At 37.3% G+C, this 140000-nt stretch overlaps 2 protein-coding genes across 2 annotated transcripts in view; one reads left to right on the forward strand and one right to left on the reverse strand.

Moving 5' to 3' along the window:
* The first annotated feature begins 24172 nt into the window (after positions 1-24172).
* Positions 24173-92895, forward strand: LOC115215061. The gene is made up of 17 exons (XM_029784208.2): positions 24173-24989; positions 37885-37956; positions 40963-41063; positions 43881-43946; positions 46035-46098; positions 52890-52957; positions 56326-56401; positions 57941-58046; positions 59116-59206; positions 65085-65229; positions 71582-71656; positions 74798-74968; positions 78069-78134; positions 80117-80182; positions 81092-81157; positions 84740-84787; positions 90563-92895. The coding sequence occupies exons 1-17, from the start codon at positions 24417-24419 to the stop codon at positions 90992-90994; spliced, it is 2286 nt and encodes a 761-aa protein (XP_029640068.1). The 5' UTR covers positions 24173-24416; the 3' UTR covers positions 90995-92895.
* A 15070-nt stretch (positions 92896-107965) lies between these two features.
* Positions 107966-140000, reverse strand: part of LOC115215006 — a 48286-nt gene continuing 16251 nt past the window's right edge. The window contains exons 2-16 of the mRNA XM_029784119.2: positions 136985-137056; positions 135963-136063; positions 135385-135450; positions 134144-134207; positions 132589-132656; positions 130538-130613; positions 128522-128627; positions 127851-127941; positions 125183-125327; positions 121249-121323; positions 118787-118957; positions 117727-117792; positions 115111-115155; positions 113296-113355; positions 107966-109178 (exon numbers count right to left, since the gene is read on the reverse strand). Coding sequence (XP_029639979.1) covers positions 108792-109178; positions 113296-113355; positions 115111-115155; positions 117727-117792; positions 118787-118957; positions 121249-121323; positions 125183-125327; positions 127851-127941; positions 128522-128627; positions 130538-130613; positions 132589-132656; positions 134144-134207; positions 135385-135450; positions 135963-136063; positions 136985-137056 — 1593 coding nt within the window. The 3' untranslated portion in view covers positions 107966-108791. The remainder of the gene's footprint in view (positions 109179-113295; positions 113356-115110; positions 115156-117726; positions 117793-118786; positions 118958-121248; positions 121324-125182; positions 125328-127850; positions 127942-128521; positions 128628-130537; positions 130614-132588; positions 132657-134143; positions 134208-135384; positions 135451-135962; positions 136064-136984; positions 137057-140000) is intronic.

The raw sequence follows: 140000 nt of genomic DNA on the forward strand, positions 1-140000 counted from the left end.
GCTGTGTGGTAAGTAGCTTGCTAACCAACCACATGGTTCCGGATTCAGTCCCACTGCGTGGCATCTTGGGCAAGTGTCCTCTGCTATAGCCCCGGCCGACCAATGCCTTGTGAGTGGATTTGGTAGACGGAAACTGAACGAAGCCTGTCGTATATATAATATATATATATATATATATATATATATATATATATATATATATATATATACATGTGTATGTGGGTGTTTGTGTGTCTGTGTTTGTCCCCCTTGCATTGCTTGACAACCGGTGCTGGTGTGTTTACGTCCCCGTAAGTTAGCGGTTCGGCAAAAAAAACCGATAGAATAAGTACTGGGCTCACAAAGAATGAGTCCCGGGGTCTCGATTTGCTCGACTAAAGGCGGTGCTCCAACATGGCCGCAGTCAAATGACTGAAACAAGTAAAAGAGTAAAAGACTAGCTGGACCCGTGAAAAATTCATGGAAAACCTAAAAAATGTAAGCATCTATAAACAATGTGCCGGTGCTATGAGAAATGTTTGCATGTTATGACCGTCTGTCTTTACGTTCTGAGTTCAAATTCTTCGTAGGTCGACTTTAACTTTCGTCCTTTCGGGGTCGATAAATTAAGTACCAGTTGTGTACTGGGGTCGATCTAATCAACTCAAAAATTTCAGTCCTAGAAAAGTATATTGTGACAGGTACAGAATATAGAAAGTAATGTAACATATTATTTTTTTATTTATGCGCCCTTTTTTAAGCCTAGCCAGGCTCATGGGCCCGGTTTCCCGGTTTCTGTGGCGTATGTGTCCCCCCCCCCCAGCTGGACGGGACGCCAGTCCATCGCAGCGTTACTCAAGAAACAGGAAGAAAGAGTGAGAGAAAGTTGTGGCGAAAGAGTACAACAGGGGTCTCCACCACCCCCAGCCGGAGCCTCGTGGAGCTTTTAGGTGTTTTCGCTCAATAAACACACACACACAACGCCCGATCTGGGAATCGAAACCGCGATCCTCCGACCGCGAGTCCGTTGCCCTAACCACTAGTCCATTGCACCTCCACCAATGTTCCAGCTAAAATATCTGTTACACGAACGTAAGCAGGATAACTATTTAACCTTAAAATACATCGTACATATTCAAAGAACCTTCTTGCTTTGGTGGTACGGAACGTTTTTCTGGTATTCTTTTATTTTTTTACTTGTTTCAGTCATTTGACGGTGGCCATGATGGAGCACCACCCTTTTGTCGAAGAAATTGACTCCTGGACTTATTCTCTGTAAGCCTGGTGCTTATTCTATCAGTCTCTTCTGCTGAACAGCTAAATCACAGTGACGCAAACATCGGAGGGGGAGGAAGGACTTCTTGGAAAAGTCCTAGGAGGAAGTAAGTGGGACTTCCTTGGAAAATTCTGAGGATGGGAAGAAGGACTTCCTGGAAAACTCTGAGGAAGGGGATGAGTGGGAGAAAGGGATTCTTTGAAAAGTCCGAGGAGTGGATAGGACTTCCTGGAAAAGTCGGAGGTAGTAAGGAGGGGATGAAGAAGAGAAGGGGAGAAAGGAATTTCTGCAAAAGTCCGAGGAGGGAGAGGTAAGGGAGGAAGGACTTCCTGGAAAAGTCCGCGGAGAGGTAAAATGGACTTCTGGAAAAGTCCTAGGAAGGGGAGGAAGGGGAATAAGGTGGAAAAACTTGCTGGAATAGTCCGGGTGGGGTAGTGGGGCCTCCTGGAAAAGTCCTAGGAGGGGGACTTCGTGGAAAAGTCCGAGGATGGGTGAGTACTTCCTGGAAAATTCAAAGTAGGGGAGGAAATTGAGAAAGGGGGGAAGTGTTTTTCTGGTATTCTCTTATTCTTTTACTTGTGTCAGTCATTTGACGGTGGCCATGCTGGATCACTACCCTTTAGTCGAAGAAATTGACTCTGGACTTATTCCCTGTAAGCTTGGTGTTTATCTATCAGTCTCTTCTACTGAACAACTAAATTACAGGGACGCAACTTCGGTGAGACATACATTCATACACACATACATACATACATACATACATACATACATACATACATACATACATACATACATACATACATACATACATACATACATATGACGGACTTGATGGTAGTGGTGATGCTGGCTTGTGCGATTTTGTGGTTTGCTGGTATGCCGAGAGATCCAGGTTCCTCGATCTTAAAGGTGTAATGTGGACGTGTAATGATGGAGCGGCTGGTATGCTCGTATGGCAGGTACTAGCATAACGAAAACAGCCGAAATGTTTGGTGTATCAAGAAGTACTGTTTTGAAAGCGAAAGTAATGACAGCCTTTGAGAAAAAGGGAAAATCCTCCGCGTTGAAAAAAACTCCGGAAGAAAACCAAAACTTTCAGATAGAAACTGTCGGATTCTTATGCGAATTGTAAGAAAGAATCATAAAAGTACAGCTCCCAAAATTACAGCAGAACTTAATCACCACTTCGAAAACCCAGTTTCCACAAAAACTGTTCGCGAGGAGCTATACAAGGCTGGATTTCACGGGAGGGCTGCAATCAGAAAACCACTACTTTCAAAAACAAACATTGCAAGGCATTTAGAGTGGCGTAAAAGCCTACAGAATTGGTACCTAGAGCAGAAGAGTGTTATTTTTTCGGGGGAGTCATCCTTTAAGTTATTTCCGACCACCGGCCGAGTATAAGTGTGGAGACAGCCAAAAGAAGGATTTGACCCAGACAGTCTTCTTCCAGCTATTAAACATGGAGGAGGATCTGTAATGATCAGGGAGGGGCTATATCTTGGAAATCCGCTGACCCAATGGTTTCCCTTCATGGCAGAATTAACAGTCAAGACTATTTAAACATTTTATCTGATTAAATTCATCCTGTAGTTGCAGAACTGTTTCCGGAGGGAAACGCAATCTTTCAGGATGATAATGCACCAATTCACACAGCTAAAGATGATACTGAATGGCACGAGGAACATTCTAGTGAAGTTGAACATCTTATCTGGCCACCACAGACCCCCAATCTCAATATTATTGAACATTTATGGTGCATTTTAGAAAAACAAGTAAGGAGTCAATATCTTCCACCATCGTTACTACAAAAACTGGAGACAGTTTTAGCTGAAGAATGGATAAAAATTCCTTCAGAAACAATTGAAACTTTGTACAAGTCCATACCTTGTAGAATTCAAGCCGTAATTACTGCCAAAGGCGGTCCTACCCCATATTAAAATAAATTTGTTTGAAATTTTAAGGTGTTTCCATTATTTTGTCCACCTCTGTATATATATATATATATTCTTTTCTTCTTTTATTTGTAAGCCTATTCACTTATGTTGAACCGCTAAGTTACAGGGACGTAAACATACCAGCATCGGTTGTCAAGCGATGTTGGGGAGGACCAAACACAGACACACAAACATATGCATACACACATCCACACACACACATTGATATATATATATATATATATATATATGTATATATATATATACATGTGTCTGTGTGTAAAATACACACACATACGTGCACGCACACACACATACGTACACATATTATACAATATATATATATTGGTGTGTATGTTTTCTCCTGTTTTTAATTATTTAAATTCTTCCTTTGAGGAAGGTGCTACCTCAGATTGTAGCACTATACATTGCTCTTTCGATGCGTCACACGATTCACTAGTTCCCATTCTTTCATCATCCCAGCTTTCCTTTTGTTTTGGCGCCAATATTTTCCTTTCTTGTCATTCTCAATCAAAGCAATATGGTGCAACGTGCTGTTCATTTTCATTGCAGTGATGCAGCTGTGCGTTAATGTTTTAGCGTATCAGGATAATTAGGACTTGCATATTGTCAGAACACACTCCAACATCATGGCCCTCTCACAATCGGAAATTGACTGGGGATGGAAACAAACCTACGCCGTTCTGAGAAAGGATCACATCCTGATTGGTTCCATTTCTCACGATAGTTTCATTTGTTAATAGTTTCCTACGTCACCCATGAGAATTGGATTTCAAACTTTAATACTTCAACATGAATTTCTCTTGTCTAAATGTACTTCCCAGTATTGTTTCCTTGCAAAGGGGAAGAAAAGTCAAAATTATGTGGTTTCGAAGTGAACTTCTTAATCAAACAGACATACTTCCGCATTTGTGGGTGGATGGATGGATGGATGGATGGATGGACGGAAAGATGGCTGGATGGATGGATGGATGGATGGATGGATGGATGGATGGATGGATGGATGGATGAGTGGATGGATGGGTGGGTGGGTGGATGGATGGATGGATGGATGGATGGATGGATGGATGGACGGATGGACGGATGGACGGACGGATGGACGGATAGACGGATGGATGGATGGATGGATGGATGGATGGATGGATGGATGGATGGATGGACGGATGGATGGACGGATGGACGGATGGATGGATGGACGGATGGACGGATGGATGGACGGATGGATGGATGGATGGACGGATGGATGGATGGATAGGTGGAGAGATGGATAAATGTCTGTGTGTATGTGTATTAGGTGGCTAAGTGCAGGAATTCATGAGCGAGGTAATAGAAGGAGGAGGAGGAGAAGAAGAAGGGGAGGGGGAGGGGGAGGGGGAGGGGGAGGGGGAGGAGGAGAAGGAGGAGAAGAAGAAGAAGAAGAAGGAGAAGAAGAAGAAGAAGAAGAAGAAGAAGAAGAAGAAGAAGAAGAAAAAGAAGTTGGTGGTGGTGGTCGTTGCGGGAAAATATAATAGGGGAAAGCACGAAATGAGAAATAATGCAAAAAAAACGACAAGAAAAGAAAGTGAACGGGATTGTGTGTGTGCGTGGGTGCGTGTTTGTGTGTGTGCGTGTGTGTGTAATAGAAAGAGAGATGAAAACTAAGGAAAGACAAATGATATTATCTTAAGTGTAGCTTGCTTATCGTCAACAAGAGTTACTTCCCTTCATATAAATTTCTAATCCGCGTGTGTGTACGCACTGCCACGCACATAATAACGGGCAAAGAAATCGAACTTGACGATTATGAAGTAGTTACCGACAGATGTGGTATAACTTTTTAAGATTATTATTTCGAAATCTGAAGATTATACCTACTAAAGGAACCTCTAAGCAGTCACTCGACGCCCTAAATATACAGCCGCCAAATTTTCCCTCAAATTACAATCTATTTTGAAAAGAGAGGGACATTAGACAAAGTTGTCCTAGATGTACACTATCCGAGGGAAGAAAGGAATGCTCAAAGATAGAATACCTTTGACTACAAGACTGCTCGATCACGACTCACAGATGAATCAACAACGTTAACTCAATATTTAAATCCTAATTGTTCATGAGGTCTCTATTCATGTTAGAGACAAATCTATCGCAGTATAAGATAGTGACTGTAATATATTGAGTTTTTCCTGGAGAGATTTTTAGTTTGGCTAAAATTACATAACTTAAATTGCTTGTAATTTTTTTTAGAAAAATGAATGCGACTTTCGTCATCAGCATGAAAACAATTTTTCTCTTGGATCTTTTCGGTTTGACCGGCAGTTTTTTTCCAGCAGTGTCATATGAAATTGTCACCCATAATTATGACCCTAGTATCGATCTATTGCATTTCAATCTGTTTTAGGATTAGGGTTAGAGTTAGGGTTAGTTAGGGTGAGGGATGAGGGGAAGGGTATCTTTTTTTTCTTCAGAAATGTAAATAAACCCAATCTGTTTCTTAAACGAAGGACATATTCATACGGCACAGAATGTTTTTTTTCCTCAATAGACGTCATTGATTGGTTGAAATTGAAGAAATTGAAGAAAAAACAACAAATATCTTACAAACTATAGGATTTTCTCAATAAAGCCAAGAGAAAAAGATGTTTTATAAACACATTCTACCAGTGTACGAAGTCTAAAAGTGTTTAGTTACGTGGAAATTATTTTTAAAAACTGCTGGTCAAACCTAAAAGATCCTTTCTCTTTAAATAATCTAGTGAAAATTAGAAAAGTTTCTGGTCAGAAGAAATTTAAAATCCAAATAATTTAACTCGGCCTTACAAAAGGAAACCTCGCAGAGTCATACGAGCGTCAGTCAGGGCTGTTTACATCAAGGGAGGTGACTCCATTCGTTGGCGTTGAGCAAACAGCATTACAGCATCATAGTTAAACATCGTTTGTCTTCCCTTGTCTTCAGTTCAAGGGGCGAGTTTGTTGTAGCTCTCTCTCTTTCTTTCTCTCTCTCTCTCTCTCTCTCTCTCTCACACACGCACTCATACACAGACACACACGCACGCACACACACACAAGAGCTAGAATATCATATAAAGGGAAGCAACTCACCCACACTGATGTTGGGCAAGCTGCATTTAAGTTACATATCATTTATCTTCCTTTGTTTTTGTTTTTTTATTTTTTCAGCGCTTTCTTCCTCTCTTTCCCTCCCATTTTCTCTGATTTTCTTATTATCTATCTTTCACTTTCTCTTTGCCGTCACATTCATCGCTTTGCTCTCGGAAATTCTACGGTGCTGTTGTACTGCACTGATTACCCCTATGCAAACATCCCGAACCTTACACGTCAGAATTAGTCCCCTGTGGCCATACACATACAACCACGACCTAGCACGTATGTATGTATGTATGTATGTATGTATGTATGTATGTATGTATGTATGTATGTATGTATGTATGTGTGTGTGTGTGTGTGTATGTATGTATGTATGTATGTATGTATACTAATATATACATATATATATATATACATATATATATATACATGTATGTATATATATCTATCTATCTATATATATATAAATATGTATATATATATGCATATATATATATGCATATATGTGTATGTGTGTGTATGTATGTATGTATGTATGTATATAATATAAATAATAAACGATATACAATGCATTCGGAAAAAATATTGTCCTAGAATGAATATAAAGAATCCCCTTGTTATTGAAAACATACACAAATATCAGCGCAAAGAATGTATGTATACAACGGGCTTCTTTCAGTTTCTGTGTACCAATCTACTCACAAGACTTTAGTCGGCCCAACGCTATAATAGAAGACACTTGCCCAAGATGTCACATACGAGACTAGAAAAAAAGCCAACAACTGATGAAGGGTCGTTCTTTATATTGTTTGTTTTGTTTTCCATTTGTGTTTTTTGTTGTTTGAAAGAATAGTTCATGTTCCATGTACTTGTGCTTCATACTTTCTTGTTGTACACATTTCATGACGTCCTCTACCCACATATGCATCATCATCATCATCATCATCATCATCGTTTAACGTCCGTTCTCCATGCTAGCATGGGTTGGATGGTTCGACCGGGGATCTGGGAAGCCAGAAGGCTGCACCAGGCTCCGGGCTTATCTGGCAATGTTTCTACAGCTGGATGTCCTTCGTAACGCCAACCACTCCGTGAGTGTAGTGGGTGCTTCTTACGTGCCACCTGCACTGGAGCTAGGGGAGGCTGGCATCGGCCACGGTCGGATTGGTGCATTTTACGTGCCACCTGCACGGAAGCCAGTCGAGGCGGCACTGGCTTCGGCCACGATTCAGATGGTGCTTTTTACGTGCCACCGACACGGAAGCCAGTCGAGGCGGCACTGGCTTCGGCCACGATTCAGATGGTGCTTTTTACGTGCCACCGACACAGAAGCCAGTCGAGGCGGCACTGGCTTCGGCCACGATTCAGATGGTGCTTTTTACGTGCCACCGACACGGAAGCCAGTCGAGGCGGCACTGGCTTCGGCCACGATTCAGATGGTGCTTTTTACGTGCCACCGACACGGAAGCCAGTCGAGGTGGCGCTGGCATCGCATATATATATATATATATATAACTGATAATATAGCTTTCATGTGCGGCAGATGCTCAGGGACAATAGACACCACAGATACTCAGAAAACAGATTCCATCACACTCCAGGGGGAGAAACTAGTAGTAGTTGATAGTTTCCGCTACCTGGGTGACCAAGTTAGTAGTGGAGGTGGATGCTCAGAGAGTGTCGGCACTAGAATACGAATAGCCTGGGCAAAGTTTAGAAAGCTCCTACCCCTACTGGCGACAAAGGGTCTCTTGCTCAGAGAGAAAGGTAGATTCTATGATGCATGTGTGCGAACTGCCATGCTTCACGGTAGTAAAACATGGGCCGTGACTGCAGAGGACATGCGTAGACTTGAAAGAAATGAAGCTAGCATGATCCGCTGGATGTGTAATGTCAGTGTGCGTGCACGACAGAGTGTAAGCACCCTGAGAGAAATGCTGGACATAAGAAGCATCAGATGTGGTGGCGAGAGTGACGCTTGCGATGGTATGGTCATGTACTGCGGATGGATGAAGAGAGATGTGTGAAGAAGTGCCGCAGTTGAAGGTATCAGGGGGAGAGGTAGACCCAGAAAGACATGGGATGAGGTAGTCAAGCATGACCTCAGAGCGTTAGGCCTCACAGAGGCAATGGCGAAGGACCGAGATCTCTGGAGATATGCTGTGACTGCAAAGACCCGGGCTGCTTCCTGCACTAGTTCCACATAGACCCTGCCCATTCAAAGTACTTTGGATTCCAGAACATCCCGCTGTGCTTGAGGAGACCTATTGAGTCAAGTACATGAACATGAACATCGAAATAAATATCAATGGAAATAGTAGCTGTGATACTTGTGCCGGTGGCATATAAAAATCACCATCTGAACGTGGCCGATGCCAGCGCTGCCTTGACTGGCTTCCGTGCCGGTGGCACGTTAAAAGCGCCAACTGATCGTGGCCGATTCCAGACTCCCCTGGCACCTGTGCCGGTGACACGTAAAAAGCACCCACTACACTCGCGGAGTGGTTGGTGTTAGGAAGGGCATCCAGCTGTAGAAACACTGCCAGATCAGACTGGAGCCTGGTGCAGCCCCTGGCTTCCCAGACCCCAGTAGAACCGTCCAACCCGTGCTAGCATGGAAAACGGACGCTAAACGATGATGATGATGATGATGACGATGAATGCCACGCATCCTCTTCCAAATAAGTTTTATCTTATATGATGATGATATATATATATATATATATATATAAGGATTTTTCAACTTATCTCTTTGCATATGTTAGAAGCTTTACTTTTTGTTTATTATTATACTCGCATGCACGCATGCAAACACACATACACACATATATATAATATACATGGATGGAATGGAAGCACTCCGTCGGTTACGACGACGAGGGTTCCGGTTGATCCAAATCAACGGAACAGCCTGCTCGTGAAATTAACGTGTAAGTGGCTGAGCACTCCACAGACACGTGTACCCTTAACGTAGTTCTCGGGGATATTCAGCGTGACACAGAGAGTGACAAGGCCGACCCTTTGAAATACAGGTACAACAGAAACAGGAAGTAAGAGTGAGAGAAAGTTGTGGTGAAAGAGTACAGCAGGGATCACCACCATCCCTGCCGGAGCCTCGTGGAGCTTTAGGTGTTTTTGCTCAATAAACACTCACAACGCCCGATCTGAGAATCGAAACCGCGATCCTATGACCGCGAGTCCGCTGCCCTAACCACTGGGCCATTGCGCCTCCACATAATATACATACATACATGCCCACATACATACGTACATAATGCATTTTTTATATACTTTTATTTTTCAAAATTAATATAAACAAAGTTGTTTTTAATCTAAAATGTGCTCTCCATCATTTTCTACAATGCTCTTCCATCTACCTGATAGACTTGCAAGGCCCCTCCTCCAAAATTCACTTGTCCATGACGAGTCCACACTTCTCTTAACAAAGTGAAAGGTCCTGCCAGAGGACCCTGGTCAACCTGGACGAGATGATGTAGACTTCTCTCTAGTGAATTGCACAATCACTCTATTAATTGTACAAAGTGAGATCCCAAGGTTGTCTACTATTTTACCCTGACTAAGACCACCATCAAATTGACCCACAATAAGGCCTCTTTGAAATTAGGACAGTTCCAATGGTTCTTTTGTATGTGGCATGATTAAACAGTCACATATAGAATGTGAAACATAGAAATGTCAATTAATAAAAAATAGAAACCTCTCTTCAAGTTAAAATAAACATAAAACGATGTTTTATGTGGTGTCTTTTTAATTCTGTCATATCTGTGTGTGTGTATGCATATATGTATATATGTATGTATGTATGTATGTATGTATGTATGTATGTATGTATGCATATATATATATACATATATGTATATATATACATATACTGTATGTATATATATGCATGTATGTATATATATACATATACTTACCCTCGTGCCGGTGGCACGTAAAAGCACCCACTACACTCAGAGTGGTTGGCATTAGGAAGGGCATCCAACTGTAGAAACTCTGCCAGATCAGATTGGAGTCTGGTTCGCCAGACCTCAGTCAAATCGTCCAACCTATGCTAGTATGGAAAGCTGACATTAAATGATGATGATGATGATGATGATGATGATGTATATAATATAAATAATAAATAATATACAATGTATTCGGAAAAAATATTGTCCTGGAATGAATATAAAGAATCCCCTTGTTATTGAAAACATACACAAACATCAGCACAAAGAATACCGGTGGAACACTCCCATCAAGACATCTGTCAAGTGTAAACATAACAAATTGAATTTTGATTTTTGGAAGGGCAGCTGTCCGACAGATGTGAGTATCTCTTTGAAGATCAAGGAGGAAGAAGATATCCATAGACAACTACTATATCCAGATTGTAAACTCACATTTATGCCAACAATGATTGGTGCACTTGGTGACAATCTGGATAAGCTAAGGTTTTCAGAAAAAGCAATCAATTAACTAATTCATACATTAAAAATATCATCTATAAGTGGAAGAGTAAAACTATAAAAGACTTTTCTCAAGTTTAAAATATGGCAATGTATTTGTTATCTATATTCTAATGATAAATTTTGTATCTTTGCTAGAAAATCAGAGGAAGAATTTAAATAATTAAATACAGAACAGAACATACATACATACATGTAGGCATGCGCATTTGCAATCCAGGGACAGGAAATATCAACCAAGTATCTGATGCACAAAAGGGATAGAGATGCAGAAAAAGCCGTAAAATGTAACAACCAATGCAGACTTTGTAGAGTTCACACTGAAGATGTCACCAACATCATAAGCAGGTGTCTGAAAATATCATCACAGTATTATCTACGATGAGACATGACACTGTAGCTAGGACACTCTATAATGAAATCTGTCAGAAGAATAATCCCGAGGACAAAGAAATAAGAACTCACAATATGGTAAAAGCCGTAGCCCCTCATAGTAAAAAGGAATACTGGTGGAATGTACCAGTGAAGACCTCAATAAAATGCAAGTACAACAGACCTGATATGATGATTTGAGACAAAGAACAGAAACTGTGTACAGTTATGGAAATTAGCTGTCCAGCAAATGTTAACATAAAGCTGAAGATCAGTGAAAAAGGGAGCACCTATGCTGAACTGTTGAGAAATCTGCAGTTACTCTATCCAGATTACAAGTTCAGGTTTATACCTGTAATTATTGGGGCCCTGGGATATGTAACTCACTGCCTAAATCTTGAGAAATTAGGCTTCTCAAAACCAGAAAGAAAGCTAATTCGAAGACTACAGATCCAATCCGTCATTGGAACTCAAAAAATCTGTAAAACTTTCCAGAAGTTTATAATTTAAATATATATGACCATGTCTAAATATGCAAGTATATGCATGGGAATACATACATAAAGCAAAACATACAGGAGTGGTTGTGTGGTAAGTAACTTGCTAACCAACCACATGGTTCCAGGTTCAGTCCCACTGCGTGGCATCTTGGGCAAGTGTCTTCTGCTATAGCCCCGGGCCGACCAATGCCTTGTGAGTGGATTTGGTAGACGGAAACTGAAAGAAGCCTATCGTATATACGTATATATATATATATTATATATATATGTGTGTGTGTGTGTGTGTGTGTATGTGTTTGTGTGTCTGTGTTTGTCCCCCTAGCATTGCTTGACAACCGATGCTGGTGTGTTTACGTCCCCGTCACTTAGCGGTTCGGCAAAAGAGACCTATAGAATAAGTACTGGGCTTACAAAGAATAAGTCCTGTGGTCGATTTGCTCGACTAAAGGCGGTGCTCCAGCATGGCCACAGTCAAATGACTGAAACAAGTAAAGAGTATACAAATCTGCATATATACATACAAACAAAAATACCCTATTTTTGATAAAGAAATTCCAATGGACGAGTCTTGAATCTAGGTTAGAAACCGACTTCCTCTGTTGGCAAGTAGTCATGAAATAAAACTAAACAATGACATACATACATACATACACACATACATACATACATACATACATTCATACATACATACATGCATACATACATTCATACATACATACATACACACACACACACATATATACATACATACATACATATATAATACATACATACATACATACATACATACATATATACTTGCATACATACATACATAAATACATACATACATACATACACACACACATACATACATACATACATACACACACACACATACATACATACATACACACATACATACATACATACATACTTACATACAAACATACATACATACACATATACATGCATACATTCATACATACATACATACATACATACAAACATACATACATACATACATACACACATACATACATACATACACACATACATGCATTCATACATACATTCATACATACATACATACATACATACATACATATCTACATACATACATACATACAAACATGCATACATACATACATACATACATACATACATACATACATGCATACATAAATAAACTGCAACCGGAAGCGACAAGTCATGTCTTTCGCGTGGGAAACTATTTATTATCAATACAATGAATACTATTTCCAACTTTGAAGCCACAATTGTCAGCTTTGTTAAATAACTGGTGATACAAGCAAATCAAGTGAAGGAGCTGGTTATATAAGACCAACTGAAACTTGAATTTACCAGGCAGAGAGTTACTGGGAAAAGCACTCCGTCGGTTACAACGATGAGGGTTCCGGTTGATCCGAATCAACAGAACAGCCTGCTCCTGAAATTAACGTGTAAGTGGCTGAGCACTCCACAGACATGTGCACCCTTAACGTAGTTCTCGGGGATATTCAGCGTGACACAGAGAGTGACAAGGCCGGCCCCTTGAAATACAGGTACGACAGAAACAGGAAGTAAGAGTGAGAGAAAGTTGTGGTGAAAGAGTACAGCAGGAATCACCACCATCCCCTGCCGGAGCCTTGTGGAGCTTTTAGGTGTTTTCGCTCAATAAACACTCACAACGCCTGGTCTGGGAATCGAAAACGCGATCCTATGACCGCGAGTCCACTGTCCTAACCACTGGGCCATTGCACCTCCTAGAGAGTTACTACATACAACATGGTTGGACACAATATCAACAACACAACTGAAGAACAAACTGAAAACAACAGTTCAACAGGAAAAACAGATTCTTTCTATCTGCAGTTATAGAAGAAACCATAACTACATTATCCTTTAAGTATATATGAGCATGTCTAGACATGCAACTATATGCATGGGAATACATGCATAAAACAAAACATACAAATAGGCGCAGGGGTGGCTGTGTGGTAAGTAGCTTGTTTACCAGCCACATGGTTCCGGGTTCAGTCCCACTGCGTGGCACCTTGGGCAAGTGTCTTCTACTACAGCCTCGGGCCAACCAAAACCTTGTGAGTGGATTTGGTAGACGGAAACTGAAAGAAGCCCGTCGTATATATATATATATATATATATATGTGTGTGTGTGTGTTTGTGTGTCTGTGTTTGTCTCCCTAGCATTGCTTGACAACCGATGCTAGTGTCTTTATGTCCCCGTTACTTAGCGGTTCGGCAAAAGAGACCGATAGAATAAGTACTGGGCTTACAAAAGAATAAGTCCCGAGGTCAAGTTGCTCGATTAAAGGCGGTGCTCCAGTATGGCCACAGTCAGATGACTGAAACAAGTAAAAGAGTAAATCTGCATACATACATACATACATACTTAAAACTTTATGCAAAGAAAATGCATGAAATGAAAAAGAGCCTTGACCTAGTTACAACATTCTCAAAGGATGTAGAGTTAGAGTTTGGTCAGAATAAATGTTATATGGTTGTGAAAAGGGGTAAAACTATAAACCAGACTGGTAACATCTCTATCAATTATTTGACTGTCTCCCCTATATTTGACGAAGAATGTTACAGGTATCTAGGAGTAGATGAAAATATATCTTACAATGACACCTGTAACAAAACATGTGCCACTAAAGAATATTACATCTGAATAAAGAAAATTTGGACCTCAGAACTCTCTGTATTCAATAAAACAGTGGCCCAGAATGTGTTAGCAGTGCCAGTACTCATACCAACATTTGGACTGCTTGATTGAATGCTTGATGAGATCTGAGCCATTGATGTGAAAACCCAAAAATACTAACAAGCACACATATATTTTCCACATATACAGTGACATAGACTGCTCCATATTTCTAAGAAGCTCGCTTCCCAACCACATGATTCCAGGATCAGTTCCACTGCATGGCACCTTGGGCAATTGTCTTCTACTATAGCCTCAAGTTGACCAAAGGCTTCTGAGTGGATTTAATAGACAGAAACTACTTATTACTGAAACAAATAATAGATAACAGATATACATGTGCATGTGTGTGTCATATGTATATATACTCTGTGTGTGTATGTGTACACACACACTAACACATTCACATATATGCATACAGACTGGTTGCTCCCCATAATCTACATAATTCGAAAATTCCTCTCTAAACACAGTAAGTTTCACATTTACTTAAATTCACTATACTGAAGTGGAGGCGCAATGGCCCAGTGGTTAGGGCAGCAGACTCGCAATCATAGGATCACAGTTTCGATTACAAGACCGGGCATTGTGAGTGTTTATTGAGCAAAAACACCTAAAGCTCCACGAGGCTGCGACAAGGGGTAGTGGTGAACCCTGCTGTACTCTTTCACCACCACTTTCTCTCATTCTTTCTTCCTGTTTCTGTTAAACCTGTGTTTCAAAGGGCCAGACTTGTCACACTCTGTGTCATGCTGAATCTCCCCGAGAACTACATTAAGGGCACACGTGTCTGTGGAGTGCTCAACCACTTGCACATTAATTTCATAAGCAGGCTGTTCTATTGATTGGATCAACTGGAACCCTCATCGTCGTAACCGATGGAGTGCCACGACTATGCTGAAAGAAATCGACAATACTGAGTAGTATTAACACAACACAACAGAAAGTGTTCAGTCAAGAGCTTATTTTTTGTATCACACATTTTTTACGCAATGTGCGGGTGGCACATAGAAAGCACCCACTACACTCACGGAGTGGTTGGCGTTAGGAAGGGCATCCAGGTGTAGAAACATTGCCAGATAAGACCGGAGCCTGGTGCAGCCTCCTGGCTTCCCAGATCCCCGGGAGAACCGTCCAACCCATGCTAGCATGGAAAACAGACGTTAAACGATGATGATGATGATGTTATAAAGTAATGAACTACAGTTTATACATATACAACATACATAAACAGATGGGCACACACACACACACACACACACACAGACACACATACACAGACACACACACACCTCATGAATCTAGGTGAATTATTTGGAATGGGTGTGTCTTTTTATAATTATTAACATGAGTAAACTAGTACATGCACATGCGTGCTCACACACACACACACACAGTTGTAAATACAACTGATTAACAATTAATTTGTAGTATAAATCAATTAATTAGCTGTGTATTTAACATGACCAACATTAAACAAAATCTCTTACAATGTTTCATTATAGCATTTTTCATTTCTGTATCAGTAAAATCAATAAACTTCGTGTCATGCCTTATGTCCCAGTCAATTTACTTTGGGGGTGTTTTTAAGGATTCTTTGAAAACTGAAATGTCATCACGTAAAAGGTAAAGATCTTGTACTTTTTATTTTTTAGGGCCTAGTCAGATGAAGGGCAATGCATCCAGGGTCCTTTCCTGGTCTCCTGTGACTGGTATGATGGAAGAAGGAAGTAAAGAATCCTCAGGTTGGAGAGGTGCCTCCAAATGATTGCAACAGATTAGAGGCTGCTAAAAATATCCCAGAGTCAAACGGTGGTGTCAGATAAGGTGCTAGATAAAGTCTACCCCTTGAGATTAGAAATATTCTACTCAAGGCACTTCCACATTATTTCTATGGACCCCATTTCACTCAAAAGGCTTTAATCAGCTCAAGGCTATGGTAAGAGACACTTGCCCACAGTTCCACACAGTGGGACAGAACCCAGATCCTGGAGCCATGTGGTTAGGGAACAAGCTGCTTACCACATAGCTATTAGACCAGAAATTTGTGGGGTCAAAACAGTCAAGTTTATTAACCTCAGAACTTAATTGGTACTTTATTTTATTGACTCTGGAAGGATGAAAGGCAAAAGTTGAATTCAACAGATTTGAAGCATCAACATCAATAGTAGAAATAAACACTGCATGGCATATTGTTTAATGTTCAGTTGATTCTGTTCCTAACATTGACACAAGGCCACAGATTTGAGTACAGATGTGCAATCGATTGAATCAGTACTGGTATTTTGTCTTTGTAGCAGAACACTTTATTCTACACTGCATTAGTTCCCCTAACTGTAGATATGACTAGGTACTCCTGAACATTTTTGAATATGCTTGTTTGTGCAGTTCAGATGATGGTTTATATCTCTTCATCTTTGTTACTGTTATATTTTGTGGACAAGACACTTTAATCAATATTATTTCACTCCACATACATGACAAGGTACCAGATCACTGGGTATTGTTACCTGTGATATCAAGAAAAGATTTAGCTCCCATTTTAGCATATCTAGGACAAATCACCTTAAGCTGCCTTACCTCAGTTCACCTAGCCATTGACAAGAATCGGTAGGTACCACCTGATCATCAAGGATATGTCATCTGTCATAGATTGGCTTTATATCCAGGCTGAGATTAACATCTTACTTCAGTGTTCTGTGGCAGAACACTATATTGTACATTACCTCAGTTCACGCTGTCAGTAGAAATAGACTGGTATCAGATCATCTCAGAAATGTTTTATTTGTGGTAACTTGGCATTTTGCCCAGAGGGGAGAATTATCAATCATCTTTATTCTGTTTCTATTGAGAAAAACAAGTACCACTACAGATATCACATGTATATCATCATCAGCAGCAGCATTTAACATCCATTTTCCAATCTGGCATAGGTTGGATGATTCCGGTTGAAACTGGCAAGGCAAGGGGCTGAACCAGATTCCATTGTCTCTTTGGTTTTGGTTTCTATGAATGGATGCCCTTCCTAACACCAAGCACTCCACAGTGGGTGCTTTTTAAGTGGCATCAGTACCAGTGTTTTTACATGGCGCCAGCATGCAAACCACTGCTTTTTACATGGCACTTTGGTTTTAGGATCTCAAATCTGTTGTGGTGGGCAGCTCTTCTCAAGTACAGCAATGTGCCGCATATCTTGGTCCTCTGTCGTCTCCTTCATAAAGTTCAGCATTTTGAGATCAACCTTCAATATGCCCCATGTCTTCCTGGGTCCCCCACTTCCACAACTTACCTCCACTTAAAGTGATCAACACTTCTTTGTGCAACTGTCCTCATCTTGGTAATGATATACATGTGATAGATTGACATCTTATCCAGGGAAGGAGATTTATGTCTCATCAACTCTTCAACTTTATTTGGCAATGCCTCATTTCAACCTATCTGAAAGGAATTGACAATACTGGGCAGTATTAATACAACACAACAGGAAATGTTCAATCAAGACCTTGTTTTCTGTATCAAATATTTCTACATAATGTTATAAAGTAATGGACTACAATGTATGTATATAACACACATATGCACACACCTCATGAATGTAGGTGAATGATTTTGAATAGGTGTGCCAGGCATCATAGGTTACAAGTGAAAGACCAGCATTATATCATGAAGTAAGTGGGGTAGAAGCAATGGCAGCTCATAGATATAATTAGTAGGGGTGCTGCTTAAGAAAATTTTTAGCCGTTGTTTTAATATTGTGTAAAAAGAAACAAACATATAAAAAGAAAATTTATACATAAACTTGATCAGTTTACATTTTAGTCACTGCCAAGTAGTGCATTTAATTTGTTCACTGAACACCGGCATGAAATCCCCCTTGTTTTTCAAAAATCCTCCCTAAATAACAAAATAAGGGAGGTGAAATGTGTCCTGGCAGCAACACTGAAGTTGGAAGCAGGATAATAATCTAATTCTACACTTTATCTCATTCAAGAATATAAACACTTTTTAAGCACAACACACACAGAGCCAAAAAGAAACACAACCTTTCACCCAGCACAGTCGTTCATGCAATGCTCTCTCTCCCTAACGTGAAGATTCCTATCTTGGACATGTGAGTATGCACACAACAGCCAAACACCGCATCAATGGAACTGTGAAGTGCATAGTTCTATACAAGGATTTTTGTATTTTTTTTCATAAACTAGGGGATGGTTACTAACATTAATATATAACATATAATGTACAAGTATAAAGAAAGAATTAAAGAAAAAAGGACTCATTGTATTGAATGTTATCGATAATATTGAGTGGAAATAGTGGGTGCTGCAGTTCCACAGTTGCTATACTTGAGCTGCCACTGGGTGGAAGTATATCTGTCATTTTTCTATGAAGAGTTGGAGATACATTCATCCTATATCTTCCTAATGTTGTCAAAGCAAAGCTAAATATCAACATTTTAAAGTTCCTCATGGCTCAGATATCAGTTATATATTATTGGAAATTACAAAAGATTTATACATCCTGCTAAGAGAGTTGATGAGGGGCAAAAAAACGATTGTGTCACACAAGGCTCAAACCTGTTGTGACCTGTAAAACATGTAGCATGAGGCTGAAATAGTTTGTGGAATGGAGGTACATGTGGCTGAAATTATCATCCATACATGAATGACAAGGGAATATTTTATTGAAGTCACAAAAAGCTTCTTGTGGGAATGTGGGAATGAAGAAGTAGAAAATATATGGATTGAGCCTAATTACTGGGGTGCCTAATCCACTAATAGTTTCCATGACAACAGCAAGAAGCAGCAGGGGCCTATGTCATCACTTATGTTAAATGTTCTTTTGTGTATTATTTTCTCTATGTTGAAAATGAAGCTTTACAATCTATGCTCGTTTCATTGAGGTTAATTATAGCATGTCACAACTAAATGGATTTATCAATTTGTAGAGAATGTGAATAAAATTATCTTAATTGTTATCATAGGCGTAAGAGTGGCTGTGTGGTAAGTATAGGCGCAGGGGTGGCTATGTGGTAAGTAGCTTGCTAACCAAGTAGATTGCTTACCAGCCACATGGTTCCGGGTTCAGTCCCACTGCGTGGCACCTTGGGCAAGTGTGTCTTCTACTATAGCCTCGGGCCAACCAAAGCCTTGTGAGTAGATTTGGTAGAGGGAAACTGAAAAGAAGCCCATCGTATATATGTATATATATATATGTATGTGTTTGTGTGTCTGTGTTTGTCCCCCCAACATCGCTTGATAACCAATGCTGGTGTGTTTACATCCCCCTAACTTAGCGGTTCGGCAAAAGAGACCGATAGAATAAGTACTGGGCTTACAAAGAATAAGTCCTGGGGTCGATTTGCTCGACTAAAAGGCAGTGCTCCAGCATGGCCACAGTCAAAATGACTGAAACAAGTAAAAGAGATGTGGTATTGTTTATTTTGGTCAAATTCACAATTCCATATATTGGTGATCCTAATGTGATTCCAACTCGTACATTTCTGACAGGAGAATTTCTTGTTATAATTCAGTTTTTCAGAACCCCTTCTCTTTGTTTTACTCAATCTTGCTTCTCACAATATTGAAACATTTCTCATGGCACCAGCAGACAAAATGGAAAAGGCATTGCACCAGATGATAACGAGGGAGATGCACTGGAACAGCCACTCTGATTCATGGGGCTTGCACTTGTGGACAGCAGTCTCTGCCTGACAGAAGTGAGCAGGGATATGGTCCAGGGACCAAACAAGCAACATTCTACTCTTCACTACTTTAAATATCAGTTGCTAGGAACTAATGTAGCAAATATCTCATGTTGTTATATTTGTAGAGCATCAGAGATGTGACTGCAAATCTGCAAATCCACAGATTTGCAGTTCACTATAGTTAATGACCCTGGCAGAAACGTTAGCACACCGGGCGAAATGCGTAGCTGTATTTTGTCTGCCATTACGTTCTGAGTTCAAATTCCACCGAGGTCGACTTTGCCTTTCATCCTTTCGGGGTCAATAAATTAAGTACCAGTTACGCACTGGGGTCGATATAATCAACTTAATCCGTCTGTCTGTCCTTGTTTGTCTCCTCTGTGTTTAGCTCCTTGTAGGTTAGTAAAGAAATAGGTATTTCGTCTGCCATTACGTTCTGAGTTCAAATTCCGCCAAGGTCAACTTTGCCTTTCATCCTTTCGGGGTCGATAAATTAAGTACCAGTTACACACTGGGGTTGATATAATCGACTTAATCCGTCTGTCTGTCCTTGTTTGTCTCCTCTGTGTTTAGCCCCTTGTAGGTTAGTAAAGAAATAGGTATTTCGTCTATCTTCACGTTCTGAGTTCAAATCCCGCCGAGGTTGACTTTGCCTTTCATCCTTTCAGGGTTGATAAATTAAGTACCAGTTATGCACTGGGGTCGATATAATCAACTTAATCCATCTGTCTGTCCTTGTTTGTCTCCTCTGTGGTAGTAAAGAAATAAGTTAATTGTGGGTAGTAAAGAAATAAGTTAATGACCAACATCACTTTCTGGAGAATTTACTATCAGCAACTTCTATGAGAACAGCAAGCAGGAGAACAAACCTGCATCATCAAATTTCAGACTACTCAGTCTGAAATTTGATGATGCAGGTTGGTTCAGTGCCATCTTCATCATCTACACAAAATAAAACTGCAAATTAGCTTATGTCAGCACTTTTCTAACCAGTCAGTGACTAAGACTGATGTTACATTAAAAAGTGTTGCTGTTAAGAGAAACTATGAAAGAGGAAATGTTAGCAATACTTGTCTGCCCGGTATGCAGCCCATCCTAGAGTGGTGGGGCCAATGAAAATAAATAACCTAGAGACCAAGTTACAGTGTATATGTAATCATAGAGTTTTTGCTAGTCGTCATAGTAAAGATAGTCACGGCAAATACAGCTGCACACAACTAAAGTACACGTAGTCCTAAAGTTTTTGTCAGTCATCATAGCAAAGGTGGTCACAGGTAGATATAGCAACAATGGACAGCAAATCAACCATGATATTTTAGAATTATAGCAATGGGCAGCAGCTCAGTTATGAAGTATGAAAACATTGAAGGGATGACAAGCAGACCCAATAAAGAGGACAGCAGACTAGCTATGAAATAATCAATTTATGTAAATCTTTTCTTAGCAACTTAAATACTGCTATATAGAACATCAGCTAGCTGAATTATCTTACATCCAACTAGTATAGCCACAGCTGAGCTCACACAAAAACTACAGAGTTTGCCAGACACCCTTTTTATAAACAACTTAGACACTCAGCCTGTCCAAGGTCAATTGTTCATATGAATGGTGATAAACTTTCCTATCAGTATGCTTACTTTCTTCCCTACTTAATACAGTTACATTACACACACATACATATATGTATGAACTACACACACATGCATATGTGTATGTGTTGTATATATACATTCATCTATATATATATATAACAATCACCTGTATGTATAGCATTCGGCATTTCAGGTATATCTGTAAAATACTTCTCTTTTGATTATTATTAACTTTGATATCAATAATGAAATTTTAAATCAAATGTACATTTTATTGTCAGAGCTACTTTGACTTATTGACCAGTAGAGAAAAAAAAAACATGATATTTTCGTGGCCATTGCCAGTACCGCCTGACTGGCCCTCATGCCGGTGGCACATAAAAGCACCCACTACACTCTCGGAGTGTTAGCGTTAGGAAGGGCATCCAGCTGTAGAAACTCTGCCAGACCAAGATTGGAGCCTGGTGCAGCCATCTGGTTCACCAGTCCTCAGTCAAATCGTCCAACCCATGCTAGCATGGAAAGCGGATGTTAAACGATGATGATGATGATGATGATGACAATTATAACAATTACCACATGTATTTTTGCTTTTCTTCAAATCTATATTTCACAACATGACTATATGTATATATCAAAGAAACAGAATTAAACACCTGTCCTTTAAAGACGTAAGACTTAAGAGGCATTTTATATCTATATTTTCACATTTCCTTCTAACACACGCTAACATGGAAAAGCAAATATAAAAAAAAAAGCTCCTACAATAATGACGATGATAGTGACGATGTTAATGATATGAAGTGGATGAGAAATGAATATCCTCCTGGATAGTATGTTATTCTCTAACAGGTAACATTCCCCCAGAAAATCTAGCTCCTATCTATTCCTGCCAACAGTTGAGTTAAGTGAGGTGATGTCCTGGCCAGAAAATTGTAAAATTATTATAAATCATCTTTGTTTTTATAGACTCGGGTCAGCCCTGATCCAACAAAAGTGGCTCAAAAACATCCAGTCTTAACAACTCTTTTGGGTGAGGGACTTCTTTTTTTCTTGGAGGCAGAGGGTTAAGGTTTTAGGGTTAGGATTAGGGTTTTAGTGTTAGGGTTAGGATTTTAGTGTTAGGGTTAGAGTTTTAGGGTTAGGGTTAGTGTTGGGGAAAAAAGTCAAAATTAAAGAATTTTTTTCTGGCAATTTTCCGGAACCTCCGTATCCGAAATTTGGGAGAAAATGGTGGGAGGAAACGTAAGTCATTCGGAGGCGGGTTCTGTTACAGAAATACTTTATCTCTGAAGGCGGCGAGCTGGCAGAAAGATTAGCACGCCGGGCGAAATTCTTAGCGGTATTTCGTCTGCCGCAACGTTCTGAGTTCAAATTCTGCCGAGGTCCACTTTGCCTTTCGTCCTTTCCGGGTCGATAAATTAAGTACCAGTTACGCACTGGGGTCGATATAATCGACTTAATCCGTTTGTCCTTGTTTGTCCCCTCTCTGTGTAGCCCCTTGTGGTCAGTGAAGAAATAAATACTTTATCTCTCACTGTATTATCAAAAGTATCTTTTCCTTTATAAGACTGTAAGGTATGACTTGAGGACGGTTAACTGTTATTTCTAGCAAGCCAAGCGACTATTTAAAGACTCATAGTGATTTTGTTTTATAGATTGTGACTGTTTTTCATCTGAAACTCCTAAGCTGTTTTAATCCTCTAATTTGTGTTTATGTCACTAAAAAATCCACTTAGAAAAAATAAGTCTTTCTGTAGGTTGAGATTGTTTAGCAACAAATCTACATTGCATCGGTTAAGCCTTTTAGCCTCGATTATCTTGTCTCTTTCTTCTTTTTCTTTTCTTTTCTTATATAGTTTAATGCATTCTTCCCTCTCTTAAGATAGTAAATATGTGATTTGCGGGAGATTTACCTGCTATTTTTAACAGGTCAGCAACTAATTCTAGATTCTCCAGTCGTCTTTTCATAGACCATTGTTGTTGTTCTTTCTTAGCCCGAGGTCGGCCCTGTCAGGGTACTTTTATGAACAACGGAATTCCTTTTTTAGGACGGAATATTTGTGGGATATATTGCGGATATATGGTTTACAAATCTGAAAAACAGTTGTTTTTCTCGACTCGGAATATATTTCGATCTACATTTTATAGTAGCAATATAGGCCTTGAAGAAACAGGCCTTGAAAGTGAAAAGATCCCCATATATCCTACTTCGTATGGATTAATGTCTCCCATATATTTATTTTATTTCACTAAGTAAACGTTTCCATGAGAGAAAAAGAAAAAGAGACAAAGACAGAGAGGTCAAGTATGAAAGAGAAAGAGCATCTGTGTATGTGTATGTGTGACAGAGAGAGGAAGTCATATATGTGGGCGAGAGAGGAAAGAGAGAGATAGGATATATGTGATGAGAGTGCGTTTACATATGAGAACGGAGAGATAAAAAGCATCTGTGTAAAAGAGAAAGAGGGAGAGGGAGAGAGAGAGAGAAAAAGCAGCCGCGCACGCGTGTGTAAATGAAAAGAAAAGAAAAGAAAAGAAAGAAAAGTGAGGGTGATAGAGAATGGATGAGAGAGAAAGAGAGAGAGTGAGAGAGAGCGCGGTAGAGTGGGTGAGTGCGTGCGTTGATGAAATGTACACAGTAAGATCTCGTAACAGTATTATATGATACTCGACCTGTCGATCGCTTTTATTTTTTAGAATATATTTACAAACAACAGGGCTCGGTTTTTTAGATTCTAAAGAGGAGAAATAAAGCACAGTTTTCTCATAATGGCAGCTACACTGTTCATTATTAAATTGCCGAAGCAAAAATCATGTTTGTCAAAACTCGAACGGAATAATTCAAGTTCCGAGCTGTTGTTAGAAACCGCACCTAACTCCGATGTATTATTAGGGGATGACCAAAACACCAATTGTTCCTTTAATGATAATATTTCTTCTGCTAAGATTTGCGAAACATCCGAAGCTGTCTCTCCAAAATCAAGCAATGACAACACTGTTTCATCTACGGTTTCCAGCAACGTTAATTACAAAAGTGTTGGTAGTGACAGCAATAATATTAGTAATAAAAATGATAAGCCTGGTGCAAACAATATTGATGTTTTGGATCAAGAAAACAGTGGATCGACAGGAAAGGATGGTTCGGACGTTAAAGGTCAGGGTAACAATAAAACACTGGCTTCGGCAAATTCCGCATCGAGTGGCTTGAATGAAGTATCACCTCAGCTGGGCGCAGATTCACGAGATCGAATAGTGAAACCGGAGTGTAGATTCCAAGTGACACCTATAGAAGAGCCTGGACATGAAATGCTGGATTTTATCCCTAAGGAAACCCCTGAAACGGTAAGAAAATTTATTATTTTTCTTTTTGGCAGACACCACACTCCAACAGGTGCATGACGATATGCCCATATTTGCTGACATAAATATACATACATAAATTCATACATTCATATAGTGGAGGTGCGTGGCGTAGTGATTAGGGAACTGCACTTTCGATCGTAAAATTGTGGTTTCGATTCCTGGACCGGAGAATCTTTTTCTGATTGAAACAAAATTGAAAAGTGAAAAAAATCCTTGTGTTCTTGAGCAAAGCACTTCATATCCCGTTGGTAAGAATAGGTATATATGTCACAGAATACGGGGAAACCGGATACATGAGCCTATATGACTCAGGAAGGACCTTCATACATCCATATAAATGATTCTTGAGGATAAGTACTCCAATCAGGATTAACTGTCCACTCAATGAATATCTAACTTAATCCTATAATAAAGTCAGCGTAACACAATGTATCAGTTGCAAGAACAGTCTAACCGATGGTACACCAGTATATCTATAGGCTTGCAACAGTTACACACTAATATGTTCATACACATTTATAATTTAATATGTGTGTATATATATATATCATTTGTAGAGACAAATCCGGAGGAGAAGCACACTCTTAGCACTCTAAGATGTAGAGCAGTGTATATTTTTAAATGGGGAAGGCCGGTTCATGGGAGAGGGGAAAAAAGCCTCGGTATTGAGGCTTTTCTCCCTCCATATTTTGAAGAGGTCTTAGACCAACAGGTTTTGGGGTCTGACGATACACCTAAACCCTTTATGGACGGGAAACCTAGGGTAATCCCATAAACCGGCCTTCCCTATTTCAATATATATATATATATATATCATCATCATCATCGTTTAACGTCCTCTTTCCATGCTAGCATGGGTTGGACGATTTGACTGGGAACTGGCGAACCAAATGGCTGCACCAGACCCCAATCTGATCTGGCAAAGTTTCTACAGCTGGATGCCCTTCCTAAATCCAACCACTCCGAGAGTGTAGTGGGTGCTTTTGCATGCCACCTGCACGAGGGCCAGTCAGGTGATACTGGCAATGGCCACACTCAAATGGTGGTTTTTATGTGCCACCTGCACAGGAGCCAGTCCTGCGTCACTGGCAACGACCACGCTCGAATGTTTTTTTCACGTGCCAGTAAGGCAACGCAGGTTATGATCACACTCGAATGGTGCTTTTTACATGCTACTGGCAAGGAAGCCAGTCAGCTGCTCTGGCAATGATCACGCTCGGATGGTGCTCTTAGCACTCCACTAGCATGGATGCCAGTCATCGAATTTGATTTCAATTTCAATTTCACTTGCCTCAACAGGTCTTCACAAGCAGAGTTTAGTGTCCAATGAAGGAAAGTTACGCATAAGCAGGCTGGTTACACCCCTGGCATAGGCCACAAGGTTATGGTCTCACTTGGCTTGCCGGGTCTTCTCAAGCACAGTATATTTCCAAAAGTCTCGGTCACTAGTCATTGCCTCAGTGAGGCCTAATGTTTGAAGGTCATGCTTCACCACCTCATCCCAAGTTTTTCTGGGTCTACCTCTTCCACAGGTTCCCTCAGCTGCTAGAGTGTGGAACTTTTTCATACAGCTATCTTCATCCATTCTCACCACATGACCATGCCAGCGCAGTCATCTCTCTTGCACATCACATCTGATGCTTCTTAGGTCCAACTTTACTCTCAAGGTACTTACACTTTGTTGAGTATGCACACTGCCAAATTTGAGACAGATTGATCCAGCAGTTTGGCCGTGCATAGAGGAGATACACACACACACACACACACACACACACACACACAAATAAAAGTGAAACTATAGCTTTATGGAAAGTGAAACTATTATACTACTCAAAATGAAAATTGGAAGGGACATATGGGGGGTGGCTACAGTTCCCTATATGTGCAAGGGCCGAAATTTGACTCCCTCCCTACAACCCTCCCCGAGTAATGAAAAACATTCATGCCAAATTTGGTGACCCTATATGGGCAAGGGCTAAAATTTGAAACCCACCCCCCTAGAACCTTCCCTGAAGAATGAAAGACCTTCGTGCCAAATTTGGTACAGATTGATCCAGCAGTTTGGCTGTGCATAGAGGAAACACACACACACAGGATTTTATATATATATAGCTATGTTTCTTTATTCATTTACTTGTTTCGGTCATTTGACAGTGGCCATGCTGGAGCACCACCTTTAGTCAAGCAAATCGACCCCCAGGTCTTATTCTTTGTAAGTCTAGTACTTATTCTATCGGGCTCTTTTGCCGAACCGCTAATTTACGGGGACGTAAACACACCAGCATCAGTTGTCAAGTAATGTTGGGTGGGAAAAACACAGACACACAAACATATACACACATGTACATATCTATCTATATATATATATATATTTCAACAATTGAGGGTAAAATTAATTAATTATTAATCAATTTCACCAAGTATTCAGTATGTAAAGGGACCATTTAAGGCGAATTCAAAATATTACATTATATATAAGGGCTTAGTAAAATAAATTACTTTGCCACATACTGAACTCATTAGAAATAGCAGCTAAAGAAATTTCTTTAGCTATTTCTAATACTTAAAGAAGATCTCTCTCAGATAGTGTTTGCTCAAACCAACTCACGAAGGTATGGGGGTAAAAACATTAAAAAATCAAGTGCAAAGGTTATTTGAGAACGTACGTTTCTAGATTAGTCAAATCGACATTTCTTTCGTCAGCTCAGAACTCCTTGATTCGGATTTGGGAACACTGAAAGTGGGAGCATACCCTTTTGGCTTCTTATCACCTCCGGAATTCCGCTCGAACTAACAGTGCTAACAAATTCAAAATATGCAAGCGAAGAATTTCTGCTCTCCCCTTTCGACCAGCGTGGGTTAAAATTGGCAAACACTATGTTTTATCGGTGAAAACCGAAGCATTAAACAGAGAGAAATGAATTATAATTTCAACTTATATATATATATATATAATTTCAACTTTATATATATATATATATATATATATATATATATATACATATATACGATGAGCTTCTTTCAGTTTCCGTCTACCAAATCCATTCACAAGGCTTTGGTTGGCCCGAGGCTATAGTAGAAGACACTTGCCCAAAGTGCCACACAGTGTGACTGAACCCGGAATCATATGGTTGGTAAGCAAGCTACTTACCACACAGCCACTCCTATGCCTATGATGATTTGTTTATAATGATCAAATGTTCATACTGCACACTAGCTCACTTCCTCCATCGAATCAACAAAATCTGCACAGGCGCAGAGTGAGTTGTCATACAACAAACGTTGAAGTGATCGCAGAGCAATGAGTGATGAAGTGTTTTGTTCAAGAATACAATACACTGCCCAGTCCAGGAATCAAGCCTACAATCTCATGATTCTAAGTTCAACACCCTAACCACTATGTCATGTGCCTCGACACAGCATACACTCACATATATTCACAAATCCTTGGAATTGTCTTGAGTCAAAACCAAAAAACTTTGCCATTTATCTCAAACAATAATACAGGAGTGGCTGTGTGGTAAGTAGCTTGCTAACCAACCACATGGTTCTGGGTTCAGTCCCACTGCGCGGCATCTTGGGCAAGTGTCTTCTGCTATAGCCTCGGGCCGACCAATGCCTTGTGAGTGGATTTGGTAGACGGAAACTGAAAGAAGCCTGTCGTATATATGTATATATATATATGTTTGTGTCTCTGTGTTTGTCCCCCTAGCATTGCTTGACAACCAATGCTGTTGAGTTTACGTCTCCGTCACTTAGGGGTTCGGCAAAAGAGACCGATAGAATAAGTACTGGGCTTACAAAGAATAAGTCCCAGAGTCGATTTGCTCGACTAAAGGCGGTGCTCCAGCATGGCCGCAGTCAAATGACTGAAACAAGTAAAAGAGTAAGAGTATACATTTACATACATATTAACTAGTTTTTAGTTGTTATTGCTTATGCTCCACATTCAGCCTGATGGAAGACATTCTAGACATGAGCTCCTCCTTTTTTTATACATCGTATATAGGACTACATTATTTTGTGTGCCTTTTTTTAATGTTTTAGATTTTAGAGTGTGATTTCAGAGTGATTTACTTGCTCTTCTCACCATCTCAAGGGTCCACTCAGCTAACCTTTAGTATGTAAAAATAGCTAAATTTAAAAATCTACTCCCTGGTCAAATTTAGATTGTCACTTCTTCAGCAAACATAATAGAGCTGATTCGGCTTTGTTTTAATGTACAAGAAAGCACTTAAAATAAGCATTACATTTATTTCTCACTGTGGAAGTAAGAAAAGACATTTGTTAAAAACAGAGCTTTTACTACAAAAAATATCATGTGATTTGTGCTTTGTGCTACATTGAAATATGAGATTATGTAGAATCCATGCAATTCAATGAGACTACGATTACTAGTTTTTTCACTAGATCAGTCCTGACCATTTAGGAGTGTGGTTCTCAACCAGAGTCCATATAAGATTTTGTGGGGTCCAAACAAGTAAACTAGCAATTTGGGGATCCACAGCAGTATTTCAAGGGTTCATGGAAAAAATTTCACTTTAGATGTATTAATTGCAAGAAACAACTAGGTTTCTTTCTCTAACACTTAACATACTTCAACATGTCTCTGGCCACTTAACCCTTTAGCATTCAAACCAGCCATATCCGGCCAAAATATTTAACCTGTTTTATATTGAAACTGACCAGATCTCGCCTCTCACCTCAGCCCTACCATGTCGTTCTAAAACTAAAAAATCACATCACTGAAATCTCTAAACAATAAAGATAATGCAGGATTAATTCAAACCATTTTAAATAACCAAACATCACATTTGACAGAATAATCTGAACAGTAAAGGGTTAAACATGTTCTCTCGGGGAGTCCTGTTCCAAACCTTCACAAGTGAATGGGTGAAAAACAAAAGAAAGAAGTCTCTATAAAACTAGTTTTTAAGCATCGAATGGCAACAGCCAGGGGCCACCAGCATAAAATACTAATGAAAGGGATCTTGAAGTAAAATGGTTGAGAACCACAGATCTAGGCAGACTTATATGATGAAAGATTTTCCGACTATCACAGGTACTTTTTTTACTCTCTCACATATTTTTCTCTTCTTTTTTTAAATTTTTTTATGGCATATTCAGAGCTACATTATCCAATGATCCCTTCCCTTTTTTTAAAGATGGTGGAACATGATTTCACTGAGATTTTACTATTTATAGAGGGTCAGGTGATCACTTAAAAGCTAGCTCCCTCATTGGCTTATATGTCTGGTAGATAAAATGCTTGTCTAGCATGCAGAATGGATGTAGTGTGTATAATATCTATTACGTAGGGAGTTATGTGGGCATGTATGTACACACACACACACATGTAAGCGAGAGAGAGATCTGAGGGAGATTCAGTTGCTATTGTTAGTGGGTCAATAGAACACACTAAGACCCCTTGTGACTAGCTGTGGTCTACTTTTGTTAAAATGCAATACAGGTTTGCTATGATGTGGTGTTTTCCACATCTATAATGTGTGGCCACTGTTTTGACTAGCTGTTGTATCTACTCTAGAAGCCACGATATTTTCTTGTTATCGGATACAGTGTATCTCTTCTATACCGGAATGGTAATACACCGCTTCGTCTATCATGCTATTGCTGATAGCTCTGAAAGACACCAACTTTGAGCCATCTACCTTGACTGTGACTAAAAGTCAACTATAACGCATAACTGACACTTAACTCCAACTGAGAACTCATACAATGACTTTACAATGACTGACACATGATTCCTCTTACTGGTTGACACCATCTCACTTTACAGTGGCTGGGAGAGGTATACCATTTCCACTACAAAGTTAAAACAACTAACAGCAAAAAAACATGATATACAAGTGAGAGCTAAGGGAAAAAGTATTGTCTCTTCTCTTCATTTTAAAGTTAATTTAAGAATTATAAGTATGTTAGTTTAAGAATTATAAGTATGTTAGTTTTCGCTCAAGAATCTCTAGATAATTTCACTTCTGTCATATGTAAATGATTAGTTTACAGTTTAGATGTGATATAAAAATATGCAATGTAAACAAATATTATTAACAGGTAATGTTATCAAACATCATTGTTATCAAAATTAGTGGTTCCCCGAACATGCTCCAGCTATTGTCATATTTGTGTGGTAATATCAGCTTGTTATCTAAAAAGTTTTGCCCAAAAGTGATCATAGTAAAAGGCCTCATATATATATACATTTGTTAATCTTCGGCAGAAGCAACAGTGATTCAAAGGCCATGAGTTTTGTGTATTGGTACACTTATCAAGCTAGTTACAGATCAAAGAGTGATGGGTTTATATTGCTGGTTGAAAATTGTATTTCTCTGGAATGTTCTTGAATGAAATTTAAAAACAAATATCATGTGGACAATTTATATTGTTCAAATTCTCATAGCTGTGTGTGTGTGTATAATGGAACACACCTTTGTGTGTGGCAGGTAAGCAGGTATGATAAAAGCTAAGAATGTACAGGAAATAGACTCACTCAAATGTTCAAAGAGTAGTTGACAGCTTCCAGTACCTAGGCAACTAAGTTAGCAAGGAGGAGGATACTCTGAAAGCATAGTTGCAAGAATAAGAACAGGCTGGGCAAAGGTCGGGGAGCTACTACCTTTGTTGATAAGAAAGAGCCTCTTCTTCAGGTTTTTGTATCACAAGTTGCTTGGCAACATCACTGATGTTGGTGCCACATAGAAAGCACCTAATACATTCTGTAAAGAGATTGGCATCCAGCTGTAGAAGCCATGCCAAAGCAGACAATAAAGTCTGATGCAGCTCTCTGGCTTGCCAGCTCCTGTCAAGCCATAGAATCCATGCCAACATGGAAGATAGATGTTAAATGATGGTGATGATGGTGACAATATACACACACACACACATATATATATACTCAGGATGTCCCAAAATTAAGGTAACTAACTTTTTACAATTTTGCCAAAGCAAAATATTGTTATATTTTGGATCTGAGCAGTGCAGTGCAATGGTAAAGGAAACACAATTATGACACTACCACATGTATTTGATATGACCTGTTTCGAATCACAGCCTAGATGCAAATGCTTTACATGAAGCATACAGCTGTTCTTGTGGAATCGAAGCCCCTTCCTTGCACAGTTTTACCTTCAGAGCATCAAGCGAAGCATGAGGAGTGAGCAAGACCCTCATCTCCAAAATGGACCAAACAGAAAAACCCAACAGGTTGAGATTGTGGCTTCTTGATGGCCATACATCCTTGCCTATCAATGACAGAATATTTTTCTGAATCCAGTGTTATGTCTGTTTGAAGCTGAGATGGTTTACTGTCTGTCTGATGTCAAATTTATTTTCATCAGTAAACACCAAGTTGGACAGCGTGCCTTGAGCAATCTGACACAGAGTAAGACAACTTCTCTCCAGTCTCATGGCCTTATAAACTTGTGTGAGATCATGACAGTGGATCATCTTGTATTGGTGGGTCCTGAAACCCTCCTTCAGCACTCTATACATTGATGTTCAGTATATTTTTGCTGTAGCAGCCAGTTTTCTGATGGAACAATGAGGTTTTGCTGTATCTTTTCTCTGGTATTTTGATAATCTGAGGGGTCCACACACTTCTTTTTCAGCTATGTCCAAGTTGATCAGCGATAGAACCAGTCTCTTGAAATTTCTTGACAATTTTCCAGACTGTTGTTCAGTTAATTATAAGCTTTTTTGCTATAGCTGTATTACTTTTGCCTCCTTTGTGGAGGGTTATGATTGTATTTCAGGCTATAGCCATTATCTAATTTATAAATCTGCATTTATTTAGTCTGAAACAAAAAGAAGACTCACTAAGCTTTTACAATGATGTATAATTTTCATATCTTATCATATTTATTGATAATTACTAAAGTCCTAAACTTCAGTTGTCAAGATATGTCTGAATGTTACAATTTTACAGTGTTAAAAGAACTCGTTTATTCTTGAAAGTCTATTAAAATTAGTATTTATTATTTTTGTTTTTACTGAATATACTGAACTCGGAATATAAAAGGCCGAAGGAAATGCCACTAAGCATATAATTGGCAGCATTTTCAAATTAACTTAACCCTTTAGTGTTCTGATTATTCTATCAAACATAATGCTAATTGATTCACATTGATTTGAATTAATCATGCATTATCTCATATCTTCAAGATTTTGATGGTGTAATTACCTAATGTAGAATAACATTGTAGGGTAGGTGTGAGAGCCTGGATCTGGTCAGTTTGAACATAAAGCAGATTAAATATTTTGGCCGGATATGGCCAGTTTAAATACTTAAGGGTTAAAGGGATTAGAGTATCATTAATAAGTTTCATGTGCAAAACTCTTGGCCCTTGAGTCACAAACACATATGCACACACACAGACACACATACACATACACACACACATATGTATATGACAAACTTCTTTCAGTTTCCATCTATCAAATCCACCCACAAGGCTTTTGTCAACCAAGACTACAGTAGAAGACACTTGCCCAACATGCTATGCAGTGGGACTGCACCCAAAACCACATGCCTGGGAAACAAGCATCTTAACTGCACAGATACACCTGCATCTATTCTTAATCATGCAACTACACCTGTACCCATTCTTAATCACACAGCCACACCTGTACTATTCTTAGCCTTACAGCCATGTCTGCACTAAGATATATATATATATATATATATATATATATATATGTATAATAAGTTAATCCAAACAAGAAAGCACAAAAAAACACAACAACGCGAGGACATGGAACAAATATAGTATTATTGGACGCTCATATATATGTATATATGTATATATACACTACCTGAATTACCTGGTAATACCCAGAAAAGCGTTGGTTATTTCCAGTTCCCATTCCCATAACATTGTTTCATGTCCTATCCCATTCCCTGTTCAGTTCCCATTTTAGTTCCGCTCCCATTCCTATCTGCAATCCTATATCAATATATAAATCTTAGAATCAGTTAGGTGTAATTAAGCCATTAAATATTTTTTAACCTTTATGGTTATAGTTTATTGCTAAAAATAGATATTAACAACTATTAATACGATTAGTGGGGGAATAAGGATTGTTCCTATATTATTTTAACAAATGAATATGCATTTGAGTAAGATAAATGAGTTGACCGGTAATACCTGGAAAGCAGGGGTTATTCCCAGTCCTCGTTTACCTTTACAGTTCCTTGTCCAATCTTGTTTCCTGATCAGCTCCTGCTTTTATGCTCAACCCATTGTTTAGGGTAATAGTTTATTACTAAGAATATGTATTACAAACTATTAATTCAATTAGTGGGTGAGTAAGAAATGTCCCTGTGTTATTTTAACTAACGAATATGCATCTGAGTAAAATGAAGTAGATAAACAGATTTACCAATATATTGACAAATAGTCTGTGTATTGTAGCTTGCATTGTCATGTGTCACAGCTTATTGTAGTGTGGCCATATCTTGCATTGCATGATAAAAATGTTTAAGATATCATGGTGATTTAGATTTAATTCATCAAATTAATCTCATGATGAACCAACTTCCAGGTCATTGGTCATTACATTGTTCCATGTCCTATCCATGAATCCTGCAATTGTCCATGTCCTTATTTTACTTCATGTACCGTTGGCGATTTTTTTTCCTCTGTCTTCCCTTCTCTGGATCTTTCCTTCTCCTATGTTTCCGATGAAGAGCTCCGCTCGAAACGTTAAACCCTCCTTCTTTCCTTCTTTCCTGAGTGTCCAATAATACTATATTTGTTCCACGTCCTCGCGTTGTTGTGTTCTTTTGTGCTTTCTTGTTTGGATTAACTATATATATATATATATATAGTGTGATAAATAAAAATATATGCATACATACAAACATATATGTACGTACCTACATCTACATGTATATATACATGCATATATAAATAATTATACATGAGTACAGGACATATATATATATAGTGGTGGAGAAGAATGAGTTTTTATTGCAATTTTGAATTTGAGACAAAATATATTTTTTTCAAATGTTCACCGCCTAAAAAATAATATAATGGCCTTTCCTAGATGCATTAAAGCATTATAACATAATCTGGTTACTATTTCAGAAAATTATTGTTGTTTTCTTTGTGCATAAAACAAGACAAATTTAGCAGGGACAAAATGAGTAAGCCAAAATAAGGTAAATTTACCACTTTAGTTCTCCGAAAACAGACTCATACATGTCAGTATCCATCCCTAGATATTTGAAGGATCAGAAATGCAAAAACATTTAAATGTCTGGAAGAGGATAGGGAGAAAGTGGCATGATATGAAATTAACAAAATTGAACTAAATAAAACAGCCCCAGCATAAAATGCTCTCTTTAGCTTCTTCTTAATCTGCTTGTGTGTCATGGGAATTATTGAAATTAGTCACTTCCCATTTTACCCCATTTTAGACATCCTTTTCTGAAACTTGAAAATTATCCAATTAGACATTAGTGTGGGAAAAAATTGACTTAGAATCCAACAGAGAAAAGAATATTGATTGTTAAACACCAAAATTTATTCAGATATTTTATCAGCAACATCAATTACTATCGCATTAAAGTTGAGGAAAAATTTCTTGAAAAAAAAGGCAACTATCACCTGACTATGTTTTGGACTCTCTCAACTTCAACGAAAACTATGCTGACCAATTTTTACTCCTAAGCATAGTACAATGGTACAAAACGATGATGCCATAATTGCAATGTAATGATTTCAGACAGGTAGGGAGAAAATTGCAAGAAATCAGAGATTACTAATTTTGCCCCATATATGTATGTATGTATGTATGTATGTGTGTGTGTGTGTGTGTGTGCGTGTGTGTGTGTGTGTGTGTGTGTGTGTGTGTATGTACTTGTAAAGTGAAAACTCATAAAGCAAAGCAATAATTTCCCATAGTAGCAATGTTATAAATTGTAATTTGTTCCTAGAAAAATATTTTACTTATAAAATTTTTAAAACTCATAAATAAATGGCAATAAAGCAATAGTAGGATGTAAAGAATATTTTATGTAAAGTAAAAAGGACAAGATTATTTATAATAAAAATATTATCATAATCATTTTCTAAATCACTTTTACTTGCGCTAGACTTGCTTACACAATCACTTGTAGATGCAATCACTGATTCACAAGCACTCCTAGATGGACTTACTTTTTTACTCTTTTATTTGTTTCGGTCAATTGGCTGTGGCCATGCTGGAGCACCGCCTTTAGTCGAGCAAGTCAACCCCAGGACTTATTCTTTGTAAGCCTAGTACTTATTCTATCGGTCTCTTTTGCCGCACCACTAAGTTACAGAGACCTAAGCACACCACTATCGGTTGTCAAGCGATGTTGGGGGGGGGGACAAACACACACATATATATATATACATATATATGATGGGATTCTTTCAGTTTCCGTTTACAAAATCCACTCACAAGGCTTTGGTCGGCCCAAGGCTATAGTAGAAGACACTTGCCCAAGGTGCCATGCAGTGGGACTGAACCCAGAACCATGTGGTTCGTAAGCAAGTTACTTACCACACAGCCACTCCTATGCCTATGATTTCTTTTTAAAAAACAAGTCCAGAGTTGTATTCTTAGAAGAAGCTTCTTTTTGCTTTCTACAAATTTCTTGGTAACATGCAAAAGCATTTGTTATGGTAGTAGAAACCTTTGCACTTCATTCAAAATTTGGATCTCATGCTTGAAAAATTTCAGCTCATCATACAGAAGTAAGCTGAAAAATTAAGCTTTTAAACTTGAGGTCTCGTAAAGTGGGTCTTCATAAAGTGAGGTATTACTGTATATATATATTAATTGAAATGTACAGTATTATATATCCATTACAGCCAATCTTACTTATCAGTTTCACACTTGGGGTTCAGAGGAGTGTTAGGTAACAGTCCAGTTATGTAACCTTGTGCTTTTCAGAGATGGCAGTTATGGAATGAAATATGACACCATGTTTTATTCCATAATTGTCATCTCTGAAGAGTACAGAGTTACATTATCGGACTATTACTTAACACTCCATTGAACCCCTAGTTTGAAACTGATTGGTAAGATTGGCTGTAATGGATATATAATGCTTTACACTTCAATTGATATACCCACTCTACTGACAGACATACAAGTGCATTTTTTCCTGACTTAGGAATTCTTAAACAGCTTACACACAATATACATATATATGTGTGTGTGTGTATGTATAATATGTATGTATATGTGTGTGTGTATATATATATAAAGTTAATCCAAACAAGAAAGCACAAAAAAACACAATAACGTGAGGACATGGAACAAATATAGTATTATTGGACGCTCAGGAAAGAAGGAGGGTTTAACGTTTTGAGCGGAGCTCTTCGTTGGAAACATAGGAGAAGGAAAGATCCAGAGAAGGGAAGACAGAGGGTGTATATAGATATATATGTATGCATATATATATGAGTGTATGAGTTTTTGGTGATGCATTGGAACTTATCAAACTTTTGCTAGGTGCCAATGCATGAAACTCTCAGCTCTTGACACCTTTTGTAACTTTTGCTGAGTATTAATAATAATAATATATATATATTCACACACATGTACATATCAATATAATATATATATGTGTGTGTGTGTGTGTTCATATCATCATCAAGCTTCTGCACATTTTATTTTTTTTATCATATTTCATTCCTAAGGCTTTGATACATCTACAATTGCACCAAATTGTCTTTTATTTAGATGGAATCCAGATCCGTGTGATTGCAAAATGAACTTCTTAACCATAATGCCATAAATGATATTTCTGTACCATATCATACATTTTGTTTTTTTATTGAAATGTTTAAAGTTTCTATATAATGATTTTCTGTTTCAGATGGTGAAGAATATTCTGGAAGAATTTTCAGTGAAAAATGATATATGGACAGACTCTGATTCCTATAAGCAAGTTAATATCTATTTAATATCATAATATTAACAATGTGTTACAAAAAACAATTGTAAGAATGTTCTGAATTTCCAGCATTTTTATCTACATTGAAATGCCATCTACACATTACATACCTATAAATGTGTGTGTGTGTGTGTGTGTGTGTGTGTGTTTTCACCTGAAAAATTAATATTGTTTTTGTTGTGTCTTTTTAATATCCTGTAATTTAACAGTTTGACAAAGGATTAAAAAAAAGGTACAAGCCTGAAAGTCCAGAGGTTGATGCAATCAACAAAACTCTTTTTGGCAGTGCTGCAGCATGGCCACAATCCGATGACTTTATTTATTTTATTTTACTTTTTTATTTTTATCTAGTTTCAGCTCACGAGCTGTGGCCATGCTGGGGCACCGCCATTTGGTGTTGCTACATGATTTTACTTCACGAATGCTTTTTAGCAATTGCCATTTGGTGCATTAGAGAGTTCGATGCAGCTGCCCTCATCTGCACCTCCTGCTGTGAAGTTGGTTCATCTGGGACACCTGACAAGAAGAGATCCAGTTTTATTTTAAAGATATCTGCATCCACCCCATGCAGGTCTCTTAGGTTCTTCGGGGGGATATTGAAGAGCTGTGGGCCTCGGAAGCCCAGGCTATCACAGTATCTTGTCCTACATCTTGATGGCAAATTTGGAGTCTTAAGACATTTAAATAATTAGTGAGCATTTGGACACATGCACAAGGACCAAATCTTCCAAATTTCTAGTCTTCCCATTCTATAAAAGTGCAGACAATACTCCAAACCAAACAAGAATTAATAAGGAAAGTTCATTTATTAGAAATAAAAAAATACAAGCCACTGCTGAACAGGCTATGAAAAACATCAGTAGTACACAATTCTCTTTTTCCTATGAACTCATTATTGTAAAATGTATACTTGGGCTTGTTCTTGAGAAAACCAAAATTCATGTACTTGCTATCATCTATCTTATTTACTCTACACTTTGTTATCTTACTTGCCCTACACCTTGTTAACAAAGAAGGGATATATTTTAACATGTTCAATGGGAAGAAAGTAGCCTTAATTGATGACATTATTCTTTGACAAAATAATTGTTCCGAATTTTAGTATTGAAAGTTACCCCAACAGCAGAACAGGGCACCACTGCATGGTGCCAAAGATCCCAACATCACCATCAAAATACAGGACCAGATATTGCAACAGCTTGGGTTTCAAGGGACCACAGATCTTCAATATCCTTCCTAAATGCCTGAGGGACCTGCATGGTGTGGATGTGGGTTTGTTTAGAACTAAACAGGATCTCTTCTTGTCAGGGGTTCCAGATGAACCTACCTCTCGGCAGGAAACACAGATGCGGGCAGCGGCATCGAACTCCCTTGTTGACCAAGTGCCACATATCAGAGGTGGTTTCACATACTAGTGTAGCTCATTCAATGGTGGTGCCCCAGCATGGCCACGGCTTTTTAAGGATTTAAGGATTTAATCAATTATGGTTACGAGTTTTAAAATTTTTATAAGTAAAATATTTTTCCAGGAACGAATTACAATTTATAACATTGCTACTATGGGAGATTATTGCTTTGCTTTATGAGTTTTCACTTTACAAGTAATCTCCAGAAACAAAGTAACTTATAAATTAAGGCATTACTATACATATATGTACACATACACACACACATATATACTAGCTGAATAGCCTGTTGTTGTCATGCAATTTTTACAACAGTATGTCTTATATAAAAAAGTATTGCTTATGTCCACTCTTTAACGTATATTTTATCACTTATTCATCTCATTGTTTTCTAATTTTCACAAGAAATATTCAACACATTCAGTAGAGAAAAGCTTTTATGTGGCCTTCTCACATGTCTGTCACATAAGCATGATACATGAATGTTGACCAATCAATTTGTATGATAATAGATAGCATTCTAAGTCACATTCTTACTTTAAAAACAAACTATTTTTATAACAATGCTCAGAATAGATATATAATTTGTGACACAACTCCATGCATTAAACAGTTTTGGAAACCTAATGTGAAACCAGTCAATTGTATTCCTATATTTTAAAATATAATTAAATTCTAATTAGTACTAATATATTCTCTGTTCATTTTCAATTTCATTTCTTCTATTCTGCCATTTGTTTTGGATTAATAACAATTGATATATATATATATATATATATATATATCTGTGAGAGTTTTCAGTTCGAATCACACGTATCTCGAGGTGTGCTGGAGAATTTCTATTTTAGGATTTCCCTTGTTGTCTCATATATATATATATATATATATATATATATATATATATATGTATGTATGTATATGTATATATATATATACACATATATACATATATATATATATATATACACATGCACACAGACACACACACATATATATATACATATATATATATATATATACATACATATACATATATATATATATATATATATTATATATATATATATATATATATATATATATATAACTAATGTAGGATAAAAAAATTTTCAGGAAAAAAATTTTATCAATGGCCAGCATATCAAAAAATACCTTTAAAGGTCAAATTTACAAATAATTTACAAAATAAGGGCAAAAGAAAAATTCTATTGCCAAATATTAAAAAAAAATGACGAAATTATCAATAACCATTATAATTTATGCGTCTCGAAACAAACCGATAGAAATCTCTAAAAAATTCATTATTACCGTATTGGTCCCAATTTCGGGGTTAATTCATAAGAATTTTCCCTCTTCAGCGATAAATACATGAGATATAAATGAAATACTTACTCAAACCCATGGAAAAAGCAAGCACTAAGTCCTGTAAATTATTTATATATATATATATATATATGTATGTATGCATACACACACACACACACATATGTATATATATATATATATATATATATATATATACATTTATGAATAATGAGTGTGTGTGTGTAAAGGTGAAACTAAATCATTTATTTGTTCTCTAATTGCAACCCAGATTACATTTATTGACTGTGGTGCTCCTGCCAGAATTGAAGACATATTGAAGAGACTAATGGCAATTGGAATTGGTCAGAAACTCAGAAATTCTTCCATCAGGTCAGTACAAATTAAGCACTTCATTGACCTTTCTGAAATTTCATTAAGTTTGTCATCTAAAGCAATCCTAAGTTTTGACTAACATGGATCAGATAGAAATATTTAGTTTATCCAGCCAGTCACTCCCCTCTTGAGGTTATAAACTGAAAATTGTGATAGAACTTGGATAGACATTTTCTTAATTCATGTACCACATAGTTGGCTATATAATTTCCCTAGTTTCTTGATATCCAAACTGACTTCTGTACATGAGCTGTTCTGGGTATTGATTGATATATAAGCAGTCTGGCTGAGAGTGTGTGTAGGGTTCAAAGTATTTTGAAGCTGATAAGAAATGAGCAACTTGTTTGGACGTTCTTTTTGGGGGTTTTAACCTTCAAACCCCCATATTATTTTAGTGCAAGTTTAGAAAAATTTTCTGATATAAATTAATATTTCTGTATGTATATATATCCATACTCTACTGAAAAAGTGTTAAAACCAGTCCCCCTATTGGTGAGAATTAACCTGCAAGAGTTCTGGGTTGATGCCACATAAAAAGCACTCATGGCAGTGTCATGAAAAGCACCCATGCAGCACCACTTAAAAGCACCTGTGCAGTTCCATGTAAAAGTGTCCATGTGGTGCCACGTAAAAGCACCCAGCACATTCTGTTAAGTGGTTGACATTAGGAAGGGCATCCGACCATAGAAACCATGCCAAATCAGACTGGAGTCTGATGCAGTTCCCCAGCTTGCCAACTCTGGTCAGACCATCCAACTCATGCCAGCATAGACAACAGATGTTAAATGATGATATATATACATATATATGTGTGTATATGTGTATCCCTGTATCATTGTATTATCCAGAGTATCAAATGTTATACACAATGAACTTCCTCACATTATTATAGCATTCAAATGATACCTCCCTGCTGGCCAGGCCAGATGGGTAGACTTATGGCATATAAGTTACCAAGAGGACAATATACCCACTAAACAGGATGCCAGTCCATCACAAGCTTATTCATTTACAGCTGAGTGGACTGGAGTAACAAGAAATAAAGTGCACACACATACACACATAAAAATATGCACACATGCACATTTATACACACTTAGATCCCAAATTTACTACACTAATAAAAAAAAAAGCTCCCAGTCTTGCTCCTGTCAAACTGTCCTGGCCAGCTCCTGTCAAACCCATGCCAGCATGGAAGGAGGGCATTAGACAATGATGATGAATAAGTATGTCATCTACTGCCCTGTTTCACTTCCATATATTGTTTTAATGTTTTGGCCTTTTACACTCTGTGTTCAAATTGTGTTGAGATCCATTTTGCATTTCATCCTTCTAGGGATTGATGAAATAGGTACCACTTAATTTGAGGGTTCATATAATCAACTGTTTTCCCTACAAATTTGTGGCTAGTACTTCTCTTAGAAACCACTTCCATATAGGTGCAGGAGTGGCTGTGTGGTAAGTAGCTTGCTAACCAACCACATGGTTCCGGGTTCAGTCCCACTACGTGGCATCTTGGGCAAGTGTCTTCTGCTATAGCCCTGGGCCGACCAATGCCTTGTGAGTGGATTTGGTAGACGGAAACTGAAAGAAGCCTGTCATATATATGTATATATATATATATATATATATATATACATGTATGTGTGTCTGTGTTTGTCCCCCTAGCATTGCTTGACAACCGATGCTGGTGCGTTTACGTCCCCGTCACTTAGCGGTTCGGCAAAAGAGACCGATAGAATAAGTACTGGGCTTACAAAGAATAAGTCCCGGGGACGATTTGCTCGACTAAATGCGGTGCTCCAGCATGACCTCTGTCAAATGACTGAAACAAGTAAAAGAGTATAGATATATGGATTGCTTCTTCACCTAACACAAGATCCAAATCTCAGCATACTATTTATACTTACTCCATCAATCCTAAGATGATCTGGAATTAAACTTGATCAAATGTTTTCATTTATTCATTTTATTCCATATTGTTGTTTATATATCATCATTTGACAGTAAATCTACCTAGTATGATACTTGTCTTTATTTTCACTACTTCTATCATCTCAACAAATTTTTCTATAGATTTATTCTCTACATTTTACCTGTTACTTTCCTTTAAACTTTTGGGGGTTTTTTCTCTACATATTCTTTTCTACAATATTTTCTACTGTTTACACTGTGTTCCTATATTAATTACTAGCAGTATCGCCCAGCGTTGCTCGGGTTTGTAAGAGAAATAACTATATAAGCATTTTTAGAGATGTAAAGTATAATAGCCATCTCAATATGGCTAACCACAAAGGCGGGTGTTACTGTAGCTTTTTACGTTCTGAGATTTAATAATACATGTTTAGAGAGTTACTTCCCTTATATAATAGCAAAAAAATGCATTAATAATGGGAAAAAATTGTGGTAAATTTTTTTTTTACTCGTGGACTCATCGTGGACGCGCGCTAATACCCAGAAGGGCTCGATATGAATCACGACTATAAGATACCGGCTTTTGGTTACACTGCACCGCAAAATGTGGGAGTAGTTAGGAATCTAAATCGTAGGAGACAGACATGCAACTTCACTTTTATATATAAAGATATATCAGTATTTCATAACAAATCCATCCTGCATCATATTTATTCTTATTTTCTCTATTTTTCCTCTTCAAAATTTTACATTTATTTTTCTTTACATTTTTCTATTTTTCATCTATATTTTTCTAGTATTTTTTCTCTACAAATATTTTGTACTACTTTTCTTTCTTTTTCAATGTTTTTTCTCTCTACATTTTTGTTAAATATTATTTTTTCTCTACATCCTACCAAGTGTTTTTCCAGCATCAATGCATGTTGAGACTTTTGACCAAAAAAATTCTGAAGAAAACAGTAACAGGTATGTAGATTTTATCACATTATCACTGATTTTCTTATTCTCCATTTTCTTTCATTCCTTTTTTTTCATTATTGTTGTATTTTTATTTATGCACCTTTTTGAAGCCTAGCCAGGCTCATGGGCCCATTTTCCCGATTTCTATGGCGTATGTGTTCCCCCCCAAGCTGGACGGGATGCCAGTCCATCGCAGTATTACTCAAGAAACAAGAAGAAAGAGTGAGAGAAGTCGGAGACAAGAAACAGGAAGAAAGAGTGAGAGAAAGTTGGGGCAAAAGATTACAACAAGGGTTGCCACCACCCCCCTGCCGGAGCCTCGTGGAGCTTTGGGTGTTTTCGCTCACCCAGCTGGATGGGACGCCAGTCCATCGCAGCATTACTCAAGAAACAAGAAGAAAGAGTGAGAGAAAGTTGGGGCAAAAGATTACAACAGGGGTTGCCACCACCCTCTGCCGGAGCCTCATGGAGCTTTGGGTGTTTTCGCTCACGCAGCTGGATGGGACGCCAGTCCATCGCAGCATTGCTCAAGAAACAAGAAGAAAGAGTGAGAGAAAGTTGGGGCGAAAGATTACAACAGGGGTTGCCACCACCCCCTGCCGGAACATCATGGAGCTTTGGGTGTTTTCACTCAATAAACACACACACAACGCCTGGTCTGGAATCGAAACCACGATCGTCCGATTGCGAGTCCGCTGCCCTAACCACTGGGCCATTGCGCCTTCACATTATTGTCTTACCTTTTGTTTTATTTGTATTTTTTCACCTTTTCTTATTTCATTTATTTCATCTAAGTTAGTTGTCTGGAAACCAAAACATGCATGGCTAGGAAGAGGAACAGGAGAAAGCTGTTCTTTTATCTCTTCTTTTTTAATTGCTTTGTTCAGGAGGAAAACACTCTACCCTTGGCCTTTGTAGGCCCTCTAAGACTGGGTTCTTAGTAGAGAAGACTCAGCAAAGTGTTTCGTTCTGTTCTGAGATGTGGGACACAGTAAGGATGACATGAAAGAGAGGAGAGATAGTTCTAGCAGTTGGGCCTGGGTGGAACTTACTGGTTCAGTGGAGCAGAGGCTGGTGTAGTAGCAGTGCAACAGACTGTAAGAATAAACATTTTACATGTGTGCTAGTAGTTGTAATGTATTAGTGAGGGATTTTTTTTGACAATTAGCTGAATGAACTTCTTTTGGATGTTGTCAGGGATGTTAGTGTGTGTAGCAGCAGCAGCACCATTCCATATATGTGATAAAAAGTCTAATGTAATCAACTATATTCCTTGTCTGAATCCGAGTAATCTTGAATGCGCTTGAAGTAGTCAAAAAGGTCTCACTTTCAAACTACTGAATATGCATCACCATTATCATCATCATTGTCATCATCATCGTCATCATTATTATTAAGGCAGCAAGCTGGCTGAATCGTTAGAATGCCAGGTGAAATGCTTAGTGGTATTTCACCTGTCTTTACATTCTGAGTTCAAATTCCACCAAAATCGACTTTGATTTCATCCTTTTGGGGTCGATAAATTAAATATCAGTTGTGTACTGGGGTCCATCTAATTGGCTGCCCCCCTCCCCCCAAAATTTCAGGCCTATAGTAGAAAGGATAATTATTATTATTATTATTATTATTATTATTATTGAGTGAGATAGCAGTGCATGCCATCAAAGTGACACTGAGGTATAAATATACAAAGCCCAATATAACCATCATGGCTACCCGTCTGATAAGGGTACACCAGGAACATTCCTCACAAACATGTGCATGACATGGTGATCTCTTATCAAGATAAACAGCACATGACCTTGCAGGTGGGGCCCAGTTAGAATTTTCTTTGGGTCAAGTACCTCATCCAGCTCAAAAGGTTGTTGAACAAAATTTCCATATTTTCAGAGATAAATTATTCAAACTCCAAAGAATTCCTCTCAACACATGGCTATGATGTTCCTCAACAACTTCTGCTACTTATTATTATAATTATTATTATTATTATTATTATTATTATTATTATTATTATTATCCTCCATCATTGTCATCATCATCATCATCATCATTTAATGTCCATTTTCCATGCTTTCATTGTTGTTTTTGTTGCAGTATAAATAAAGAAAATGAAGGCAAGTTCAAGAAATCTGTGAAGTCCCGTCTTGTTGTGGCACAGGTCAGTCCTTACATTATTTTGTTATTATTATAAAATGTGGGGCGCGGGGGGGGGGGGTCAATAAAGACAATATTACTGATTCCACTGCTAAACTGGTATTTATTTTTATTAAAACTAAAAGAATGAAAGGTTTATCATCCCTTTCTAGAAGTGATAAAATAAAGTGCCACTGTTTAAAGTACTGGGTTCATGATAATAATAATAATAATAATAATAATAATAATAATAATAATAATGAAATTATTGTATACAGTGCTCAGGTGCACCACAACTTGTCAGAAAGTGCATATAAAGCACATGCAGTAATGTAGAAATGTCTGGAAAGCAAACAATGTATGAGTCAGATACATGCTTGCATGTGTATGGAGGGGAGAAAATCAGGTGTAGTGTTGGCGAATCTCAGGAAGCATGGAAGTTTTGAAGGATGCAGTGCTCCGACAACTAACAACTGATGCCGGCAGTTTGTTCCATGCTTCAGCAACTCTCAGTGTGAAAAAATGTTTCCTGAAGTCATGGGAGCTGTGCTGTTTTCTGACTTTGTAAATATGTCCACGGGTGTTAGATGGGTGGAGTTTGAAAAGGTGCTCAGAGTTATTGTTTGTACGATGGTTGATAATCATTTATATTCCTCCCCAAATTTGAAACCTTGTACTGAATTTCAAATAGCTGACAGAATCTTAATTATTCATGGTTTGAGGAATGCCTCAAGAGTTGCCTTTCTTCAAAAAGAATTAGGCACACATTGAAAAACACATACATAAATGTTCGACATTAATAAATGCTGTGTGAGAATACCATTACAAAATTTACAAGCTCTAGTATTGCTATTTTCTGGTACATGCCTTATAAGTAATTTTTCAACCTTTATGTATTATTATCTTTGTATCACTTACAAATGAGATGATAAATGCATTCTATAATTATTGTCATGATGTTTTTAGTTCTGAAGTAATTTTCAAAGTCTTTACAGAAGTATTTATGCATTATTTTAGTTATATCAATCAGAAATGGGATGGTAGATACATTCCTTACTTATTGCCTTGCTGTTTTTAATTCAGTTGTAGGTCAGTGTAATTACTTAGTACTTTTCAGATCATTTTTTGCAAGTCATGGTCTGCTGTGTCGATTATTAATAATACTATTGTCATTTTTGTCATAGAAAATGATGTCAGTCTTAATATGTTCCATTTGGTGGTATTTCTGCAAGGCGGCGAGCTGGCAGAAACGTTAGCACGCTGGGCGAAATGTTTAGCGGTATTTCGTATGCCGCTACGTTCTGAGTTCAAATTCCGCCGAGGTTGACTTTGCCTTTCATCCTTTCGGGGTCGATAAATTAAGTACCAGTTACGCACTGGGGTCCATGTAATCGACTTAATCCGTTTGTTTGTCCCCTCTGTGTTTAGCCCCTTGTGGGTAGTAAAGAAATAGGTATTTCTGCAAAAATACATTTATACTGTCATTTTCTAAGACTAATCCAAGTTCATTTGATTATCACATAACTTTTTTTCTAGAAGATGATAAAACTGGATGAGCAGATATATATGTAGAGTAGCTTTACTACATTGCATCTGCAAAAGTATTTTATGTGTATTTGTGTAGAATATCCTGATACAACATGGTGTGTTGTTTCTGAAAATTTCCTCATAAAATGTGGTGTATTTTCCACAAATGATATCTGTCACTTCTTTTGTTGGAATTGTAGATATTCCTTCTAACATATCTCATTGTGATGGCCTGTCTTTGTATGGTGGCATCTGATTTTTCTGCTACCGACATCCCACCAGGACTTGTTAACACAAGCCAAGGATAGGTTTTTTTTTTTTTTTTTCTTCTTTTACTTTTATATGTGGAGTATTCAGTCCAGAAATTTATTAGCCATACAAAGACATGCTTTATAATTGTTCATCAAGATTGTCTTATGTACTGTCAATGTGTCCAATTTTTCCTGCTGCCTTAGGTTTTGATTTTAGCAGTCCGAAATCTAATTCAGTTTCATGAGAGAATTTTGTTGTGATAATCATAGTCACCAAGGGCATATAGCAGCAGCAGCCTGTCTTATTAGGCAGCAAGATGGTAAAAACAATTAATACCTGTCTTCTTAATCTATTCCTTGACACTCAGTAGTCTCCCACAATCTCTTTTTAGGATATAAAATCACTGGATGTTGTATTATTATGTAGCATATAACAAGGCGGCGAGCTGGCAGAAACGTTAGCACGCCGGGCGAAATGCATAGCCGTATTTCGTCTGCCGTTACGTTCTGAGTTCAAATTCCACCGAGGTCGACTTTACCTTTCATCCTTTCGGGGTTGATAAATTAAGTACCAGTTACGCACTGGGGTTGATGTAATCGTCTTAATCCGTTTGTCTGTCCTTGTTTGTCCCCTCTATATTTAGCCCCTTGTGGGTAGTAAAAAAAAAAAAAATAAATAAATTTAAAAAAATATGTAGCATATAACTTATGACTTATTATGGTGTATATAATGTTTTCTTCTAAAATTCTTAGTGTTATAGTCTATATGATGTAGAATTGCCATTTACTGCTATTGCAAATGTGTTAATGACACAAATTATATTTTATTAATCCTTTTAAAACAATTTTTATTTTATTTTGACGAACAAAATAATCATTTTTCATTTGCATTCACAAATCTTTCACTCACAGTTTTACTCATCAATACCCATGTATTAATATGGATCAGAGATGTCCAGTTTCTTTCCCTTCCATGGAATCATCATCATCATCATCATCATTTAACGTCTGCTTTCCATGCTAGCATGGGTTGGACGGTTCAACTGGGGTCTGGGGAGCCCGAAAGCTGCACCAGTCCAGTCAGATCTGGCAGTGTTTCTACAGCTGGATGCCCTTCCTAACGCCAACCACTCCGAGAGTGTAGTGGGTGATTTTATGTGCCACCGACACAGGTGCCAGACGAGGCTGGCAAACGGCCACGCTCGGATGGTGTTTTTTATGTGCCACCGACACAGGTGCCAGACGAGGCTGGCAGACGGCCACGCTCGGATGGTGTTTTTATGTGCCACCGACACAGGTGCCAGATGAGGCTGGCAAACGGCCACGATCGGATGGTGTTTGTTACGTGCCCACAGCACAGAGGCCAGTCGATGCGGTACTGGCTACGGCCATGTTTGGATGGTTTTCTTGTGTGCCACGTGCCACCGGCACTGGTACCACAAAGATACAAATTCCATTGATGTTCATATATATATATATATATATATATATATATATATATATATATATATATATATATATATATATTTTGCCAATTCATGGAACACAGAGTTGAAACTCCTTTTATACATATATATATAAGGAACTTCCACTCTCTGATATATATATATATATATACATACATATATATATCAGAGAGCAGAAATTCCTTATATATATATATATAAAAGGAATTTCAACTCTCTGATATATATATATATACATATATATATATATATATATATATATATATATATATATATATATATATATATCAGAGAGCAGAAACTCCTTATATACACATATAAAAGGAACTTCAACCCCGTGTTCCATGAATTAGCAAAATATATTTAGCTTGTCCAACAGTTCATACTTGGCGAATTAAGAAAATCCCACCTGATTCCAGTATAAATGAATGTAGAATTCAATGTCAATCATTCTACTTTCAGTTAGATTGAGGTAAAACTCATTCTGAAGAACGCTGAAGTTTATGTAATCATATGGATGAGAGTTCTAATTCAGTACATCCCATATGCTTTCTTCGGAAAACTAATGACCTACTTGTCAGCAAATCTTGATCTCCATCCACAACATACAAGAAGACCAAACAATTTGAAAGTCTCAACAACAGCTACCGGATATTGATAAAGCTGATTACAACATTTTCTTTCCATGCTGACATTTTAGGATGTGTCTAAATTGTTTCCTCTTTCTTCAATTCTCTCCCACCACCACCACCACCACTACCACTACCACCGCCGCCTCATGTAATATTCAATGTCTCACCATTTCTCATCACTTTATTCCAATTCTGTCTTCACCATCTGATTCTTCATCCAAGATAATAAGTAGTTCTATACTAAAACTTGTGTCAATCTTCTGCCTCAACGTATAGAAACAACACCTGTTAATACCTAACTGCTTCTTCAGGTTATCGGCACCTAGTATCTGTAATTAGCATTGGAAAACCTCTTTCATTTACTCAGTTACAATGTCAATTACACACCAAAAACTTTATATAGTCTAAAAGTAATAGTCTCAACATAAATACAGTGAAGTTTGTGAATTTGTATAAGTTATGGTCAAAAGGTCATTCAAAAAACATCAATGTTGTCTTTCCTGTGTGATATCTTTATCATTTACATGTTTCAGTCATTACACTGCAGCCATTCTGGGGCACCACCTTGAAGAATTTATTGACCCCAGTACTTATTTTTTATATTTTGTTTTGTAAAGCCAGGTACTTATTCTATTGGGGTCAGTTGTCAGGTGGTGGTGGGTAACAAAGACACACACACACACACACACACTTATAGACCCTTAGTATCTGTAATTAGCATTGGAAAATCTCTTTCACTTACTCAGTTACAATGTCAGTTACACACCAAAAACTTTATATAGTCTAAAAGTAATACAGTCACAACATAAATACGGTGAAGTTTGTGAATTTGTATAAGTTACAGACAAAAGGTGAAGATTGTTTTTGTGTGGAGGAATAATTAATTCTAATTCAAATTTATTCTTTCTGTACAGCCTAGTACTAAATGATTTATGGCCCTGTACCGGCCTGTGACCCTGTGGTAGGAGATCACTAACGTAAGACTTATGATTCCACCAATCTACTGTCATAAACTACCCGCATGGTTCTTGGTCTCAAGCATTTGTCTTATGAAGAAAGGCTGAAGATGCTCGACCTTTATTCTCTAAAAAAAAACGCAGCCACCGTGGTGATCTCATTCTTGCTCACAACATCATAAGTGGAAAGTGTAACTTCTCGAAAGAGCTGTTCTTCACTCCTGCTCCAGAGCATCGGCTGCGGGGTCACTCCAAAAAGCTCTATCTGCGACGATTTCATCTCAATCGAAGGAGAGGGGCTTTCTCCATCCAGGTTGCGGATCTGTGGAATAAGCTGCCGGACGAGATAGTGAAGATGCCGACGACCGCTCGGTTCAAAGTCTCCCTTGACCACAAGTGGCCTGAACTCTTTACATGAACACTACCCTGTACATAACTCCATGTCCCCCTACATGGCCTTGCGTTTTGCTTTTTGAGCCAAAAAATTAACTAACTAACTAACTAACTGAGAAAAGACGAAAGAGTGAAGATGTTCTAGGTAGGATTTGAACTCAGAGCATAAAGCATCAGAACAAACAGTGTGAGGCATTCTATACAAAACATTTAACAATTGCCAATTCACTGCCTTCTAACATAAATACAATCTAACATAACAGAATGTATAATTCTAAGGGCAATATACAGTATAATAGGAAGTCAGTAGTAATACTATCACTAGATATGCTGGAGGTGTGAGTGTATTTTCAATAAACTGATAGTGAATCAATATGCGCAGATTTAATTAATACAGGTGTGAATGTCTGGGTAGATGATGTGAAGAACCTAGCAGAATAACTTGCTGAAGGCATAAATTTATTTAAAGGAGAAGTGCTGTGGGTGAGTTAAAAATAACAAAACAACTTGAGGCTTACATTGTCTAATATGTTTAATGAAATAGAATGGTGCGTATGTGTCATAACAATGGAGTTGTGTGTGCATATGATAAAATGGGTGATGAGAATATGATAATGGAGAATGGAGATGTGCACATATGGAATAAAATGAAGTGGTATGTATAGGTATACAATAAAATAAGGAGTGTGTGTGTTAATATCTATCTATGTATGTATTATCTATCTATCTATCTATCTATCTATCTATCTATCTATCTATCTATCTATCTCTCTCTCTCTATATATATATATATCAGAGAGAGGGGGGATACATATCTATGGATACCTACATGCATGCATAGAGATAATGCATATTCATACATGGCTATAATAAAATGGTATATGTGTATGACATAATGAGCTGAACTACATTATATTTCTAACTTAACAATCTGCCTTGTCGTAATGTCACCTTTATGCATTTTTCCTGTCCAAGGAACATTTTAAAGCATTTAATAAACTACTTAGACAATAATGAAGAGACTCTCAAGCTGAAGGCCATTTGCAGTATATAATTTTAGGTTATTTTTGAAAATGTTATGGTAGTTGAGCTTGGTGCTCCCTCTTCCTATGTATTCCCTCAAATTGACTATTTTTAACACCAACCCAGTAGCAATAAGTGTAGAATGAATCATACAATTACTTTAGAATCATTGTGAATCTGGAGCTTACAATCAAAATTTTTTCTCGAGATGGTAAGAACACTTTTTCATTTATCTTTTAAAGAAGTTCATCATGTTATGAAATTTGTGTACCTCTTACATTTTCATGTATCTGTCACATGATATTGAATCAATTGCATTCTTGTTTATCAATCAAAGCACATGACTGGTTCATTTTTTAATATTTTTGCATCATCAAGAGACTGGGGTTTTTTTTCCTGTTTTTTTTTTAGTTAGAAACCTTAGATATTCTAATAAATCTGCCTCAAGTATTCCCTGGTATTTAGACCCAAATTCAGGCTTAATTGCATTCATATTAATATTATTATTATTATTATTATTATTATTATTATTATTATTATTATCTTCAAAACTTTTATTCTCTTCCAGGTGGTAGATTCCGTCCGTGCCGGTGCTGTTTTTACATTTGACTATTGTATGCTCATAATTTTAGCAAGGTTAGTATATAAATACACTTGAGTCACTAGTTATGTAAATCCTTATAGATCCTCAACTGATTTCTAAGTAGAATATCTGTGATCAGGACATATATGTACAACAAAGAAAAACTATGGTTATATACGTACACACACACATACACAGACACACACACACACCACACACACACATATACACACACACACACACACACACACACACACACACACACACACACACACATGCGAGTATCATAAAATTATGACCATCATTTTCATTCTCTTTTACAATCTACTTTTCCATGCTTGCATGGGTTGGACGAAAAATTATTGAAACAGATTTTTCACCAGCTGGGTATTCTTTCTGTTGCCAATCCTCACTTGCTTGTAAGCGAGGTAATATTTCCTATAATCTATTGAACATTTAACAACCTGGACATGTTTTCACAGAAGATTGTAAACAAATGACACTGTCTGCACGAGTAGTGGTTCCTGGTTTACAACCAGAGTGCACACAAGAAAAATAAGCATTTAGTCGGGCATATGCTTACACACATATATACATGCACACACACACACACACACTACAAAATTTTGTTCTTGAAGTGTTGGTCAACCCTTGGCCATTGTAGAGGGCTCCAGCCAGCAATGTCTTTGTCGTGGGAGTAAACCAAAGTGAAATTCTTCATTATGTATGCATACCTGTTGCAAAATTACTATAGATATGTATATATTCTGAAGGTAGCACCCCGGGCAAAATGCTTATCGGTATTTCGTCTGCCGCTACGTTCTGAGTTCAAATTCTGCCGAGGTCAACTTTGCCTTTCATCCTTTCGGGATCGATTAAATAAGTACCAGTCACGCACTGGGGTCGATATAATCGACTTAATCCCTTTGCCTGTCCTTGTTTGTCCTCTCTGTGTTTAGCCCCTTGTGGGTAGTAAAGAAATAGGTATTTCGTCTGCTGCTATGTTCTGAGTTCAAATTCCGCCGAGGTCGACTTTGCCTTTCATCCTTTCGAGGTCGATTAAATAAGTACCAGTCACGCACTGGGGGCGATATAATCGACTTAATCCCTTTGTCTGTCCTTGTTTGTCCTCTCTGTGTTTAGCCCCTTGTGGGTAGTAAAGAAATAGGTATCTACTTTATTTGCTTTGTTTGGAAAATTCTTTTATATATTTATTTTTTTTTTATCCAATTCACTCCATTTCTCAGACAATGATTATAGCTTTAAAAGTGTTTTAATTCACTTTAGATATCTTAATGAGCTCTTCCCTATAAATTAGCTTCAGTTCTCAGTGAATGAAGATGTTCTCTCTAAAACACATCTGTGTTTTTATATAAAATACTCTTAGTTTTGTGTAGATTTATTGAACTATTGCTCTTTACGCTCTCTCTCTCTCTTTTACTCTTTTACTTATTTCAGTCATTTGACTTTGGCCATGCTGGAGCACCGCCTTTAGTCGAGCAAATCGACCCCAGGACTTATTCTTTGTAAGCCCAGTACTTATTCTATTGGTCTCTTCTGCCGAACCGCTAAGTTACAGGGGCATAAACACACCACCATCGGTTGTCAAGTGATGTTGGGGTGGTGGACAAACACACACACATGCATATATACATATATATATACATATATACGACGGACTTCTTTCAGTTTCCGTCTACCAAATCCACTCACAAGGCTTTGGTCGGCCTAGGGCTATAATAGAAGACACTTGCCCAAGGTGGGACTGAACCCGGAACCATGTGGTTCGTAAGCAAGCTACTTACCACACAGCCACTCCTATGCCTATATCAGTTCATAAGTTTCTATTTACACCAATTGACCTCATTAAATATTCAACAATCTGTGAAAGGAAATGGCTTGTTATTGATGCCAATCTTGTTTGATTCATCCTCAAGTTTTTTGATGTTTCTTTACTGTCATTTTACCTTTTCATTACCATATTTCTGTTACAATACACTGCCTTTATTTCAATCAGTTTTGAAAAGAATGAAGAATTTAGTAAAATAAATTTGTCATTATTAAGCTTGTATTTGGAACATAAATTAACAGGAAATGTTAATGGAAGGTTTTAATCTAGACCACTTTGAAACAGGAAATTTGTATAGCAGAACCTGGAATAGTCTCTGGCAAGTTAGTATTAAAAGGGTTAAGGTTGCTCGCAGTCAGCCTAAACTAATTATTTTCATTCTTGAATAAAGAAGCAAGTCATTCTCCCCTTCAGAAACAATACATATATGGTCCCAGATTCTGAACATACTATATGGAATAATCATAGTTTTCTGATCATTTTCATTTATATCACTTGTACAATAATCATAGCTTTAAAACTCTTTTAATTCATCATCATCATTTTCATTCAATGTCCGGTTTCCAGACTGGCATGGGTTGGACACTTTGACAGTAAATGGTAAGCCAGTAGACTATGCCAAGCTCTACTGTCTGCTTTGGCATGATTTCTATAGCTGGGTGCACTTTATAGAGTGTACTGGGTATTTTTCGTGTGGCACCAGCACCAACAATATTATCAAGTAACTTGCAAGACAAGAAAGAGGGCAAGTTGTATTGAGCGATGTGGCTTTGTGCCAGATGATGAGAGGTTAAAAAGTATGAAAGAGAGATAGGGGTCAGTGTCTTTTTATTGAGTACTTTGCAATAGATTTGCCTCATTTTGGGATGAATTGAGATGAGATATGTAGCACATATATGTCTTCACTTCTCTCTCTCTCTCTCTCTCTCTATATATATATATATATATATAGATAGATAGATAGATAGATAGATATATATATATATATATTATATATATATATATATATATATATATATATATATATTATATATATATATATTGTTATTGTTGCTGTTGGAAAACTTCTTAGTGATGCTTTCTACACAGAGAACATATAGTTAAGTGCAGACTATTATTGTATATGTAATAAGTATTTAATCAATTAAAATTATACCTAAAATGAACAAAATCGTAATTAGTGCTAATGATTGATAATTCACTTCAAGAAAGGCAAGCAAGACAACTCTGAAACTCAAATTGTTTAAATATTGAATGGGAAATAGACATCTAGTGGAGAATGAGTGATCTTTTTTTAGGAAGTACAAGGACAACTCTTAACATTATTCAGTTTTATTAAACCTCCTCAGAAAAGCTAACCTTAGAATGACTACAATGATAAGAATCTTAAATGGACAAAACATTTAGTGATCAGGCAATTTATAAGAACATAGGAATGCATGTATTTTAAATTGTTAATATGATTAAATTAAAGCCAATTATTTTTAGTTTGAACAGTGAATCTCAGATCTTTTCTCTTGCCAAATAAGTTTAACTAAAGAATTTAAGTTATTTCTGTTTCCATTCTTGCAGTATGATTTCTGTTCTTGGTTTGGTAGAAAACAGTTCAGTTGTTTTAGTAGCCAGTATGTTGATATCACCATTGATGGTAAGTAAACCTTGATATATAACTGGTATTTGAACAGCTTGTTAGGTTTACTAAAATAAAATATCTGTAGTTGTTATTATCATAATACAGTAATAGCCAAATATTGAAGCATTTAATTGATGGTTCTCACTTTGTCTATCCTAACTTTATTTTGTTTGCAGCTGTTGAAAGATTTTAAATTCACATGTTATGGTCAGGAAAGCAGGACTAAAAGGTCATTTTATGAAAATTTGTAAAGAGAAATTTGAATATCTTCAGCAGTAGATATATTAAAAAATCCATATCATCACAGTAAGATAAGATAGATATCACAAAAACATAACAGTTTATCAGTTCTATGATTAATCAAAAACTGATGTTAACTTTATGTTATGGTCGCAAGCTTATCACATATATAATTGGATGCTTTGCAATATTTGTAGCTAGAAATAATAAGATACCTTTTCAAAAATTTACATATCTCATAAAATGACCTTTCACTTAGAGTTCAGATTTTAGGTGGTAGACCTATCATATCTGAGTGTATAAAAGATGCATATTAGATGATCCCAGGTTTTAGCATATTTAGGAAAATAAGTTTTTAGTGCATCAAAGTATGTAATATAGCCACAACTTCACATATAGGATGTAGGGTGATATTTTTTTGAGACTTTTTTTGATAAAAATGTGCATTTTATATGCCATCAAATATAGTAATCTATCCTCCAGTTTAAAATTACCAAATGACCTTTGGGTGCCATTAGTGGAGGTTATTTGTGTTACAATCGCTCTTGGTCAGATCGTCAGTGTAAGAATAACTTTCTTACCAATCTTGGAGACCTTGAGAATGGACAAAAGTCATAAGGCACCACATTCACTATTCTCACTAAACATTTATAACGAAAATGAAAATGTAAAAATGGCAGTGATAGATGTATAATGACAAAATATACATATATATATATACATATATATAGATGTATAATGACAAAATATTTGGTTGGTTGACAGAAGAAAAATCTGCATGAAGTCCAAATATAAAAGTAGTTAATTGTTAACTAAAAAAGTGTTGTCATTGCAATAACAACAGAAAAAAAGAGAGATAATCAGTTTGTTTGTGTCTGTATAACAATAGGTTGTAGTAGTCATTGAATTCTTTAGCTGAGTGATGGGGTGTAAGTTCCTGCTACTAGTTAGCTTCTGTTGTATTACAACAACTGGTCAGTTATCAAGCAAGCCATCCCTATGTACCCAATGGTCTGTCAAAGAAAAACCTGGAGAGAAAGGAGACAAGCAGAGTCTCATGAATGTCTAATGCTAATTTGCATAGAAAGCAGAGCACAAAATAGTTAGAGAGAGCAGCTGGCTATGAGCTGATTTATGTGGAGAGAGAGAGAGAGAGAGAGATGTGATGCAAATTCACACTGAGTGTTGGATAGAAAGACTCTGTGTGCAGGTTCTACTTAATTCTTGTATTTGCTAGACTTTTCTACCTTTATGCTTTGTGTATTGTAGTTTTATGTGTATTTTAAAATTGTTTTTCTCCTGTTCTTTTGTCAGGGCCCAATATTGGCAGGGACTTTTGGTATTGTGATCCAAAATTATTCTTTACGAAATCTTGGTCTGAGGTCGGAATCAATTGGTCTTGCATTGTGCATTATCTGTGGTCAGTTGGATACTTTCTTGCATTGTTTGAGTTGGATATGTACAGACTGTGTGAAACATGTGGAAGAAGTGTGATTCTACATGATTGTGAGATATTGATGTTTGATGTGGAAAATCTCTGGAGAATCTGAAGAGAAATATGTGTCAAGTATATGATGCATGTGTACCTGACCCACAAATACCTTTATTGGGATATACACTCTTGCAAGTGTGAAGGCACATGGCTTATTGGTTCAGGTATTCGGCTCACGATCATAAGATCAAGGGTTCGATTCCCAGTGATGTATTGTGTCCTTGAGTGAGACACTTTATTTCACATTGCTCCAATCCACTCAGCTGACAAAAATGTGCAGTACCTGTAATTCAAAGAGGCAGCTTTGTCACATTCTGTGTCATGCTGAATCTCCCTGAGAACTACATTAAGGGTATGCTTGTTTGTGGAGTGCTCAGCCACTTGCACATTAATTTCATGAGCAGACTGTTCTGTTGATCAAATCAACTGGAATGCTTGTCATCATAACCAAAAGAGTGCCAAACTCTCTTGTGAATATTCATTAAGACAAGAAGGTCTCCAAGTGTGTGAGTGAATGCATGTGTGTGTGTGTATATGCATGTGAGTATGTAAGTGTATATATATATATATATTAATGTTTATTTTTATGTAGCTATGTATAAAAATATTGTAACATTAAACTGAAAACATGCTTAATACTTTTTTAGTAGAGTACATGTCTGTTAAAGAATTAAATTTTTAAAAGCAGTGAGGTGACAGTTCAAAATGTTATGAAAACAATTGGTATGTGTTCACAAAGTCCAAATGATTAATAGGAAAAACCCTCCAGGCCACATCCCAAAAATTCATTTCTTTGCTGAATTTCTACAATGTTTACGGCAATTCGTTTTTATATCTTGATTTTTTATTTTTCATGCAATTTACGCATGCTTGCACGAATGGCTAGGAGGAGATGTGCCGGGAAGTTAAACACACAGACACACACACACAGATACACATGCAGACACACAAGTTGAGTTTTATATATATATATATATATATTTTTATATTCATCTAGGGTTTATCTTTGGCCTAATCATTGGTGCCATCCAACTCCAAGGACTGCCTGGATATATTGATGAGTGGCCCACTATGGAAATGAAATCCAGGTAAGGGTTGTTTTATTATTATTTTTTTTTCCATCTGTTGAAACAGTTCTGCAACTCTCACTTGCAATGTCTTTTAAACATTATGGCATTTTAAAAAAATATCACCCCTACTCCAGCTCTGTGTGTGTAGGGGACCTGCATGTCAAATAATAGACCCAATGTTTCCTATGCATGTTGTAAAAAGTGGCTAAAAGAGGTTGAGGTAGGAGCTGTACTCTGCCCTTGTAAAACCCTTGACAGCAACAACTACTCAAACAGACCCACAGTTTGGAGAGTTGTTCCCTGACTGATGCAAAGGTGTCCTCCACCAGGAATAGTAAGGAATCACCAAGAAATGGTGAATGCAGCGACATGTTGTTACAGCACATACCCCCATACTACTACTACTACTACTACTGCCACCACCTTTTATTTTGTGACTCCTCAAGAAAATACTGAAAGTTAGAAATGTAGATAGACCTACATCTAATCTTCATATATGCAATGTTCAAGAAAATAATAATAATAATAATAATTTCACATTTTGAGAGAAGGCCAGCAATTTATCGCAGGAGGGGATTAATTGATTCCATGAACCCCAGTACTCAACTGGTACTTATCTTATTGACCCTAGAAGGATAAAAAGTAAAGTCAACTTTGGCAGGATTTGAACTCAAAATGTAAAAGAGTCTTAAAAAATGCTGCTAAGCGTTCCATCTGACATGCTAACAATTCTTCCGGCTCACCATCTTTCTTACGGTTTCAAATTTTAGCACAAGGCCTACAGTTTTAAGGGGAAAGAGTAAGTCAATTTACATCAACCCCAGTGTTTGATTAGTAATTATTTTACCAACCACAGAAAGAAGAAAAGCTATGTTGATCTTAGCAGGGTTTGAACTGAGAATGTAAAGAGTCAGAAAAAATACTACCAAGCATTTTGTCCGACATGCTTACAATATTGCCAATTCACCACCTTAATAATCCATTCCAGTGGAAACACAAGGGGAAGAAATTATGTCGATTACATATGCCCCAGTGTGTAACTGGTACTTTTTTGATCGATCCTGAAAGGATGAAAAGCACCTGTCGACCTTGGCAGAATTTGAACTCAGAATGTAGCGATAGACAAAATGCCACTGAGGCAATGACAAGCGATTGAGACACACACACTAACATATGACAATTGATTGAGACCTTTGGTGGCATGCCATGCTTGAGAAGACCCGTCAAACCAAATGTGATCAAAGACGTGGCTGATGCCTGTGTTGTGTAACTGGCCCTTCATTTATTGGACTATATGCTGTGTTTGTGAAGACCTATCGAGCCGAGTGAAATCGTAGTCGTGGCTGATGCCACAGGTGTCTGACTAGGATCCATGCCGGTGGCATGTAAACTATAGAATTCTGGGTTCAGACCAATTCTAGACACCGTCAGTAAATACCTTATTCCATATGCTTGAATGAAATTTGCTGTGTGGAATCTGTATGGTAGCCAAAAAAGGGATTGGGGCTTCAATCTTTGTCCAGTTTAAAACCACCTCCTGACCCTTGGTTGCCTTGTGTTGTGCAAAGGCCATGAAGATGCTCTTGAGTGTTATTTTACCTCCTTTGATTAAGCTATAAAAGAAAAGTTAAAATTCACTGTCTTTCAGTTTATTATTTCTCTGTCTCTGTCTTTCTCTTTCTCTCTCACTACATATATATATATATATATATATATATGTGTGTGTGTGTGTGTGCGACCGCGTGTGTATTGTTGGCGAGTTTTTTCCTCCGTCTTCCCTTCCTTGGATCTTTCCTTTTCCTATGTTTCTGACGAAGAGCTCCGCTCGAAACATTAAATCCTCCTTCTTTCTTTCCTTTCCTGAGCATCTAATAACACTATACTTGTTCCACATCCTCGCGTTGTTGTGTTTTCATGTTTGGATTAACTATATATATGTATGTATGTATATATAATAATAATATGTATATATATAATAATGTATGTATGTATATATATAAATTTTTTGTAAAGCACTGAAACAAGGAGTCATTTTATACCTTTGTTGTTGTTGTTGTTGTTTACATTGAAGGCATTCCAGTCATGACCATCTTATCTTTTTGTATATCTAGGTTCAGAAATTTGCTTGTGCACAAAATTTGTTTTGCACTGCAATGTAATACGCACATCCATGCGAGTGACCATCTCTCTAACTTTTTCAATTAAGAAAATTCAATATCATCTTGAAAACTGTGTATACACATTTTTTCCTTTGTTCAGTAGCTGTAAAATGTATGCACACACACTATTTTGGGACTATATTGTTTAAACAATCCTTCTTTTTAAGACACTAAGATAAAATTTGAAGGGAATTTCACTACTATTTCCAGCTAGTCAGATGACTACTCAGAGGCCTTTGTTTACTCAAACTAACTCCTTAAAGTTCGGTGATGGCAAAACTTCACCTGGTAATGGTCTGTTGACTATGGTAATATGATATGTGTTTATAATGAAGCACTCGGGTCCCACTTTATGGCACCTACTTACAACAAAATGAATTGGGCCAGTTAAATATATCGGCTTGTGCTAGTGAGTGATTATGTACCAATTATGTACCGGGGGGGATCATTATTATTTTCTTATAATAGGACTGTGTATGAGCTAATTAATTGAATGTCAGTGAAAATGCCTTGTGTTGTTCAGTTAGATATGGCTAAAATAACAGAGTCATGACAAACACCCTCTAATGAAAATAGCAATATGATCTTCTGGTAAGTAATACACATATCTTAAGCCTTGTTACTGAATGTGTGGTTCTTATAATGTCTTATAATATTTACATTAAAATCTTGGATGTTATTTAAGATTATTCATATTCTCAGAGTTACTTCATGTCATAAACATCCAATCAAAATGTGATAATTCATTTTGTTATACTGTTGTACATTAAATAACAACTGCTGGGAATTGAGTAAACTGTGAATTATCTGAGAAGCATGTGAAATTTACCAGAGTTAGAAGTGTTATTTTATATCATTATATCAATAGTCGTAACCTAATTTCTGGAAATGGAGTGGGAGGAAACCTTTATCGAACTAAGTAACCTGGTTACTTTGCATGCAATAAATGTATAGTTGAAGTCCCACCAGTCAGCCTGTTGCATTTTGCTATTTCAAATTGGGGATTAGAATACCAATACATCTTTGGGGAAAAGAAAACCCCAACAAATAACAGTACAAAGTATATGATAATGTTGTGAAGAAGAAATAAAGGAGAAATCAGTTTTATAAACACTGGTCCTTCATCAGGAAAATTAAGAGGTTACAGAAAAGTAGCATTATTGTAAAAGCAACATTATGAATGAAGAAATCAGAAATGGGTATAATAAAAGTATCATCATCATCATCATTATCATCATCATCATTTCATGTCCACTTTCTATGTTGGCATATGCTGAATGGATCATTTCCAGAACAACCAACTCCACTGCAGATTATATCTATTTCTTTACTACCCCCAAGGGGCTAAACACAGAGAGGACAAACAAGGACAGACAAGCGGATGAAGTCGATTATATCGACTCCAGTGCATAACTGGTACTTATTTAATCGACCCCGAAAGGATGAAAGGCAAAGTCGGCCTCAGCGGAATTTGAACTCAGAACGTAACGGCAGACAAAATACAGCTATGCATTTCGCCCGGAGTGCTAACGTTTCTGCCAGCACCTTAGTAACAGAAGCTATGAACTACTTCTAGTACTGAGCTAGCCAGGATTCAAGAGAATCCATATCTTTTGCACTCTTAGTGCTTATTGCTCCAGTGCATCTGCCATAAACAGAGCCTGTTAGTTTACCTGTAGTTCCACTATATCTCTTGCATGTCCACAGTTTACTCTGGATACAGTATATGAGATCGTTACCTACCCCTTTTCAGCCTACCTGCATGGCCAATTCCCTGATGATACTAATCTCCTATCTTCTTTCCTACTTACTAATTGCTTAGTCTTTGCTAAGTTGACCATGAGACCACTAGATTCTAGATTTTTGCTCTCATATCTGGAATTTCTTCTCTAAATTTATTATAGATTCATCTAAAAGAGTTCAGATCATCAGCATATAGAAGTTCTTATGGACAGCCAGTCCTAAACTCCTTTGTGATAGCCTGTGTGATGTACCATGATAAATAGGAAGAGCCAAGGATTGAACCTTGATAGACTGCTTACTTTCACTTTACTGACTGTGCATATGTATGCAGCTTATACAGCCTTCACAAGCCATTTATCTACATCTTATTTCTTTAATGACCACCACATCATTGGCCATGATACCCTTTCAAAAAGGCCTTCTCCAAATCAACTTATGCTAGATAAAATAGCTTGCTCTTAGCTAAGTACTTTTGAAATTACCTCACTAATAAGATGGCATCTGTGGTACCTCTTCCAGGCATAAAGCCAAACTACATCTTATATAGGCTAATTCTATTCCTAATCAATTGTGCTATGATTTTTTTTCTTTGACCTTCATAGCCTGCTCCAACCATTTGATGTTTCTGTAATTTCCTCATCCTAATGCTTCTTCTTTACTCTTCTAGCAGTTTGCAATGTTACTACTACACCAGCCATTTTTATGATGGTTTCCTGATTAGCAATTTAGCCCATCAGGCATAATTGCTGATGAGCAAACAACTTTCCTTACCTTCAGACCTGTAATTGCTTTATGTATCATACTGCTCTCAACTTGAATTGTCAGTTCCTCTGTTGGGTCAGCATGAGGTTAGACTTTCTTTATTCTATGCATTCCCCTTGTTCAACAACTTCTCATAAAAGCACTCCTAAGCTTCATTTTTGTCATCAGCAATGAAGACAAGTGTGCCTCTATTATCCTTTCAAAATTCTCTTCTCTCCTATGAGATCTTGGTTTTTTGTGGTACACTACCTTACAGTCTGGTAAGTTTATACTTCAAATCTTCACACTGCAGAACATATTCAACCCTTTTCTTTTCTGCTTTCCTTGATGCTAAGAATACTTAATACCTGTTTCTTTACTACCCACAAGGGGCCAAACACAGAGGGGACAAACAAGGACAGACAAACGGATTAAGTCGATTACATTGACCCAGTGCGTAACTGGTACTTAATTTATCGAGGATGAAAGGCAAAGTCGAACCTCGGTGGAATTTGAACTCAGAACATAGCGGCAGACGAAATACTGCTAAGCATTTCGCCCGGCGTGCTAACGTTTCTGCCAGCTCGCCATCTTAATACCTAACCTCCTTTCTAGTTACTTCTTAATGCTCTTTGCATTCAACTTCCTTCCAGACTTGCCCAGAATTTCTATTACCTTTTATTGTTCTATTTACTGTGACATTTCACTAGCACAGCAAGTTACCTAACAAGAATTCCCAATTGTTGTCTCTCTCCCTATTTTCATGTTATGTCAACTAGAATTTATTTAAACTTATAATCAAGATCAACTGCAGGGTTGTTTGTTTCTTGTTTTCTGTCACTGTATAGCTCTGACTCAAAAGTCACTACTCACTAATCTGATTTAAATAGAGCATCCTTCACAGGAAAAGGTTCCAGTTTTTACAATAGCCTACCCCGTCTCATTTCCTGGTGAAAATGAAATCTGATTTATATGTTGAATGATTATTATACTTAATGTTATTTGCTACCACCTGGTCCATGGGTACCTTTAGCAAAGCTCACTCTGATGTAAGCATTCTGTCTGACAATAACTGTTTCTGCCCGTCAGTTTCTGTGACCCTGAAATGGGTCAAGGATGAGACCCTTCCTCCTCTGACTAAACAGTGTTAAAAAAAATTTTAATTAAAATCTCAGCAATTAATTTCTAAGAAGCAGTTTATTGTTTAATTGCTTGCTTGTTTGTTTATTTCTTTCTTTCTCTCCTCCCACTAGAGGCATGAGTCGTAGTCTGTGGATTGGTATCTTAATAGCACTCCCATCCGGTGCTGGAGTGTCTCTGTCTGTTCTGGGTGGTAACTCTGGGCCATTGGTTGGAGTTGCCATATCCGCCTCACTGCTGCCACCTGCTGTCAATGCTGTGAGTAGACTTCAACCTCTTTGGTCTTCTCTCTTTGTCTGTCTGTTAGTGTGCCAATTATAATTTGCCTTCTCTTCCTTCATTTACCATTCTTCGAATGTCTGCTCTTTTAATTAGTTAACCACTACATTATCTTGTGTAATTGTTATCATAATTAACAACACTATTGCTGTCATTATAATCATCATTATCAAAATTATCTTATCCCCCATCATTATTGTGAACAGCATCATGATTACAAACATACTCTCATCATCTTTTCAACATCAGCAGCAACAATTATCATATTAATTAACCAACTTATTGTCAACAAATTCTGGGCAAGTCTGGAAGGAAGTTGAATGCAAAGAGCATTATCACATTATCATCACAATTAGTCTCATTCTCATTATTTTTTTTCCTTGAGTTTAAAATTCCAAATTAGCAAAAGTAAGATAATATTTACTGCTTCTTAATTATGGTTGTTCTGTAGGAACTGACATTACTGCTATTTTTAACTCCAGGAGGATGCCTCCTCCAACTGGTCATCACTTACAAAGATTTTTTAACTAGCTAAATTTAAGATATTCTCATTTTAATAAATCATTATTGTACACAAATAGAGAAATTAAGAAATATCTTATTTCAAATATATGCTACTATTTTAAAATTATGTAAAATATGTTATTTCATAACTTAAAATATACTGTTTCATAATAACTGAAAATATAGTAAAATAAACAAATATTTAGTTAATTCAAAAACATTTGGAGTATATTTTCAACTTACAAAGGCTATTTAACTACAGTTTACAGTGGAAAAAAAATTTTCCTTTAGATATCTGAGATACAAGCTGTAAACAAACAATGTGATCAAAAATCGAAAATGGGTAATGGCTATATGTGCCATATTTCGGGATTTTTTTGTTCCTTCATTAGCACCCATCCAACCCATTGATCATCCATGAACATATTGCTTAACTAGCCACAAAACAGAGCTGTGTAATATTATTGGATATACCAATTTTATAAATTAAACACATTTCTGGAAGCTGGTATGTAAACATTAATGACGTGTAGGAACATGGTATTTTGTTACGCAACATTACCAGTTATTTCATAACTTAATTTATATTACAATATCTTCTTATATTTCAACATATGTTAAAATATATAAAAAAATATTTCCAAATAATTTTAAATAAATCTAAATGTTTTTTAATATTTCGATTTATATTAGAATGTTTTGATTTATTTTAAAATACTTTATGATAGTATTTAAATATTTTATAGTACTTTAAAATATATAATATATTTTACATTGTATAATAATATGAAATTTATTAGAATATTTTCCAATAAGTTATTAATATTTTAAAAAATGAAATTCATTGTTAAACATGAAATTCAAAATCAACGCTCCAAATATTTTTATAAATTTGAATTCAGATTCTGGGTTTTATTATTTTTTTTTTTTTCAATTAAATGTGAATTCAAACTAAACTCTTGCTTTCATTTTATTGTTGTTATTTGGCAGACTCATTAGCTCACCAGACAAAATGCTTTGCAGTATTTTGTTCATCTTTATGTTCTGGGGTGAAATGCCAGTGCGGTTGTGTTGTTTTTCATCCTTTCAGGGTCGATAAAATAAGTACCAGTTGAACACTGGAGTCAATGTAATCAACTTACCACCTCCTCGAAATTGCTGGCCTTGTGCTAAAATTTGAAACCATTATTATTATCATTATTATTATTAGAGTGTGAGAGCAGTGCCTGTTACCAAAGTGACACTTGGGTAAAATATACAAAGCCCAGTGTAACCATCATAACTACCCATACGATAAGGGTACACCAGGCACATGCATCACAACCCTATGTGCGCGACATGGTGAACGCATATCAAGATAAACAGCACATGACCTTGCAGGTGGGACCCAGTTAGAATTTTCTTCAGGTTGAGTAGCTCATTCCATGCAAAAGGTCTCTGAATAAGAGTCATTTAAGGATGTTGAGTGAAACACCCATGTTTCCAGAGGTAAATTATCCAAACTCCAAAGAATTCCTCTCAACACATGGCTATGATACTCCCCCACTACTCCTGCTTGTGATCAGTGATGCACATATCGTCAGCTACTAAGGGACATGCTCAACTGGTTATGGTCAAACAACTGACAAGCAAATCTGTGGTATGGAGCAGAATATTTGCTGTAGCCCATCTTTTTTACCAAGACAAAACAATGTACATGATAACACTTCCAATCAGTTAAGATCAGAAGCCATGTAAACAACTGTCTTGTATTGCATCAGGGCATTTATTATTATTGTTGTTGTTGTTATTTTTACTTTTAATTTGCATATTTGTTACAATCACTTGCCAAGACACACCCAGCATCCTGGGGCAAGTGAAGGATAAGAAATGTTACAGTATGACTGAAAGTTTGGGGAGAGGAGATAGTGAAATATTTTCATGTAATACAACACAGACATTTAAATGGACAGGGTTTCACTAAGGATGTACCCAGTACTTGTGAGCACAATCTTTTGGATTTCTCTGAGACATGGTTCTCCTGGGATATTATCTAGATGTTTCTGACATCCCTTTTTTTTACCATACCTAGAGCAGCTACAATAACAGGAACAGTTCTCATTTTAAGATGCTACATCTTTTGTATTTCAATTTCCAGGTCCTTATATTTACTTAGTTTGTCACATTCCTTGACAGATATATTTTTATCAGTGGGAACACATACGTCTATTAGTGTGCAAATATTTTCTTCCCTGTCTTTAATAATTATGCCTGGTTGATTAGTCTAAATTGTTCTGTCAGTGTTGACTGGAAAATCCCAGAAGATAGTGACATTTTTGCCTTCAGCAACTGGCTCAGGATGATGTTCGTACCAGTAAGCAGTAAGAGTGCTTGATTTTGTAGTGTTTACATATTTTCCAATATAAATACTGTCCTACATTATTGTGGCGATTTTTATATTTGTTTGGTATCAGCACAGGACATCCTAAGACGAGATGGTCTATTGTTTCGTCAAATGTGTCGCAGAATCTGCATTTAGGGTCAGAACCGTTTCGAAGAACATTAGCCTGGTATTTTTTTGTGAGCAAGCTTCAGTCTTGTACTGCCAGTATGAAACCTTCAGTCTCTGCTTATTGACCTGAACTTTTCAGCCACTGATGGGTTATTGCTTGATCTACATTAACTTTTCATGCAGAGGCTTCTGGCTCCATTGCTCCTCAATTTTTTTCCGCCTGTTCTTTTTTGCAGTCTGCTTGATCTATTTTGCTTGTTTTGTGGCAGTGGTTTCAGGTTTTGCAACTATTTCAGGGTTAATGTCAAGTTCCTTTGCGAATTTGCAAGTTTCCTTGATAATCGAATGTGATTTTTTGCACCTTTTGTGTTTGCACACAAGTCACAGCATCCCATCATCTGTACTAGATAAGTACCTGTTCATTGCTATTGTGGAGGTCTTATAGCACAGTTCTACCTGCATTACTCCTCTTCCCCCATTATTTCTAGGTAGGTACAGATAATCAACATCTGCTCTTGAGTGGTGCATGTTCTTAGAAGTTAGTATTTTTCTTGTCTTCCTGTCCAGGCATTGGAGCTCTGTAAGATTCCAGTTAATGATGTTTAAACTATATTGGCCTGCTGGAAGTGCCAGGGTGTTTCGATGCAATTTTTAGAGTTGAGTTCAGATTTTAGTATGAGTCTTATTCTCCTGTAATATTCTTTTCTTATTTTTTCCTTCATAGTAGCATGTTGTATACCATCTCTTTCATTTTTCCGCAGGTATTTGTAATTTTCTTTGGGGTCAAGTTCCTTGATGGTGATGTCAGTATCTAATTTAATGGAAACTGTTTGCCTCTTACAAAAGTGCTTTAGCACACTTATCAAGGCCAAAGTTCATCCCGATGTCATGGCTAAATTCTTTAGCAGTCCTACTAACGCTTCGTCATAATTATTATTATTATCATCATCATTGTCATCATCATCGTTATAAAGGCAGAATTGTTAGTGCACTGGAGAAAATACTTACCAGTATGTCATCCATCTTTACATTCTGAGCTCAAATTCTGCCAAGGTCAACCTTTGCCTTCAGTCCTTTTGGGACCATTCAAGCACTGGGGTCAATATAATCAACAAATCCCCTCCCGCAAAATTTCAGGCCTTGAGCATATAGTAGAAAGGATTATTATTCTTATAGAGTCATTAGCATGGCAGACAAAATGCTTAGCTGCAGTTTGTCCATCTTTACGTTCCAAGTTCAAATTCTGCCATGGTCAACTTTGACTTTCATTCTTTTGGCTTGATAAAATAAGTATCAGTTAAATACTCTTCGAGGTAATCAGCCAGCCCCTTCCAACCAAATTTCATGCCTTTTGCCTGTAGTAAAAAGTATTATTATTATCATTGTCATCATCATCATCATCATTGTCATCATCATCGTTATAAAGGCAGAATTGTTAGTGCACTGGAGAAAATACTTACCAGTATGTCATCCATCTTTACATTCTGAGCTCAAATTCTGCCAAGGTTAACCTTTGCCTTCAGTCCTTTTGGAACCATTCAAGCACTGGGGTCAATATAATCAACAAGTCCCCCCCAAAAAAACAATTTCAGGCCTTGAGCATATAGTAGAAAGGATTATTATTCTTATAGAGTCATTAGCATGGCAGACAAAATGCTTAGCTGCAGTTTGTCCATCTTTATGTTCCAAGTTCAAATTCTGCTATGGTCAACTTTGACTTTCATTCTTTTGGCTTGATAAAATAAGTAACAGTTAAATACTCTTTGAGGTAATCAGCCAGCCCCTTCCAACCAAATTTTATGCCTTTTGCCTGTAGTAAAAAGTATTATTATTATTATTATTATTATTATTATTATTATTATTATTAAGATGACGTCAAAATTAGAAGCAATAGCTGCCAAACTAGGATTGAAAGTCAACCGCGACAAATCAAAAATTCTGTGCATTAATGAAGAAAACAGCAAACATTAAACTAGAAACCAGTGAACTAGAGGATGTAGCCAAGTTTACATATTTAGGTAGTAAGATAACATTTTCAGGCGGCACCGACAAAGATATTAAGACGAGAATAAGTAAGGCAAGGACTGCTTTTCAACCTATTAACAAAAGTATGGAGTGCAAGTGTAATTTCAACAAAGAACAAAATAAGAATTTTTAACACTAACGTAAAAGCGGTGTTATTGTATGGGGCTGAGACATGGCGAACAACAGTTAAGTCAAATAAGCAAATACAATCATTCATCAACAGATGCTTGCATAGTATACTTAAAATTAGATGGCCCGAACACATAAGTAATATGGAGCTATGGCAAAGAACAAATCGAGTTTCGATTAGGGAGCAAATATTTAAGAAAAAGTGGAAGTGGATTGGTAGCACAATTAGAAAAGACACACCAAATGTAGTGAAAAGTGCTTTAACAGTGGAAACCGGATGGATATAGAAAGAAAGGTAGGCCTAAGAACTCGTGGCGTAGATCAACACAAAAGGAACTAGAGAAAGAGGGACATTCATGGCAGAGTATAAGTACAGAAGCGAAAAATTATGAGACATGGAATTCAATTATAAGTGGCCTATACTCCGCGTTGGAGGGTTAAAGGCAGAAAACAAAGAAAGATGGCAAGCTGGCAGAATTGTTACCACACTGGACATGCTCAAGTGGTTATGGTCAAGGAACTGACAAGCAAATCTATGGTAATGAGCAGAACATTTGCTTTAATGATATTTCTACTTTAGCAACTCAATGCTGAATCTGTCTGAAATGTAATGGAAAATGAGTCAGTTTCAAAACATTGATGTTCAAGTCACAAGAGCAAAGTTTGCAGGGTATAATAGTCATATCCTTTCATTTCTAGATAGAAGCAAGTAGGAAATAACACTTACTGACCAAAGACATAAAAATAAAAAATTTGTTACACAGTGTAAGGCTTGTTTCTCTAATACTATATCTTAGCAGGTGAGGTTCTGAAGATTCTACCAGTTTTTACCATTTCTAATATCACCCAAACACCACTTGAAGGTCTATACCAAGTGGTCAAGCTGTCATTGTTTAACCTCAGATCAGTTCTGATTCTTCAGCAAATCTTTAATCAAAGGAATTCCAACAATAACCATTCTACTGTTTTATTTTTCATACATAGTCTATCTTGAGTTATATTATCTAACGTATCTTACCTTATTTTTTTTTTTTTAAGGTGGTAGTATGTGTTTCATGGAGATTTGTCTGTTATTTTTAGCAGATCAAGACATTTCATCTGATTGTCGTTGTGTTGCTGTTCTAAGTTTTCTGAAATATAACAACCACCTAAATCTGTACACTTTTCCAAATCTCTCTTCAGGGAATGCTGTGGTCATTTGCTTTACTTTCGGTCATCAGTCCACCAAAAACAACTCCACGTGGCAATACCACTGCTGTAAGTACTTTATCCCCTTGACTTTCTCTAGTTACCTACCCATCACATGATGTCCCCCAGCCTACCTAAAAAATAAAAGTATAAAAAGGATCTCTCTTCTCTCTCTCTCTCTCTTCTCTCTCTCTCTCTCTATCTATCTATCTATCTATCTATCTATCTATATATATATATATATATATATATATATAAGTTTAACAATTAAGGATAACTTCTTAATAAGGGATCTTAACAAGAAAATTATCAGGTAGTTAGTGTGAAAACCTCATAAAAGAAAAGAATTCGAAAATAATTTTTTTCTTTTGAACAAATTAATTATATCTATATTGTATAGAGGGCATTAATACACATAAATGCCTTACACTAAGAGGGACAAAGTCATTACTACCAAAATTACACTAATCATACCCAAATGCAGTTCCTCAAAGCAAGACATTTAAAAAATGAATTTAGTTCTGTATCACCGTGATTTCACATTTAACTTACGTCTTATGATCCTCAGCAGAACTGATTCTGAACACATCATAAATAAACCACCAACCTTACCTAGCGAAGACGAACAGACATCTATTCACTCCGGCCAAGCACATGGAATGTTTATAAATCATTCGGTAAATGGCGGGCTTTTTCCAACTGCATGTCGGGTAGGAAAAGTATTTCGGAATAAGTTTAACAATTAAGGATAACTTCTTAATAAGGGATCTTAACAAGAAATTATCAGGTAGTTAGCGTGAAAACCTCATAAAAGAAAAGAATTCGAAAATAATTTTTTTCTTTTGAACAAATTAATTATATCTATATTGTATGTTTTCACGCTAACTACCTGATAATTTCTTGTTAAGATCCCTTATTAAGAAGTTATCCTTAATTGTTAAACTTATTCCGAAATACTTTTCCTACCCGACATGCAGTTGGAAAAAGCCCGCCATTTACCGAATATATGATTTATAAACATTCCATGTGCTTGGCCGGAGTGAATAGATGTCTGTTCGTCTTCGCTAGGTAAGGTTGGTGGTTTATTTATGATGTGTTCAGAATCAGTTCTGCTGAGGATCATAAGACGTAAGTTAAATGTGAAATCACGGTGATACAGAACTAAATTCATTTTTTAAATGTCTTGCTTTGAGGAACTGCATTTGGGTATGATTAGTGTAATTTTGGTAGTAATGACTTTGTCCCTCTTAGTGTGAGGCATTTATATATATATATATATATATATATATATACAACTTATAAATAAGGGCAAACGAAAAAATTTCTAATGCCAAATATGCCGAAAATTGAACATATTGTCCATTTCCCATATAATTTTTTTTCCCCCAGTATGCACACTACTCGAAAAAAGGCCGACAGAAATCTCTAAAAAATTCCATTATTACCATATCGGACCAATTTCAGGGTTAGTTCAAAAAGAACCCTCCCTTCATCAGTGATACATGTGGCAAAGAAGTAAATGAGATACTTACTCATACCCATGGTATATATATATATATATAAGGATACTATTGTTCATAATAATATCAGTGGCTTTGCATGCATAAAAAAAACCATAAAGGTAAAAATCATCAATTAATAATCAAGGATACTAACAGGCAGTACCAGCATGCTGAAATGGCAGTCAAAATGACCAAACCACAAGTTCTCACTTAAGCACAAAGATGAAGGCAAGCAAATGAACACTGATATTATTATAAACAATGATTTCTTACATATTTATATAATTTTTTATTCACTTTGATCACCTTTTTAAATTTGCTGTGGCATTAAAAGCAGTCATCGCACACATTGGTTGAGATGAGCAAACTCTTCAACGCTGGATCAGTTAGACTCACTGAAGATGAACTCAGAGTACTTCTCAGAGTTTGAAATCATGACGATATGGGTATGTCTGACTTTTGCAGTTTTCGTTTTTATTTTCAGCATTCGTATGGGGCCTTAGGGTTTTTGTTCATTTGCCCTTCCTTCACCTTTATGTTTAAGTGAGAACTTGTGGTTTGGTCATTTTCACTGCTATAATAGCATGCTGGTACTACTTGTTAGTACTTTTAACTATTAATTTAAAAATATATGTATACATACATGTATGTGTGTGTGTATGTATATATATATATATATATTTCTTTACTACCCACAAGGGGCTAAACACAGATTGGACAGACAAACGGATTAAGTTGATTACATCAACCCCAGTGCATAACTGGTACTTAATTTATCGACCCCGAAAGGATGAAAGGCAAGGTCGACCTCGGCGGAATTTGAACTCAGAACGTAATGACAGGCAAAATACGGATACGCATTTCGACTGGCGTGCTAACGTTTCTGCCAGCTCGCCACCTTTTATTATATATATATATATACATACACTCACACCACATACACACACGCATGCATTTATGAATTTGTTTTGCAAGCTTCTTGATCTGAAATCATTGTGTTGAAACATATATTGTTAATTTTCAGGATAGTCATTTGTTTCTTTCCCTTGTCAAATAAATACATGCACTGTTTATTTGTTTTTCACTTGTTTAGCATTGTTCTTATTTAACTTATGTCCATTGTCCAGAAACCTTTCGACACACATTTGTGACCTCTTCAGGGTCTGTTCCATCAATGTGTTTCCTCCATTGATCAGCTGACACAGTTCCAGTAATATATATGTACATATATATATCCTTTTTTCCTCCCACTCTTCCTGGAAGGGCCATGAGGGTAGCATTCTCAGATACCTCTTTTCCATAGAGCCCTATTAGAAGCAACTCTCATTAGATTTTCTGGCTGAATTCCTAACATTGGGTATACAATTTGATGAATGAGCCACAAGGTTATTGTTAGAGCTGCTAGTACAAGTAGCAAAATCCTCCTGATACCACACCTTACTGTTTAAAAAAAAAACTAGCAGATGCAGCTCAGATAACAGCTGTACAGAACACTTCTGATTATAGATTTGTTGAAGCCAGGCTGACGAAGAACCAAGCAATGTGAATAAAAGATGAGATGATCACAGTTGAGATGCCTTTTTTATCATAGATCCACAGGATCAGGACTGATCTCCTTGGAACAAATCAAAAACAAGCAATCAGTATAAAATACATTATTTTTTTTTCTTTTAATTCAGTGTTTTTTTCCCTTGTTTGTATTTTGAAGGTTTCAATTAATGACAACCCTTTAGGGTGCTTGCCATTTCAAGACAATGCTTATACACCAATGTACAGCTGTGACATGGCCAAAGAGATGGGAATCATGGGAACAATAAGTCTCCTGCTCACTCTACTTAACATCGGCTGCATATTCCTAGTTGGTGTTGTCATGTTGAAGGTAAATGATCTGCTATACTCATTTGGTTTCACATTCTTCTTCCCTCTATGTTATCTGTTTTTCATTTTTTGGCTTTGGCTATCTGTTTTGTTAATGTGTGTGTGAGTGTGTGTTTATCATTATTTTTTTTTGTCTTTCTGTTTACTGCTGTTCATCTTAATTTATACAATCTGAATTTGAATGAATTTATCACTGATATTATATTCTTTAGTCTCTTTTACTTGTTTCAGTCATTTGACTGCGGCCATGCTGGAGCACCGCCTTTAGTCAAGCAAATCGACCCCAGGACTTATTCTTTGTAAGCCTAGTACTTATTCTATCGGTCTCTTTTGCCGAACCACTAAATTACTGTGATGTAAACACACAAGCATTGGTGTTTATGTCACAGTAACTTAGTGGTTCATTTTGGCCGCCATGGGTTTTGCAGTAAATCACTAAATCATCCATAACTTTTGTATTATCCTCTCAAATTACACCAAAATCTCAGACAATAACAATTAATATCGTATTTATTGTGTGTGAAAATTATAGAATATAAAACAACTTTGATAAAAACTTATATCTACTTTTCTGGCGAAAACAATGCCGTTCTGAACATCTTGGCCGCAACTGTATATACATATATACGATAGGCTTCTTTCAGTTTCCGTCTACCAAATCCACTCACAAGGCTTTGGTTGACTTGAGGCTATAGTAGAAGACACTTACCCAAAGTGTCACGCAGTAGGACTGAACCCGGAACCATGCAGTTGGTAAGCAAGCTACTTACCACACAGCCACTCCTATGCCTAATTATAATCACTAATATCTTGAAAATATTTTTGCTATGAATTTTATTATTTCAAAGCACATTTACTGTTCTTTAAAGTAATAAAATGACTCTAAACAGAGTTTTGAGTCAAAATTATTATGAAGATCCAAGTCGACTAAGGTTTCACAGCCAGTAGTCCAGCATGCCAGCATGTCCCAACTCATGCCTGTATGTAAAATGGACTTTAAATGAAAGTGGTGGTGGTGGTGGTGGTGGTGGTGTGGTGGTGGTGGCAGTGGCAGTTGTGGCGGTGGTGGCGGTTGTTGTTGTTCTAACAAATCTGGAAGTTTGATCAGTTCCTTGCATAATACTCTCTGCCCTTGAGTTACTTTGTAACTTCTACCAATTTAAAATTATATATATATATATATATGTGTGTGTGACTCTGTGATAAGAAACTTGTTTCTCAACCACCGCATGGAACCTTGGGCAAGTGTGTCTTCTACTTGGGCTTACTAAAGCCTTTTGAGTGGATTTGGTGGACAGATACTGAAAGAAGCCCATTGTATGTGTGTGTCTTTGTATCTATGTTTGTCTCCCCATCACCATTTGACAACTGGTGCTGGTGTGTTTATATTTCCATAACTTAGCAGTTTGGCAAAAGAGAGTGATAGAATAAGTACTAGGCTTAAGAAATAAGTCCTGAGGCCAATTTGTTCAACTAAAACCCTTCATGGCTGCAGTCAAATGACTAGAACAAGTAAAAGAATAAAAGAATATATATGTATGTGTGTGTATGTATTTATATATTCAACTTAACATGGATGCCTTGTTAGAACATAGGACACCAAATACTACATTATTAGGCTTGAGATATCCTTTCATATAGGCACATGCTTCCCTACCACATGGTTCTGGGTTCAGTCCCTCTGCATGGCACCTTGGGCAAGTGTTTTCTACTATAACCTCGGGCCAACCAAAGCCTTGTGAGTGGATTTGGTAGACAGAAACTGAAAGAAACCCACCGTATATATATCTGGCTTCTGTGCCGGTGGCACATAAAAAGCACCCACTACACTCACGGAGTGGTTGGCATTTGGAACGGCATCCAGCTACAGAAACACTGCCAGATCAGACTGGAGCCTGGTGCAGCCTCCTGGCTTCTCAGACCCCGGTCAAACCATCCAACCCATGCTAGCATGGAAAACGGATGTTAAACGATGATGATGATGATTATTATGTATGTATGTATGTATTTGTGTGTCTGTGCTTGTCCCACTACCGTTGCTAGACAACCAATGTTGGTGTGCTTATGCCCAACTACTTGGCTTACAAAGAATAAGTCTTGGCGTTGATTTGTTTGACTAAAGGTGGTGCTCCAGCTTGGCCACAATCAAATGACTGAAACAAGTAAAAGAATAAAAGAATGTGTGTGTGTGTATTTAGTTAATAAAAAACCTATATCAGAAAGAAGCACACTCTGTATATATATAATTCTATTATGTTTACAGTAGTTTTATGAACAAAGTAAACAGTATTCAATACACACCATAGATTAGATATTTATTTCAATATACTTGTTAACATGCCTTCTATGGCTTTTCTCTAAGTTTCATGTCAAGAAAAAGTAAGCAATCCTCAGATATTCTCTACAAAAAGTAACTCAATTACTGGTGTTAAATCTCTGGCAGTTACTGAGAAGTTCTTCTTTCCTACAGTTTTTTGTTTCTTTTGGTGGGGGGAAGTGTTTCTCAATTTTTAACCCTTAGAATCTGTTGTAGAGCTGTCTTTTTCCACTGTTGTTATATTCCAAAGTTGTCAATGGAATGGTTCCTGGTACTGTATGACCCCCCTGTTGTACAGTATTACTATCCTCAAAAGATTGGGCTGTTATTACTATATCAGCACAGACACAACTATCAACACAATCTACACATACTCTCAACATTCCTGGCCTTCTCGACCTTCTTTTCTGTTGACCAGCTACTGGTCTATTTATAATGGCTGGCTACTACCACTTTTTACCGGGTGGGGTGTACAGTTTCATTATACAACAGAATCCATGAGAACACTTTAGGAGGAGGAGTTTCTGTCATCTATGGAAGATGCAAGTGGACATCCACATGGTTTTATGTTTATGTCAAGAAGATAACGATGTTGTTACAAATTAGCTAGCTATAAACACAAAATCATATGGTCATCCACTTTTACTTCTTCTTGAAGCATAGTCAGTGGAAATTATCCCTGCTAAGGTGTGCTTGTTGTTTCAAAGGATTAACACTTTTAAATTTACTTTATTTATTTACTTTTTTTAACTATTTATTTAATTTTTTTCTTTTCTCTTTGAAGATTAAAGAAGTTGTGCCACTGGCTTCAACAGATGAAACAGCAGAATTTTGGGAGCATGATATACAAGTGAGTTCCTTTTTAACTGATTACTTCAGAACATATCACTGATGTGTGTGGGGGGGATGGGGGAAACATATATTTATATTAATAAATACACATATACAAAATATTTGGTGGACTTAACTTGCTACCTGTTTTGACAACACAAGTTAATGTGTGTCTGCTTTTGGCAGAGATCATTCTGTTGAAAGCATCTGATCCAGGAATGCAGTCAGGAAACATTTCCTTCCTACAATCTTGGACACTCTTGTGTAAGAGAGTGTATGTGTGTGTGCGCATGTGTGCATACATGCATACATGTGTGTGTACATGCATGCATGCATAAAATGTATATATGATGTATGCGTGTACACGTAGCTCCAGTGTCTCAGTTTTGGTGTGGTTTCTGTGGCTGGACACCCTTACTAGCATCTACCACTTTACAGAGTGGACTGGGTAGTTTGCTTTTTTTTGTGGCACCAGCCACGCTCTTTTTTTGTATGGAAACCCATGTTTTCAGCTATGGAGATTCTGATTCTGTAAAAAAATTTGGCAAAAATTACAACTTCAAAATTTCAATTTTTTTGAGATTTGATTTATTTCTGCACTTGTACTTTTTGTAACTTTCAAGTTTCAGTTGTAAAAAAAAAAACAAAGAACAATGAACACTTTAATTTCACTTTGTCATAATATACCTCACTTTACTGCGATCTGTTTGAACAAAACAGAAAGATAATTTTAGTAAATCAACAAAAGATTAATTAGCTGTATCATATTTCTGATTTCAGAATTTTTTTCTTTAATACAGAGAGGATGATGGTTAATGATAATAATTTCAAAACTTACAACAGAGCAAAATAGATATTCCAAAGTCATGGCAACATTTGAGCTGACTATTTAAGAACTACAGGGTTGTTGATGTGTTTTGTTCAGAATTTTTATGGGTCAAAAAGCAAAACCCATTCAACTACTTAACCTGTCACATTAGCAACATCAGTTACAAAGAATTGTTGACAAAGAAGAACTGATAGAAAGGGAAGAGAAGCTAAAACATGCATTTTTCTGAAAGCATGCCTTCCATAGTTATTTTAATGGAATAAAAAAGAATCTTACAGACATTGAAATGATAGTTATTGAAAGATAAGAAGTGGGGGACAAAAGATTTCATATGTGTTTTTCTTTAAGCATGACTAGTGGAAACAAAATGGAAACACAGGGAAGTATCAATCTGGACAGGTTTCCTTTGAAACAAAGTAACTATTTCAGTTTCCAATGATTGGACAACTTTTCAATGTGGTTATAAATACATTGCATTCTTAAATTGATTTTTGAGTTATATAAAAATCAATGGACATGCAGTACATGACTAGCATGTCTCAACTACATGTCACTGATATGTGTGTGTGTGTGTGTGTGTGTGTGTATAAGTATATGTATATATGTATGTTTGTGTGTGTGTGTGAGAAAGAGAGATTGATATTGCTGCCATCATCACTGTCAGCATCATTTTGCATCCACTTTCCATGGTGCCATGAGTTGGATAGGTTGTCACAATTCAAGTCAGTTCTAAGTCAGAGCTACAATTTGACTAGATGGGATGGGAAACACATTCTATGAACATGTTCCATTTCCATCATCATTTCACAGTGATGATCCTGAAATAGACTTAGGTTCAAACACTAGTCAGTAAGTGGGGCCAATGCTCTGCAAAGCCATCAAGGAGGAGGCCCCCAAAATGATGCACATTCTCTCCTAATGACCCTTGAAACCTACAGGCTTGCTGCATGTTGAGTTTTTGATAGACTGCAATTACATCAGCAAGCTGTCTTCAAGTTTCTACCTGGATGTTGTTCCTATTGTCAACCACATTCCTGGGTGAAGAAGGTGCACAACAGAATAGTTATGATGGTGGTGGTGGTGGCGGTGGCGGCGGCGGCAACAGCTGTTTCTGGGATCAGAATAAGTTTTGTTTCCTTGTTATTAAACAAGTTTATTTTTCTCTATTACAGGTGGCCAGGGATTCCTACAAGACTATGAAGGGCCCAGAATCTTTGTCTTTTATTACAGAATATCAGGTGAGGAGTGCTGCATGTATACAGTTCTGTGTCATATTCCAATTTGTACTGAGCATTTTTAATGTTACATTGTTCGTATAAGTGCAGGCATGGCAGTGTTAAATCTGGAGTATTATCTCCTAATGTAATATCCTTGTCAGTATGAATGTCTTTTGGGGGCTAAACCATTTTTGTAAAGGTACTTGATAACACCATGGGGCCAAATTTCATCCATCTTCTGGAGAAGTCACTGCTAGTTATTTTTGAAGTTTTCTTTGAACATCAGATGTCAGTACGTAAGATGTTACAGCTCTGGCATCACTCTTTCATAGTCAGCCTATGAACTTACCAGCCCACCCTCATAGCCATTCTATCAAAAAATGGATCAAGTTTTCTATTTATTATTTTACATTTCACTGTTTTCACTGTGGCTATGAGGAGGAAGCACATATAAGGGGTTTAGCTGATCATATGGACCCAATACAAAATGTATAAGAATGTTTCCTTCATGTTCAATACTATATCAAGCTACATATTCTTTGCACACACACACACACACACACACACACACACACACACCTTTCCTCATTCTTTTCCTTTTTTTCAGAATTTTAATTAATAGCTGAGCCATTTTGGGCATTACTTCTATGCATAACATCTCAACCCTTTTGGACCCCTTTTCTGTCCAAACTAAACCTTGCTGGCTCTTATAAAACCATTCTCCTATCTATAGTCACCAAATGGGACCAGTGATGGAATCTACTATATAAATAATTACTACTCCTTTCCCAAACACCAATCGTTTACTATATAACTATAACAATATTGTTTACATTTTATTGACAGATTGCTTACAGACCTCTTAGCCAGAAATACTTGTCTCGTCAGCAATTTCTGTTTGTGTTCAGACCCGTTTTTCTCTATTTGCAGAAACTTTTAGAGAAAGAAAGAACCATGGATCTTAATAACTTGACGCGCAGGAATCAACTGTCAAGGGTAATTAGTCATGCTTATACATTTTTCGTTCTTTTTCTTTCATTACTCATTCATCTCTTTCACACACATTAACATTACCAAACTTACTTCTGAAAGGCTAAACTTCCCCTTCATGGCCAAAAAATATTTCAGCCCTGATCTGTTACTGCCTCAAAACATCAATTCCACCTTCACTACATAAATAATAATAATAATAAATGCGCCCTTTTAAAGCCTAGCCAGGCTCATGGGCCTGGTTTTCCGGTTTCTATGGCATATGTGTTCCCCAGCTGGACGGGATGCCAGTCCATCGCAGCGTTACTCATTTTTGCCCGCTGAGTGAACAGGAGCAACAGGAAATGAAGTGTTTTGCTCAAGATCACAATGCGTCGCCTGGTCCAGGAATCAAAACCACAATCTTACGATCATGGTGCTGACACCCTAACCACTAAGCCATGCGCCTCCACACCTTCACTACATGCAGAAAGAAAAAGAAATCTCTGGGGTTTTAGTCTTTGTTTCATTTTTATAATAGGCGCAGGAGTGGCTGTGTGGTAAGTAGCTTGCTAACCAACTACATGGTTCCGGGTTCAGTCCCACTGCGTGGCATCTTGGGCAAGTGTCTTCTGCTATAGCCCCGGGCTGACCAATGCCTTGTGAGTGGATTTGGTAGACGGAAACTGAAAGAAGCCTGTCGTATATATGTATATATATATGTATGTGTGTGTGTGTTTGCGTGTCTGTGTTTGTCCCCTTAGTATTGCTTGACAACCAATGCTGGTGTGTTTACGTCCCCGTCACTTAGCAGTTCGGCAAAAGAGACCGATGGAATAAGTACTGGGCTTACAAAGAATAAGTCCCGAGGTCGATTTGCTCGACTAAAAGCGGTGCTCCAGCATGACCACAGTCAAATGACTGAAACAAGTAAAAAAAAAAAAGCTGACAAAATTTCTCTCACTACCTATGGTGATTTTGTATTTATAACACTATTATTAAGAGCTTTGTTAAACTTAATACACTGATTTGCCTTAAAGATAAATTCTCAGTTACTGGTTGGATTAAAAAATTGCTGATGCATTAGCAGTGCTTGTTTTTGATGTTATGAAACTTATAGGTTTATTATAATAATAAACCCATAGATAATAAACTTATAAATTTCAGGAATAAACATATAGATTTCAGTAATCATCCTTACTGACATTGTTGCATCATTCAAGGCTGAGTCTTTGGATCTACTTTTGGCATTAGCATTTGTTAATTGTCCTTCCAATCAAAGCGTTACTGTCATTGTAATAAAATATGCCCAGTAGCAAGATAAAATCATGGCAATTGGATTTGTGTAGAAATACAGATTTCCAAAGTGGCTGAAGAGATCTCCAAACCTCACCGTACCATCTAACATGGTGTGTGTCCAGACCATGAAACATCATTTCAGATGTTTGCTCTGCATCATGTCTTCTAGCCCAGCATAACAAAATATTGTCACCAGTACTATTTCCCCCATTGGCTTGCTTCCACTCTTAGAGACAAAAGAAAGTAAATATGTTTTAAACTCTGAAATATTCTATCATTCTTTGCCATTTTGACTCTAAAATATATTTGGTGTTTCATATTACGCACACGCACACAAATACATATTTTTTATATATTTTTCAGATATCAATTTTAATTTTATTTTATGTATCTCCATTATTGTATCATATTTTTTTGTACAATTTGCTTTTACAATATCATCATCATCATCATCATCATCATCATCATCATCATCATCATCATCATCATCATCATTTAATGTCCATTTTCCATGCTGCCATGGGTTGGACAATTTGACTGAGGATTGGCAAGCCAGTAGGCTGCACCAGGCTCCAATCTGATCTGACATGGTTTCTACAGCTGGATACCCTTCCTAATGCCAACCACTCCAAGTGTTTTTATGTGCCACCAGCACAGGAGCCAGTCAGGCGGCACTGGCATTGACCACATTCAGATGGTACTTTTTACATGCCACTGGCATGTGGAACCAGTCAGGTGGGACTGGCATTGATTCACACTTGAATGGTGCTTATTACATGCCACCAGCACTGTCATCACCCACAACTACGATTTCCATTTGATTTTACTTGACTCAATAGGTCCTCTCAAGTGCAGCGTATCGCTCGATGATTCAAGGGCACTTTTAAATGGGCTGGTTATGTGCTACTGGTATTGGCACCGCTAGGATCTCACTTTACTTGCTGGGTCATTGGCCATTTGACTGAACAGGGTTTCTCAAGCACAGCATATTGCCCAATGATTCAAGGGTACTTTTAAATGGGTTGGTTACGTGACACTGATATCGGCCACGGCTGTTATCTCACTTTACTTGCTGGGTCTTCTCAATCACAGCATATCTCCAAAGGTCTCTGTCTCTTGTCATTGCCTCTGTGAGGCCAAATGTTCGAAGGTTGTGCTTTACCACCTCATCCTATGCCTTCCTGAGTCTCCCTCTTCCTCAGGTTTCTTCCACTGTTAGAGTGTGACACTTCTTCACTTAGCTGTCCTCATCCATACATAACACATGGCTATACCAGCGCAGTCATCTTTCTTGCACACTACATCTGATGCTTCTTATGTCCCACATTTCTCTCATGGCGCTTACACTCTGTCTTCTATGCACACTGACATTATGCCATTTCTTTCAAGCCTATATTTGTCCTCAACATTCATGGCCCATGTTTCTCTGCTATGTAGCATATCTGTTCACACACATGCATCATACAGTCCACCTTTCACTCTGAGTGAGAAGCTCTTTGTTACCAGCAGAGGTAGGAGTTTTCTGAACATTGCCTGGGCTATTCTTATTCTTGTGGCAACACTCTCAGAGCATCCATCCCTGCTACAGACTTGGTCACCTAGGTAGCAGAAACTATCAACTACTTCTATTCCCCCCCACCCTCGACCTGTGCTGGAATCTGTTTACTGTACATCTTCAGTATTTATCACCCCTATACACCTGCCACACACAAGAACTATCTTCTCGGTTATCCTTCCTTTGATATTGCTGCACCTCTTATGTGTCCATAGCTTACACTGGTACATCTTGTGGAGTTTCTACCTACGTCTTTTCTACAGATCAAGCAGGGCCATCTACCTGAAGGAGTTTGTGATTTGTCCACCTTCCTATTTACTAGGACTTTGGTCCATCATACCCTGTCAGCCAATTATATCTTACTCTTATATTCCATTATGCAATTAGTGATCGGTATCTTATTTGGATACCTTTTTATACATTTTAATGAATATATTTTATGTTCTATTTTTCACAATCATTCAAAGTTCAGCAAAAAGAAAGTCCTCACTTTATGAAGATTCAACTTATCTCACTCATAATATCAAGTACTCTTTTCTCTGACTTGTTTACACACACATGCGCATGCACACACATACACACACACACACACATGTATATCTGCATATATACATGTGTGTGTGTCTGTATGAAGTTTGCATTCTGTATGTCTTCACATCATTTGAGCCAAGTACTGATGTTATATTTACATCCATTGTAAACAGCATATGTATATCTAAACAATATATATATATATATAAATTTTTCTGTTTCAGTTTTATGCTGATGAATTTAATCATTCAGAATTCAGCCCCAGCCCCAAGGTAAACATTTTATCTATTACTAAAAGAGCACTCACATGCACACACACACACACGCAACACACACACACACACATTCATACATGCACACACACACATTCACAGATTGACTGATAGAAAGTCAAACAGACTATCAAGTTTATCTGGCGGGCATTCAAGAAAGAACAAGAAAAAAAAAGGGGGCACCATTCAATCCTATATCTTATTTTATGCATTTCATCAGCATCAATAATCACCATTGTCACCAACACTATCAACATAATCAGTAGTGAGCCAATAAAAGGAACTGGACAGTCCTAGATGCATTGTGCCTGAAAAAGGAGAGAGTGGTAGACATCAGTAATGAGTGATAGGGATGTAACAGATGAATGGTGAGATGGAAGTAACGGCTGTATATACACACACACATCATCATCATCTTCATTTAACATCCATTTTCCATGCTAGCATGGGTTGGACGATTCGACCGAGGTCTGGGAAGCCAGAAGGCTGCACCAGGCTCCAGTCTGATCTGGCAGTGTTTCTACAGCTGGATGCCCTTCCTAACGCCAACCACTCCGTGAGTGTAGTCTGTGCTTTTTCCATGCCACTGGCACAGGAGCCAGAGGAGGCTGGCAAATGGCCACAATCGGTTGGTGCTTTTACGTGTCACCGGCACGGACGCCAGTCAGGTGGCACTGGCATCTGCCACGTTCGGACGGTGCTTTTTACGTGTCACCAGCATGGGTGTCTTAACTACAATTTCCATTTGATTTTTATTTTAATATTGACATACTTGACTCAATAGGTCTCCTCAAGAACAGCAGGTCACTCTATGATCCAAGGTTAGCACAGCAAGCCGTCCTGCGACCCATTTGTCGGGTCTTCACAGTCACAGCTTATCTCAGAGGTCTCGGTCTTCGTCATTTCCTTTGTGAGGCCCTACATGCCACCAGCACGGGTATCACAGCTACAATATCCATAAGATTTTTATTTGATGTTGATAACTTGACACAATAGGTCTCTCAAGCACAGCAAGCCATCCTACAAGCCATGAACTCACTTCATTTGTCGGGTCCTCGAAGTCACAGCATATCTCCAGCATATATACACAACATATGTACACATATGTACATATTTCCATATCAGTAATATGCTACTCAATGATATGAATGTGTGTGTGTGTGTGTGTGTGTGTGTGTGTGTGTGTGTGTGTGTGTGTGTGTGTTGTGTGTGTGTGTGTGTGAGTGTTTGTGTATATGTGTGTGTATTGTTTGGACCATTTTATCAGATCATAGTGAATCATGTTGCATTGTTGCATTTCCTTACATTGTTGTTCAACAACCGACAGCTGAAATCTCAAATATCATTCCTGTGGGAACAAAATTTTGATTGCAACTTTAATGTGAACACAAGTAGTTTCATGTGGGTTGATATTAAAAGGATTGAAAGAATTGTTACAAAATGAAAAATTTGGAAGTTTTTATATTGATTTTATTTCTTATGGCATTGAGTGGCATGGAGTGTGATGACCCCACCAATCTGGCTTCTAAACTGTTTTACTACATGATAACAAAAGTGCCAGACATTCCATCATGACTCAGTGCGTTCTGGGACTCACTTCCTTCCAGTTTAGGTCAACGATTGTTGGCAAACAATGGGTATTGAAACTGTGTTACAAGCTCGATTTGTTTGGTGCTTACCTCTTTTTGTATAGTATTCAGCTCTAGAATTGAACACCTTTTTCACATTATAGGTGCAGGAGTGGCTGTGTGGTAAGAGGCTTGCTTACCAACCACATGGTTCCTGGTTCAGTCCCACTACGTGGCACCTTGGACAAGTGTCTTTTACTATAGCCTCGGGCTGACCAAAGCCTTGTTAGTGGATTTGGTAGATGGAAACTGAAAGAAACCCGTCGTATATATGTATGTGTATGTATATCTATATATATATATATATATATATATATATATATATATATGTGTGTGTGTGTGTGTTGTGTGTGTGTGTGTGTGAGTGTTTGTGTATATGTGTGTGTATTGTTTGGACCATTTTATCAGATCATAGTGAATCATGTTGCATTGTTGCATTTCCTTACATTGTTGTTCAACAACCGACAGCTGAAATCTCAAATATCATTCCTGTGGGAACAAAATTTTGATTGCAACTTTAATGTGAACACAAGTAGTTTCATGTGGGTTGATATTAAAAGGATTGAAAGAATTGTTACAAAATGAAAAATTTGGAAGTTTTTATATTGATTTTATTTCTTATGGCATTGAGTGGCATGGAGTGTGATGACCCCACCAATCTGGCTTCTAAACTGTTTTACTACATGATAACAAAAGTGCCAGACATTCCATCATGACTCAGTGCGTTCTGGGACTCACTTCCTTCCAGTTTAGGTCAATGATTGTTGGCAAACAATGGGTATTGAAACTGTGTTACAAGCTCGATTTGTTTGGTGCTTACCTCTTTTTGTATAGTATTCAGCTCTAGAATTGAACACCTTTTTCACATTATAGATGCAGGAGTGGCTGTGTGGTAAGAGGCTTGCTTACCAACCACATGGTTCCTGGTTCAGTCCCACTACGTGGCACCTTGGACAAGTGTCTTTTACTATAGCCTCGGGCTGACCAAAGCCTTGTTAGTGGATTTGGTAGATGGAAACTGAAAGAAACCCGTCGTATATATGTATGTGTATGTATATCTATATATATATATATATATATATATGTGTGTGTGTGTTTGTGTGTCTGTGTTTGTCCCCCCAATATCGCTTGACAACCGATGCTGGTGTGTTTGTGTTTCCGTAACTTAGCAGTTCGGCAAACGAGACCAATAGAATAAGTACTAGGCTAGCAAAGAATAAGTCCTGGGGTCGATTTTTCCGACTAAAGGCAGTGCTCCTGCATGGCCGCAGTCAAATGACTGAAACAAGTAAAAGAGTAAAAAAAAAAAAGAGTAAAAGAGTATTATGTTCACTGACAAAAACTTATGGACATGTATACACAGAAAAGGAATTTTACAGTAAGTGATTACTTCAAATCTAAATCACTTTATCCACATCTGACATGTTTCTAAATGTGTTTATAATCAATATGTATTTAACAGAATCAAAATAAATTTAAATTTATGATCAAAATATATTTATCAGCAAAATGTATAGTTATCATCAAATTTGATCTATCAACAGAAAGTATTATCATCAAATTGTACTTGTCATCCAAATATATTTATTAATGTATTTGTCATGAAAATAAATTTATCATCAGCATATAGGGTGTTTGGGCTTAATTTTAAAGTTTGCATGAAAGGTAAAAACATAATAATATCCCATCCAAAAATAAAAATATCTTCAAAAATCAAAAAATATCATGAAATATACAGCTGGGAGAGAAAATAGTTTACTCAAAGTAGCCACTTTCAGTTTCCACCATGGCCTGCAGATGGTTCTGGAACCTGCTGTATGGTGTATGCATTCCTCTCTGTATTTCTGGGAAGATCTTTGAACACCTCCTTGATCTTGGCCTTGGTATTGTAGGCAGAGCAGTTGGTGTCTTTCTCAAACTACACCCCACACATATAATAACCCATCGGATTACAATCGGAGGAATTAGGAGACCAGAAACAGAGGCTGGTGAAGTCGTAAAAATTCTCCTACAACCACTTCTGACTCTTTCCAGCTGCCACACATATGGCCTTCCAGCAACAACCCTCTCCAGCCAGGATTTGACCACAGTCTCCAGAAGCTTCACTTAACCATCAAAATTGAGCCTAAGGCCCTGTTCAAAGATGTGCATCAACTTGATGTTACCCTTACAGTTTGAGGGAACTTGATTTTCATGATGTCCATGTCACATCTTAACAACCTTTACAATGTTCACAGTAGTTATGATGCTGGCATTTTCATACCCAGCGAGAACCATCATGATACAGATAACTCTTTTCTATTATTCAAATGGCTTCCAGTCCTCCATATCAGCTAACTTTTTCTCAACTACATCTTTAATCTTTATATTCTCCAACATGATTAACTGTTCAACAATACATTGAGCTGTTCCTGAAAAAAAGAAAAAAAGGGGACAAAATTTAATCAAATTTAGCCCAAACATCCTGTATTTGGTGAATCACCTTTGCATCCTTTAACAATGCATTTTGCGTGATCAAAATATATTCTAAGTCAATCAGATTTACAGTACAGTATGGTAAGAAGGTCATGTGTTACATCCATTGTTTGGCTACAGTGACTCATGAAAATTTGGGTGGATAATCCCTTATTGTAAAGAAATTATTCAGTAGTAGAGAAGGAGTTATACCCATGTTTCAATGTACACACATACACACACATAATTATGTTGTATGGTATTATAGCATGAATAAATATGGTTATCGTTTAACTGCATGTCAGATCTGATGCAACAAACCTATGCACAAAACATTCCATTTGTAATCTTCCCCTCCGTTTCTTTCAAACATCTTGGATTACACTATTCAATATGTCATTCTCTGTTTTTTAAAACTATTGGATGTGATATGAGAGAGGTTTGACTGTTTACTCTAGGAAGTTGAACTTAATGATCTAATTTATGACAGTAGTCATGACTAGTTAGGTATACCCATTGAGAGATCATCTATGCAGTCACTTAACCTACTAGAAATAACAGCCAGATTTCTCAAATCACATTTCATTTGCTTCAAAAATGGATGCATTATGGCTGAATCCTTTGGAATGGCCACAGCTGAAATGCATTTGATTATCATTCTGCTTGATCTCAAGAAGGAGTCTAGGCTAAACAGCAAAACTAATAATAAATTTAACAGAAAATTATCCAAATATATATTTTCCTATCAATCCTATTTAAAATAATTTAGAATAAGTTTCTTCCCAATTTAATTCAAAATTTCAGTTCTGATATTTTATCACCCTTCAATATATATATATATATATATCACACACACACACAGATATGTATAGGCATTAAAACAAAGACTGGAATACCATTTTAATCCTGTGTTATAATATGGGAAATATTCTGTTGTGTCTGGGGAGAGTCATTTTCTTTTTGTGCCTTATAATGTAACACACTCACTGGTAAAATTTCCACTTATTTCTTATTTTTATTTTCCTAAAATCTTCGTTGCGTCTTGCAACCTTTTCAATAGTCTTGACTCTGTCTGTTATTTACACTGCGTTCCTTTTTGTTTGTTTGTGCGCAATGTATGTGGGTTAGTGTGTGTGTACCTATGTATACATGCATGTATGTATGCATGTTTTTGTATATATATATGTATGTATATGCATATGTATATATGCATGTATGTGTGTGCATCTGTATGTATGTATCCTGCATATTCATGTGCTTGCATGTCCGTGTTAGTGTATTTTCTATGTATGTGTGTATGTGAGCGTGTGTTTGTATATGTATGCACCTCTGTCTCCTTGTGTGTGCATGTCTGTCTGTGTGTGTTTTGCAACTATGTGCCATGTTTGTATGTATGGGTGTACATCTCCTTATGTGTGGACCCATGTCTCTATATGTGTCCATGTGTGGAGTAAAGTGTGTGTGTATATATGGTCATGTGTTTCAGTCTCCATTTGTGTATGTGTGTATGTGTGCTTGTCTGTTCTTATAACCTATGTACCTATCCGTCTGTATGTTGATCTGTTTATTTCATATCCATATGCTTACATACAAAAGCATAGAAAGAGTAAGAGAGAGTGTAGGAGTTGGGGGAGGGGATCTTTTGTTTCATTTTTCTATTTTTTAATTACTTTTTTATTATTTTTCTTCGCAGAGTCCAACAGGAAACTTTGACTTCAGTTCGAAGACATACAAAACACTACCAAGCAATCAATCATTCCCAGATATAGTCACCCATGACAATACTCAGACTTTCCATGGCTCCACAACACATGGACATTATTCAGAATTTCTCGACTATGAGCAGTTTGAGGCATCCCCAGGAGTGAGAGTAGCACGACCATTTTCTTTCTTTACTCCTCCTCCCAAGCACTTTCCCACTGAAATTCAACGCAGCCATAGCACTCGTGAAAAAACGAAGGATAAACATCGGAAATTTCGGCTAAAACCACTTTTCCATAAGCCAAGGGGTCGAGTTGTGGTGGGCAAGGAGAAAAAGTTTACTGTCACCTCTGTACCGGAAAGTCCCAAACATTCATCACATAAGGGGGAAGAAAGTTACCAAATGATCCCAGAGGAAGTGTAAGTAGCATTGCTGAAGCAAGTGATGGCTGTAGTGTGTGTATGCATCGATACTTGTGTGTGAATTAGTGGGAAGACTGCATAAGGTTAGTCAGTAATATTGATTTTAAATTTTGGCACCAGGCCAGCAACTGCAGGGAAGGAAGTAAGTCAATTACATCAACCCCAGTGTTCAACTGGTACTTACTTTATAGACCCTGAAATGACGAAAGACAAAGTCAGCCTCTGCAAAATTTGTACTCGGAACATAAAGACAGAAGAAACGCCTCTAAACATTTCACCCAGTGTGCTAATGATTCCGTCTTAATGTTAGTCAGTAACATTAACACTGCTCTTATCTGCAGTCCTTGGTCAAGCGGGGAATAAATATTTGTGAAGGTATGTGTATGTGTATGAATTGTTGAACAGGATATGTATAGTGAGTGATATACAGTCAGAAGAATGTGTAAATATGGATGTATGTGTGTGACATTAACTAGTGTATTTCTAGTAGCCAGAATGTACAGTGTGCACATGGCTATATATGTGGAAACAGTGTATATTTGTGTGCATGTGTGTAGGGGGGTTATCTGTTCAAACAGTGTATGTTTGTGCATCTGTGTGCTTGTGATTGTGTATTTAAAAATGCATATATTTTATGTATATAGGTGAAAATCATGATGATATTGGTATGCATGTGTAGTTATCTTTCCATAAAATAGGAATATGTGTAGATATATATATATATATGTATGTATGTATTTTAGACACATGTTTCCTTCATGTGGTTATGTTTGAAACTGGAGACATAACGTATGTATATAGCAATAAACAACCCCCATCGCCCACAAAAAATAACCGAGTATGCATGGTAGGTTTGAAACCCAGACATCCCACTTTGCATCATTTGCTCCTTATTCATATCGGGGATTTTCTTCTTGAGCAATGGCCCAGACAGATATCAATGATCCACTGGACTGACATGCCCCCTGAGAAAGGACACGGGGACTGAGCCCTCACTAATGACCCAACAACCCATTAAAAGTCACAGGACATTTTCATTTTCACACACACACACACATATAGTTCAAGAATTTTTTTTATAAGTTTAAAAACAGTGTATATTATCTGAAGAAAGGACTCACAAATATAGTCATATTATTAATATTGTTATTAATATTATTAATTATTTTAATGACTGTGACTCAGAAGTTTTGCTAATAGTTGGCAGCTGTCCTAATGAGGACTGCTAATCGTCAGGCATGCAATTCATGCACAGACTTATACATTCACACACATGCACATATAAATACACACATTCAAAAACCTATGGAACTTTATTGACTCAAACAAAGGAGACTTGTCTAGGAATGATCGATTGCTTGGTAAATGACTTGAATTCATGAAGAAGAATTTCTCAAAGACAATATATTTCTCATGGCAAACATACATACTCATACATGGTTGTGTGGTTAAGAAGCTTCCTTTTCAACCACATGTATTTGGTTTCAGTCCCACTGTATGGCACCTTGGGTAAATGTCTTCTACTATAGCCCCAGGCCAACCAATGGGCTTCAATACTAATAAGGCATTGGTCAATCCAGTGCAGACAGTAGGTGACACTTGTGCAATGTGCTGCACAGTAGGAGCAAATTCATCACCAGGTAATTGTAAAGTAAACTTCATAACCAGACTGCAATGCCTGCATATATAATACATTTGTGAATCAATTCAACGTTGGACTGCTCAGTTGTAATGACTGGTACAAGTTAACATAAATACCCTTATACCCCATCACCTACTCATATTCATATTCATAGTTTTCAGTTCATCATAATAAACTAACAACGAAATGTTGCTCGTAAATTGCACTTCTCACATTTCAAGGATGTGGGAATGCTAATAAAATAATATTCCAAAATAAAACGAATTTTTGTTTTTATTCTTAAAAACCCTTTATTTCTGTACTTATAGCTCTATTCTTTATTGATATTGATGTTTAATGCCAGGGTCAGCTTTGATCTAGCAGGCCATACATATATATATATCACTTGATCACTTGACCAACCAGACCATCAGACCATTTAGCCTTCGAATGACGCCACCCCGCTGGCTAAGTGAGCAGGCCAACAGAAGAAAGAGTGGTGAAAGAGTACAGCAGGGATCACCACCCACTGCCGGAGCCTCGTGGAGCTTTTAAGTGTTTTCGCTCAATAAACACACACAACGCCCGGTCTGGGAATCGAAACCGCGATCCTGCGACCGCGAGTGCGCTGCCCTAACCACTAGGCCACTGCGCCTCCACACATATATATATATATACACACACATATATATATATATATATATTGATAAAACGGTAAGATAACAAAAGAAAGAAAGAGACCTCAATATTATGTAAATAGAAGAAATTTATCTGTACAATAATATGTTACATTACTCGATAGTCAAGATAAAATTCTGAGTTTTAGATGCCGAAGTGGAAATCCACAACACCATCTCTTCGGTTATCTGGCTATTTGAAAACGCTATGAAAAAATACCGTTATATAAAGGGAAATTACTGTGTTATAACTGCTTGCCTGCGTACTTATACATCGCTCGCATTTTTCGTCATAAAAATTATATAAATATACATAAAAAATATATAAAAATATATAAAATCTTCTTGGGATATAACATAGAAAGCATGTTCTATCTGTTTTCTTTAGGGGATCAAAAACGTAACAGAAATTTAGTCACACGTGGGCATGATCCGAAAAGTTCTGTCCTTGTATTTAGACATGTAGTAGGGTCTAAGCTGCTTTTCCAGATAAGCCATCTCTCCATGTCGCATAGACCGCACCTTCCGCTGCCGTTGGTATAGGGCTTACATCTGGCCAAAATCTTCCATTGTATGTTATAATCGATACCTTTATCTCTTAAAGACCAAGGTGCAGTCTATGTGACATGGAGAGATGGCTTATCTGGAAAAGCAGCTTAGACCCTACTACATGTCTAAACACAAGGACAGAACTTTTCGGATCATGCCCACGTGTGACTAAATTTCTGTTACGTTTTTGGTCCCTAAAGAAAACAGATAGAACATGCTTTCTATGTTATGTCCCAAGAAGATTTTATATATTTTTATATAATTTTTATGACGAAAAATGCGAGCGATGTATAAGTACGCAGGCAAGCAGAGTTATAACACAGTAATTTCCCTTTATATAACGGTATTTTTTCATAGCGTTTTCAAATAGCCAGATAACCGAAGAGATGGTGTTGTGGATTTCCACTTCGGCATCTGAAACTCAGAGTTTTATCTTGACTATCGAGTAATGTAACATATTATTGTATAGATATATATATATATCCAGGTCTTTAGTCATTGCACCATGAGCATACTGAGGCTCTATTCTCAAGTATACAGCCAGTCATACTGTTTCAAATTTGGGCACAAGGCCAGCAATTATAAGGGGAGATGTTTAGTTAGTTGTATCAACCCCAGCACTTCACTTTATGTCTAACTTTTCTCTCAACACATTTGCACTTTGTTGTATATGCACATCCAACCAAGCATGCTACCTTCATTCCTTTCTCGTGTACATGTCTTCAGCATTCTGGGCCCAGGTCTCACTAACCATGGAGTATAGCTGTTCATTCACAAGCATCATACAATCTACTTTTCCCTTCGGGAGAGAATTCTTTCGATGTCAGCAGAGGTAAAACCTTATTGAACTTCCTCCATCCTATTCTTTTCCTAGAAACAATACATTAGATCATCCTCCATCATTGCTAATTTGGTTACCTAGGCAACAGAAACTATCCACAACCTCAAGCAAACCTCCCTCAGGTGGTTCTATATCCGAAAGATCCTCCTTTTCCCATGCATTTTCCATTTAGTAACCTTCCATAGTGACATTTCCATGCATCTTTCTTCGCTGAGTCACAAGTAAAAGCATACCATTATCCATTCGCACACATTTCTATTCTCTTTGATATACTGCTTTGCAATATTGAATACTTCACACCTTTGATTCTCATGCTGTAGAACATTTGCGAATCTCTTACCTTCTGCTATTCCTTTTGCTTTACAAACTTGTTGCCGACCTTCCCTTCTGGCTACCTGATATAATTCTCTGCCTCCACCATTTCTCCAGTCTTTCCAGGCCTGTCTCTGCTTTTATACACTGTCTACCTCCTTGTTCCACCACCATGTCACCTTCAGCCTAGCTGGGACTTTTCACCAGCCACAAATTTGGTCTGTAGCCTTCAGCAGATTGTCCTACTGGAACTTCCACTTGTACTTTAAGCTATATGTCCTCCACCCCTTTCGTCAGAAGCTTTCATTAGGACATCTCTAAATTTCTTATTTATTTCTTTACTGCGCACAAGGAGGTACACACAGAGGGGACAAACAAGTTAAGTCAATTATATCAACCCCAGTGCGTAACTGGTACTTATTTAATTGGCCCCAAAAGGATGACAGGCAAAGTCGACCTCGGCGGAATTTGAACTCAGAATGTAACGGCAGACGAAATACCGCTAAGCATTTTGCCTAGCGTGCTAACATTTCTGCCAGCTCGTCGCCTTTTTCTAAATTTCTGTCTGTTTGTTGGGCCTTTGAGTTTCCATAATCTTCTTTTCCAGAATAGTTTATTTCACTGTGTCCTTTTAGCTCTAATTCTGAAGTCACTAACTAGCAACTTATGTTGGGTTGTACACTCTTCACCTGGGAAACACTTTGCATTTGCAAGCATCTGTCTATCTTGTTACCTGGCGAGGAGGTAATCAATCTGGCTTACGTGGCCCCCAGAATGATGAGTGATTTGGTGGCTGGCTTGCTGGTTTTCTGAAGTTAGTGTTGCAGGTCATGAGATTTACATCACAAAACTCCAGCAGCCTTGTTCCCTCCTCATTCTGAGGGCCAAAGCCATAACCACCATGCTGTCCATGGAATCCATAGGGATGTTGTCCAAGATGTCCATTGGAGTCACCAGCCACAATAACGAAGTCTCCCTCTCTCATTTGTTGTTGAGATAGTCTGCAAAAGGTCCTCATAGTATTGGTCCTTCTGCTTATCAGCCAGCCCAGACTGAGGAGCATAGACAGAGGTAAATGTAACTGTTAATTTTTCTATGATAAGTCTCAGCTTAATTACCCTATCAATTACCTTATCTACTCACTTTTCTGCTAAGAATATGCCTACACCACCCATTCTATCACTCCTACTTACCCAGAAGAATTTGAACCTCTGTTGCTTACCCATGAAGAATCATATGTCCGAAAAGGAAGTATGCTCTAAAGCATTAGAGCAGTAATATATCTTTTTTAGGAAGTTAATTGTTATGGCCCGTCATAGAGTGACCATTGGTTTCTCACGCATAAGGCACTTAACAATATAGGTAACTTGTCAGACTCAAATGACAGAAGGTGCATAACCACTCTTTCCTGGAAAGTTCTGAGGAAGGAGACATCCTGGAAAGTTCCAAGGAGTGTGGGAGAATTACGTCTAGGAAAGTTCCGGGTAAGAGATTACCTGGAAAAGTCCAGGGAAGGGGACAGAATTACCTGCAAAGTTCTGAAAAACTACTGCCTAGAAAGTTTCGAGGAAGGGGGAAGATACGTCCTGGAAAGTACCTGGGATAAGATTACCGGGAAAGGTCCGAGGGTGGGAATGAGAATACCTGGAAAAGCCCAAGGGGACGAAATTACCTCGAAAGTTCTGAGGAGGAATTACTCCATGGAAATTACTTAGGAGAACACTTCCTGGAAATTTCTGAGGACAGGGGAAGGGGATTTCATGGAGGATGGGGGCAAGATTACCTGGAAAATGTAAAACTGCTGTCACAGAAAAACCATTGTTCAACTGTGGGAAAAGTTCTGTTGCAGTGTTAATTTAACATGCATGCAAGATCCACTACATGTATATATATATATATATATATATATATATATAATATATATATATATATCTCTATATATAAACGGCAGTTTGTCTGTGCGTGTTTCTGTGTGTCTGCTTGCTTGTACCCTCACCCTGAGAACGGCTTTCAACCGATTCTGATGAAACTTGACACACACATAGCCCAATGTCATAATTCAAAACTAACGCAGCGAAAATTTTGAAAAGTTCCCCCAGTTCTGAAAAAAATCGATAAATTCGACAAGGGGTCGAGAATCAGAAACACAAACCGCAAACTGTCTAGGGGACGCAACTCCACCTTTTTTAACTAAAAAAAAAATTTACCATCATTTTTTTCCATTTTTTTGCTATTTTTTGGCTATAACTCTCTAAAAATGCTTTATAGTTATTTCCCTTACAAACCTGAGCAACGCCAGGCGATACTGCTAGTATATATATATATATATATATATAATCAGATGAGGTGTGCAAGAGAGATGACTGCGCTGGTATGGTCATGTGTTGTGAATGAATGAGGACAGCTGCGTGAAAAAGTGTCACACCCTAGAAGTTAAGGGTATCTGTAGAAGAGATAAAAGGCGGCGAGCTGGCAGAAACGTTAGCGCGCCGGACGAAATGCTTAGCGGTATTTCGTCTGCCGCTACGTTGTGAGTTCAAATTCCGCCGAGGTCGACTTTGCCTTTCATCCATTCGGGGTCGATAAATTAAGTACCAGTTACGCACTGGGGTCGATGTAATCGACTTAATACCTATGTCTGTCCTTGTTTGTCCCATCTATGTTTAGCCCCTTGTGGGTAATAATGAAATAGGTATCTGTAGAAGAGATCATCATCATCGTCATCATCGTCGTTTAGCGTCCGTTTTCCATGCTAGTATGGGTTGGACGGTTCTACTGGGGTCTGTGAAGCCAGAAGGCTTCATCAGGCCCAGTCAAATCTGGCAGTGTTTCTACGGCTGGATGCCCTTCCTAACGCCAACCACTCCGTGAGTGTAGTGGGTGCTTTTTACGTGCCACCCGCACAGGTGCCAGACAGAGCTGGCAAACGGCCACGAACGGATGGTGCTTTTTATGTGCCACCGGCACAAGGGCTAGGCGAGGCTGGCAACGGACACGAAACGGGGCGGTGCTGGCAACGGTCGCGAAACGGAAGGTTCTCTTACATGCCACCGGCACTGGTAACACATCTGCAATTTCCATTGATCGATTTCCATTTCTGATCCTCACTTGCCTCAACGGGTCTTCACAAGTAGAGTATCGACATGCCACCGGCACTGGTAACACATCTGCAATTTCCATTGATCGATTTCGATTCTGATCCTCACTTGCCTCAACAGGTCTTCACAAGTAGAGTTTTGTGTCCCAAGAAGGGAAGGTATGCATACGTAGGCTGGCTCCATCCCAAGTAGAAGGCCACGGGTTATGGACTCACTTGTCCTGCCGGGTCTTCTCGCGCACAAGACTCAGGAAAACCTGGGATGAGGTGGTGAAGCACGACCTTTCAACATTGGGCCTTACCAAGGCAATGACTAGTGACTGGGACCTTTGGAGATATGTAGTGCTTCAGAAGGCCCAACAAGCCAAGTGAGACCATAGCTCATGGCCTATGCCAGTGGGTATAACCAGCGCATTTATGAATACCCCCTCATTCATTGGACAATTAACATTGCTTGTGAATACCTATTAAGGCAAGTGAAATCAAAATCAAAATTGCTGATGTGGCCGATGACAGTACCGCCTGATTGGCACTCATGCCAGTGGAACATTAAAAGCACATCCAAACGTGGGGTGTAACCGGCCCACTTATGAGTACCCCTCATTCATTGGACAATGGATTTTACTTGCAAAGACCTATCGAGGCAAGTGTAAACAAATCAAAATCGCTGACATGGCCGATGACAGTACCGCCTGATTGGCACTCATGCCAGTGGAACGTTAAAAGCACATCCAAGCACGATCATTGCCAGGGCCACAGATTTGCTCCCATGCCGGTGACACATGAAAAGTACCATTCGAGCATGACCATTGCCAGCATCGCTTTACTGGCACATGTGCTAGTGGCACGTAAAAACACCTCTTGAGTGTGGTCGTTGCCAGAACTACCTGACTGGCCCTCATGCTGGTGGCAGGTAAAAGCACCCACTACAGTCTCAGAGTGGTTGGCATTAGGAAGGGCATCCAGCTGTAGAAACTTTGCCAGATCAGACTGAACCTGGTGCAGCCTCTGGTTCTCAAGTCCTCAGTCAAACAGTCCAACCCATGCCAGCATGGAAAGCAGACATAAAGCGATGATGATGAGGAGGAGGATTATATATATGTATATATATATATGTATATATATATGTATGTCTATATATATATATATATATATAAATAAATATATATATATATATATACACCATGGGCGTCTTTCAGTTTCCTATTTCTTTACTGTCCACAAGGGGCTACACACAGAGGGGACAAACAAGGACAGACAAATGGATTAAGACAATTATATCGACCTCAGTGCGTAACTGGTACTTATTTAATTGACCTCGAAAGGATGAAAGGCGAAGTCGATCTCGGCGAAATTTGAACTCAGAACATAGCAGCAGAAGAAATACTGCTAAGCATTTTGCCCGGCGTGCTAACGATTCTGCCAGCTCGGCGGATTCTTTCAGTTTCTGTTTATCAAATCCTCCCACAAGGCTTTAGTAAGCCTAAGGCTATAGTAGAAGAAACTTGCCGAAGGTGTCATGCAGTGGAACTGAACCAGGAACCATGTAGTTGGGAAGCAAGTTTCTTACCACATAGCCATGTCTGTGCCTATTCTTACCGCCCAGCTGGTGTTAGAACACCTACAATGCTAGATGTTCTATATATATAACAGCCACATATATTTTCATTACTGGTGACTTCAGCCACCCTGAAATTGAATGGGAAACGTTTCGTTGGTAATAACCATTTGGACCTGCTCTTTACCACCTCTCCTAGAACTGTTATCAGTGTTGTGACAAAGGAACCTCTAAGTGACTCCAATCATGCTATGATCATTGCCATTCTGTCTCTTGTAGACAGAAACAAGAAGCACCACCACCGTCAAGCCACTCGCTTTGACTGGAACTGTTACCGTAAGGAGTTACGACACCTAAACTGGTTTGAATTTTACAATCCAGGGGATATCAATACTGTTTTTCAAAATATCCTCAGTGCAGTCTGGATTGCATGTGAAGCATCACTACTGTACAAACGCTCTAGAAATAAAAACAATGCAATTTGGGAGACTGCAGCAGTTTGACTTGCCAGGAAAGATCGTTGTGATGCTGAACAGAAATACAGACAGCATAGAACAGATGAGAGCAGAAGAAGATGCAACAGATCATCTAACCGACTCAAGCAAGCAACGAAAAAGGCAGTGCTTGAGTTTGAACGATGTATAGCAATTGGCAGATAGCCCTGACAGCAAAGTGTTCTGAAAATATGTGCGTTCAAAACAGAGTTCTCACTCCCTAACTGGCCCTCTTCACGATCCCCACACAGGTCAGATGACTGATGACACCAAGGAATGCACTGAGCTTATTGCTGAATGCTATGCTGGCATTTTTACTGCTGATAACCCCAATGTATCTTCTTCACCAACTCTGACATTAAATTCCATAACATCTGTGAACTTCACACCCACAATGCTGTGAGACCACCTCAAGAATAAGCGCAACTATGCCTCTCCTGGTCTTGATGGTGTAACTTATTTTCTTCTCAAACGTGGTGAGTTCTTTCTATTGCACCAGCTTTCTTCCTTTTGTCAATTCTGCCTTAACAACTGTGTCACTTCAGAGCATTGGAAAATTGCCAATGTTATTCCCCTGTTCAAAACAGGTGATCTCACATCACCTGTCAACTACCCTCCAGTCAGCCTTACTAGCTGCATCACCAAACTGATGGAATCCTGTGTCAGGGAAACACTCTGGAACTTTTTGTGCTCTCACAGCCTTATTTAGCCCTCACAATTTGTTTTTATCCCCAACTCCAGCTGCTGTAGTCGAGTTTCTTGAGGACATCACCTGAGTTATTGATGGCAGCTCATGGGTGGATACTGTCTACCCTGATTTTGCTAAAGCCTTCAACTCTGTACCACAAAAACGACTCATGGTAAAACTCCCTGCAGTGAGTGTGAAGGATGATCTCTATAACTGGCTGAAGTCCTTCATTCTCGGCCGGAAAGATGTAGTTACAGTTCTAGGACTTCGTTCTTAACCCTACGAGATTACTTCTGGTGTACCACAGGGATCTATTCTTGGACCCTTACTGTTGGTTGCCTCGTCTGGCACCTGTGTCGGTGGCACATAAAATCACCCACTACACTCTCGGAGTGGTTGGCGTTAGGAAGGGCATCCAGCTGTAGAAACACTGCCACATCTGACTGGCCTGGTGCAGCCTTCGGGCTTCCCAGACCCCAGTTGAACCGTCCAACCCATGCTAGCATGGAAAGCGGACGTTAAACGATGATGATGATGATGATGATGATAGATGTCAATTTGAGGAATGTTTCAGTGCTGAAATATGCAGATGACACCAAGCTGTACCTTGGAATAAAAAGAACAGATCCTATCCTGCAATCAGACCTGGATACAATGCAGCAGTGGACCTCTGACTGGCAACTCAAGCTAGCTGTAGACAAGTGTGTCACCATGCATTTTGGGAGGAAAAATCCAGCCTCTACATACTCCCTCAGCAACACCAATCTCAAGAGGTCTTCTGGTGGACATGTTCTGGGTATTATTGTAAACAATAATCTGCATTGGACAAACCACATATCAAAGATTGTCAAAAAGGCTGAGTGGGTACTAGCATCACTCAGTAAGACCTTTGTCAGCCACTCTCCAGCTATCTACTTAAAATTGTATACAACAATGGTATGTCAACACTTGGAATTTGCATCCACCAGTCTGGAACCCCTCTCTTGCTCAGCATATAAATCTCCTGAAAACTTCAGAAATGTGCAACAAAGCAAATACTCACCGTCAGACATCTACCATACTCTGAACGTCTTGCATTCCTAGGCATGGACACATTGAAGCTCAGACGTCTGGCAACTAACTTGACTGACACCCACAAGACGATCCACCAACAACAGCCTTGGGTACCTTTTTGAATTCCATATGACAAACACTCACGGACATGCTTATAAAATCAAAAAGCAACACAGCACCCACGACTTTCAGAAATAATTTTTCATGCCCAGAATTGCAGAAGCATGGAATAAACCACCCGCAACAGTTGTTAGCTGTCGAGACACTACATCCTTCAAAACTTCCATGTGTCCTGAAATCCGCCAACAGTACACCTGATGGCCATTTTTTTGTCTTTTTATTTGTAGTGCACCTGAACACTGTATACAACAATTTCCTTTATCATTATATATGTGTGTGTGTGTGTTGACTTTCTGTGCAGTATTTTAGGTCTGTTAGTCAATGTAATGTCACACACTCACTTCTGTTCCCACTCAGTGGTACCCTACACAGTGTTCAATATTTGGTGCAAGACTGTCTCTCTTTTCTATCTATTTCTCTGTCCTTCTCCTCTCCCCTCTACATACCTCTCTACCTATCTGCTGCTTTTCTCTCTTTACTGCCTTCCATTCCTTCCTCTGTCCATCTCTGTCAACTACCTACTGTCTATCTTTATTCCCTTATTTCTCCGCACTCTCTCTTTCTTCCTACTTGCTCTTCCCTAACCTTCTCTACTCTCTTTCTTCACTTTTTGGTACCAAAAAACAACCCAATTTTTTATCACTCATCGTTTTTATACTTGACCAGTGCATAGGTAAAACATCATTGTTTAATGTCCATTTTCCATGCTGGCATAGGTTGAACGGTTTGACTGGGGCCTGGAAAGCCAGGAGGCTGCACCAGGCTCCAGTCTGATCTGGCAGTGTTTCTACAGCTGGATGCCCTTCCTAATGCCAACCACTCTGAGAGTGTAGTGGGTGCTTTTTTACGTGCCACCGGCACAGGAGCCAAACTCCTGCCTAGTACTCATTTCAGATCCCCAGTTTATCTTTTCACTTTTCATTCTTTTCTTTCCTTCTAACTTCCTTCCCTGTACCCCATCTCTCTATCCTTCTCCTGAGCCTTCTCATTGTACCTTTGGAACACAAGCGCCACTATTTTCTTCCTGCTTTTTTTTTTGTTAGTTTTTGTCATTTTGAAATACTTGCAATTTGTATTTTTACTGCTTATGTTAGCTCTGATTGATGCATTTCCAAAATTAAACATTTTAATATGCAAAATATACTTCACATTATTACATATACTATGCATTAATGCAAAAGATATTGTGTTTATTGGCTATCTTCAAAATGATTACACCATCAATGGAAAATTTCAATACCAACTTCCTAAGGTAGTTATGAAAGGCTATCAAGACCAAACACCCAAAAACTGATGAATGGAGTCTTGTTTCATTTGGACAATGCTTCAGCATGCAAATCCCTGGTTTCAATGGCTGCTGTGTGCAACTGGCTTTGAACTGGTTGATCACCCTCCCTATGTTAGTGATTTGGTTCCTTCTGGTTATCATCTGTTTCCCAACATAGAAAAACACTCAGCTGAGCACCAGTATCACTATGATGAGAACATCTTATCTGTTGTTGATGACCATTTTGATCAACAGAAAAGCTTTTTCACCAGTGCGACCCAAGCACTGCAACTACTTATGGAAGTGTGTGGACAGTAAGAGGAACTATGTCAGAAAATGAACTTCATTTGGTCACATTCCATTGAGAGTGTCTTGCTCAGATTATGAACATTTCAGCTGACCCTCATAATAATAAAAATTATTATTATACCTGCACTTGTTTTAATGTTAACATTGGAAAAATCCACATTTTTCATAAAGAAATTAGGACCTGGGTTTGCACCCCCTTAGCAAATTTTGTTGCTGGGCCACTGCATATATATATAACTAGCAGTATTGCCCGGCTTGTGCACTCGTGCGTTCTATGCACGAGTGAATTAAGCTAAACTTGGATGAAGTTCAATCAAAATACAATTATTTTGGTTTTAAAATCAAGCATTTAATGTCCTCTATTTTTGTGCTTATGTGTTCCATTTCCTCAATAGGAAGTACGTAGAAGCGTTTCATAAATTTTTGTTGATCAAATAATTGCATTGTTGAATTATTCTTTTAGATCAGTATTTCTCAATGGGGATTTCAGAGGAGAGTTTCATGGAGTCACTGGCGATGTATCGTGATGATCAAAAATCCGGCCTGCTAAAATTTGGTTAAAGTGATTCAAACTGCAAACTCGACACAAAATAGTCACATTTAATTCAAAGCGTTAAAAATGTTATGAAAACAATTGGTATGTGTTCACAAAGTCCAAACGATTAATACGAAAAAACCCTCCAGGCTACATCCCGAAAATTCATTTCTTTGCCGTATTTCTTCAATATTTACGACGATTCGTTTTTACATCTTGATTTTTTTATTTTTCATGCAATTTACGCATGCTTGCATGCATGCGTGGTGAACACAGTCCACGTCCAACAGCTGACTGAGTAAAGTTTCCTATTCAATGGATGGGATAAGGCCTAAACAAACACATTATCGATTTTTGCACTTGCGAGATGAATTTCAGAACAGAAATAGCGTAGTTCAATTTTCATTCGCCTAAACTTTAAGTGACCCATTTTTGGTGGTTCTACGATTTGTTGGCTAGGAGGAGATATGCCGGGAAGTTAAACACACAGATACACACACAGACACACAAGTTGAGTTTTATATATATAGATATTCATACAGCACACACAGAACTTAGTTTTGCTGATGTGGGCAGGTTTTCTCGATATCCACATATCACCAGTTACCTGGTCCCTTGTCATCTCCTCCGTGAGGTTCAAGGTCTTGGGAGCAGCCTTCAACCATTCGTCCTCTGTCTTCCTGGGTTTCCTTCTTCTGCAAACTCCATTCACATTAAGTACTTCTTTATGTAAGAACTACTTCTTTATATAACTGTCCTCATCCATACAGCTGTCCATATCAACACAGTCTTCTTTATTGTCCACTACATCTAATTCCTTTTAAGCCTACTTTTTCTTTCAGCACATTTGTACTATGTCATTCGTGGATACTTATATCGCATATCCAATGCAGCATAGTTATCAGTACCATGATAAAATACCCTCAGTATACTCTGCAAAGTGATTGGACCACCAGCTGCAGAAACTATGCCAAAAATAGAATGTACAAGTGAAACGTGGTCATCTAATCCATCTTGGAGAGAAGAAACTCTGAATAAGAACTAATATGGACCATGAAAACTTTCTCAATTAATATCAATATGAAAAGTAGACAAAAAAATTATGATAATTACATATCTGTGTATGGATGTGAAAGTCTATATTAATGTCTTTCACTTGTTATCCATTTGTTTCAGTCATTAAACTTTGGCCATGCTGGGGTACTGCCTTGAAGAGTTTAGTCAAAGAAATCAACCGCAATACTTTTTGTCTTCTAAGGCCTGCTACTTATTCTATCATTTTCTTTTTTCTAAACCGTTAGGTTATAGCAATGTAAACAGATGCATGCACAAGATGCACACATAGGTATAAACATATATATATGCTACAGGCTTCTTTCAGTTCCCATCTACAAAATCTACTCACAAGGCTTTGGTCAGCCTGGGGAGATAGTAGAAGACACTTGCCCAAGATGCCACATGGAACCTAGAACCAGGGGGTCAGGGAGCAAGCTTTGCCAGTGACTTTAAGGTTTCCTCAGTAGTTGGCCTTATCAAGACTGTTGCCTGACAAAGTCAACTACTTGCAAAACTTCAAAGTTACAGTCAATAAAATAATTAATAATATTAATAATATTTCCCTTATAGGTACAAGGCCTGAAATTTTGGGGAAGGGGAATAATTAATTGCATTGACCCCAGTGCTCAACTGGTACTAATTAACTAATTTTGTTGACTCTGAAAGGATGAAAGGTAAAGTCTACCACAACGAAATTTGAACTTAGTACATAAACATAGACAATAATAATAATGATATTAATGATGACTTGAGTCTTTTCTTCAAATTATATCCACTGTTTTATATTTATAAAAAACATTCTTTAAATATATAAACATGTCTGTGTGTGTGAAAATGAAAATATCCAGTGACTTTTAATGGATTGTTGGGTCATTAGTGAGGGCTCAGTCCCCATGTCATTTCTCAGGGGACATGTCAGTCCAGTGGATCTTTGATGTCTGTCTGGGCCATTGCTCAAGAAGAAAATTACCGATATGAATAAGGAGCAGATGATACAAAGTGGGATGTCTGGGTTTCAAACCTACCATGCATACTCGGTTATTTTTTGTGGGCGGTGGGGGTTGTTTATTGCTATATACATACGTTATGTCTTCAATTTCAAAGACAACCACATGAAGGAAACATGTGTTTAAAATACGTACATACATATATGTGTTTGTGTGTGTGTGTATATATATATATATATACACACATATACATATATATATATATACACACAAACACACATATATATATGCATATGTTTATATATATATATATATATATATATATATATATAGATAGATAGATAGATAGATAGATAGATAGATAGATATATAGAAGCACACACATATGTATATATACACACACAGACATATATATCTATATATATATATATTAAAAATAGAGAAGGCTGGTTTATGGGATTACCTTAGGTTTCCTGTCCATAAAGGGTTTAGCTTTATGACGTATTGTCAGATCCTGAAAACCTGTTGGCCCAAGACCTCTTAAAAATATGGAGGGGGAAATGCCTCGCAACTCAAAGATAACGACTGGGAATTATCTCCCTTTGCTAATGACCATTAACTTCCAGTTGTGCCACAATCTTGCGGGCACCAGAAGGCTAGCAGAAGCCTCCTGAAATATAAACATGGTCCGAAAAAATCCATTCTGGAATTAAGGATACTCCCTGGTGCAAGTGAGTCTGTTAGGATTCTTGCATGTACAGCTATGCATAACTTGCAATGCTTCATCCCGTTGATGTAGAGGCCTGAGTTCTTTTCCCTGAGATCGAGTATGGAATCCCATCATCTCTTAGTTGCCAGAAATGGCTGGCTAGTGATGTTATGTATCTTCTTTCCAGAACTCTGAAGGAGGAACTGTGGTTGGAGAGATGTTGCTTAAAAGAGTTCCCAGAACATTCAATGTATCTCCATTGGCAGTTCCTCCGATGGCAACATCCCAAACAATAACAACAACAGCAGCAGCATTGCCATCAGCACCAGCATTATCAACAATAACACAATAACACAACAGTGCCTTCGCCATAACCAGCAGTGGTGATACCATTACCAATGCTAACATCACCTCCAGTGACACCAACACCAACAGCCCCAGCTCCAAAGACAACAATGTCAGCTGTAGCAGCTACAACAACAATAACAACACATACAGCACCGACAACACACAACCATGGAGACACATTGGATGTTCTAGGAACTCTTTTAAGCGATGTCTCTCCAACCACAGGTCCTCCTTCAGAGTGCCAGAAATGAGATATGTGACATCATTGGCCAGCCAGATCTGGCAACTAAGAGTTGATGGGATTCCATACACAATCTCATGGAAAATCCTCCAGAACTAAAGCATATACATCAACAGGATGAAGCGTTGTAAGTTATGCATAGCTGAACATGCAAGAATCCTCAGATTCACTTGAACCAGGGAACATCCTTAAATATATATACACACACATATATATATATATATATATATATATATATATACACATATATATATACACTCCTTATATATATGAATAGAGGTGTATAGACACACACACATTTCTCTTTTATGGAAAGATAACTACACATGCATACCACTGTCATCATGATTTTCACCAATACACATAAAATATATGAATTTTTAAATACACAACCACAAGCACACAGATGCACAGTGGATCTTTGATATCTGTCTGGGCCATTGCTCAAGAAGAAAATCACCGATACGAATAAGGAGCAAATGATGCAAAGTGGGATGTCTGGGTTTCAAACCTACCATGCATACTCGGTTATTTTTTGTGGGCGATGGGGGTTGTTTATTGCTATATACATACGTTATGTCTCCAGTTTCAAACATAACCACATGAAGGAAACATGTGTCTAAAATACATACATACATATATATATCTACACATATTCCTATTTTATGGAAAGATAACTACACATGCATACCAATATCATCATGATTTTCACCTATATACATAAAATATATGCATTTTTAAATACACAATCACAAGCATACAGATGCACAAACATACACTGTTTGAACAGATAACCCCCTACACACATACACACAAATATACACTGTTTCCACATATATAGCCATGTGCACACTGTACATTCTGGCTACTAGAAATACACTAGTTAATGCCACACACATACACACATCCATATTTACACATTCTTCTGACTGTATATCACTCACTATACACATCCTGTCCAACAATTCATACACATACACATACCTTCACAAATATTTATTCCCCGCTTTACCAAGGCTTGCAGATAAGAGTAGAGTTAATGTTACTGACTAACATTAAGGCAGAATCATTAGCACACTGGGTAAAATGCTTAGAGGCGTTTCCTCTGTCTTTTATGTTCTGAGTTCAAATTGTGCAGAGGCTGACTTTGTCTTTCGTCATTTCAGGGTCTATAAAGTAAGTAGCAGTTGAACACTGGGGTTGATGTAATTGACTTACTTCCTTCCCTGAACTTGCTGGCCTTGAGCCAAAATTTAAAATCAATATTACTGACTAACCTTACACATTCTTCCCACTAATTCACACACAAGTATCGATGCATACACACACTACAGCCATCCCTTGCTTCAGCAATGCTACTTACACTTCCTCTGGGATCATTTGGTAACTTTCTTCCCCCTTATGGGATGGGTGTTTGGGACATCTGGTACAGGGGTAACAGTAAACATTTTTTCCTTGCCCACCACATGGAAAAGTGGTTCTAGCCGAAATTTCTGATGTTTATCATTCGCTTCTTCAGAGTTGCTACGGCTGTGTTGTAATTCATAGGAAAAATGCCTTCGCGAAGTAAAGAATTCAACGGGAATGTGCTCTGGAGAAGTAGGAAATAATGGTTGTGCTACTCTAACCCCTGGGGATAGCTCAATCGCCCCAGGGTTGGGAAATTTTGAGTCATGCAAAGTATGAGTATTGTCATGGGTGACTTTATTGTTTGGTTTGGTTTCATGTACCTTCGAACTGGAGTCAAATTTGCCTGTTGGATCCTATGAACGAAAATGATAAAAAAAGTAAATAAAAAATAGAAAAATTAAGAAAATTTAATTTTTTTTCACCCCACACTCTCTCTTACCCCTCCTATGCTTTTGATGAAGGATTAACATTCAAAGCATTATAGCAAATTCAGAATTGTGGTGTACCCTAGCGGCCAGTTATTGTAAATGTGAAAATCATTTCTAGATAATTCTGAGCAGGATTAGAAGTTTCAATTTTAAATTGAAAATGAGGGAGAACTATGTGTAGAATCTAGGCATTTGTTTTCTTTAGAGTGTTCAGCTATCTAATTTGTCAAACTATATTTTTCTTGTGTCATCTTTTCTAATATAAATATACATACATATATATATATATATATATATATATATATATATTTAACTTATTTATTCTATATCCTTTTAAATTGAACACAGTAGAAGGGTGAATGAATATATTTATATACATACATAGAGATAGACAGAGAAGAGATAGTCTGTTCCCATATGTGCATGTATATACACATATATATGTAGGTGTGTACATCTATGTATGTATATGCATAGTTTAAGTACCTTGTGGACCTAAGAAGCATCAGTTGTGGTGTGCAAGAGAAACAATTGCACTGGTATGGTCATGTAGCGAGAATGGCTGAAGATAGCTGTGTGAAAAAGTGCCACACCCTAGCAGTTGAGGGGACCTGTGGAAGAGGTAGATCCAGGAAAACCTGGGATGAGGTGGGGAAGCATGTCCTTCGAACATTAGGCCTCACCAAGGTAATGACTAGTGACCGAGATCTTTCGAAATATGCTGTGTGTGAGAAGACCCGGCAGGACAAGTGAGACCATTACCCGTGGCCTTTAACAGGGAAGTAGCCAACCCACCTATGCATACTTTTCCTTCTTTGGACACAAAGCACTGCTTGCGAAGACCTGTTGAGTCAAGTGAAATCGAAATTGATTTCGAAATCGAACCAAATTCAACGACTGGCACCCATGCTAACCTCCCTTCATTAGATACTAAACTCTGCTTAGATACTAAACTCTGTAAACAAGTGCCCACCACTGAAGAGATGTAAAAAGATTGAACCCATGTGCCTAGTGGTCTTGAGACTAGGGTAACAGGAGTTCTCTCCTCCATGCAATGAATAGCGAGTGCGTAAGCACACAGTAATAATTAGCTGGAGGAGGTGTTTTACTGGGGTTAAAATGCAGTATCATTGTCTCTTAGAATGGTGATAAACTCTACCGTTTTGGTTTGTATACTTCTTCTATCTCATACAGAGATTTTCTAATAGATTATTTATATGTATGTAAGTAAGTATATAAATACCTTAATATGTGTGTGTCTTTAATAAAATGGGACAACAAGGCCAAGGCTGTGTGGAATTTTCAGGACATTTATACAGAGAAAGTTAGTCTTATACCATTTCTGGGATATTAGGGATATTCTTTGATTAGAGACAATATGATATGGTTAAATAGAGGGAAATAGTAGAGTTCAATATAAGGAGTTATTTGGAAAAGGATGGAAATAAGAAGTATAAATAGCAATAAGAGAATAAAAGTAAAAATTAAAATATATATAAAGATGTTATAGTTGCAGTTCCATTATCCAAGGAAAGTGGTAGAAATGCTTCTTGTACATGGTATGTAAATTTTGGTAGGTGTTCATATTTTGTCATTACAAATGGAAAATGTGGAGATGTAGATTCCATGTGCTGTTCATTCAAAGGGGTTTTGTGATGTGAGTGAAATTTTGAGAATGTAGTGGTGGTATTAATTAGACAGAGAGGAGAGAAAGAATGTGTGTTAAAATGAGGAGAATGGTCAAAAGGAATAGGTGAGGAAAGAACAAAGAAAGAAAGAGGAAGAGAAAATTAAAAAGGAGTGTTAGTTGGTGGTCAAGATATTATGAGGGGGATGTGAGAGGAGTAGAGGAAAGATAGGAAGAGATAAGAATGCAAGGAATAAATATGTGTGAGGAGTGGATGTGGGGTGATATGTTTGAAAGGCACTAGGGTGGAGGGATGGGTACAGAAAATGGTAAAGGGGTGGGTTACTAAAGTGTGTAGAAAATCTCAAAAAGGAAGGGAAGAATATTAAGATATAATGGTCAAGTTTCTAAAAATAGATGGAGGTGTTTATTGTAGTGGCTAATGTGATAGTGGGGGCACACACATACACATGCATGTGTATATGCACTATTATATAGGCCCACATACTTATGAACTTAAACTTAAATGCATATATATATATATATATATGCACATACACATACACAAACAAACACACATACCCATAGATATATGCCTATGGAGGAATTAAGAGGTCAGAAATAGGAACAGATGAAGTTATAGAAATTCTCCAACAACCGCTACTTCTAACTCTTTCTGGAGGTGTGACAAGGAACTGAATCCTGCTGCTTTATGTATGGCCTTTCAGCAGCAACCCTTTGCAACCAGTGTTTGACAAGTCTCCAGCAGCTTCACATAGGCATCTGAATTGAGCCTGAGGCTTTGTTCAAAGATGTGTAGTTGTATGATGTCACTCTCACAGGAGACATCCCAAAGACCATCACAATTTGAGGGAACTTAGTTATCATGATGTCAGGTCATGTCTTACAACCTTTACAGTGTTTGCAGAGCATTGAGCAGCAATCATGGTGTCAGAATTTTGATACCCAGCTGAAACCATCATGATACAAGTAACTCTTTTCTAATATGACTTTCAGTCCTCCATGTGAGCTAACTTTTTCTCAATTACATCTTTAATCTTAATGCTTTCCAATGTTGTTAACTTTTCACCAATACATCAAGCTGTTCCTCAAAAAAGGAGACTTAACAACTGTCAAATTTAGCCCAAACACCTTGTAGGTTCAGAGAGTCAACTCAAGGAAGGGATTTCAACATACAAAAAGGTGGAAGAAGGAAATGTTATGAAGATATTCAGGGATATTGCATGTAACGAAAGAGATAAGACAGAGCTAAGTTATCTGGAAGGTTTCCTGTATTTATTGTAGCCCTATCTAATCACTGTTGCTTAACCCTTTCGTTATCATGTTTATTTGGGGATGCAGGTGTTTCTTTCAATTACTTTAAATATAACAAAAATTTAGTAAAATAGCATAGTTACGATTAAGCTAGTGTTACAAACATAATTTGTGACTAAGGTTTGATGGAAGATTCTAATTCAAAACTTATGAAAACAAGACATTTGTACTACAGAACCAGAGCCGATTTCAGCCAGGTCGGTATCAAATGGGTTAAGGAAGAGAACTGGGGGAGGGGAGGAGGAGGATTACAAATAGACAGCACCCTGGTAGATAAAGCAATTAAGGCTATGAAGTCAGGAAAAGTCCTTGGCCCATCAGTGCAAACAACTGGAATGATGTTTCATGGTCTGGACACACACCATGTTAGATGGTACTGTGAGGTCTGGAGATCTCTTCAGCCACTTTGGAAATCTGTATTTCTACACAAATTCAATTGCCATGATTTTATCTTGCTACTGGGCATATTTTATTACAACGACGGTAACACTTTGATTGGAAAGACAATTAACAAGTGTTAACACCAGAAATGTAGGTCCAAAGATTCAGCCTTGAATGATGCGACAATGTCAATAATGATGCGACAATGTCAATAATGATTATCACTAAAATCCACATTTTTATTACTGAAATTTATAAATTTATTGTCTATAGGTTTAATATGATAATAAACCTAGCACTGCTAATACGTCAACAATTTTTTAACCAAACCAGCAACTGAGAATTTATCTTTAAGGCAAATCAGTGTATTAAGTTTAACAAAGCTTTTAATAATAGTGTTATAAATACAAAATCACCATAGGTGGTGAGAGAAATTTTGTCAGTTGTTTATTAAAATGAAACAAAGACTAAAACCCCAGAGATTTCTTTTTCTTTCTGTATGTAGTGAAGGTGGAATTGATGTTTTGAGGCAGTAACAGATCAGGGCTAAAGTATTTTTTGGCCATGAAGGAGAAGATTAGTTTTTGGGAAGCAGGTTTGGTAATGTCAATATGTGTGTGAAATAGATGAAGAAATAATGAAAGAGAAGAAGAGAAAGAAAGAAAGAAAGAAAGAAAATATATAAGTATGACTAATTACCCCTGACAGTTGATTCATGCACCTCAATTTAAACTCGTTTCTTTCTTTCTCTAAAAGTTTCTGCAAATAGAGAAAAACAGGTCTGAACACAAACAGAAATTGCTGACAAGACAAGTATTTCTGGCTAAGCAGTCTGTAAGCAATCTGTCAATAAAATGTAAACGATATTGTTATAGTTATATAGTAAACGATTGGTGTTTTGGAAAGGAGTAGTAATTACTTATATAGTAGATTCCATCAACAGTCCCATTTGGTGACTATAGATAGGAGAATGGTTTTATAAGAGCCAGCAAGGTTTAGTTTGGACAGAAAAGGGGTCCAAAAGGGTTGAGATGTTATGCATAGAAGTAATGCCCAAAATGGCTCAGCTATTAACTAAAGTTCTGAAAAAAAAGGAAAAGAATGAGGAAAGGTGTGTGTGTGTGTGTGTGTGTGTGCATGCATACATTGTGTGTGTGTGTGTGTAAAAAGGTATAGCTTGATATATTATTGAAATTAAAGGAAACATCCTTATACATTATGTACTGGGGTTGATATGATCAGCTAACCCCCTTAAATGAGCTGCCCTTACATAGCCACTGTATAATGACTAAAACTTGTAAAAAGTAAAAAAATAAATAGAAAACCTGAGCCATTTTTCGGCAGTATGGCTAAAACAGAACATAATTATTCCATGGAATTAATGCAGCAAATCAACTGAAAGCCAATGCAAATAAATTTTATTTTTCAAAAATTATTCAACTGCAAGGATTTTAAATTTGTAGGATTAACAACTTTGCAATTATGCAAAAATAAATCTATAAATTTGTCTTTAGTTTAAAAATATGGTTAATTTTGGAAGTCAAGTCTGGTACTCTTGCATATAACACACATGGTAAAATATAACTCCATAACATAAAACAATATACTGAGATAAACGCATGATGTAACTATGCATATACATGGTATAACCATATATAAGCAACATGATATAGCTGTATACATACATAACATAATATAGCCATATGTAAACACAACATGGAATATAATATGCTATAACACAAACACAATATAGGGGTATGTATATTTTTTACTTGTTTCATTCAGTGGACTGTGGCCCAGCTGGGGCATTGCCTTGAAGTGTTTTAGTAGAACTTTTCTTTAAACTCTAGTACCCATTCTATTGCTCTCTTTTGCCAAACTGCTAAGTTACAGAGGTGTAAGCAAACCAGCACCAGTGGTCAAGCAACAGATAAAGGAGATGATGGTGACAAACACAGACACAAAGGCATAGACACAGATATATATATACGTGTGTGTGTATGTGTGTGTGTGTGTGTGTGTGTGTGTGTGTGTGTGTGTGTGTGTGAATGTGTGTGAATGTGTGTGTGCATGTATGTGTGTAGTTCAAATGTACAGAAAACAAAAGACAAAGACAGGTGAGAGAACAACAAGCAGGTGTATTAATTTGTGTCTCAAGAAGAATGGAAAAGTGTTTGGCTTTTCAAGTCTATGCTCTTCAACAGAAAAGGATAAAAGGAAAAAAGTAGAGAGAGAAAGACAGAGGAAAAAATGTCATGATTAATGCTTTCATATCTGGCTTCCACAGTTTCTGTCTACTTAATTCTCTCACAAGACATTAAGTTGACCTGGCACTATATTAGAAGACACTTCCCCAAGGTTCCATGCCATGGGACTGAACCTGAAACCGGGTGGTTGCAAAGCAAGTTTCTTAACCACACAGCCACGCCTGCACCTATATAAGCAATGTAACATTAAAAAATAGTCAGTACAAATTGGAATATGACAGAACTATATACGTGCAGTACTGCTCACCTGACATTCAGGGCCCTTCACAGTCTTGTAGGTATCCCTGGCCACCTGTAATAGAGAAAAAGACACTTGTTTATTAACAAAGAAACAAAACTTATTCTGATCCCTGAAACAGTCACTACTACTACTACTACTACTACTACTACTACTACCACCACCACCACCACCACCAACACCAACACCACCAACACCAACACCACTACTACTACTACTACTACTACTACTACTACTACTACTACTCTGTTGTGCTGTTGCTTTGATGAAATCTATCTTGTTGACTCAGGAAGGTGGTTGACAATAGGAACAACATCCAGGTAGAGACTTGGAGACAGCTTGTTTATACAAATGCAGTCAGTGAAAAACTCAACATGTAGCATGCCAGTAGGTTTCAGGGGTCACTTGGGGAGAATGGGCACCATTTTTGGAGCCTCCCCCGTCGTGGCTTAACAGAGCAATGACTCAAATAACTAACGTGGGGCCTGGCCTACTGGCTCAACTGACTAGTATTTGATCTTAAGTCCATTTCAGGATCATCACCATGAAACGATGATGGAAATGGAACATGTACATAGAATGTGTTTCCCAACCCATCTAGTCAAATTGTAGCTCTAAGAACTGACTTGAACTGTGATAACATGTTGAACTCATGGCACCATGGAATGTGGATGCAAAATACCTTTAAAGGTTAAATTATAAACAACTTATAAATAAGGGCAAACGAAAAAATTTCTAATGCCAAATATGCCATTGATAAAATTTTTTTCGAAAAATTTTATCCTACATTAGATATAGATTTAATAGTGTTCACTTCCGGACTCTCCCACTCTGTGAGTGCCTCAGTTCAAATCGCATTTGTCTTGAATGGGCTGGAGTATTTCTATTTTGGATTTATTTGGGGTACTTAGTTGTGCTCATGACTTAGTGTTTGCTTCTTCCATGGATATGAGTAAGTATCTCATTTACTTCTTTGCCACATGTATCACTGATGAAGGGAAGATTCTTTTTGAACTAACCCTGAAATTGGTCCGATATGGTAATAATGGAATTTTTTAGAGATTTCTGTCGACCTTTTTTCAAGTAGCGTGCGTACTGGGAAAAAAATTATATGGTAAATGGACAATATGTCCAATTTTCGGCATATTTGGCATTAGAAATTTTTTCGTTTACCCTTATTTATAAATTGTTTATATATATATATATATATATACATGGTGGCTGCCCCCTCATTATCGAGTATGGTCATTGCACAAAACTTAATCAATGTTGTTATCGTGCAATACCACCAGTAATTTAAAAGAAAGTGCTTGATCTGTGCACATTGAATATTCTTCTCTCCTACATTCACCACCCATATTTTGCTCCTTTCCTTTCTCTATCCCCCTGAATCATGGTGTTTGAGTAGGGTGGGAAATTGCACTCTGGCAAATTATATCTACCCTTACCTACCCTTCCTGATTTCTCTGTCACCAGGTTCTTTTGGATATGCTAACTTGAGGATACACTGTGGCTTTTCATCATCTTTCCCTCAAACACCAACCTCTACCAACCCACATACAAAGTGCAGTTAATATTGCATCTCTTTCAACTCAATCTATCATACTATCCTTATTATTTTTAATTCTCTCTCCTCTCTCTCTCTCTCTCTCTCTCTCTCTCTCTCTCTCTCTCTCCTCTCTCTCTCTCTCTCTCTAATCCATTCATGCTACTTTTCTCTTTCCCTCCCATTACCTCCTTCCCAACATTGTTTGCTAATCTTTCCCCTACAGCTTTCTCTTAACTGATCTCATGCATCCCTGATATTGCTCTTCCTCTTCTCTTTTGTCTCTTCCATTTTTCTCCATTGACACTGTTCCCTCTGTGACTCTCTCTTCTACTTCCCATTGCAAAAATTCTGTTGCTTCTATCATATTTTTATTCTTTAATTTTCTGAGCTGAAAGGTGATACCACTAATGCTGGTGTCAAGGAAAAAATGTACCCAATACACTCTGTAAAGTGGTTGGCATTTGTAAGGCCATCTAGTCATAGGAACCATGTCAAAACTGAGACACTTGAGCTATGTATGGTACACACATACATCATATATACAATTTATGCATGCAGACACACATGCACTTGCTCAGAAGTGTCCATGATGGCAGAAAGGAATCAAATGCAGATGAGCATTAACTGGTGTTATCAAAATAGACAGCCAGTTAAATCCTCCAAATATTTAACTTTGTATATCTGTACAAGCAGTATCGCCCGGCGTTGCTTGGGTTTATAAGGGAAATAACTATATAAGCATTTTTAGAGAGTTACTTCCCTTATATAAACCGAGCAAAAAATGCATTAAAATGTGGAAAAATGATGGTAAATTTTTTTTTAAATCATAGACTCATCGTAGACACGCGCTTGTACCCAGAAGAGCTCGATATGAATCACGACTATAAGATACCCACTTTTGGTTAAACTGCACCGCAAAATGTGGGAGTAGTTAGGAATCTAAATCGGAGTAGACAAACACACACACAACTTCAGTTTTATATATAAAGATTTATTTATATAAATACATTCTCCCCCACCACACACACATCAGTGATTTTTTTCGAAAGAGATGACCAGATATAAAAAGAACTCACTTTAATATCATGCCCCCAAAATTCTGCTGTTTTATCTGTTGAAGCCAGTGGCACAAATTCTTTCATCTTCAAAGAATAGAAAAAAGAATTGAATAAATACACACAAAAAAAAATTGGGAAGCGTTAATTCTTTGAACCAACAACCACACTTTAGCAGGGATAATTTTCCCTAACTATACTCCCGGAAGAAGTAAAAGCAGGTGCCACATGGTTTTGTGTTTATGGCTCTCTCACTGGTTGTACTATTGTTATTTTTAGGCATATACAAAAAAATAAATAAATAACCATGTGGTTATCACTTTTGAATCTTCCAGGGAAACTACTAAAGTGTACTCACAGACTCAAAAACACTCCCCACCAAAAGAAAGAAAAACCATTAGTGGAGGAGAACCAGCAGATGATTTACTTCTTTTGTAGAGAATATCTGAGGATTGTGTCTTTTCTTGATATGAAACTTAAAGAAAAGTTATAGAAGGTAAGTTAACAACTCTATTAAGATAAATATCTAATATGAGTTTTAAATTATATGTTTACTCTGTTCATAAAACTACTTGTAAACATAATATAAATGAATTATATATATATATATTATTTCAAATTGGTAGAAGTTACAAAGTGACTCAAGGGCAAAGAGTGTGGTACAGGGTACTTATCAAACTGTTGCAAGAATATATATATATATATATATATATACATATACATATATATTGTGAAACCTCAGTCAACTTGATCTTCCAACTAAATTTGGCTCTACTGTCTGTGTAGAGCCATAGCATCAGCAAATGTGCTTTAAAATAATAAATGCATAGCAAAAATATGTTCCAGATATTAGTGATTATAACAGTAGTGATAAATTCATTCAAATTCAAAACATATAAATTGAGACTAACTGCAATAAACAGAAAAAACAAATAGAGATGAAAAAAAACACACACTCACTCACACACACATGCACAATCACACACATTAACAAAACACATAATCAAAGCCAAAAGATAAAAAACAGATAACATAGAGAGAATAAGAATGTGAAACCAAATGAATGTATCAGATCATTTACCTTCAACATGACAACACCAACTAGGAATATGCAGACGATGTTAAGTAGAGTGAGCAGGAGACTTATTGTTCCCATGATTCCCATTTCTTTGGCCATGTCACAGCTGTACATTGGTGTATAAGCATTGTCTTGAAATGGCAAGCACCCTAAAGGGTGGGCATTAATTGAAACCTTCAAAATACAAACAAGTAGAAAAAAACTGGATTAAAAGAAAAACATGTCTCCAGTGTTCATGATTGTTTGTTTTTGATTTGTTTGGCATATCAGTCCTTCTTCTCACTTTATACGCATCACTTGTGGGTGTTGACTTCAACTCAAGAGTACATATGTCTTTCATGGAGTTTTTGTGGCTATGTTCTTGGACTAGCTGCATGGTTTGCCAGCCCATGTACTGGATGTTTTTATGAGACATCACTCAGGAGTGGCTGTGTGGTAAGTAGCTTGCTTACCAACCACATGGTTCCGGGTTCAGTCCCACAGCGTGGCACCTTGGGCAAGTGTCTTCTACTATAGCCTCGGGCCGACCAAAGCCTTGTAACTGGATTTGGTAGACGGAAACTGAAAGAAACCTGTCGTATATAAATATATATGTATATATGCGTGCGTGTATGTTTGTGTATCTGTGTTTGTCCCCACCAACATTGCTTGACAACCGATGGTGGTATGTTTGCGTCCCCGTCACTTAGCGGTTCGGCAAAAGAGACCGATAGAATAAGTACTGGGCTTACAAAGAATAAGTCCTGGGGTCGAGCTGCTCGATTAAAGGCGGTGCTCCAGCATGGCCACAGTCAAATGACTGAAACAAGTAAAAGAGTAAAGAGTATGTGGATGGGCCATTGGCTCAGAACGTGCTCATCTGTCCTTTGACCACCATGATCATGGACAATTATGATAAAGAGGCATCTCAACTGTGATCATCTCGTCTTTTATTCATTCATAATATATCTAGAGTCGCATTATCAAATGTATCATTTGTTATTGATTAGCTCCTGGTCAACTTGGTTTCTACAGATCTATAATCAAAAGAGTTCTGTAGAGTTGTTCTCTAAATGGCTCCTCCTAGTTTTTATAAAACAGTATGATGTGATTCTAGGAGGATTTTGATACTTTTTCTAGCAGCTCTAAAGATTACATTGAGGTTCCTTCAACAAATTGTACATTTAATGCTAGAAATCCAGCCAGAAAATTTAATAACAATTGCTTCTGATAGGGCTCTATGGAAGAGGTATCTGAAAATGCTATCCCCATGACTCTTCCAGGAAGAGTGGGTGGAAAAGATGGATATATATATATATATATATATATATATATATATATATATATATATAAATATATATATGTCTATATATATATGTCTATATATATATATATATATATATATATATATATATGTACATATATATATGTCTATATATATATATATATATATATATACAATGTGAGGTATACTAGCCATCTCAATATGGCTAGTATACCTCACATTGTCGTGCAGTTACTGTTTACATCTCGTTCAGAGATTTATTATATATATACATATATATATATATATATATATATATAAAACAAAGTGAAGTTGTAAGGTGCCGCACGAGTAGAATTATATATGAAAGAAGGGTTTGAAAATGCAGTTTTAAAGGATGTTTATTTACTTGACCGGTTTCACTTTTTTAGGAAAAAATTGTCAAAAGTAACATGTAAAAGCTTTGTTGTAATAGGTACTGGTTGTCACAAAATATTACAATACATATATACATTCTTTGATAATAATAAGAACATGTTTAAAACAGTTTACAAGGAAAAGTTCATTAAAATATTGGGCACAAGAAGTGCAATACTTATATACATTCTTTGATAATAATAACATGTTAAAAACAGTTTTCAGAAAAAACTTTTTTGAGAAATTAACAAGTTCATAAAACCTATTAGGATTTCATTAAAAATCATGTTTGTTTGGCAGAAAATACACAGAAAATTATAAGTTCAAAAAGGTCATATTTTGGTAGTATATATATACACAGAAAGAGGTATATCTAGTTTACAAAGAATTTAGAATCAACTGACCTGTTTCACAATTTTACTGTAAAAGATTATTTTCTACTTTCAAGGGACAGTTTAGGAGGTGTGTTTGGGTGGGGGGAAGGAAGGGCAATGTGGAATTGAAAAGAAGTTTTTACTTCCCTTTCACGGTTCAGTGGATATGGGGATGGTCTTTAGAGGTCAGAATGGTGTGAGTGTGTGCATCTCTGTGTGTGAGGAAAGACAGGCAGATAGATTGAGATAAACATATAAACAGAGACAGACAGACACAGAGAGAGGGAGAGACACACAGACAGAGATGAAGTGAGAGAGAGAAAGCGGAAGAGAGAGAGAGGACAAGCTTATGTTTTTATCTTTTAGTTAGGCTGGGAGACATCATGTGATGCGTAGGTAACTAGAGAAAGTCAAGAAGACAAAGTACTTACAGCAGTGGTATTGTCATGTGGAGTTGTTTTTGGTGGACTGATGACTGAAAGTAAAGCAAATGACCACAGCATTCCCTGAAGAGAGATTTGGAAAAGTGTACAGATTTAGGGGGTTGTTATATTTCAGCAAACTTAGAACAGCAACACAACAACAATCAGATGAAATGTCTTGATCTGCTAAAAATAACAGACAAATCTCCCATGAAACATTCTATGTTCTTTAAAAAAAAAAGGTAAGATACATTAGATAATATAACTCAAGATAGACTATGTGTAAAAAATAAAACAGCAGAATGGTTATTGTTGGAATACCTTTGATTAAAGATTTGCTGAAGAATCAGAACTGATCTGAGATTAAACAACAACAGATTGACCACTTGGTATAGACCTTCAAGTGGTGTTTGGGTGATATTAGAAATGGTAAAAGAGGATAAAATCTTCAGAACCTCAACTGCTAAGATATGTGATTATGTGATTGTTTAATTGCTAAAAGATTTCTTTTAAACCACCTTGTCTGTCTGTCTGTCCGTCTGTCTGTATGTCTGTCGGTCTGTCTATCTATCTATCTATCTATCTATCTATCTATCTATCTATCTATCTATCTATCTATCTATCTATCTAAAGGTAACACAGCTGCATTAACAAAGGGATGTGGGTTCAAGTCCCATACAGATAAGAAAGCCTTTTTTTTTTCTGTAGAAGGCTTATATGCCCCTTTATTAGACTATTTTCCTTAGTCATTGCACAATTATCACCATAAGCTTTAAGCTTATATAAAAATACCATTATCATTATTTACAGGATTGTAAACTCAGCGTTGTATAAAAAAAAAACCATTCACACCGAAAGCATATATATACCTCGCAGTACTAGTTTAATTCATTCCATGACCAAGTCTTTTCATGATTTACTCATTTTACAAATCAATTTTCTCCCATTGAAATTAATTAAAATATAATTAATTCCTCCCAGCCCCACAAAACCACCCAAAAATAATTTTTTATGAGTTTTAAAATAGAAAAGGTGCAGTTACAAGAAAAATGGCAATTATAAAAAACATAATAAAAGAGAATGCAAAAGAAATATGTAAACTGGTTTTATTGATTTTATTACCTCAAAGATGGGACGATTTGTGTGTGAGGAATACGAAGTAGAGGGGAGAAGGAGGATTATTGCTTGGAAGGTGAATCTCCTTCCATTAAGACTTCAGGAAGAACAATTTCTGGTGTTTTCTCTCTCACTTCGCTTAATTTTGGCTTTTTGGACACACTTTCTTCACTTTTTCACACCTACACGTCGTTTCATTAGAAACATATAAAAAGAAGTCTGCTTTTTCCTGCCTTTCAAAATGTGACGAAAATGCACCAGAGCATTTAAATAAAGCAACTGCACAAATTGTAGATACTTTTTCAAGATGATATCTTACTACAAATTCAGAAACATACCGCCACTTTGCCAATACTGCCTTTATGTCACTTGTAGAGATAGCCTTCTCTGCTACATTGTCTTCCTCTGGGGAATCAAACTCTTCCACTACATCTGAATGCTGCTGCTCCTGATCTGCAAGAGTTCATCTGTCATCAGCTCATCGACAACATTGTTAATGTCCCCATCATCAACCTCAAGGCACATGGACTTGCCATGAGACACCATCTGCTCAATTACATGTGTCTCAGACTCAAAACTCTCAAAGTCTTTTTTGGATACCCAGTCAGGCCACAGTTTCCTCCATGCAGAGTTCAGCATTCTCTTTATTACACCCTGCCAGGCAATATCGATGATTTTCAGGCAGTTAACAATGTTGTAGTGCTCCTTCCAAAATTCATGAAGGATTGGATTTGTATTTTCAGTGACTTCAAAGTACTGACAAAACTGGTGTTTGGTGTACAATTCTTAAAATTAGAAATCCCCTGTTGGTCCATGGGTTGCAAGATAGGGATGGTGTTGCATGACAGGTAAAGAATTTTTATGAATTTAAGTTTGTCCAGGATATCATCTTCGAAGTTAGGAAGTTAAAATAAAACAAAATATTCTAATATAAATCATGATATTGAATATACTACATGCATTTTAAATTATTTGGAAATATTTTCACATATTTGAACGTATTTTGAAATACTGTAAGATATATTAAGTTCTAGCATGTCAGGAGAGCTATTTTAGTTGTTGCGTCATAGCAAAGTTGTGCTATGGCATTCTCCAGCCAATCAGGGTTGGGCACATATGAATGCTAGAGGTAGTCCTCAGCCCATGAAGTGAAAAACACGTTTTTAACCAGTTTGCGGACAGACGGCAGATGAGCCACATCTCTATTTCAACATGGAACAGCGTCTTTATTTTTCACACCAACTTCGTGCTGCTAGCTCTGAATTATACCAGCTATCAACTCTTCACATCATGAACAGCCTATTTCCTTTATGCCAACTTAGCTCTGCAAAATTCTGGAGGACATCAGCCCACTACTCAGGTCATGTTATGAGCAGTATATTTTTGTATACGCTAGCTAAACAATTACCTCATAAGGACTTCCAGCTGAATCCATATTTCAAATGTAAGTTATAAAGCTTTCTCTGACTTATAAACATACACAAGCTATGCTCATATGACTTGTCAGCTCTCACTATCCTTTAATGAATTTAATTATTTGTTTAAAAAATGCCTTCTGATATTCCATTACACATGCTTCTCAAAAGCTCATCTACTGAACTTTTCCACAAACACTTTCATACCATAGATTAGTGGCCAGACTCACTAAAAAGTTATTTAGGAATATTTTAGTATATTTTAGATTTTTATGAAATATTTGAGTATACTTCAAATTACTAAAAGATTATTTAATATCATATCAAGTAAAATAAATTATTTTTACTCTATGTAAGTAGTAGCATGAAGCACAAATAGGAAATAAAGAAACTTAGGATCAGTTCAAATATGTTTGAGACATATTTCAACTTATAAAAGTTATTTCACTATAGTTTACCATGGAGAAAATATTCTTGCTTGAAGTAAAAAGGTCTAAGAACACCACTGTCAGTTTAAAGCACCCTCTGGACAAATACATGCATTTCTAGTTTGTAAGCTGTCTTTAACATCAAGTACCAAGAGAAGCAACTCTGAGCTGGTTGGAAAGCCTTAGCTTTATTTTTTAAAATCAGCAAATAATATTTACTTATTTGTGTGCATAAGACACCAGGCTGGGTCAAATATGTAAGTAGAAGCATGTAAGAATGCATCTCTCAGTCCAAAGGGTGCTTGAAGTTGACAATGGTCTTCTTACACCTTTTTACCTTAGCAAGACTTTTTTCTCCACCTTAAACTGCAATGAAATAGCCTTTATTAGTTAAAATAGGCCTCAAACATATTTGAACTATATTTAATTATATTTTCAGTTATTATGAAACAGTTAATATTTTCAGTTTTTATGAAATAATTTATTTTAAATGGTTATAAAATAGTAGCATATATTTTGAATAAGATTTTTCTTTTTTTGTGTATAATAATGATTTATTAAAATGAAAATATCTTAATTTTGTTAATTTGAAATTTTAACCTAAAAAAAAAGTAATGAGAATAATGAGCAGAATTGTGATGATAATGTGCTAATGGGTTATAATATTGTAGACAATAAGTGGTTTCATTAACATGATTATTGCTACTGGTGATGTTGAAAAGATGATGAGAGTAAGGATGTTTATGACCCTGATGTTGTTCACAATAATGTCAAGGGATAAGGTAATTTTGATAATGATGATTATAATGACAGCAATAGTGCTGTTAGTTATGATGATAATCACACTGAAGGTAATTTAGTAGTTAATTGATTAGAAGAGCAGACATTTGAAGAATGGTAGGTGAAGGAAGAGAAGGTAAGTTATAATTGGCAGACTAGCAGACAGACAAAGAGAGAAGACCAAAGAGGTTGAAGTCTACTCACAGCATTGACAGCAGGTGGCAGTAGTGAGGCAGATATGGCAACTCCAACCAGTGGCCCAGAGTTACCACCCAGAACAGACAGAGACACTCCAGCACCGGATGGGAGTGCTATTAAGATACCAAACAACAGACTACGACCCATACCTCTGGTGGGAGGAGAGAAAGAAAGAAATAAAAAATAGCAAGTAAATGATAAACTGCTTCTTGGAAATTAACTGCTGGGCAGAGACTGTTATCCGCAGACCAAATGCTTACATCAGAGTGAGCTTCACTAAAAGTACCTGTGGGCCAGGTGGTAGCAAATAATATTAGACATAATAATCATACAACAGAAAAATCAGAATTAATTTTCATCAGGAAACGCAACAGGTGGGCCTTGTAAAAGCTGGAACCTTTTCCTGTGAAGAATGCTCTATTTAAATCTGATTAGTGATTAGTGACTTTTGAGCCAGAACTAGAGATGCAGAGACAGAAGACGAGAAGCTAAAGAGTCCAACAGATGGTCTAGGTCATAAGTTTAGAGAAATTCTAGTTGATGTGCATGAAATTTGGACGGGGGAGATAGACAACAACTTGGAATTCTTGTAAGATAACCCGCTGTGGGCTATAAGTCACATGCGACTGGTGCAAGGTCTTGGCTTAGCAGAAGCTGTTGTGTTAGGGAAATGACACAATAGATAGAGTTATGAAAACTAAGAGACACTCTTGGAGAGTCTGGAAGGAAGTTGAAAGTAGAGAGCATTCTCATGGCGATAGACTGGGTCATGTGAAGCACACAGAAAGGCATAGGAATGGCATTCGATGGAACCTCATGAGCCTGATCGAAGATTTCAATTTTGTGGACAACCTAGTGTTGCTATCATCATCCTATGAATATATCTAAAGCAAGACACACAGACTGGCAGAGAACACTGACAGAATTAGCCTTAAACTCAACCCAGAAAAATGTAAAACACTACAGAATAAAGCCAGACAATAAGCTCATGTAAAAATCAGCAACAACGAGGTGGAAGAGACTGAGGAATTTGTTTAACTTGAGATGACAGTCAGGGAAGCTAGGCATTAGGTATACTAAGCTATGAGGAAAGCAGAAAAGAATAGATTTGAACATGTTCCTCAATGTGAGGATTTGAAGCATGAACTGTTGCAGATTGCAAGATAATGTGTCGCAGAAAACCAAGTTAGCATAAGAGAGAAGAGTGTTAGAAATGAAAACAGAGGCAGATTTGTCTTCAATGTTAACGGCAAAACAGAAGCTTAGTCGTGCTTTTATGAAAGGTTGTTGAACAAGGAGAATGCATAGAATAAAGAAAGTCTAATCTCATGCTGACCCAACAGAGGAACTGGCAATTCAAGTTGACAGCAATATGATATATAAAGCAATTATAGGTCTGAAAGTTGTTAGTCCATCAACAATTATGTCTGATGGGCTAAATAGTTAACCAGGAAATTGTCATAAGCAATGACTGGCATAGTTGTGTCATTGTAAGTTGCTAGAAGAGCAAAGGAGGGGCATTAGAGAGAGGAATTACAGAAGCATCAAATTGTTGGACCAGGCTATGAAAGTCACAGAAAGAATCATAGTACTATTAGCCTACATACGATGTAGTTTGGCTTTATGCCTGGTAGAGGTACCACAGATGCCATCTTATTAGTGAGGTAATTTCAAAAGTACTTAGCTAAGAGCAAGCTATTTTATCTAGCATAAGTTGATTTGGAGGTCTTTGAAAGGGTATCATAGCCAGTGATGCGGTGGTCATTAAAGAAACAAGATGTAGATAAATGGCTTGTGAAGGCTGCATAAACTGCATACAAATGCACAGTCAGTAAAGTGAAAGTAAGCAGTCTATCAAGGTTCAATCCTTGACTCTTCCTATTTATCATGGTACATCACGCAGGCTATCACAAAGGAGTTTAGGACTGGCTATCCATAAGAACTTCTATATGCTGATGATCTGACTCTTTTAGATGAATCTATAATAAATTTAGAGAAGAAATTCCAGATATGAGAGCAAAAATCTAGAATCTAGAAAGGTTTATTATTATTATCATTAAGGTGTTTAGCATTAATGACAAAATGCTTAACATCATATTTTCTGACACTTTACATTCTGTGTTTGAACACTAACATGATTAGCATTGCTTTTCATCCTTTCAGGATTTGATGAAATAAGTACCTATAGGGCATTGGGGTTGATGGAAACTGACAAACTCCCTACACTGAAAACCAAAGTTTGAAATTATAAGAAAGGTTCAGAGCTGGCAGAATTGTTAGCATATCAGAGGAAATGCTTAACAGCATTTCAACAGCTCTTTGCATTCTGAGTTCAAATCCCATTGAAATCAACTTTGCCTTTCATCTTTTACAGGCTTGGTAAAATAATTATCAGGTGAGCAGTAGATTGATGTAATCAACTAATCATCTCCTGCTAAAAATTGCTGTCCTAGTCTCAAAATTTGAAATTATTATTATTTTTTTTTCCTTGAACACTGCACACTTGAATGAAGATTGGCTTCAATTCCATCCACATTCCTGACTTCCAGGCATTTTCTTGAGGAGTCACAAAAAATGGTGGGAATACTTTAGAAATGTCACAATGTTTAAAATGACATTGCAAGTGAGAGTTGTCAAACAGTCTCAATAGATGAAAATATGAAATGATGCTTACCTGGACTTCATTTCCATAGTGGGCCATTCATCAATGTATCCTGTCATTCCTTGGAGTTGGATGGAACCAATGATTAGTCCGAAGATAAACCCTAGATGAAAATATATATACATGTGTATGTGTGTGTATGCATATATATCTTTTTATCTTTTACTTGTTTCAGTTATTAGACTGCAGCCATCATGGGGACTGCCTTGAATAGTTTTTGGCCAAATAAAGTATGCCAGCACTTGCACTTTTAAAGCTTGGTACTTATTCTATTAAACTCTTTTGCCATATGGCTAAGACAGAGGGATTTAAACACACCAACACTGCTTGTCAAGTGGCTGTGAGGGACAAATACAAACACAAAGAGACACGCACACACATGGATGCATGCACACACACACACACATTCACACACTTAGAGAACTTGATTTAATGAATGCTTGCTAGTGAGTAAATCCCATCAAAAGTACCTGTGGTTCAGGTAGTGATGTAAGACAGGGAGATGTCTTTATTGTTACACATGCATCATATCATACTTGATACTCATTTCTCTTCAGACTCTCCTCTGATATTCCACATCAAACATCAATATCTCACAATCATGTAGAATCACACTTCTTCTACATGTTTCACAAAGTCTGTACATATCCAACTCGAAAAATGAAAGAAAGTATCCAACTGACCACAGATAATGCACAATGCAAGACCAATTGATTCCGATCTCAGACCAAGATTTCGTAAAGAATAATTTTGGATCACAATACCAAAAGTCCCTGCCAGTATTGGGCCCTGACAAAAGAACAGGAGAAAAACAATTTTAAAATACACATAAAACTACAATACACAAAGCATAAAGGTAGAAAAGTCTAGCAAATACAAGAATTAAGTAGAACCTGCACACAGAGTCTTTTCATCCAACACTCAGTGTGAATTTGCATCACATCTCTCTTTCTCTCTCCACATAAATCAGCTCATACCCAGCTGCTCTCTCTAACTATTTTGTGCTCTGCTTTCTATGCAAATTAGCATTAGACATTCATGAGATTCTGCTTGTCTCCTTTCTCTCCAGGTTTTTCTTTGACAGACCATTGGATACATAGGGATGGCTTGCTTGATAACTGACCAGTGGTTGTAATACAACAGAAGCTAACTAGTAGCAGGAACTTACACCCCATCACTCAGCTACAGAATTCAATGACTACTACAACCTATTGTCATTGCTGCCGCTATTGTTAAACAGACACGAACAAACTGATTCTCTCTCTTTTTTTCTGTTGTTGTTGCAATGACAATGCTTTTTTAGCTAAGAATTAAATACTTTTATATTTGGACTTCATGCAGATTTTTCTTCTGTCAACCAACCAAATATTTTGTCATTATACATCTATATATATGTATATATATATATGTATATTTTGTCATTATACATCTATCACTGCCATTTTTACATTTTCATTTTCGTTATAAATGTTTAGTGAGAATAGTGAAGGTGGTGCCTTATGACTTTTGTCCATTCTCAAGGCCTCCAAGATTGGTAAGAAAGTTATTCTTACACTGACGATCTGACCAAGAGCGATTGTAACACAAATGACCTCCACTAATGGCACCCAAAGGTCATTTGGTAATTTTAAACTGGAGGATAGATTACTATATTTGATGGCATATAAAATGCACATTTTTATCAAAAAAAGTCTCAAAAAAATATCACCCTACATCCTATATGTGAAGTTGTGGCTATATTACATACTTTGATGCACTAAAAACTTATTTTCCTGAATATGCTAAAACCTGGGATCATCTAATATGCATCTTTTATACACTCAGATATGACAGGTCTACCACCTAAAATCTGAACTCTAACTAAGTGAAAGGTCATTTTATGCGATATGTAAATTTTTGAAAAAGTATCTTATTATTTCTAGCTACAAATATTGCAAAGCATCCAATTATATATGTGATAAGCTTGCAACCATAACATAAAGTTAACATCAGTTTTTGATTAATCATAGAACTGATAAACTTATTTTTTGTGATATCTATCTTATCTTACTGTGATGATATGGAATTTTTGATATATCTACTGTTGAAGACATTCGAATTTTTCTTTACAAATTTTAATGTCACATAAAACGGCCTTTTAGTCCTGCTTTCTTGACCATAACATGTGAATTTAAAATCTTTCAACAGCTGCAAACAAAATAAAGTTAGGATGGACAAAGTGAGAACCATCAATTAAATGCTTCAATATTTGGGTATTACTGTGTTATTATAATAATAACTGCGATGTACTCACATAGCAAGTGATTTGATCTGAGATCATGTGCTGAAACGAAAACAATTGCAGTGTGGAAGGTGTTTGTAAGCCATTTAAGAAACACACAAAAGCCGTTCGATTCACTTCAACATTTAAGTTTAATTTGTCAAAATATTTTCGTCGCTAAAATCCGCGACCTGTTCACTGACAAGAATCCAGATGCAGCACAGATTTTGTCAGTAAACAGGTCTCGGATTTTAGCGATGAAAATATTTTGGCAAATTAAACTTAAATGTTGAAGTAATTGAACGGCTTTTGTGTGTTTCTTAAATGGCTTACAAACACCTTCCACGCTGCAATTGTTTATAATAATAACTACAGATATTTTATTTTAGTAAACCTAACAAGCTGTTCAAATATCAGTTATATATCAAGGTTTACTTACCATCAATGGTGATATCAACATACTGGCTACTAAAACAACTGAACTGTTTTCTACCAAACCAATAACAGAAATCATACTGCAAGAATGGAAACAGAAATAACTTAAACTCTTTAGTTGAACTTATTTGGCAAGAGAAATAATGAGATTCTCTGTTCAAACTAAAAAAAATTGCCTTTAGTTGAATCATATCAACTATTGAAAATACATGGTTTCCCATGTTCTTATAAATTGCCTGATCACTAAATGTTTTGTCTATTCAAAATCTTTATCTTCTCAGGGATTTAAAAGTTAGCTTTTCTGAAGAGGTTTAACAAGACTGAAACATACTAAGAGTTGTCATTGTGCATGCAAAAATAAATCACACTTTCCCATTCAATGCCCCTTTACCATTCAATATTTAAACAATTTGAATTTCAGAGTTGTCTTGCTTGCCTTTCTTGAAGAGACTTATCAGTAGCACTAATTTTGTTGTTCGTTTTAATTGATTAAACACTTTATGGTTCATTATATTAATGTCATTAGTCTGTGCTTAACTATAGGCTCTCTGTATAGAAGGTATCACTAAGAGGTTTTCAAACAACAAAAATAACAATCTATATATATAGAGAGAGAAGTGAAGATGTGCTACACATCTCATTTCATTTCATCCCAAAATGAGGTAAATCTATAGTAAAGTACTCAATAAAAAGACACTGACCCCTATCCCTCTTTCATATTTTTTAACTTCTCATCACCTGTCACAAAGACACATCACTCAATACAACTCCCCCTCTCAGTTGAGAGACCTTTGTCCTGCAAAATATTCGGTAATGTCACCAAAGTTGCACGTAAAAAGCACCCAATACAGTCTGTAAAGTGGTTGATGTTAAGAAGAGCATCTAGCCATAGAAACCATGCCAATGCTGACAGTATAGCTTGGCACAGTCATCTGGCTTGCTAGTTCCTGCCAAACCATCCATGCCAGCATGGAAAACGGATGTTTATACCCTTCTTACATAACAAGCAGGACCATCGCCCTGAAGGGACTTGTGATTTGCTAGATATTGGCTAAATTAACTCTGAGGTCTTCAGATTCCAGGCTTTGTTTCCACACCTGAAATTTCTTCTCTAGATCAGGTACTGATTCAGCTCTAAGAACAAGAGTAGTCAGTCTTGAATTCCTCTCTTATGAACTGGAGGACTATGGTAAACAAGAGGGGGATTCAAACTGATCCTTGGGGAACACCTACATATACACAAAATTCATAGCTATACTCAGTGCCAACCTTGTCTTCATATCCTTAATTACTTTATCTAATAAGCTATTGTGAATTTAGATAATTGATTCCTCAGTTGGGTCTCCAATAGGCAAATTCTCCTTCTCTCATGCATTCTCTACATTTAGCAGCGTTTCATAAATATATTTCCAAGCCTCTTTTCAGAATCACTAACTGCAAGTGAACCATCATCCATGGAGACACACTTCTCTCCTTCAACATTATGATTTTCTTTTACACATTGTCTCGAAATCCCAAACACTTCAAGCCTCTGATCCTCACACCATAGAACATTGCAAACTTCTTCCTTTCTGCATTTTCCCTGTCTAAATATACCTGTCTCCTAGCCTCCCTTCTGGCTATTTGACATAGTTCCCTGCTACACCCATACTTCCAGTCCTTCCAGGTCTGTTCCTTCACTTTAATGGACCTGTCAACTACACTGTTCCACCACTATGTCACCTTAGGTCAAGAAGGGAATTTGCACCAGCCACAAATTTGGTCAAATGCCCCCAGCAAAGTGTCCTATTGGAACCTCCAGTTGACTTACACATTATACATCATTATATCCTCCTCTTTTTCATCAACTGCTTCAAGTAACATATCTCTAAATCTCTGACCATTCAGAGGATCTTTATGCTTCCAGACTATTCTTATATGTATATACCATAGTTTCTTTGTTGTACCTCTTATGTCTTGATTACTGATATTCTACTTAGAAGTCAGTTGAGGAACTACAAGGATTTACACAACTAGTGATTGAGGTGTACTTATTTCTCTTTTGCATATACTAACCTTGCTAAAATTATGAGCATACAATAGTCAAATGTAAAAACAGCACCAGTATGGACGGAATCTACCACCTGGAAGAAAACAGAAATTTTGAACATGATGACAACGACAATGACGATGATGATGATGACAACAACAACAATGATGATAATAATTTTTCATTTATTAACCACTGAGGGTTCATTTAAAAAACTGGAGATGGTACAGGACAATAAAATACAAATAGAGTGGGATTGAAGCATGTAAATACAGAATAACAAAGAAAATTACAACAATCAAAATACCCAAAAGAGGGGAACTTCCAAGAGCAGCGCTTGTAGAAACCATGAGCTGTTGGCAGAGAGCATGTTACCTTGTGCAACAGTAATTGTAGTGAATCATGTAAATACTTCTTTCCCCCCAGCTTTGCTAAATTCTATATCCAACACTAGGATATAAAACTTTCAGAGACAGCTTTCTCTTGACCCATTTCTGGGTGGGTTTGACTACCCTGCTCATAACCTCATTCTTCTTCACCTAGAGATTCAGACCAAACCAGACCCCAAGCAATTTAACCAGTTCTACTATCCAGCATTTCATGACATTGTTGGATTGCATGAACCTGCCTCTCCAGGTACCAAGCTGCAGGCCCATTGACATTTTTCTTCTGTCTCTGCCTCGTATTCTTTTAGAGCAGTGTTGACCAGGACTATGTATCTGATGTTTGACATTATCACAGTGACATTATCTGCATATGCTGAGACAGTTATCCCATGTCCTAGTTCACATGGAATGCCTTTCAATGCTTCCCATTTCTATAGTAGTGGCTCTAGAGCCAGTACATTCAGAAGAGATGAGAGGAGATATCTTTGATGGACCAAACACCATTCACCTGAAATCCATGCTGCATTCTCTGTTGGTCAAAGTGCTGCTGAAATGCCACACACATCTGCTCGAGCTCAAGTACCGTGTGCCCATTTTGGTCCACCGAAGACCGAATTGTGGCTTTGCTGCCACACTGCAACTTTGCCAGTCGAGCCCACAGAGTGGCCTTTATTTCTTCTTGTCTTAAAGGACACACCTTAGCCCTGATAATGCAACTTTTGTGTTTAGCTTTGAAGAATTGGTCCAGTGCCAATCTTGCAGCCAGCTTATCGGTTGCAACACCTTTCCCAAGCACATCTTTTAAGTTTCTAAGTTCCCTTCTACTTTATTTCTATCTATTACTAAAGTCTTACGAAGACTAACTGATTCTACTCTAACTGTCCTTTTCCCGGCAAACCACCATTTGTTGTTGATGATTCCCAGCCCCCCTCCCCCGTTCCCCATCAGTGCCCGCTTAACTAATTCTCTAATCCAATCTCTGTAAGCTTGAAACACCAGGAATGTCGTGATCAGCTTCCAGTAATTGGGTCCTTGCCTTCTAAGTCGCTCTAGGTCAACTGTACTGATCACAAATTTGTAGTCCGTGAGTTTGAAAAGCTGTTAAACATTTTGCCCAGCATGCTAATGATTCTGCCAACCCACTGCCTTACCCACTCTTTTGTAATAACAATAATAAAACACTGTAGGGACTGACCTGTGCCACAACTAGACGGGACTTCACAGATTTCTTGAAATTGCTTTCATTTTCTTTCTTTATACTGCAACAACAACAATAATAAAATTTCCTCAGAAGGTATATGGTTACAAGTTTATAGAGATGAGAATATTGTTGATTGAACTGAACTCAATATATAACTGGTACTTGCAATATCAAGCTCAGCTCCCAAGGAGATGAAATGCAAATCTAACCACTTGAGGCATCATTAATCTTTCATCTAGCATAAACCCACCTTTCTCTGCAGTAACCCCACACTGATGAAGGGGACTGTAGTCTTGTGAGTTGCACAGTGATGTCATTAGTGGTGGTTCCTTGAAAAAAAATGACAACTAATACAGTCCGTAAAGTGGTTGGCATTGGGTAGGGCATCTAGCCATGGAAACCATGCCAAAATAGACAAAGGAGCCCAATGCAGTCCTCAAACCTGTCAGAGCCTCCAGGAACTGTCCAACCCATTGCCACCCTGAAAGATGGGCATTAAAGGAAGATGATGATGATAATGGTGATGCATATTCAGTAGTTTGAAAGTGAGACCTTTTTGACTACTTCAAGCACATTAAAGATTATTCGGTTTCAGACAAGGGATATAGTTGATTACATTAGACTTGTTATCACATATATGAAATGGTGCTGCTACTACACACACTAGCATCCATGACAACATCCAAAAGAAGTTCATTCAGCTAATTGTCAAAAAAAATCCCTCACTAATATGCTACAACTACTAGCACACATGTAAAATGTTTATTCTCACAGTCTGTTGTACTGCTACTACATCAGCCTCTGCTCCACTGAACCAGCAAGTTCCACCCTGTTAGAACATTTTCTCCTCTCCTTCATGTTATCCTTACTATATCCCACATCTCAAAACAGAACAAAACACTTTGCTGAGTCTTGTCTACTCAGAACCCAGTCTTAGAGGGCCCGCAAAGGCCATGGGTAGAGCTTTTTCTTCCTATTATTTCTTTTCCTAGCCATTTTTCTTTTCTTTTTTTTGTCTCTAGACATCACTCAACAAATATTCTAACTGCAGTGTGGGAGAGCTAAAATGGCACGAGCATTTCTCTCACTCCTGCTCTGACTTAGAATAAAAAAATAAATGAAATAAGGAAAGGTGAAAAAAGAAAAATATGATAAAAATTGATAAAGAGAAAAATAAGAAATGAGAGAAAATGGAGAATAAAGAATTCCGTGATAATGTGATAATATATACATACCTGTTACTTTCCTCTTTAGAATTTTTTGGGTCAAAAGTCTCAACATGTATTGATGCTGGGAAAACACTGGGTATGGTGCAAATAGAAAAATTATATATAACAAAAGCATAGACAGAAAAAAAAAAAATTGATACAGAATTTTTGTAGAGAAAAACAGTGGAGAGAAAATCGATGAAACAAAAATAACACAAAATATATGCAAAGAAAAAGATACTAGAAAAATACAGGGAAAAATAATAGAAAAATGTAAAGAAAGGTGATATATAAATTTTTTAAAATTAGAAAGGGAAAACAGAGAAAATAATGATCACTATCATGCAAGATGGATTTGTTATGATGTAAGTTTGAATATCAGTGAAATAGGGATATTATATACCCTGCTAAATGGCACATGAATTAAGAACCTATCTAACCAGGTCCTAACACAATTTTCAGTCAACAACCTTAAGAGAGAAGTGATTGGCTGGACAAACTAAATATTTGTATCTGGTCCATGTTAGTCAAAACTTAGGATTGCTTTGGATGACAAACATAATGAAATTTCAGAAAGGTCAATGAAATGTTTAATTTGTACTGACCTGATGGAAGAATCTTTGAGTTTCTGACCAATTCCAATTGCCATTAGTCTCTTCAATATGTATTCAATTCTGGCAGGAGCACCACAATCAATAAATGTAATCTAAATTGAAATTTCAGAACATCATAAAGGATTGCTTCACCTTTAAACACACACACACACACACACACACATGCATGTAATCATTATTCATCATTACATGAGGCAACAAAGGAGTTCCTATGTGCTTGTGAGATTGGCTAGAGGTAGCAGTCACACCTCTATATATTTTCACTCTGCCATCTAAAGAAAAGTAAAGATTAAATTATGTAGTGTTATATGTGTCTGAATATTAAAATAAAAAAAAGACAGCACAGTTATGACTGGAATGAGTTCCTTCATAGATCTGCTGGTTAACATTGTTATACGTTGAACAACATAACAGCATTATACACACACACACACACACACACAATTTATATTATATATTGTGTGTATATGTATGCGTGTGTGTTTAGAGGGAGATATTATCCAGACGGATTCCATAGAAGCTCTCAGTTATGTTCCAGGTTATGGCTTACCACATTGATTAGTACTTAACACACAAAGCATTCCCTTCCAATATTAAACAGGTCTATTTACCTGACAGAAAGAAAGGCTTATCTGTTTCTTGCTTACAACTTTGGTCTTCACTAGATTAATGGCTTTGATTTCAGGTTTTGCATCCACACCTAGAATTTCTTTTCCAGTTTTGCTATAAGAGTGAGATCATCAGCATATATTAGTTTCAAAGGGTAGCCAGTCTTAAATTTGTTATGGCCTGGGGAAATATGATGAATAAAATGGAACAGAGAACTGAGCCCTGGTGAACTCCTACTTGTACACTGAATTCATCATTGTACATATGACTGGCTCTCACCTTACTAACAGCATCCCGATACATGACTTGTACAGCTCTAATAAGCAATTTGCTTGGAAACTATCTTCTTTTAAATGATTGTTACTGACAATACATTGCTAATATGATATCAAAAAGATACTAACTTGCTTATAAGCATCAGAATCTGTCCAGATATCGTTTTTTACTGAAGATTCTTCCAGAATATCCTTCACCATCTGTAAAAATAAACAAAAAACATTATTATATATAAATTTAAACATTACAATAATAACAGGAAAAATGGGAAGAAAATTGAAAGGCACAGAATGCCAATGGAATATTATTTATGACAATGTGGTGAAGGAGTTAATTTTGCAACCACATGGTTCTGGATTTCATTGAAATGAATGACAATTTGGAATAGCTTTAGGTTTATAAACAACTTATGAAAGAAATTTGATAGAGAACGTGTTAGCTGTATGCATATACATTGACAATATATATGTTATGTATAATAATATATACTAATGGGACCTAGGAAAATTCCACGGAATGGAAAAAATTAAGTGGACCTATTTAAGAAAGAAAGGATGATTTGCATTTTTATAGTGTTCAAAGTTTAGCTTCCTTTAAATATTCTTTTCTTTACATCACTATCGAGGTTGGTTTTTTTTTTTTTTCATTTTATAATATTTTCTCGCTATTCCTCTCTGATCCATGCACTATATTTGCAATCCTTTCTCAGGCAGCTTGCAACCGTGTTTCTTGTGAATCCGGACTTTAGGCTAACTTAACCCTTATCATGCACTCAGTACACACACTCTATCATGCATTCGGTACATTATGGATTTTTCTGGCTAATATATGTAGATTTGTATCGCAGACTCCTCAGTATATCATGCATTTCTGCGGCCAATTTATATTTTTTTAGATTTTAATTATTTCTGTGGGAGGTTTTGTAATGTAGCACCCGCGATAGTCTTAATGCGGTAAGAAGTGCACAATACATATATTCGGTGAGAAGGGAGATAACCACCTTATGAGCATCTCTAGGGTCACTAGACTAGTTATGCCTATTAGTTGTAGGCTAGTCAGTAGTGAATACTCAAAATCAGGTTGTCAGTATATATATTTTTACCATAAAAATTTATGGATGATTTAGGGAAATGCTAAAGCATATATATATATAATATATATACACACACACAAATGTATACAAATATATATATATATATATTATATATATATATATATATATATATAATATATATATATATATATATATATATATATGTCGGTGGCACATAAAAACACCATCCGAAGACCCGGCGACGTAGTCAGTCCACCTGTGCATACCTTCCTACTTATGACACTTGTGAAGACCTGTTGAGGCAAGTGTGTGACACTTGTGTAGACCTGTTGAGGCAAGTGAAAATCAAAATCAAAATCAAATCAAATCAAATCAAACCAAATCAAAATAGATGAACATCAATGGAATTTGTATCTTTGTGGTACCAGTACCGGTGGCACACAAGAAAACCATCCGAACGTGGCCGTAGCCAGTACCGCATCGACTGGCCTCTGTGATGTGGGCACATAACAAACACCATCCGATCGTGGCCGTCCGCCAGCCTCATCTGGCACCTGTGTCGGTGGCACATAAAAACACCAACCGAAGACCCGGCAAGACTTGTCAGGCCATAACCCGTGGCCCCTACTTGGGACGTAGTCAGTCCACCTGTGCATACCTTCCTTCCTTCTTGTGACACTTGTGAAGACCTGTGAAGACCTGTTGAGGCAAGTGAAAATCAAATCAAATCAGATCAAAATAGATGAACATCAATGGAATTTGTATCTTTGTGGTACCAGTGCCGGTGGCACACAAGAAAACCATCCGAACGTGGCCGTAGCCAGTACCGCGTCGACTGGCCTCCGTGCTGTGGGCACGCAACAAACACCATCCGATCGTGGCCGTTCGCCAGCCTCATCTGGCACCTGTGTCGGTGGCACATAAAAACACCATCCGAAGACCCGGCAAGACTTGTCAGGCCATAACCCGTGGCCCCTACCTGGGACGTAGTCAGTCCACTTGTGCATACCTTCCTTCTTGTGACACTTGTGAAGACCTGTTGAGGCAAGTGAAAATCAAATCAAAATCAAAACAAATCAAAATAGATGAACATCAATGGAATTTGTATCTTTGTGGTACCAGTGCCGGTGGTACCAGTGCCGGTGGCACACAAGAAAATCATCCGAACGTGGCCGTAGCCAGTACCGCATAGACTGGCCTCCGTGCTTGGGGACGTAACAAACACCATCCGATCGTGGCCGTCCGCCAGCCTCATCTGGCACCTGTGTCGGTGGCACATAAAAACACCATCCGAGCGTGGCCGTCTGCCAGCCTCGTCTGGCACCTGTGTCGGTGGCACATAAAAACACCATCCGAGCGTGGCCGTTCGCCAGCCTCGTCTGGCACCTGTGTCGGTGGCACATAAAATCACCCACTACACTCTCGGAGTGGTTGGCGTTAGGAAGGGCATCCAGCTGTAGAAACACTGCCAGATCTGACTGGCCTGGTGCAGCCTTCGGGCTCCCCAGACCCCAGTTGAACCATCCAACCCATGCTAGCATGGAAAACGGACGCTAAATGATGATGATGATGATGATGATATATATATATATATATATATATATATATATGTATATATATATATATATATATATTATATATATATATATGTATATATATATGTATATATATATGTATATATATATACACATATATTATACAGAGTCCATCAAAGAAATGTGTACACACTTCAGGAAAAGAAAAACTTAAAATAAACAGTTAGATGCAATATAATAAAATAGAGGAAAAATTTTATCATCACTGATGACTGATTGTGCCAAAGCACCTATATTGCAAGAAATAAGAGTTAAAAGCTATTACTGCTGTACAAGACATGCAATATATATATATATATACACACATATATATACACACTGACAGCGGAGATAACTACCCCATGAGCATCTCTAGGATCACTAGGCTTGACTACTTCCAACTACCTGTAGTAGGCTTGTCAATAGTGACTATTCAAACATTTGATGGTTGACTGAACATGGATGTCAATATATATATATTTTACTATCAAAATTTATGGTTGATTTAGCAAAATG

This window comes from Octopus sinensis, linkage group LG8, assembly GCF_006345805.1.
Source record: "Octopus sinensis linkage group LG8, ASM634580v1, whole genome shotgun sequence".
NCBI lineage: Eukaryota > Metazoa > Mollusca > Cephalopoda > Octopoda > Octopodidae > Octopus > Octopus sinensis.

Bases quoted from the DNA above. Each gene is read 5' to 3' on its own strand.
- LOC115215061 (XM_029784208.2), top strand. From the start codon at position 24,417: ATGGCAGCTACACTGTTCATTATTAAATTGCCGAAGCAAAAATCATGT. The intron at 43,947-46,034 runs GTATGTAGATTT...TTTTTGTTGCAG, and splicing joins TCTGAAGAAAACAGTAACAG to TATAAATAAAGAAAATGAAG. The intron at 58,047-59,115 runs GTCAGTTGGATA...ATATTCATCTAG, and splicing joins TGCATTGTGCATTATCTGTG to GGTTTATCTTTGGCCTAATC.